The 132,520-nt window shown below is 37.1% G+C and overlaps 13 protein-coding genes and 2 pseudogenes across 20 annotated transcripts; 8 read left to right on the top strand and 7 right to left on the bottom strand.

Moving 5' to 3' along the window:
* Nucleotides 1–8,347: 8,347 nt before the first annotated feature.
* On the top strand, nucleotides 8,348–12,327 carry LOC137707989 (glycerol kinase). Its single transcript, XM_068446949.2, has 5 exons — nucleotides 8,348–8,888; nucleotides 8,980–9,201; nucleotides 9,869–10,835; nucleotides 11,610–11,856; nucleotides 11,942–12,327. Exons 1-4 carry the CDS (start codon nucleotides 8,749–8,751, stop codon nucleotides 11,853–11,855), a joined length of 1,575 nt encoding a protein of 524 aa, XP_068303050.2. The 5' UTR covers nucleotides 8,348–8,748; the 3' UTR covers nucleotide 11,856; nucleotides 11,942–12,327.
* Nucleotides 12,328–17,490: 5,163 nt separating this feature from the next.
* Nucleotides 17,491–18,292, top strand: LOC137709460 (VQ motif-containing protein 11). Its single transcript, XM_068448547.2, has one exon. The coding sequence runs from the start codon at nucleotides 17,586–17,588 to the stop codon at nucleotides 18,183–18,185; it is 600 nt and encodes a 199-aa protein (XP_068304648.1). The 5' UTR covers nucleotides 17,491–17,585; the 3' UTR covers nucleotides 18,186–18,292.
* A 10,836-nt stretch (nucleotides 18,293–29,128) lies between these two features.
* On the bottom strand, nucleotides 29,129–30,910 carry LOC148689632 (uncharacterized; annotated as a pseudogene).
* A 1,624-nt stretch (nucleotides 30,911–32,534) lies between these two features.
* On the bottom strand, nucleotides 32,535–36,321 carry LOC137708940 (U-box domain-containing protein 35-like). The gene is made up of 9 exons (XM_068448098.2): nucleotides 36,150–36,321; nucleotides 35,553–35,656; nucleotides 35,333–35,454; nucleotides 35,028–35,245; nucleotides 34,830–34,926; nucleotides 34,415–34,715; nucleotides 34,207–34,308; nucleotides 32,753–33,937; nucleotides 32,535–32,621 (listed from the first exon to the last, which is right to left on the bottom strand). The coding sequence occupies exons 1-9, from the start codon at nucleotides 36,319–36,321 to the stop codon at nucleotides 32,535–32,537; spliced, it is 2,388 nt and encodes a 795-aa protein (XP_068304199.2).
* A 1,633-nt stretch (nucleotides 36,322–37,954) lies between these two features.
* LOC137749324 (Tetratricopeptide repeat (TPR)-like superfamily protein) lies at nucleotides 37,955–49,570 on the bottom strand. 3 transcript variants are annotated; one of them, XM_088689502.1, is made up of 24 exons: nucleotides 49,439–49,570; nucleotides 49,111–49,328; nucleotides 48,826–48,884; nucleotides 48,596–48,688; nucleotides 48,361–48,433; nucleotides 47,300–47,626; nucleotides 46,992–47,056; nucleotides 44,337–44,468; nucleotides 44,150–44,191; nucleotides 43,541–44,044; nucleotides 43,211–43,365; nucleotides 42,570–43,044; nucleotides 42,338–42,400; nucleotides 42,153–42,254; nucleotides 41,732–42,025; nucleotides 41,562–41,654; nucleotides 41,370–41,471; nucleotides 41,193–41,297; nucleotides 40,964–41,097; nucleotides 40,692–40,875; nucleotides 40,427–40,558; nucleotides 40,140–40,252; nucleotides 39,973–40,054; nucleotides 37,955–39,824 (listed from the first exon to the last, which is right to left on the bottom strand). In XM_088689502.1, the coding sequence occupies exons 2-24, from the start codon at nucleotides 49,178–49,180 to the stop codon at nucleotides 38,238–38,240; spliced, it is 4,986 nt and encodes a 1,661-aa protein (XP_088545628.1). In that variant the 5' UTR covers nucleotides 49,181–49,328; nucleotides 49,439–49,570; the 3' UTR covers nucleotides 37,955–38,237. The 3 variants fall into 3 exon arrangements, with proteins under 3 accessions (XP_088545628.1, XP_068345523.2, XP_068345524.2); XM_068489422.2 differs by having other exon boundaries at nucleotides 49,111–49,275; nucleotides 49,439–49,562; XM_068489423.2 differs by having other exon boundaries at nucleotides 49,111–49,240; nucleotides 49,439–49,550.
* A 23,203-nt stretch (nucleotides 49,571–72,773) lies between these two features.
* Nucleotides 72,774–74,158, top strand: LOC148689631 (zinc finger BED domain-containing protein DAYSLEEPER-like). Of its 2 annotated transcripts, XM_088688858.1 has the most exons (4): nucleotides 72,774–73,190; nucleotides 73,286–73,491; nucleotides 73,589–73,898; nucleotides 73,978–74,158. In XM_088688858.1, exons 1-4 carry the CDS (start codon nucleotides 73,064–73,066, stop codon nucleotides 74,082–74,084), a joined length of 750 nt encoding a protein of 249 aa, XP_088544984.1. In that variant the 5' UTR covers nucleotides 72,774–73,063; the 3' UTR covers nucleotides 74,085–74,158. The 2 variants fall into 2 exon arrangements, with proteins under 2 accessions (XP_088544984.1, XP_088544983.1); XM_088688857.1 differs by having other exon boundaries at nucleotides 72,774–73,178; nucleotides 73,322–73,491; nucleotides 73,589–74,158.
* Nucleotides 74,159–75,139: 981 nt separating this feature from the next.
* On the top strand, nucleotides 75,140–79,367 carry MMH-1 (MUTM homolog-1). 2 transcript variants are annotated; one of them, XM_068446993.2, is made up of 10 exons: nucleotides 75,140–75,591; nucleotides 75,722–75,773; nucleotides 75,910–75,967; nucleotides 76,840–76,908; nucleotides 77,006–77,131; nucleotides 77,298–77,348; nucleotides 78,051–78,128; nucleotides 78,236–78,335; nucleotides 78,568–78,602; nucleotides 78,742–79,367. In XM_068446993.2, exons 1-10 carry the CDS (start codon nucleotides 75,363–75,365, stop codon nucleotides 79,141–79,143), a joined length of 1,200 nt encoding a protein of 399 aa, XP_068303094.2. In that variant the 5' UTR covers nucleotides 75,140–75,362; the 3' UTR covers nucleotides 79,144–79,367. The 2 variants fall into 2 exon arrangements, with proteins under 2 accessions (XP_068303094.2, XP_068303093.2); XM_068446992.2 differs by lacking the exon at nucleotides 78,236–78,335 and adding an exon at nucleotides 78,390–78,492 and having other exon boundaries at nucleotides 75,208–75,591.
* On the bottom strand, nucleotides 79,273–83,611 carry LOC137708031 (alpha/beta-Hydrolases superfamily protein). 2 transcript variants are annotated; one of them, XM_068446994.2, is made up of 12 exons: nucleotides 83,236–83,611; nucleotides 82,447–82,522; nucleotides 82,281–82,366; nucleotides 81,863–81,962; nucleotides 81,678–81,754; nucleotides 81,384–81,511; nucleotides 80,921–80,992; nucleotides 80,537–80,607; nucleotides 80,349–80,424; nucleotides 79,903–80,046; nucleotides 79,707–79,813; nucleotides 79,273–79,578 (listed from the first exon to the last, which is right to left on the bottom strand). In XM_068446994.2, exons 1-11 carry the CDS (start codon nucleotides 83,536–83,538, stop codon nucleotides 79,774–79,776), a joined length of 1,173 nt encoding a protein of 390 aa, XP_068303095.2. In that variant the 5' UTR covers nucleotides 83,539–83,611; the 3' UTR covers nucleotides 79,273–79,578; nucleotides 79,707–79,773. The 2 variants fall into 2 exon arrangements, with proteins under 2 accessions (XP_068303095.2, XP_088545468.1); XM_088689342.1 differs by having other exon boundaries at nucleotides 79,273–79,581; nucleotides 83,236–83,597.
* An 11,599-nt stretch (nucleotides 83,612–95,210) lies between these two features.
* LOC148689630 (uncharacterized) lies at nucleotides 95,211–96,527 on the top strand (annotated as a pseudogene).
* An 8,102-nt stretch (nucleotides 96,528–104,629) lies between these two features.
* Nucleotides 104,630–109,622, top strand: LOC137749250 (protein FAR1-RELATED SEQUENCE 8). 2 transcript variants are annotated; one of them, XR_015958268.1, is made up of 3 exons: nucleotides 104,630–104,839; nucleotides 106,259–108,585; nucleotides 109,321–109,622. XR_015958268.1 is itself a non-coding variant. In XM_088688729.1 (2 exons), the coding sequence occupies exons 1-2, from the start codon at nucleotides 104,771–104,773 to the stop codon at nucleotides 108,422–108,424; spliced, it is 2,235 nt and encodes a 744-aa protein (XP_088544855.1). In that variant the 5' UTR covers nucleotides 104,657–104,770; the 3' UTR covers nucleotides 108,425–108,834. The 2 variants fall into 2 exon arrangements, 1 of the variants encoding a protein (XP_088544855.1); XM_088688729.1 differs by lacking the exon at nucleotides 109,321–109,622 and having other exon boundaries at nucleotides 104,657–104,839; nucleotides 106,259–108,834.
* Nucleotides 109,623–110,243: 621 nt separating this feature from the next.
* Nucleotides 110,244–113,367, top strand: LOC137749252 (protein FAR1-RELATED SEQUENCE 6). The gene is made up of 2 exons (XM_068489356.2): nucleotides 110,244–110,433; nucleotides 111,212–113,367. The coding sequence occupies exon 2, from the start codon at nucleotides 111,212–111,214 to the stop codon at nucleotides 113,213–113,215; it is 2,004 nt and encodes a 667-aa protein (XP_068345457.2). The 5' UTR covers nucleotides 110,244–110,433; the 3' UTR covers nucleotides 113,216–113,367.
* Nucleotides 113,368–114,475: 1,108 nt separating this feature from the next.
* Nucleotides 114,476–117,228, top strand: LOC137749251 (protein FAR1-RELATED SEQUENCE 6). Its single transcript, XM_068489355.2, has 2 exons — nucleotides 114,476–114,659; nucleotides 115,043–117,228. Exon 2 carries the CDS (start codon nucleotides 115,086–115,088, stop codon nucleotides 117,090–117,092), a length of 2,007 nt encoding a protein of 668 aa, XP_068345456.2. The 5' UTR covers nucleotides 114,476–114,659; nucleotides 115,043–115,085; the 3' UTR covers nucleotides 117,093–117,228.
* A 400-nt stretch (nucleotides 117,229–117,628) lies between these two features.
* Nucleotides 117,629–119,982, bottom strand: LOC137749253 (Hus1-like protein). 2 transcript variants are annotated; one of them, XM_068489357.2, is made up of 2 exons: nucleotides 119,826–119,982; nucleotides 117,629–118,847 (listed from the first exon to the last, which is right to left on the bottom strand). In XM_068489357.2, exon 2 carries the CDS (start codon nucleotides 118,800–118,802, stop codon nucleotides 117,843–117,845), a length of 960 nt encoding a protein of 319 aa, XP_068345458.2. In that variant the 5' UTR covers nucleotides 118,803–118,847; nucleotides 119,826–119,982; the 3' UTR covers nucleotides 117,629–117,842. The 2 variants fall into 2 exon arrangements, with proteins under 2 accessions (XP_068345458.2, XP_088544854.1); XM_088688728.1 differs by having other exon boundaries at nucleotides 117,629–118,830; nucleotides 119,826–119,959.
* A 427-nt stretch (nucleotides 119,983–120,409) lies between these two features.
* On the bottom strand, nucleotides 120,410–122,898 carry LOC137709334 (Pentatricopeptide repeat (PPR) superfamily protein). The gene has a single exon (XM_068448419.2). The coding sequence runs from the start codon at nucleotides 122,896–122,898 to the stop codon at nucleotides 120,628–120,630; it is 2,271 nt and encodes a 756-aa protein (XP_068304520.2). The 3' UTR covers nucleotides 120,410–120,627.
* Nucleotides 122,899–123,060: 162 nt separating this feature from the next.
* LOC137709335 (zinc finger BED domain-containing protein DAYSLEEPER) lies at nucleotides 123,061–127,537 on the bottom strand. The gene is made up of 2 exons (XM_068448420.2): nucleotides 127,225–127,537; nucleotides 123,061–125,424 (listed from the first exon to the last, which is right to left on the bottom strand). Exon 2 carries the CDS (start codon nucleotides 125,400–125,402, stop codon nucleotides 123,363–123,365), a length of 2,040 nt encoding a protein of 679 aa, XP_068304521.2. The 5' UTR covers nucleotides 125,403–125,424; nucleotides 127,225–127,537; the 3' UTR covers nucleotides 123,061–123,362.
* Nucleotides 127,538–132,520: the final 4,983 nt, after the last annotated feature.

Here is a 132,520-nt window from a genome sequence, read left to right as displayed (position 1 = left end):
GACTTATTTACACATGTAAAAGGAATGTATCTATTCTTAAGAATTTTAGTTTCTTGAGGGTTCTTGTAGTATAATCTTTAACTTTAAGGATTAAAAAATTAAAATAATTGTTAATTTTCCAACGTTGATTTAAACAACAAAAAAACTTCAAAAAACTATCGATAACCTTTGATCTTCCATCAATAAGCAAAACAAAAAGTAGCGGGACCCGTCCCATTGAAAGCTGCACAATATTCTAAGGGCTCATTTCCTAATTCGTAATCAAAATAGGTGAAATTGGATTGAAGGGAAATTGAATTGAGGAGAATTGAAATTCAGATTTTCATTAAAGCTGTTTACTACAGTTTTTTGGAATCGGAGTATAAATGGTTATGTTTGAATATAAGTTGTTTACTAATTCACTTGAATCAGAATGAAAATTTGTATGATTACTAAAATGCCCTTTATTATAAATAAATATTTTATAAGAACTTATAGGAAATCAAGTCAATTGATATAAAATTAAAAATAAAAAAACTAACCAACCAAACCCCCAACCCAACCGTTCTCTCTATCTTTGCCTCAATCATCTTTCAACAATTTGAAATTCACGATGGGTTTGAGGCCTTTGGAAAGTGCTGGTTGTGGTGATGTAATTTCTTTAAAATTTAGTTTACGAGGTATTTCGTGTTGATTTGAATGTGAGGAGTTTGGTTTTTAATATTGTGTTAAAAATAAAATAACTAAAATGGGTTCTTCTTCAGCTTTCACTTGATCTTGTTTTCTGGTTGTCGAGGAAGATGATGGTGGGTATGTGGCCTTGGGAAGACAGGAAGGGAGCGGTAGCGAGGGAGAAGGAGACAGACTAGCGCTGGGCACGGGTGCTAGTTTTATCATAGGAGTTTTAACGAAAAACTCGCGGTACTGTTTACTTTAACGAAAAACCATATTTTTACACTAAAAAGTCAATCCTGGTACTATTCACTTTACCCTTTATTTTGTCCTTATCGTTAAAACTCAAAGTTTTCAACTCTCTTTTCATTAGTTTCCCTTTTTATCTTTGGAATTTTAGCAATTATGTGAGGGCATTATGGGTATGAAAAAATGGATTCCCCATTTCCTCATTCTTCCAGAACTCAAATACCACTTACTATCAAGAGATCCAATTCCTCCAAAGTGAGGAATTGAATTCCAAATTTTGTGTAATCGGAATACGATTCCATGTTTTGATTCCCATTACATGTACGTAAACGCGCTCTAAGAGTCTCATTCATGTGCTTGGAACTTTAGGGGTGGGCATAAAAAACACCAAATAGGAAAATCGAATCGAACCGTGACAAAAAAAAAAATCGTAAAAAATCGCATTGACCAAAAAAGTTAAAATCGAAACAAAAACCGAACTAGACCGTTTCAAATGGTTCCGGTTCCGGTTTGGAAATGTTAAGAACAGAAGGAACTGGACCAAACCGGTTTTAATATAAATTATTGTTTTATTATTATTTTTATATAAATAAGACATTTTTCCAAGAAGACCATGTGTATAAGCCCAATATTTTTCTTCACTTCTCTCCCCCCTCCTTTGATGTTTTATCACTTTTCTTCCCCTACATTAATTTTCTCCATTCTTTTCCAATATATTATGCATTATGTACATTTTAGTTTTAGTTTAAGATCTACACTTTGGTCTTAATATAAGCCTTTCTATCTTTTAATTTATATTTATATGCACACTTTCTATTATCTGGTCACAAATCTTGTAGATCTAGTAATGCAAACTCAAATTTACTTGAATTTGTGGTTGAAATTTGTGTTTGGTATTAGAAGTAGAAAATTAGAAAAAACATTTATATAATTTTGGTTAAAACCGTAAACAGGCATGAACCGAACCGGAACCGTCATGAATCAAACCATACAGTTTTAGTAATAAATTTAAACAAAACCGTACCGAATCGAACTGTTGAAATTTTCTGATTCCGGTTCCATTTTGAGAGTGAAACCGGACCGTGCCCACCCATATGGAACTTCACCCAAATCAAAATGGACATAGACCCATCCTATTTGAGAGTCCACGAGTAGTCCTCAGCCGTGAGGAAATACGTGAGGTCTCCGACCACTCCCTTTACTATAGGGACTAAAGTTCTGGCCATTAGAAGCCACAAAATCTTTAAATTTAAGGACACGAGGTAATGAGGACAGGTATAGAGATAAGCGTTGGAGGAGATGCTCTTAGGAGCAAAATTTTTTACTAGAAACGGGAACACAATTCATGAAGTGCATCATTTCAAATGAATTGAGAAGTGTAGATGACAAGGTCGAAAGAACGTTTCTTGTAGTTTTGCTAAGATAAATTCAGATCCCTTCTCTTTTAGAAGAATTATATGTCTCTATTCATCTCTTAAGTAGGAATTTATAAGATGTTACAATCCTATCAACAAGGAAACAACTAATTTACACGAAATCATACTAAATTAAGAATCTCAATATTACAAAATATACACAAAAGTCAACAAATTCATGTATCATGATTTGAGTAAGATAGTAATATTATATGTTCGTGTTCTGTAGCGTTTTGTGTCATATAAGAGAACGACTTATATGACATGTGTGCACCACTCTAGTAGTATCCGTATCAATAAAATAAAGATAGTGGGCAAATTTTCATTTAAATGTCCTTATTTTATCAGCACAAGATGTTACATAACTGTATTATCGTACTATGTAAATTATTTTGGTGTTTTGGGCATCAAAAAACTCTTGCTTAGTTAGGAGTTAAAAGGACTCACTACCCACTTCTGCTCATAGAGATGATTGAGCTCCCTTTTGGTCCCCCCCCAAAAAGTACTGGTTCCTTAGTTTCTGACGATTCGATTGAGTTATTGATTTACTAACTTCCATTTATATTCCAGTTGGCTTTGCTGGCTGTAGTTTAACGTCAAACCTAATCCTAACCCAAACGGCCACCATACATGGCATACGTACTTGCTAGTTGGATTTGAACCCTCAACACTAGAGGACGCAAAGTACCCTACTTGTAAACAAAATCCACCTAGCAAGGAGAGCGACTACTACTCGGATGAAAAAACATGGCAAGTTGCTGCGGGATAAAAGGATAACGGACTCATTTCAAAAATCTTGATAGTTTATCGACTCTAAACGTCAAGCTTTTTCTGATAGTTATACCTTGACAATCTACATGTGTTGTTCGATTTTGATTGTTTTTTTAATAAATAATATTCTTTATACTAAAGAGGAGGGGGTGAGTTTAGTCTCATAATAGGCTAGTAATAATGTGGTTCAAATTCGCTTTTAATGATAATCGAACCTAAGACTTCTCACTTATAAGTGAAGTGGAATATCACTAGACTGTAGTAAGTGACGAGATTGTGTTTTGATATCATATGATGTGAGAATATATATATATATATAAGTTATTTCATCAAGTAAAATATGGCCTCCCTCATGTAGTTTTTTATGCGGAGCATAACACTAAATTTATACACGAAATGATGTGACGTCGATCAAAATCGTTCTTTAATTCAAATTAAAATTTGATTAATAATTGTGATTAAATTTATATAATGTAGAATGGGCCACATCATTTTGTGCACAAATTTAATGCATAAGTCTGGTGTTTGCAGCTTCACCTATTAAAATTGTAAAGGCATGAATCTCCAGTTTAGTTTGGTTTGATGCTACATATGATGCTATTGAAGTGGGCCTAAAATGAAGGTCGGGCTCAAGTTGGGTCGAGCCTAAAGGCCTCAGATAAGATTTAAAAACCCAATTTTATATAAGACGACCCAAGTAGAGGACCAGAACCATTCTCTGTTATCACAGATTTTTTTTGTTTTCTCTTCGACGTTTTAAGTCCTTCTGTTAACAAAATAATATATCCCAAGGGAAAGGTGGACAAGCTCCGAAACGTTGGACGTTGGTCTCACGTATACGATATAAGAACGCAGAAATTCAACGTAAATGACGGCCGTCTTTTGTTGATAATATATCAATAAAATGTTAATACTTTTTTTTTTTTTTACTACAATTATAACGACACATAATTGACGGTACGTCGACAAGCCATTATCTCTACTAAGTACTAAAACATTCATTGTTAACTAAAATCTTATAAAATTACCAGTTTAATTCTCTAATTAAAACAGGACATGAATAAGAAATATGAGGTAGAAATGTAATTTCACACAACCAAATTTTGCTTTTTTTTTTTTCAAAACCTCACTTATATGTAATCCTAACATATCTCTAATTATAAAAAATAAAAATAAATAAATAAACTTCCCACTCCCTTCCTCTCTCCTTTTATTTCAAAAACAAAAATAAAAAATTTTCTCACACGCTTTGTGTATGGCCATATGGTAGTTTAATTTAAAAAAAGTTGTCCATTCGGTTATCAAATACATTCAAATTTTATGCAGGTATGGGTTTTGGATGATTTTGACGTGAAAAATGTCCTTTTTGCAAAAGTTAAAAATGAATCCGGCAATCGGCATCTTTGCTTAGTGAGATACAATTATCGTATTAGCGCTTTAGATCTGTGGTAGTGTGATTGTGCGGTGATATTAATTAGTATTTGCTTAGTGATGGTAATTATGTTAGAGACTTAATTAGCCCTAACTTTAACTCAATATTAGCATAGATGTGTGCGTGTATAATCGACAAATAATTTGGAGCCCTCTTTTCATGGAGAGAGTGTGTGCGGAACAAGAACACATATGTCATATGTCATTATACAAGAAGATGGACACTTAGGAAAAAAAAAAAAAAAAAACTTTCCTCCACTTGTATGACATATGGCGTACCACTCTATGTGCCGGACACATTGAAAAATCTCTCCCTTTCATGACAAAGTCTTCCTTCACATCTTTTACATTTAGTTATTTCACTCTTATTTTTTTAACCAATGTAACAATGTTGTCATGGAGTGTGGCTACAGTACCTTGGGGCTTTGTAGAGGTAGTATCCTCGCTCATTTACACTCAAAATTTAGATCTTTTTCTCGTAAACTAAAGTAACATAGAATATCAGTACAACTACTTAACACTATCATCTAACAATTAGATCTGTTGTAATGACACCCAAGAAGCATAAATGACCGCCAAATAGGATAGTACTAGTTAATTATATTCGTAAGTAATTAGTCATTGTTGTCAAAACTATACTCATAAATAAAGACATGGTTGGGACAAGTAAGACTAACAAATATTGGTGCAACTGAATCTTCTGCAGGTAAAGGTTGCTAAGCTGCTCTAAACCTACTTTAATAAGCATCACTTTGCGTTTCCTATGCAGTGCCAGCGGCCTTTACATCCATCTGTATTGTAGATCACTTACGTCATATGTGATTTGTATATAAAGTTAAGAATAATACTTAGACTACTCAAAGATGAATAAGATCTCCTACTCAAAAAATTTTGTATTCGAATCATAGAGCTTCGTACTTGTGATTAGAACCATTCATATTATGAATCACTCTATAAAGATCATATCTACCAAAAAAAAAAAAAAATCACATATGCAAAAAATGAATTAAAACTAAGGTCGTTTAGTCAGTTTATTGTAACAAATGAATAGATGGTTTGTAATATAGTCCGATGACTAAACAACCTTAATTTTTAATTGATTTTTAGAATAGGCGATCTTTATAGAGTTATTTATAATATAAACAGTTCTGATCATAGACACGAAGTTATATATATCTACAATGAACAATTTTGAGTAGAAACTTTTACTCATCTTTAAGTAGCTAAGTATTATTCTAAAGTTAAACTTCAACTTCCTTTCATCGTGTGTTCTTCTGAGGCTTGGTTTGTAGTCAACTGAGAATCTGAATGGATTGCAAGCTTCTTCACCACTAAGTCTTTCGCTAGCAGAGGCTGCTAGTAAGGCCTCATATTATGCTCCGTCGTTGGATGCTTTGAAGTTTGAAGTAACGTGGGCTTGGTCGGCGTAGATAGGAGCATAAAGGTGGCACGACTGGGAGCCTTGGTGCAAGATCTACACGGTTGTGAGCCATGGTAATAGATCAAGGGTGGCGGGGGCTCGTGAAGCAGGTAGGCACAATTTTGAGCGTGGAGTTGTGATGAAAAAAAGACATGCCCCTGGCTCTTGGTGGTTGGGCCGGTGTGTCCTTCTGGTACCTGTCTGCATTCGGCGCACGATTAGGCTGAGTTGGTGCGTTTGTTGGAATAGAAGTAATCATTGTATCCTCCAGTGTATGTGGGATGGTTCCATCTGCTCAATCTTGTCAATGAAAGGTGACATGTTTATGTTGGTCATGTCTCGTCGGAGCACTTTGTTAGTAGCTTTGTTGAGTTGGAAACCATGCAATCGTGCGGTCAGGAGCCTCTCAACTTTTTCTTGAAATTGCCTCTCTGGGGCAGCAGAGCTTTCAGCTGCCCTCAGTCGTGACCTGTTGGTCTAGGCTGTTTTTTCTTATGCTCAGCTCGTCTATGCCGCGGCTGTGGTGTATGTGGTATATTCCTGGCAGTCGAGCGAGTCATTCGCAAGTTGCCAGTTAAACTTGAGCCGGATTGAATGACTGCTTATTTCCATCTGCCGTGCTGCCTACTCTGATGTGAAGTAAATGATGCTCCTTGCGGGCCTAGCCGCGAATGAACACTTCAACTGGTAGGTTGCCATGTTAATTATCAAAATGTGGCCCCAAATGTGAATATATGCTCATCCGTGGGCCTAACCAGGAGTGCATGCTCATCCGCATGCTAAGACGAGAGTATATGCTATCTCGGGGGTCCAGACATGAGTGTACATTGCCAGAACGCTTGGTTGATGGATAGTTAAAGGGCTGCTTGCCGGGACGCTGCTGGAGAGGTTCGTCGTTAGCCCTTGTCCTACTTTGGGATACCTCGTTTGGGGCACGTTGCATCTCGATCCGCTGCAAAAGCTGATTCACCAAGGTCGTTTGCTGCACGAGGGCACTTGTTAACTTTATAACTTGTCGAGACAAGTGTTGTTCGCCATTTGGGATGAAATAGTTTGGACGGTATGCGTCTCCTTGAGTAATATAAGTGCAATGGACTCTAGGTGTGAGATTTGAGTTTAGATATGTCAAATTTGCAGAAAAATGGGGTGAAAATACCCCTAGTTCAATTGTCAGTCCGAAAATCTGAAGTCGGGACAGTTGAACCGATTTGGGCAGCTAGGTGAGCCACGGGAGTGGGCTGGACCACGGGTGCGGGTCGGATCGCAAGCTTGGGCTGGGCCACAGGGGTGCGTGGGCGCTGGGCATTTCTTCTTCTCAACGTGGCTTGGGCTCGTGTTGCGTCATGGGCTTACGAGTCTTGGGTTGGTTGCCACTATCCACTGCCATGGCTGCCATAGTGGTGGTGCTCCGTGGTGGCAAGGTTACTCCTCTTGTCGCGATGAGTCTCATGAATCATCATGGTGGGTCTACATCGCGTCCTTCATCATTTGATTCGGATCTTTGAATGTAAGAAGTTTCATTCGTTGTGGTTTCCGAATTTCCCACCATTGTATTTTTCTCCTACGTCTATTCAAAGAATTAAAAAATTTATGAATGAATGACAAATGAGAAACTTTGAATGTGAGAGTCTTCTTCGAGCGTGTGAATCAAACTCTCAATGAAAGCACCAATTTGTGGATGCAAATTTCCGCCGTCTCTTCTTTTGATGAAAATGCACATGCAAAATAATCACACCTTTGATTAAGGCCAAAAGCCTCATGCTCCCATGATGAATGGGGGGCTTTAGCTGAAGAATCTCCGATGCTAAAGTTAGAATTATGAAAAGAATGTGTTTAGGAGTTTGTGGGTAGCAGACGACTCTCCATTTTAATGGGATAAGAGGGGTGTTTATAGGAGGGTGCCGGCCCTATTTGGAGAATAGTGGCTGGCCATATATGGTGTAATTGGAAAATAATTGCAAGATATTATATGAAATAATATCTTACAATTAACATGGTAATTAATCCCAAATTAAATAGGAAGTTTTGAGAGTTACCTTTTGAACAAAGATTTGATGAGGAGTGATGAGAGAGATTTGAATAAATACCATTTTGATCATCTTTGACTCTTCTTTGATCGAGCCGTTATTGTCTACCGTATGAGCGTGAGAATTCCAGCGTGTCTCGAGGGTAATTTTGTCCTTTTAACCTAAAAGTCCACGTGTCACCTTCATAGTTTTCTTGATTATTTTTAGCTTCACAATACATGTTTATCATTAGCATGATATACTACCATAACAGTGTACTCGAGTTGCTATCGAAGTTCTCGACTCAAAAGTTTGAACGTGAGATGCATTACAACATTAATCAGAAAATCCCGTGTATGTGAAAAAGGGTGCACACTAGGTCAAGAGCGTGCCGAAAATCACAAGCAAAAGTGCGTCACAAAATCAAAAGAGGCGCCATAAATATAATGCCGATGGCGGTCAAAGTCGTTACGAAACCAACTACCTCCAAGTCCGGAAATGAAACTAAACAAACTTAAAACCTCTTACTCTCCGCCAATAAAGAAGCTCTCCGCTAAAATTCTAAAATCCCAAATAGAATTCCAAATTTTTCTCTCTGTATTTCCATAGTTCATTTCATCAATCTTATCCAACCAATACAATCTTTGTAATTTTTTAATTTAACCCCATTAATGGTGGTTGGATAAACTTTGTCCACAATCCCAAGAAACCATTTCTCCCAAAATCCTCACTCTTTCTGTTCGTTCTCTTCCTCTTCAGAAATCCAGAACAAAAGTTTGGATTTTTGGAGCTTGCAGAAACAAAAATGTCGAAAAAACCAGATGAAGTGTTGATTGGGTCGATTGACCAGGGCACCACCAGCACCAGATTCATAATCTACGACCGTTCAGCCCGCGCTATTGGGTCCCACCAGGTCGAGTTCACTCAGTTCTACCCGGAAGCCGGGTAAGCAAATCAATCAATCAAAACTCCAATTTTTTTTTCTCACTTTTTCTTTGAAATATGATGTTTTCCTGAATTGGGTTTTTTGGGGCAGGTGGGTCGAGCATGATGCGATGGAGATATTGGAGAGTGTGAGAGTGTGCATGGCGAAGGCGCTGGACAAGGCCACAGCTGATGGGCACAACGTGGACAGTGGGCTCAAGGCCATAGGGTTGACCAATCAGAGAGAGACAACTCTGGTTTGGAGCAAATCCACTGGATGTCCTCTCTACAATGCTATTGTTTGGATGGATGTCCGTACCAGTTCTATTTGCAGGTACTGCTTTCACTATTTCATTGTTTTTTCATGTCTGCAATTGTTTGCGTTTGAAGTTAGGATCTGCAATTGTGATTTCTCAATTGGGTTTCACCGGTCCTGAATTGGGTTTTGGTTATTTTTTGGATTTTGATGAATATTGATAGTGTTTTTGTTTGGTCATTGGATGAACATTAATAATTAAGATATAATTCCGTACTGATTTTCCTGCTAATGGTGTATTTTCTTTTATTAATACAATACCCTTTTCTTCGATGATTTCAATGATAGGTGGGTTTCCTAGATTTTCAAATTTTGATTCCTGCTCATTTGATTGGGTTATTTATAGAGAAGATTGGAGCATTGATCCCGGAGTTTGGTCCAGTTGGAGCTTTGTCCGTAAACTAAAAATCTGTTGGAATTTCCATCCACGATTAAGGATTTAAAGGCACAATAAGGACGGAAGTTTTACCCAAAAGAACTATATTGCTCCACATTGTGACAAGTTCAGGACCAATGTTCCAATTTTCCCTTATTTGTATTTTAAGTTCGGCGTGATGTTTTTTCATGATCGATCCTTTCCATGTTTGGTTTTTTAGAAAATTTCAATTCGCCTGCTGTTCATATCTTAATTTCAGATTTTGGAGTTGTCTTATGATTGTAAGTTTTCCGGTTATTTTGGTTACAGAAAATTGGAGAAAGAATTATCCGGGGGAAGAACTCATTTTGTGGAAACATGTGGTTTGCCCATAAGCACCTATTTCAGTGCATTGAAGCTGCTCTGGCTGTTGGAAAATGTGGATAAGGTGAAAGAGGCTGTGCAATCAGGGGATGCTCTCTTTGGAACTATAGACACTTGGTTAATCTGGAATTTAACCGGTGGTGTCAAGGGAGGAATACATGTCACTGATGTCTCAAATGCATCGCGGACTATGCTTATGAATCTCAAGACCCTTGAGTGGGATAGTACCATATTGAAAACGTTAGGAATTCCAGCTAAAATTCTGCCCAAAATTGTCAGTAACTCTGAGGTTATTGGAAAAATTAACACAGGATGGCCAATTACTGGTGTCCCAATCTCTGGATGTCTCGGTGATCAACATGCAGCAATGTTAGGGCAAGCTTGCAGGAGAGGAGAGGCCAAAAGCACTTATGGGACGGGGGCTTTCATCCTTCTCAACACTGGTGAAGAGATAATTCAGTCAACGCATGGGCTTCTAAGCACTTTGGCATTCAAACTTGGCCCTAAAGCTCCGACAAATTATGCTCTAGAGGGATCGATTGCTATTGCTGGAGCTGCAGTTCAGTGGCTTAGAGACAGTCTTGGGATCATTAAGAGCGCGAGTGAGATTGAGGATTTGGCTTTACAGGTTGAGTCCACAGGTGGAGTTTATTTTGTGCCTGCCTTCAATGGATTATTTGCTCCGTGGTGGCGTGATGATGCTCGTGGGGTTTGCATTGGTATTACAAGGTTTACAAACAAGGCTCACATTTGTCGAGCAGTGCTCGAGAGTATGTGTTTCCAGGTCAAAGATGTGTTGGATTCAATGCACAAAGATGCTGGGGAAAAGGGAGAGGCTAAGAACGAGAAGGGGGAATTTCTGCTCAGAGTGGATGGTGGTGCTACTGTTAATAACCTTTTAATGCAGATTCAGGTTCGGGCCTTTTTTCATATTTTATGCTATAACTTGCAGTATGTAGTTCAGTTTTAATCAAATCCACCGTTTTACCCACATATTCTTTCCTTTTCATTCTTCTTGTTTCTAGTTTACAAGCCTTCTCTTTGTTCCCTCTAGTTTTTGAACCATCCATGGAAATATTTGTTTTTGTATCTTTCTATTACTTTAGCAATTGTGGTTTCCTTGGTATCCTCTTAGCATGCTGTCCTCATGTCAAAATAGCCATTAGTTGTGTGATCCAACAATTGATGGTGAAAATACATATTTGAAATTCTCTCCGGTCCGTCAGATAATGGAGAAGTTCGGTTCTTTCCACTCATTCCTTTGCCAACAAACCATCCTCGGCTTTCCTTATGGAATTATATATATATATATATATATATATATATATATATATATATAACTATTGCTTGATATGAAAACATGCGAAGACTGCAATTTTGCTTCTACATTCTTAGTAAAGAGTGTTCAACTACATTTGTTTGTATAAAGAAGTTTGAAAATACATATTCGTTGCTCATAATTTTTATGACAAACATGTAAAAGGAGTAGGTATCTTTGCCTTACCCCTATCTCCTTGAACGAAATGCCAGTGGACATCGTGTTTATTAAATAATTTTTATGAAATACAGATCAGAAAAAAGAAAAAAAGGGTGTTCCTACATTGCTATATGATCTTCTCCGTGTATTGTGAAACCTTTTCGTATTCTGTTAATGATTGAATTTATTCTTTGTTTTGTTGTTCTGTAGGCGGACCTGTTGGGGAGCCCAGTGGTAAGACCAGCTGACATTGAGACAACAGCTCTCGGAGCAGCCTATGCTGCTGGATTAGCTGTTGGTGTTTGGAGCGAAAAGGAGATTTTCGCTTGTGAAGAGAGGACTAAGAATTCCACCATTTTCCGTCCAAAATTAGATGAAGAGTTGAGGAAGAAGAAGCTGGACTCATGGTTCAAGGCTATTTCAAGAACCTTTGACTTGGCCGATCTTTCACTTTGATGTACTCTTCTCACTTCTTTTACCTTAAAAGTTTTCTGTCTTCCTTTCTTGCTTAGCTTTGGGATGACGGGTTCTCCCTTGCGCAGATTTCCATAGGACATATGGGAGCAAAATAAATTGCAACTCGAGGATCAAATCTTTGTTTGCACCAAATGCAGGAATATCTTGCCCCTGACAATCTGCTCTTGACAATATATGGTTCGTGGATTGATATTTTCTTCCGTGTCCCTCCAGTCGTCCCTTTCAGCGATTTGATTTTATCAAATCCATCTGATGCTTTCTACTTGTGTAGCAAGAATGCCATAGTTTGGCTTCACAGAAATAATGTCAATAGTTTTCTTAAGTGGAGGTATTGAATGTTTGGTTTCAAAGTGGTGAACTGCTCTTAGAGTTTCTTAGTTAATACAGTAATGTGATACGTACACAAATTTCAGAATAAAAAGCAGTCATTAGTCCCGAGTGCTTTTGGCAACCGATTATGTGCTTTTTCAACCTAAATTATGTGCACATAGTAGCCGTTTTTTTTTTTTAAATACACTTCAAGTGCTTTTGGAACCTGAAAACATTTTCACCAAAAGTAGTTTCAACGATATTGTCCTCTACATACATCAACACATGGTTCAAATTATTAAATTGTTCCCCCGGCAATCATCTACCATGCTTTCTAGGAGTCCAAACAGATGACATATATATATGATAAGTGACCTTTTGATTTCGCAGAAAGAGAATGTAGGAATATTGTTCTTTGGTGATTGAGGAGTATCAAACTCTAAAGGAGCCGTCGTCGAATCTCCACCGCTGATAGTCACCAAAGGCCACGGACTCGACAAGTGTTCGGTCTGTGGTTAATAAGAAATAACAGGTAACCTGGCTAATGAAAATAGTAGCATATATGCTTAAAGGAAGAGAATAAGCACATTTTTTTAGGTTATCTGGAACTTAAGAAAGCTGAAATGCTATCAATTTGAAGCATAAATCTTTATGAAGGAAAAGGATCCGGTCCGGTTTTCTCCCATCAAAGGTTCAGGATCAAGTGATTCGGATCGTTAAAATTTGATCCAACGGCTATAAATAGGAAATTCCTCTAAAAGTTATAATAATAATTATAATAATTAACCGTTAGATCAAAATTCAATGACCTCGATCACTTGATCCTAGGCCTTTGATGAAAGAGATCCGGACCGAATCCTCTTCCATTTATAAAGACCAAAAGAGAAAAGGAATATAGCTTCAGTAGCCCTTCTACAAACTCACCAGTCAAATTTAACCCTGCTCTGAAAATGTAATCTTTTCTAGCCCTCTTTGATGAAAATTTCCGCTACTTAATGCTGATACTGTATCAATATATTGTTTTTTAGAGGAACAATAGGAATATAAATTTATATTAACCCAACATGTTGTTTTTGTGAGGGTTATTTTTGTTCCAAATCTCTTTCCCTAAACACTTGTGTTTGTGTCGCAACTCTATATCTTTCTCGCACTGTGCCAATTTACTACTAGATTGTGCTGAGTGACACAATGGGTAATTTTTGACAGAAAACCAACAATATCATTGGGAGTATTTTTTTGTTGGAGAATAGAGTCTAACCTTGGACGTATAACAAAATAATATATAATTTGTATGTGAGAGGTTCAATGATACTATTATACAAAGTAAAAAACCTCACACCTGGTAATAGATGGTTAAGTTAGAGATAATACCAGTGAGACATGATGTTAGTGGTACCCTATGCTGAATCTAATCATTTTTAGTGTAAACTAAATTATTAGGCTATGAGTTTTCTAAATTAAATAATAAACCAACACCTAATTTTCAACCCAAGGGAACTTTAACGAAAAATTCTCGGTACTGTTCATTTTGACGAAAAACCACATTTTTACACTAAAAAGTCAATCATGGTACTATTTATTTTATCCTTTATTTTATTATTTTCGTTAAAACTCAAAGTTTTTAAATCTTTTTTATTAGTTATCCTTTATATTAACTTTAAACAAAATATTAATAACATCAATGGGTTTGGCAACCAAGCAGATGAGCCCCCTTGGATTATATCTTTGTTGCTTTCCGATACTGGACAAAGTCTTTCATCTTTTTGTTCCCCTTTTATCATCACTTGTAATCTTTTGTCCAGTTTTTTCAATGAATGAAATCTCTTTTCAGTGGTTCACACTCCAAGTCAACGAGCTATCCAGTTTTACGGGGCTAGAATGAACGTTTATCGTATGCAGTCTTATTTTTACTTTGCAAAAAACTTGTTTTTACGATTCGAACCCGTGACCTTTTGGTCACAAAGAAGAAACTTTTCCATTACACGAAAGCTCGTCTCTAAATATATTATATTATATACTTGAACATAGTAAAATAAGAAATTGCTTGTTTGGAAATTTTCCGAAAAGCTAATCGTAGGTTCTTCTCTCCATCGGAACAATTGGCCCGTTATGCTCATTACTAAACTTGTTGAAGGGATGAAATATAACCAGGGTATATCTTTTTTATCAGAGGTTGAATCGATCATCAGAAGAAAAATTAGGCCGAAAATTAGGATACATTCTAGGAAAATAAAACTTCCATCGAAGAGAAGCAAATGAAAGATTTTTATAAAAATTTTCGTAGAATCGAGAATGAAGTTTTCATTCTATACATACCAGATTATATATTAGTAACTGCATTCAATCTCAAAAAAATTCAATTCTTTTGAACTTTCTCTTTTTGAAAAGAAGCAACTTTTGCATTATACGAAGGCTCGCCTCTAAAAATATTATATTATATATTATTTATATATAGTAATCTTTGGCTCAGGTGTAAAAACCATGCCCAAACAGTTGCAGCAATGGTACGTTCATCAAATTCATTTTTGGCTAGAAAACTATCTTTCCACTTTCCATGTATGTAACAATAACATACATATCAAACTGAACTATCGATCCCATGTCGTTGAAATTCTCAATCAATCAACTATTTTCTTGCTTGTTAATTTGGCATTCATATGAAGGGGAAATTAAAGCAGAAAATAGGAAAGAAAATTTAGAAGTGGGAGAGCGGAGAGGGAGTAGAAATAGAGCAAATTAGGAGGTTGGCCGGTGAAAGAAACAGGGAAGACTTCCACTAAAACACGAAAACTACACACGTCAAAAAGTACGCAAAACAAAACCAACCCAACAAAGCAATCCACAATCCACGTACAGAGGAGGAAGAAGAGTAAAGTAAACAAACTAGATTTCTGAAATCATAATTCTGATGACTCATACTAACATTTTAGATCAATAATGTCTTATTACGTGTAAATATTTTTAAGAAGTTTTAACGAAAAATCCACAATACTGTTTATTTTAACGAAAAACTACATTTTTATACTAAAAAGTCAATCATAGTACTATTCACTTTACCTTTTATTTTATCTTTATTATTAACATCCAAAATTTTCAAGTATTTTTCATTAATTTTCTTATATTTTAACCCAAAATTATATACTACTGAATTACGACAGGATAAGGTGAATCCGTTAGTTGCACCAAAGCAAAGTCAAAAGAGAGAACGGAAAATTATAGAGAAAGCTGTAACAAACATTATTGTTTCTGCCTAAATGTCAAAGGGGAAACTTCACGCAAACAAACCAAGAAACCTCAGAGACCGGGAAGAGAAACAAATTTAGCCACAAAATCCAATAATTTAATAAACAAGTAAAATTCAAAAGAAAAAGAAGAAGCTATTTCTGAGAGTCTGAGAGAAGGCTGAGGCATCAGACAGACTGCATAGACTCTCCTCGTTTCTTGTTTCAATGCCTAGCTGACCTCCATGACTCATCATTCAATGCCAGCTAGCCCCATTCGTTACATTTATCACCTTCAAAACAATTTCAAATTTAAAACACCACACTTGCTTGGTCGCGAGGGAAACTCCGTCGGTATTGGATGATTATATCAACTCTCATATCAGATTTGATCAAATAAGATTAGTTGTAACAACAATACAACTAGAAAAATCGAATGTTTGTATGACAAATGACTTACGAATGATCAGACCGCCTCACTCAAGTTAAAATTATTCTTCTTTATCTCAACATTATTAACTTTCAACCATTACGAGGTAGTTCAATGGTTGTGACGAATTCCAACCCGTATTCTACATGGCAGGTTCTAGGTTCAATTTATGGTGCTGGTAAATTGCACAAGGGTGGCCAAAGAAGGTTGAAATGTTCATGTTAGTCTTTTCGGTTTCCGAAAAGATAGACTACCATGATGCAGCCACTAACCGATATCCTTTTTAAGAAAAAAAAAAACATTATTGACTTTCTATTTACTTGGCCCTATCGCTTGCTAATTAACCACAATTATCGTTGTTAATTATGACAAAATGTATTTGTCTTTCCGCTAATTATGAACATCATAAAATAGTCCAATCGCTCGTTAATTAACCACAATTATCATTGTTGTTAATTATGACATAGTGTATTTGTCTTTCTGCTAATTATGAACATCATAAAGTCGCATCATGCCTGTGCTGCACTTTATGGGAAGCTTGGCAGAAGTTTCAAAAACGTACACAAAGCAAAGAAAGAGTGCGAGACCATCAAAAGTGGAGGCTTATCTCATTTATTATTCTTCTTGTTGCTTCGATATTTGCTTTCCACAATTGCCACCCCTTTCCCTCTACGACGTCCAAATTTTCAAGTCTTCGTCAAACTCTTTACATATACATAGGTTGACGATTGTCTATTTCCAATTGTCACATAAATTTCTACTCAAGAATTTGTCATGCGAAAAAATTAAACAATGTGACACTTGTGTTACTTTATCGCCGATTAACTAAAATGAGTCTCATCCGTGATACAGACCGCTTTTTAGGAATAAATAACTCTTTCTAGGGGGTATGTTCATATTTTTAGTTCTTCTTAGGTTGGGGTTTTTTTTTTTTTTTTTCCAATGAAAAAGTAACTCTACTCCGAAATCTTTACATAACAGGAGGTTAGCATTTTCATATTCACGTGAGTAAAATGATGAGCATTACCATCATTTAATGGTGAACAAAAATACTTTCCGAAATGTTGAAGAAAAATTGCTAATCTAAGAGCAAATATTCTGCTTTGGTTGGAACCAAAACTAGTATAATTGACTTTGAGCCCATAAAGTGAAAAGGCGGAGTCTTGGAAAATAGAAAATAAACTTACCCAACTGCATCACGTTCGTGGTGGGTTCCTCTCTCTCTCTTGCTTTCCGTCTGTAGCTGCCTAATTCACGAGAAATAAATTTATATTTTGGATTCTGCCTCTGACTTTCGCCGAATACCTGACATTTCCACCTATTACTATGAGAGATTTTTTAATGTGATCGTCACACGATATAATACATCATGTATTTTTATATAAATGATGATTAATATATGTTAAAAGATTAATAATTTAAAAATTAAAATTTTCCTCTATTTACATAAAAATACGTAATGTACTATTTATCTTTTCATCACAACTAAAAATTTCTCTCACACCACCCCATAAACAGTAAAAAGTAAAGCAACTCACCAACAACCCAGATAACTCATACAAAACAAATTCATACAAAAATATATAAAAACTAAATGAAAAGGCAATCTCTCTCTCTCTCTCTCTCTCCCCCCAAACCATGATAAAACCCCCACATTCGATACCCCCCTTCTTCCCGTTTTGTTTTTCATCCTTCTCTCTCTTCTCCCTTCCGTCGCTCTCTCTCTAGAAATCCACTGTGGCTCATACAATGGTCAACTCACCCACTTACGGGTCCGACCCCAACTCCCCCAACACAACTTACGTCCAAGCCGACCCCACAACTTTCCGGGCCGTCGTCCAAAGACTGACCGGAGCACCCGAAGACCCATCTGCCCCAAAGCTACCCCTCACCCTCCCCGCCCGCTACTCCACCCCCAAACCTCCCACCGCCACCGAAATGGGGCCCCGGCGACCGGCTTTCAAGCTCCACGAGCGCAGACACGCCACCAAGAAGCTCGAGCTCAGCCTCAACCTCAACACCGCCGCCGCAGCAACCCCATCATCCTCCTCGTGTGGGCCGTGCGGCAGGCTGCCCAGAGTGGGAGCAGGGTTTATGGGTTTTGGGAGCCATGAGATGGTGATGGCGTCGCCCGTTTCGACCCTGGATTTTCTGGGACGTGGGAGCCCGAGGACGCCGCCGGCGTCTCTGTGTGAAGAGGAAGATCGAGCCATTGCTGGGAAGGGTTTCTATTTGCACCCAAGTCCGCTAAGTACACCCAGAGGGACGACTGACCACACTCCTGAGCTTTTGCCTCTGTTTCCTCTGCAATCTCCTAGAGATAGTCAAAACTCTTGTTCTTCTACTTAATTAATTAGCAACCCAATAATTTCTTTAATTTATTTTTTTCTTGATTATGTTGTTAATGAAGTTGTTATAATCTTAATGATGGCTTATGGGTTTGGATGTTTTTGAAAGTTTGTCTCGTAGTTTTCGTTAAGTTCAAGTTGACTCCTAAAGTATGAGCAGAAATTCCTTCTCACACGCATCTTCGCGCAGCGTGCTTGCGATCGAATGTTCATGCTATGAATTACTATGTCAAAATATGAGATATTTTTGTCACTGAACTTACTTCTCATAGCTCTGCTAAATTTTAGACATGATTTTTTTTTTTTTTAATTTATTCGATTCAATGAACGAGGCTAGGTGACGTGTAGCAGTAAAAATAAACATGTGAATAGCAATATACAAAAATTTGATACGAACTGTCGTCTAATCATTGTTGATTGACTCAAAAGCGTTAGTTTTAATTATCTGAAACGATAATTTTTACACGGATCGTAAAGACATATTTGAGCCAAGCATTCAACATTTTTGTTTTGCTTTGGCCAACGGTTGGACAAGTTTTTAAAAGAAAATTCCTTTCTTTCTTCTCTGCGTGTATTCCATTTCTTCGATTGAGTGGAATACACATTAAAGTTGTGAAGAGAGAATACACGTGAAGGCCTCGAGGAGAGAATCTTGGCAAGGCGAGTTTTGCTAGCAATTCTTCTATGATAATTTAGGCTAGAATTTGTTGGGAGTGTCTGAATGTGGTGCCAAAAACAAAAAGCCGTAAATCGGTGAGGGTATATCAGAATGAAATAATGTGGCCAAAATAAAAGTGGGATGATGAGGCATGTCTCGTTTCGTGTATACATTGCTACACCTCCATCTTTCCAAATTTGCTCTTCATGATTTAAACTTGGAGCTGTTGTAAAGTTGACGATATGTGTGCAGTATGATAAAGTAAATAATATGCAATATTTACGAGATTTGATAAGTATGCTTACGTCATCGAGACAGCAGTAGTATTTTCTTTTATTATTTGAAATAATAGAAGTACAAAATAACTCTCATTATTTTCTTTTTTCTCTCTAACCTGGCTCATTGGTAATTTCTTCCGGCTCTTCTTTCCTCTTCTCTTCCTTTTCCTCCATAACTCCTCTTTCTTTCATCTGAATGTTTTTTCTCTCATCTCTTTCTTCTTCTTTTCACTTCTTCCTTCCTCCATATGCTCTCATCTTATAGGCAAAAGATTAATATAGCAACACTATTTACTTTACAAACTTTCCTCAAATGAATAGTGAAATAATGTGCATGAATAGTAACCCATCCGTTTTTCTTTATATGAATAATAATCTATCTAATTTTTCTTTGGATGAATAGTAACAAACTATTCTTTTAAGGTGTGCCTTGCCATGGAGGACTAAGGTCGACATATCTGGGATTTCCCAATAGCAGGTAGTGGTGCGGATGTGGCCTTGTCACCCACGCTTGTTGGCAACAATGGTGTAGTTAGAATAGTGAACTTTACGCGTTTCACTTTGCCAGAGATATTTTGATAGAGTTGTCATTGATATCCATAAAATTGAGATTGCGTCTAAGAAATGTTGACAAACTTTATTCAGGAAAATCCGGCTTTTGAAATTTGGAGAGTGGTGTCTCTTCGATTTTTGAACAGGTGGCTGTGTTGCCTCTCCTTTTATAGGGGTATCAATTGTATTCAAAATGCACGCTTTGAAGGTTGCCTGCCTGTGAAAATTATCTCTGTTGTATTTCTAAGATTTCACTCTATCCAACCTTTTTCTTTCATCATTTTTGAAAATGGCTTACCCATCCAACCTTTGTTTAGATTTGAGTCTTGGAGGAGATACACACGAGCCACGTCAGAATAATATATGGAGCCCGTCCTTTTTATCTTCTAATGGCCGGCCCTCTTACGGTTGAAGACTGTGTGATGAGGGATGATATAATGGCTACAGTAGTAGCTAGGAACCTTCTCACTCCCAGAGACAAAATAATACTTTCAAAAAGGTCTAATGAATTGACTGTTCAAGACTCTTTGACTTTCATTGTTCAATGTGCAGGTTCGATATTCAACATGAGCCAACGTCTACTTACTCGAACTCGCCAAGTTGAAACATTAATGGTTGAGGTGGCAAATCTTAGACAAAAAATTTGAGGGCTCAAGCACGAGAATAAAGAGTTGCACAAACTTGCAAATATTTTCTAGACAAGCATGAAAAGAAAGCTCGACCAGCTGCAGGAATCCGAAAGTTGGATTCAAAGTGATCACCAGAGATTTGTGGCTAGATTCTAAAGGCAACTGATGCCTTCCCCTTCTGGTGTTTTGCCAAGTACTGGGGCGTCACATAATCAATCTCCAGTATCTCCCCCTTCTAGGGTACTTCCAAGTACTGAGGCTTCACATAAGTAACCTTTGTGAAGGCCCCCCATTTGTTTGTTTTTGTAGTTGTAACTCATGTGTATGCACATGTATGTATGTATTTGTGTGTATATACATATACATATATATATATATATATATATATATATATATATATATATATACATAAGTAACCTTTGTGAAGGCCCCCCATTTGTTTGTTTTTGTAGTTGTAACTCATGTGTATGCACATGTATGTATGTATTTGTGTGTATATACATATACATATATATATATATATACATATACATATATATATATACACATATATAGGAAAATTCCTTATCTTCTGGTTTTATACATGCCTGAAACTTTTGGTTCAGTTTGTTAGATATAGGAAACTATGGAAACTTCTAGTTCCATTAATATGAATCAATGAGCCTTTAAGCAAAGATTTTTTCTAATATCATATGCTTCCACATGAATTCTCGAGCATTATGAATTCATGAAAGTATCTCTTCTGTAAGATGTCGATGGTCACAAAATCGAGCTTTGCTAAGTTCACCATTCCTTATTCTCAAAAAGAAGAAATTTAGGTATGACATAAATTGCGATAATTAACTCATACCACACATAACACATGTCTACACAAAATTTTAGAACTTCAAATTCTTAACATTATTCATATTTTGAACTTCAGGTCAAAATATTATTCATATGGACTTGAAATTTATTCTCAATATTGACATCATTTTAGGTTCATATTTTTGGAACTCATACCCATACTTAATCTGTACATGAATTAAGGAACTTATGATCCTCATTTACATGAATCAAAGGACTTCTGGCCCTCATTTAATAATCTGTGGACTAAGGCACTTATAGCCTTCACTTTAATTTGATTGAGGAACTATTGTTCTCTCAGTTGATTCAAAAATTTCAGGTTTTCATTTGATCAAGGAACTTTGGGTCCGATTTTTTTTTATACAATGATGATCAAGGAACTTCATGTTTGATCTTTTTTAATGGTGGAACTTCGGGTCCAATCATTTTATATGATGAGGATCAAGAACTTCAGGTTCTAATGTGATCAAGGAACTTCGGGTCCTTTTATATACTTATCATAAAATGTAGTACACTAAATAAATTAGGCGGTAATTCTAGCCATGATAAATAAATTGTTTTTTAAGTAAATAAAACTTGTGACAAGGGCTTTGATTCAGCACCATTCATATAAATATCAAAGCTTTAAACCAAAAGGTAATAATTCCACCCACTATAAATAAATAAAACTTGGGATAAGGCTTTAAACCAGTACCATTCACATAAATATGCCAAAACAGAAAAAGCAATGATTAAGTCTTCATCTTTTTTTTTTCTTTGTCTGCCACTTTCTTTTGTTTCATCTTTTTTATTTTACATTTCACAGTTCTAAGTCCTTTTGGTTACCCAGGAAGTAATAGTAACAATAAGTCCCAATTGGTATTCCTCCTCTAGTGAGTTTCAAAAAAATTGAAATGGTTCCTATAAGTTTTGGAGTCAAGAGTAGTTCCTGTGACTTATGAGAAGATCAAACCGTTAGATTTGGCTCAAATTTTAGTATGATATGGATAGGAGGATACCGAACAACTTTCATGAAGAAACAATTTAGATCTGAGCTACTAAAAAGGAGTTTAGGTACTCATAAGATGGCTGTCCAATTTTTTGCCGAATTGGAAACTGGGTTGGTCTTTCAGACATCTATGACGATCGCACCGTTGGAATTTTCTGAAAATTTGATATGTTATAGGTACTAGGAAGACGAACAACTTTTAATGAGGAAGTAGCTCAATTCGTGGTCCGCAAGTTGGAGTTTAGAGGCTGTTTATATGGCTGTCAGATTTTCTGCCAATAATAATGATAATAGTTATATAACCAAATGTATATTTACTTTAAGAAAATTAGTCATATAAAGATATGAAGATGAGATGAAAAGTTTTTCTTATCTGCGAGATTCCAGCTGACAGAGGTGAGAGGTAGGTAGTGCTTCACCGGATTTATAGCGTTGTGCTTTTCACCAACACGAGAGCTCCTTGTGTTGATAACGTGTTGTAAAGTTGATGATATGTGTGCAGTGGAATAAAGTAAATAAGACACAATATTTACGAGATTTTGCAAGTGTGCCTACGTCCTCGGGGCAGCAATAGTACTTTATTTCATTATTTGAAATAATAGGAGTACAAAATAACTCTCACTATTTTTTCTTTTCTCTATAGCCTGGCTCACTGGTAATTTCTTCCGCATCTCTCTTCTTTCCTCTTCTTTTCCTTTTCCTCCATAACTCCTCTTTCTTTTCTCTGTAAGTTTCTCTCATCTCTTTCTTCTTCTTCTCACATCTTCTTTGTTCCGTATGCTCTCATCTATAGAAACACTATTCACTTTACAAACTTTCCTCAAATGAATAGTGAAATATTGTGCATGAATAGTAACCTATCTATTTTTCTTCTTATGAATAATAATCCATATGATTTTTCTTTGGATAAATAATAATAAACTATTCATGTGGGCAATTCACATATTATATTACAACAGGAGCTACCTATTTTAACCCAAAAATTAACAAATTTGGTATTTAAAGACTATATGTAGAACTAGCTAAACTGACAAAATTTAGCTAAACATTCGGGATTAGCACAACTGTTCAACTAAGAAGCTATATTATATATAGTTTGGATATATAATAGTAAGTCTTAATTAAACAATTTTAGTATTGTTCACTTTTAATGTTAAGAACATTTTTATTATGAAATGTTACTCCTGGTATTATTTATTTACAACACTATTTTATCCTTTTGATTAAAGTTAAAGTTTTTGAGAATTTTTGGTTAGTTTTTTTTATATAATATAGCTTTGTAACATTGGATTAGCACAACTGTTAAAATGTCAAACAGCAGGCCTCCAAATGCTTTGGAAGCTTTTGCCCTCTCGAGTCTCAACCGAGGAACTATATTATATATAGTAATATAGTTTGCAGAGTAGACTGCATCTTAAACTACTCAGTTGCACAATTTTTTTGGTTGAAGTGACAACTAACTGAATTTATTAAGTACTTGAGCAGTGACCGTTGTAGACTGTGTTTTTATTTTTTAATAAACAGTATTGTTTACTCTAAGAGATGGAGGAGTTGACTAAGCCTCACAATGAGCGAGCCATAATAATATGGTTCAAATTTACCTTTGGCAAAATTGAACTTAACACTTCTCACTTACAAGTGAAGAGAAATACTACTAGACTGTAGTACTAAGTGACAAATGTGTCTTAATGTTGCGAGAAAATTGTAGCAATAATCCCTTAACTTTAACACAATTGGAGCGATGGTCCCTTAATTAAAAATCTCTAATCATTGGTTTCTTAACTCACCAAAACGTGTAGCTATGGTCCTTTGTGTCAACTTTATCAGAACTTCCATCAAAATGAGTCATATTAAAAGGACCATTGTTCTAATTAGATTAAATTAGCTGAGGGACAATTTCTCTAATTGAGTTAAAATTAAGGTTCATTGCTACAATTTTTCTTAGTTGGTTTCCATAATTGCCCCTTGATTTAGCCTCACATGTGTGACACGTGACTTATTTTGAGGCACGTGACTTATTTGGACGGAAGTTCTAACGGAGTTGATGAAAATGAATATAGCTGTACGTTTTGACGAGTTAACGAACCAATAGTCACATATTTTTAGTTAAGGGATCATTACTCTAATTGAATTAAAATTAAAGGATCATTACTCCAATTGAATTAAAATTAAGGAACCATTCCTACAATTTTCTCTTATATTCAATAAGAGAGATTGGAGATGGTAGTTATGAAGTGAGAGGTGAATATTACGACTCCTGTTATAAGGTAGCATTCAGTAATATGAGTTTTTTCTACGTAAACTCCGCGTCAACAAAGAAAACGTTCTCTAACACCTCCTGGGGAAGGTTCCTAGAATGATGGTCAATCATGTGTTGTGTACGACTCATAGCAACAACGAAGTACATTCTGTTGGAAAATTTTCTGGAAAATGTGGGAATGGTTATGACAGGATGAAAGATTGCTTCAAGCCATGCATAAATATGCTATCATTCAAACTTTATTCGCCTTCACATTTAGTGTGTAAAGGGATATGCAAATAAGCTCTACATATACAATGAAGCTTGACCTTACGCCTATTATTTGTCAAAGTTCACATAAGAGATAACAAAGAACAAAGTTTTGAACCAAGAACAAAATTTGCAGAAAATTGTTCTCATTGCTTTGGGTTTTCAGTAAAAAGGTAGATATATTAGAAGCCTGCTTGTAGGGGATATTGATAGGTTGTTCATTCTACGGTCTTCCAAAATTCATCCACTATTTATGGAGGTTTAAGTGTCCCATTCTGAAGTGGTTAGACAATCATGGAAAGCCTTGCATCTCTTGGTTTGCACCTTATGATTAAGAAGCACTACTTCAAAAAGACATGTCTAATCATTTGAATTTAATTTCAAACTTAGAGTGGTTTTCATAATATATACGGCGGAGTATTAAATCTTTAATTAGAATAAACACAACTGCATCTTCAAAGAGGTGCAATAACTTAAATTATGCATACTAAGACGACTAGTCGCTCCCATTGGACTGGTCGTCCGTATCAGCTTTCCTTAGACATGGGTTCTACCTTCATCCTACCGATCACTCGATATTCCCTGCCAGTCGGACCTTTCCAGAAACCTCATTTAGCTTGAGAAATATCTAACACGTTTAGATGTCACTTGGATTTAATTTCATAATGACAACAGTTATCAAGCTGAGGAGACCCATATGTGCATGTTTGTGTCGATCGAGTGATGTGTTGATCTGCAATGGATAGCATCGAAGGAAAACTAGTTTCTTAATAAATTTTTTAGCCAATTAGATGCATTTTCTAGTTGTTGCATGACCTGATTCGCTGTTTTACATTGCTACCCTCGTTCCCTCAAGACCAATTTAGGATCCATCAACATCTATCTTGTATGGATCTTGATACGGCAACATGCGACACGCAGACACGGCTACACGCCAAATCTCAAAAGATAAGAATACAAATGCGGGTAGAACATGGTGATTAAAATATAATGAATTTAGGGAATTGTTATTGGTACTCTAAAAATCTCATTCTACACTCCAAACCTTTTATATTTGGAAAGAAAAATACAGAGGAATATAAAATGTGATTTTTGAAGTGCTAATTGTTGGAAATTTTGAGTAGAAATTTTTTTGTCCCACATTGGCCATTCCCAAAAGGTTTCCTTACTTTATAAGGCTTTGTCCATTATAGAAAGAGATTAGAGTGATAGGCATTGGAGACTAAAATTGGGCTCACGGGCCTTAGGGCTCTGGGCTTGGGCTCGGGCTCGGGCTCTAATAATTAAATTAATTAATTGTTTTCAGATTTAATTAATTATTTTTTTACCAACAGACTTATTTTTTCAGATGAAGTCTGAAGTGTGAAAAAACGCAGAAAGAAAACATCCGTCTGAGAAGATGTCTCCCAACAGATGCATCCCTTCCTCATACCTGTTGTGAACATACATAATCATATTCTATATACATCCATTTGCATGACATTTAGAACACTGAAAATACAATTCTTCTTCTATAACCCAAAACATCCTTACGGAGAGAATCACATAGAAATTCGCCAGAAGCCAAGTTTTCCGGTGCTGGAATTCTGATTTGATCGTTGAATCTTGGTGAAGCAAGAAGAAAGAATGCTTTTCAATGAATGATTTTATTTCATATCAAAACAAGGTATATATACAACTCTATACAGATATGGGAAAGAATAAGGGAAAGAATAATTACATCCTAAACTAGGAAACCAATTGCAGTAGGAATCCCACAATTATAGGAATCCTAATACAAGTCAACACTCCCCCTCAAGTTGGTCCATAGATGTTGCACATGCCCAACTTGTCTAGAAATCTGGAGAACTTGTTACTAGAAACCGCCTTCGTGAGAATATCTGCTACTTGGTCGTCCGTTCCTATGGAAGGAACCTCAATTACTTTATTATCTAGCTTCTTTTTAATAAAGAACCGATCAACCTCTACATGCTTGGTCCGATCATGTTGCACAAGATTATGAGCAATATCCCGTGCAGCTTTATTGTCACAGAATAACTTCATAGGCAGACCTTGTTTGACACCCAAATCTTGCAACAGAAACTTAAGCCACAAGAGTTCACAAATACCGAGTGCCATGCCTCTAAATTCGGCTTCTGCACTTGACCTTGATACGACATTCTGCTTCTTGCTTCTCCACTTTACTAGATTTCCCCCAACAAAGGTGAAATACCCAGATGTCGAGCGTCTATCATCCGTCGATCCTGCCCAATCAGCATCCGTATAGCACTCAATTTCGAAATGCTCATTTTTCCGAAATAAAATTCCTTTACCAGGGCTTCCCTTTAAGTAACTCAATATTCTCATAACTGCACTCATATGTTGTTTTCCTGGATTGTGCATATATTGACTAATCACACTTAAGGCATGAGCAAGATCGGGTCTAGTGTGAGCCAAGTACATTAATCTTCATACTAACCTTTGATACCTCCCTTTATCAACCGGTACTTGGTTCTGATCTATACCCAACTTCATTCCTTCGGCCAACGGAGTAGACACCGGCTTAATGCTGTCAAACTGGTTTCTTCCAACAGGTCAAGAACATACTTCCTTTGTGATAGAAATATCCCGGACTTGCATCTTGATACTTCAATCCCAAGAAAATATTTCAAAGGACCAAGATTTTTCATTTCAAATTCTGTGGACAAATAACTTTTCAAGGCTGCTTGCTCAACATGATCATCACCAGTAACCACCATATCATCCACATACACGATTAGAGCCGTAACCTTTCAGTTCTGGTGTTTCAGAAACAACGTGTGATCCCAATTACTCTGTATATACCCAAATGCCCTCATGGACTTGGTAAATCTACCAAACCAGGCTCTAGGAGACTGCTTTAATCCATACAGTGATTTCTTGAGCCTACATACCTTTTGTTTCCGTCTGTCCGAATCACTGCACCCTGGTGGAAGGTCCATGTAAATCTCCTCAATCAGATCTCCATGGAGGAAAGCATTTTTTACGTCGAACTGTTGCAAAGGCCAATCCAGATTTGCTGCTAAGGACAGTAGAACACGAACTGTATTGATCTTTGCCACTGGTGCGAATGTATCAGTGTAATCAATGCCATATTTCTGTGTATACCCCTTTGCCACCAATCTTGCTTTAAAGCGATCTACCGTTCCGTCGGCTTTATATTTTACTGTATAAACCCATTTGCATCCCACTGTTTTCTTTCCGGCTGGCAAGTAAGTTATTTCCCAGGTAGCATTATTCTTCAACGATCTCAATTCCTCGTTCATTGCATCTTTCCAGCAGGAATTTGCTAACGCCTCCTGCACACTGTTAGGAATAGATACAGTAGCTAATTGATATACAAATGACTTATTTGATTCTGACAGGTGACAAGTAGGCACATAATGGTTTAATGGGTATCTCACTCTGGAATCAGAGTTTGGCTCACTCATGGAATACTTGTGTTTACACTCAGGATCTGCCTCATAAGTGGGTTTGGGAATACCTCTATTAATACGCTATGGAAGGCGACGAAGTGGAGGTGCATCCGGTATAGAAGACGATTGGTTATGAGAAGTAGTATCTCGCGACACATGCTGTAATTGCTGCTCTGTTTCACTGCAATTGGGCGGCTGCATCTCATCTTCCAACTCAATACTCGTGAGACCCGTGGGCTCCTCCTCTTCTTGACTTGTTGGCTGCTCCTCAGTAGGCTGCTCGGTAGGACTAAACCCAGAAAACACGGGCTGCTGCCCTTCTCCAGGTGTCACGGGCACGGGCTGCTGCCCTTCCCTAGGTGCCGTGGGCTGTTGCCCTATTCCAGAAGCCGTGTACTCCAAGCTCAGCACGTCCCTATTATCGTGAGTCAGAACTTCATCATTGTGGTACTCCCCCTGAAGTGAGGACGAGGAGGAACCAAAGAACATGTCATTCTCGTGAAAACTCACATCCTGAGTAATAAACATCTTTTGAGTTGAAGGATGATAACAACGATACCCTTTCTGGGTAGTAGCATACCCCAAAAAAACACAACGAAGAGCTCTAGGTTCAAGTTTAGTTTTCCGTTGAGGTGGATGGAGGTGAACAAACGCAACACATCCGATGACCCGTGGGGGAAGATTGGGAGTCGGGGGGCTGCTAGTCTGAGATGTGAGAGCCTGAAATGGCGTATGGAAGTTGAGAGTCCGAGATGGAAGGCGATTAATAAGATAAGTTGCAGACGTAAGTGCCTCTCCCCAATAATTGAGCGGCAGATGTGCCGCAAGTAGGGAAGCACAAACCATTTCCAACAAGTGTCGATTTTTCCTTTATGCAACCCCATTCTGTTGAGGAGTATACGGACACGTGGTCTGATAAACAATACCATGCAACTCTAAGAATGAACGAAGTTCCATATGAACATATTCTCCCCCATTGTCACTGCGAAGAACCTGGATATTCCTGTTGTATTGTACAACAATCATTTTATGAAACCGTTGGAAGGCCGAACTAACTTCACTCTTTGACTTTAACAAAATAACCCAAGTCATGCGGGTACAATCATCAATAAAAGTAACAAACCAATGAGCACCACCAAGAATGGCTACTTTTGACGGTCCCCATACATCAGAATGCACAATCATAAAAGGAACGGTACTTTTATTTAAACTGGGAGGAAAAGAGGTTCGATGGCTCTTAGCCATTTCACAAACATCACACTTAAACTGAGAAACATCATTCTTGACAAACAAACTAGGAAATAACTTATGCAGATAACCGAAGGAAGCATGCCCAAGGCGCCGGTGCCACATCCAGATGTCTGACACTTTATTAGTAATCCCTTGAGAATCATCGACGGAGAGAGCTTGAGTCAGCAAGCTAGAACTACTGGTGATCAACTCCAAGTAATAAAGTTTCCCTCTTCTAATACCATAACCAATCGTCTTCCGCGTCCAGATGTCCTTAAAAACACAAAAATAGGGCCAAAAAATAACCAAACAATGTAAGGCAAGGGTTATTTGAGCAACTGACAACAAATTATAATTTAGAGAGGGAACCACAAGAACAGTGTCAAGTTTCATGGTATCGGAAAGGGAAACAGCGCCTTCCCCAATAACAAGGACGACATTACCATTAGCAACATTGACCTCAGTTTGTGTGGATTTTTTTAGTGATGGAACCTGTCTAGAATCACAAGTCATTTGTTCAGTAGCTCTGGAATCAATTATCCATGTATTATTCATAACAGAAGTAGAAGTACTAAGTGCCTTACCATCACTTTCTGCCGCAGCTATTATGGCAGATGCCTTGTCCGCTATCTGATCCGAATCATTCTTGGTTTCAGCAATGGAGGCTCGAGATTTGTTGCACCGAGGATCACGAGTCTTATCCCAATTCTCGGGATATCCAATCAGCTCAAAACAACGACTCTTGGAGTGTCCCGTCAGGCCACAGTGTGGGCACTTACCTTATGGACTATCCCGGCTTGTCTGGCTCGGCCGAGTTGATCCAGGCCGGTGTTGTACCCCTTCTCGGTTTGACCCACTAGATGATCCACAGGCCCTTGCTGCCATGGCAGCAGACTCTCCCTTGTCAACCTCTGTCTTCATTGCTTCCTTTCGATCGGCTTCTCGACGAACATAGGCATAAGAAGCCTGCAGGCCAAGTGAGGGATCCTTCCGCAGCACTTCTCCACGCACCTGATCAAACCCATCATCGAGACCACCAAGAAACACATAGAAACACATAGACCCGTTGTCTCTCAGTGGATTTCTGAAACACTTTGATGTCATTCTCACACTCCATGGATACTTTATTAAAGTGATCCAATTCTTGGAAGATCTCAGTGAGCTCCCCAAAATAGGTAGCTAAGGGTCGGCCATTCTGACGCAGACGGGATGCCTTCTAATTCAATGAATAAATTCTAGCCTCGTCATTCTCATCAAAGTAGGCTGCCTTCAAGGAGTCCCAAATCTCCTTCGATGTAGACAACCGAATGTACCGTTTCATAATCTCGGGCTTCATTGAAGACAAAACCAACTCTTAAGTTTTTGATCTTCAGAAAACCAATCATCATATTTAGGATCGTCTTCGCTAGGTGCCTTGATAGACCCATGAAGATATCCCATCTTTTTCCTTCCAGCAATATGGATTTGAATGAGAGGAGCCCATAAATCATAGTTCTTTTCATCCAAAACCATACCAATATTAAAGCTTGAATTCTCTGACTGCATCATAATTGGAGCAGCCGCTGAAACAATCTATGAACCAGCCCCTTTTTCTTCAGCCATCTCTCTGTTGCTTCGGTGTTGACTGACACAACTAGGCAGAGAAGAAAAAACAGCAACGATGAGGGGACCTAGAACACGTTGGACAAATCAAAAGGGCAGCAACACCTTATCTGGTGCTCGCTGCAATCGGTCAGTGCACGGGCAGCAACAATCCTAAGGTTGCTCGCTGCAATGGATTAGGTACACGGCAGAAAAAAAAAAATTAGGGTTCAGTGTTTTCTAACCCGGCTCTGGTGCCAAGAAGAAAGAATGCTTTTCAATGAATGATTTTATTTCATATCAAAACAAGGTATATATACAACCCTATACATATATGGGAAATAATAATTACATCCTAAACTAGGAAACCAATTGCAGTAGGAATCCCACAATTATAGGAATCCTAATACAAGTCAACAAAGCAGACGTCCGTAAACTACAAACACTATGAACGAAATTTCTGTTTCTAGGACATTGCGGTACGCAAGCCTCAATCTTCAATGTCTCTGTTCAATATTATTTCATTGTTCATACTCTGTTGATTTCTTATTTGCATTTATTATTTATTAGCATATATAATTTTATCACACATTGTTGACATATATCCAACAATAACACTTCCCTTAATTTATAATAATTTTACAGATATGAAAAATAATACACACCCAATCAAATTAATCAGCCTCTGTTATCTTTGCAATAGACAACAGTGAATCAAAAATTCAAAACACACAAAATTCAATCAAAATATGAAATGCTTACTTCTAATTTTGGACTTCAGGAGTTTTTAAGTTTACAAAACTGCCCCCAAACTTATAAACTTCAGGTTTTATAAGTTTTTACATTTATAAAAATGCACTCAAAATGTTTTTATATTTACAAAACTGCCCCCAAAAAGTTTTTAATTTATAAAAAAGCCCCTACCATGTCTTGATTGTATCAAAACCGTGTCCGAGGCATGTTGGAGTGTCCGACAGGACCGACACTTCGACACTTCGGGGTTTTAGAATGTCCGTGCAACCCACGTCAACATGACCATATAGGGCCCATATATATAAGGAATGTTGTAGAAATATGACTCCTTACTGATACAATGATTAAAATATAGGAAACTTTAACGAAAAGCTATAGTTGCTGTTTATTTTAACGAAAAATCATATTTTTACACTAAAAAATCAATCCTAGTACTATTCACTTTACCCTTTATTTTATTCTTTTGTTAAAACTCAAAGTTTTCAAGTCATTTTCATTAGTTTTCTTTAAAATATATATATATATATATATATATATATTAATAGGTTTTTAGACAAACCCATTTGTTCAAGGGAATCCTAAAATAATTACAATAAAAAAAAAATAATATTTGTATAATTATCGAGAAAATTTCGGATCAACTAAATCTATTATAACACATGCGCTTCCGAAAAAGAAACCATTTAACTCTTATTGCACAACTGATTTCTCTTCCGTAACCAAGTTTTGCACAGGTTCAACAACTTAACTACTATTACTGTACTAACAAATTCTTGAACAATAATCCGATTATTCAGCTGACTTTGCCAATTAATTGGAGATATGAAAACAAGGTTATATAACTTCAAGAAAGTGGGAACTGATTTGAGTCTTATATTAAACCCGAGAATAATCATCTTCCGGGATAAGATGATGTGCTCGATTGACTCATTGAGCTCTCATATCCGGATCGCGTTAGATTGGCCTCACTTATCACATCCTGCAAATAAATAAATGTTGAGAAACAAAAAACAACGGTATATTATGATGCTTGCTTTGCAAGAATATATATGACTGGTGTGTGCAGTTAATGCAAGTGCAGTAGTGCTAGTTCTACGTTATGAAACTCACTTGTCTTGTGGAAGTGAGGCCTTGTTTTGCTGCTAATACTTCACCGCCGCCAAACATGGCGCGGTTCAAGCTATCTTGAGCAAGTTCTCTCAATCTGTTAAGCTCGGGTAGAACAACCTTCCCGAGGTCCGGTCTGTCTCTGCGCCTCATTTCAGCACACTGCAAAGCTACCTTAGCAAACTTCATTGTTTCCTCAACAGGCCAATCAGGAACAGCAGGATCAAGAATGTCGAGGAAAGTCCCACTCTCAATAGCATGCTCAACATGATGAGTCAAACCCATTGGTGGCCTGGCAGTTATTAGTTGTAGAAGCATGACCCCAAGTGAGTAGACATCAGATTTTACTCCAAGCATTCCGGTTTGCTGGTACTCTGGGTCGATATAACAGAATGTTCCGGCCGTTGATGTCATGTGATACTGAGTGACAGAGTCGGCTACTGATGGAGGGACAAGCCTGGCTAAACCTACATCGCTAATCTTGCTCACAAAGTTATAGTCTAGCAAAATGTTGTCCGGTTTTAGGTCTCGGTGTACAATGGGTTCTGGCTTGGTCTGATGAAGGAACAAAAGCCCAGTCCCAATTTCGGCAGCAATTCTGAACCGTATCTGCCAAGGAATAACTGGGGTGTTGCCTCGCCGGAAGAGACGGTCTTCTAAGCTCCCATTGGCCATGTACTCGTAGACCAGGCAGCCATACTCTGGACATGCTCCAAGAAGCAGAACCATGTTTGGATGCCTTATGCAGCTCAGTATTTCAACCTCTTGCTTGAACTGCGACTGTCCTTGTGCTGCGTCTGGACGTAAAACTTTTATTGCCACCGGTGTGTGGTCCAGTTCACCTCTATATACCGGCCCATAGCCTCCTTCTCCAATCTTGAAACCCTCCGAAAAAGCATATGTTGCCGCTTCAATCTCCTCGATTGTGTATTTCCTGTACCTGAGCTCATATGCTCTTGGATCTATTGACTTCTTCCTCTGTTCAACTTCTTTGAGGGCTTTCAATTCTGCATTCCTCCTTTTCCGTGATTCCAGTTCAGCAACCCGTTGAGCCGCTTCTGCTGCCTCAATGGCAGCCCTACATTTTGCTCTCTCCTTTTCTACAAGTTCCCTTGCAGCTTCCTCAACTAGTCGGGCCTCTTCTAATCGCATTTCTTCTTCCCGTTTCCATCGGTTAACTTCTGTTGCCTGTACGATGATATGTCAACAGAACTTGTACTCAAACAGGTGTTCTAAACCAAGATATCTATTTCATATTGGACTCGTTTCTTTATGCAGGATCCAAGTATATGTATTTTATATTGTAATTTCAAGTGTTTCAAGGCACAAATAACTAGCACTTTTCGAAGGGCATAACCTTATATGTTAAGTGTCCATCGTGCGTGCATGTGTGTGTGTGTTAGAGAGAGAAAGAGAGAGAGAGATCAAAAAGACCGAATCACATTTCGTGTCCATACCTTATGTTTTGCTGTGACTGCCTCCTTGCAGGCTGTGGCGTACATTTCCCTTGTTTGTTTGAGCTCCTGCCTGAGCCGCCTCATTTCAGCTTCCACATCATCCTGTTATTTTCAGGGAAATTAAATTATTAATACCCTCGCCTATTTCTTCATGTATACAGATTATTGTGATAAATGTGCATGAAAATCACTCATAATTAATGATGACCTGCTGTGACGATGGCCACGAGTTTCCACTTTCGAAAGAGGATGATGAGAAATCGCGCCGTGGAGAGCTCATGTCAATAAATTTTGTTCCAGAATAAGACGCCGTAGAAGTAGAGCTTCTGCTGTCAAATTCGGAGTTCATTGACAATCCAGAGGCCATTCCTGGTGACATGCTATCATAGAATGAATTAGCAGACACGTGTTCCATGCTTGGCGATCCTCTGCTGACAAATGATATATCACTGCCTGGTGGGAGCTCGTATGTTTTGTTCATTGCATTTCTTCCTCTACTGAATGGTGACCTGAATCATATTTATTTAGTTATACTCGTATAACTTCAATGATTGAGTTTTGAGCATCACTGACTAAACATGTACGAAACTTCTCCCCCAAGTCATCAATGTATCAGAGCTTACATGATTTCTTCTTCTTTTGGCTCGCTACTATGTGGATAATGTGGCCTTTCCGGTAGATACTGTGTCCTTTTGGTTGGATACCGTGGTGATTCTGGGGCTGCATAAATCAAAGAAACTTGAGTGACTAGTAGTGACAAAATTAAGCCTTCTTATCAGGTGTGAAATAAGAATGCATGCTGTAGAATAGCAGAAACAAACCTCTAGGTTTAGGGTTGTAGATCACGATTTGTGCGTTATTTTCTTCCAAAGCTGTGCTGGCTTGGTGCTCTATTCGCTTAGCTGGTGGCGGAGCTCTTTGGGGTACGGAAAAGGTAGCAGGTTTGACAAATGAAATCTTTGATTTACCAATGACGTACACTGTGCAAAAGTCGGGTGCCCTTTTTGACACGGTGCTTGGAACGTCTGTGATCATGAACCTTTTGTGAAAACAAGATTTTTGAGGTAATGTTAGAACAGAAGATGCAAAAAAGATAAGAAATAATTAAGAGTAAATAATCTCATACCTCAAAAGGTGACTTTTTGATGGTGTGCCAAGAACCAAAACCTCAAATAAATTAATGGCAACATAGTTTACGAGTGCTCTAGAAATATCAGTGTCTTCAATTATAATTTCGTTGCATTTTATCTGCAGATGAAAAATCAAAACATAATAATTAAGGAGAAGAAATTCTGACGTGAAGGAAAAATTCGAATGAGGTGCAGTAATTAAAAAGCATGACTTACAGCCTTTTTAGTGCAATAGCAACGAAATGGAAGAAATAGTTCCTTGGCTTCAGTATCAGATGGATTGTGGTACACCTTTCCAGCCTCCTCCTTCGATTGCCCAGCTACATAAACCATAATACAAGAACATCAGAAGAAAAGTAAACTATATTAATTTAGACTTTTCGAATGTTAGATTTTGATAAACATTTTTCCTTCATTAAACTAGGTGCTATATATACAAATACATATATATAAGCAATATAGACGAGGGGAATCGAACTCTGAACCTAACAGGAGAGCTATAAACCCCGTGAATGTTAGACAGAATTTTGATTGTGGTCTATACATATACAAAATGATCAATACAACTACTCTCAGGTTTAATGAACCATAAAATTCTAGCAAAGAATGATGATAACATGATTGCGCATGCCGCAGATTAGCTATTAGTTTAGCGATAATTTATATTCCCAGTGTTTGGATTAGCTAACGTCAGCCCTCTCAATTGATCGAAAAATAGAAATATAAAAAAAAAAAAAAAAAAAAAAAAAAAAAATCATGCATGCATATGTGAGAGAGAGAGAGAGAGAGAGAGAGAGAGAGAGAGAGATTTACTTTGGTTGGAACCTGCAGTTTGCTTGACATGGAGCAATGTGAGAGATTGACCTCTGGAAAGAAGATTATCAACAGTCCATTTGATTGCATATTGGCTTCCTTTGTCCTTGTCTATTGCCACTGCCACTGACTCTTCTTTCTTATTTCCTCCTGCTTTCCCTCTAACTCCCATTTCTCTCTGAAACTTTCTTTCTATCAATTAAATTATAGTAATTCAAAACAAAACCCTAATTCCTTCTAGAAATTAAGCACTGTAAACAGCTGCTAGTGCTGCTAATCACAATGAAGAGCCTCTTATAATATTTTCGTTGGAGCAGCTTCGGTTTAAGCCAAACAAAAGTCAATTGTGATAGAGGAGATTTTCTCACAGGGGTTTAGTTACTTGTGTTAATTAAGACAAGAGAAAAGATTGCTTTCTGTTACGCAAGAGTTTGAAAATTGTTTTAATTAACCATCTTTTTTAATTAACCATCTTCTCTTGGTCTCTAAATTAAGCTAATCAATTATTAGCTGACTGATCTATTCAACGCAAATCAACTCTCTAATTATTGTTTATGTCCTTTTTCCAATTTTAGCTAATTTTGTTTTAGAGTTCTTTAGCCTAACCGACCACCACGCCGTCCAAATGCTCTTTATTTATTTATTTACTTACGTCCGTCTCCATTTGTAACAATCATCAGAAAATAAAATCTAAAAATTAAGTAAATATTCTTTCGTTTGGTTCTTCACCGTATTCAGTTGTGATGATCATTATACAAACAATATTACTGCCCTTACAAATACTGTTTATCTGCTGCATAAACAGTGAACAGAATGGGACGTTGGCATGGGGTGGATTACAGTTTGGAGGGTTTAGGGTTGGGTCCTTAGAATGCAGTATCTTATGTTAGTTACATGTTTTCGGAACAAAAATTATATAACATGGTGCATCTGAACAATGTAAATGCGTTGGAATTGAGTTGGAAAGGCTGAGATGTGGTGTCGAAGAAGAGTGTTGTTCATCATGCTTTGTGTAAATGTTCCTTTGCCCAGGTCCCGTTAAGACTATAGTGGTGGCATGGTTTGGAAATATCATTTCATGAACGGTTGCTGTAGCCGTTTGAAATGGTAGGGAAGGATGTTGGTATATATGGTGATGACGTCTCTGTGGGCAATATGGAAAGAGAGGAACTCGCTGCTATGGGAGGGTCGAAGAGATAGCCCTGTGGAGGCTGTGGCGAAGGTGAGCAGATGGTACCATGAATTCCGGCAAGCTTGGTGTCCTGCTGCTCTCCTTCTCGACGTCCGATCCAGTAGCGGTGTTTAGCTCCAGGTAAAGGATGGTTCAAATTTAATGTGGACAGTGCAATTAGGTTGCTGCGGCTTGGCGGAAGGCTGAGATTTCTTCTGCAGCGCAGGTGGAGTTATTTGCGTTAACAGCTGGGTTGTAGCTTGTTATAGTTCTGGGGCTGTCAAAAGTAGTAATTGATGAAGAAAGTTGAGGTTCCACCGTAAAACCAATTGGCAATATAGAGACTTGTCCAACCTCTTATAAGCCCTTGCAAGGTTTCTCTTTTCACCAGTCCTCACAATTGAAAGCTATTCTTCAACCTCAATTGCAGCCATAAGAGTAACGTTATGGATTGATCAGACCTTGTTGTAATGGGGTTGCCGATCGTTTAGCTCAGTTTGCAGTAACGATTGGTGACGCATTAATTAGTTTGGACTGAGAGTCCTCCTAACGTTATTCAGGATGTTCTCCGTCAAGCGTACATTCGTACTTGAGTTTAAAGTTACAATGAACATGTCTCTGAAAAATAAATAAATAAATAAAATCAGCTCATCATCTCCATTACTCATCATTAGGAAAATTATGATACAACGATACCACCGGCATTGAACTTGAGAACGAACAGACTTTTATTCATCAAACTCAAAAAATAGGAAACAGAACATAAACTTAAGAACTGATTGCGACAACAAAAGAACCGTGTTTTCTCTTCAAAAAAATTGAGAAACTTTTTACATTATGATGCGTTATATGAGTGACTTGAGGAGGACAGAACGATGCTTATTGGTACGTTTTTTTCAGGTTTATGATCTGTATATTCAATGAACAGAAGCCGAGATAGATTGCTGATTGTACAACCCTGCTACCCCGCTTCTCAGCTGCCGGTTTCTTCTCCTGTTCGTCACAACTGTAAATCCTTCAGCGTCCCCACCTTCCTTATTCTTTACATCCGTTACCGTTGGTTGCTCCGAGCCACTGGATTCAGAAACCAAGTCCCTCTCTCCTTCATCTCCATAGTGAATTTTTATTATCGCACTGTCATCTTCGATGGCATCTGATTGATTCCCTTGCTTACTTTCATTTGCAGGATCCTTGTTCTGCTGCACGGATTTTACTATGAAGCTGAGCAATATCTGCCTTGCAAGCTCGGATTTCTCAGAATTGGAGATGCTCTTTCTCAAGATACCATCCTCAGCTTTGCTACTGGAAATTTCTTGTCGTTCCTCCTCTGCAGCCCCACTAACTTCAAACGAAGGATTTGATTCAGATGCAACATATGCACATTCGTCTAGAGTATCCACGTGCCAAGTTTTCCCGGGAACAAACTCAGGAGCATGCGGGTTCATGATTCTTGGAGGACCAGAACCCCCTCTTTCTGTAACAGGTCTTTGAAATTTCTGAACACCTTGTCTCATGCGGAAGGAATAATTGGTTTTGTAATACAGTGATGACCGAGGACCACAAGGAACTCTAGCAGCTACTGGGGGAAGCACCGGCGCTGAAAGCATTACTTGACTGTCTCTCACATCGTATAGACTTGTAACAGCAACCGGATTTAGAGGAAGAGTAGTTGTTAGTGGTCTTGGATTGTAAGGTTTAGCAGCTGCTGAAAGCTTACTTCCATTTTTTTCTCCCGACTTTTCCTCTACAATTTCAGGGCCTGTATCTTCTGATTGGGATGCACTTGCAAGACCTGTTCCTTCCACCCCGTCATTTGGAATCACTTCAACCGCAGAGTTACCTATGCTTTCCTCAATTTTCAAAGTCTCAGAGGGAGTATTGCATGTCTTGGCTTCAGCATTTTCCACACTTAAGCCTTCAACTTTATCGTGCAGTGACTTTAGAACCGTACCTGGAGGTGCCAAAGCTACTTCTTTGTAAGATACAGATTTCGAAGCCAAATTTGTAGTTGCTGGAATAGAGGGGACTTTAGAAACAGAAGTTTTGGACTGAAGTTTAACTGAATCTTCTCCTGCACTCAGAATACGAACCTTTGACTGCTTTGGTGAATGCAAATCACTCGGAAAACTCTTAGGAGCTGAAGTCCGTGGTGGAGAAATGACATCCCTCCGGTATTTGCTTTCTCTAAAATTTGAATATTCACTCTCTGGCCTTCTTCGGCCAAACTTCCGGCCAGTAGCAGTACTTCCAGACCGGCCCTTCGAATTAGCTTCTTGCCAGCCTTCATCTGAAGTTGTTTCTTCAACAGTTACGCTCATAACTGACAAACCTTTTGTAGAAATATCACCCTTTTCCTCCAGGTCCTGATGAACGGATCTATCCTCAACTGCATCAGTTTTATCATCTATCAAAATTGTAGTGTTCTCCACGTCATGATTTGGCAAGTCATCATAAGCTATTGCATTTTGGTGTGCCGGAGGCATATTATCACTCGACTGATGTACCTGAAAATATGGAGAAACAATGTAAGCATATCAAATGTGGAAGATAAACTTATATCATTTTACAGTAACATCAATATTTATGCCTAAATTTTGGGTTAGCATTAGGATCAGGGATAAATGCAGACAGTAAAAGAAAAAACGTATCCACCTTTGTGCGGCGCTGCTTCCTATGTGCATCATTTGCTTTCGAATATTGATCAGGAGTAATGAAATCTAGGAGATCTGATACACTGCATTGGAGGAAAAAGTAGTTAGCACCCAACCGTGTTATCATATAATTTGGAACAAAGTAATTTGGGAATACCATATTAATACCTAAGGTGACCTTTGCTTGCAATTAATGCATCTGGCTTCGGAAATCCATTTCGTGCTGCTTCTTGCTGCTCCAGAGATTTAGATTCGAAATATTCAAGCCATGCAGCTGCGTCCTGCTCAGGAATATTTAACACGTTAACATGTTGACTTTGCAACTTCAAAAAATGTCTAAGATAAGCCATGGTCACTTCATTTCTTGTAGTGAGTATCAGAGAAGGCCAATAGCACACGATGAATCAAATAAATCAAGTAGGTCTAGATGGAAAAGTAATGATTCTGTAGTCAACCTGAGTACGAAGATCCTCCGGTCCAAGTTTGGCCTGAAGTATCTTAAGTGTTGTTTGCTCATGCTGCACACTGAGGGAATATGCTTCCATCAATGAGAGAGCTATGGCTATGGCATGGTAGCTTGCAGCAGTCTAAAAGGGCACAAAACAAACCATGTAAGAAGTTCAGCTTAAGATAAATTAATATAATCAAGGTCTTTGCAGTAAAACAGAGATGCAGGCAAGCACACAAGCGCACCCAGACAGATAGAGAAAGAGGAGAGACCTGTATATGATCTGCTCCTAACAGTCTCTGATTGCACTTGAGAGCTTCGTGCAGGTATCTGAGAGCAACATGGACATTTCCCATGCCCTCTTCCATCATAGCCACATTGATGTATGTTGCAGCTGTGTTAGGGTGAGATAGACCACACGTAAAATGAAGAAGAAACAAAGCACGATTTACGTACCTAAACAAATACACAATGTTAAATCAGTAGTCAGAACCACAAAAGGCAGAGAGAGGAACAGACTTCAAAAAAATATGTTAGTACTTACTTCAAAGCCAATTCGATGTATTGAAGACGGTAATAGAAAACAGACAGATCCCCATAGCTTTTCATGGTATCTGGATGGTCAAGCCCAAGTTCCCTTTCATTTATAGCCAGAGCCTTCTGCTGATAAATGGTCGCCTAAACAACAGATTGAAATGCAAAAGTTGTAAGAACAATATATAGAAGAGCCGGAGAAAAATATGTGTGATCTGAAATAGTTAAGAGAGTAATACCTGATTGAAATCACCAGTGTGGTAAAGAACTACTGCTACAAGGCTGTAAGCACTTGCTGTAACTCGATGATAAGGACCGCAAACAGCTATCATCTTTGCTAGTGCCTTCAAATGCAAGACGGAAAATCAGTACCACGAAGGGGATGGCATAATTTCTCATTAATATAGAGGTGGTACCTTTGTTCCAAAATTAACAGCGTCCTCAAGCTTTCCTTTATCAAGAGCAATTTTAGATGACTCCAACAAATTTCGCCCATCGGCTGAAGAGCACGTAACATGCTGTCAAAGAAGAAATAAAAATAATGAACTGATATTAGAAATCCGCCAAAGCTAGGGTGAAAACAAAGGGACTAATGAACAGAATAACACCTTACACACTGGAACCATGCTAATAATGTCGTATTTGCTGAAAGGGTTTTGGAAATCCATGTCATAATCTTTTGGGGCCAACTCTAGACCAACCTGGAAAATGGGAACGTAAAGATCATGGTTGTTCTTTGATTAATATCAGTGACGTTCTCCAGTCAAAATTAAAATACCTTATGACAAAGTCCACGGAGAGTTGATAACTTCCTCAAGTGCGGAAATTCATCTTTCAGTGTCCAACCAAATCTTTTGGATAGAAATAAACGTAACCATTGCAATCTAAGGGCATCATCTTCCACTGCAGAACCTCCAAGTAGAAAATTTAAGGTTGATGCTATTGCCGCAGATAAGTCAGTTATTTTGTCAACACGGGAAATGACTGCTTCAAGCAAGTGCTTGAAAGCTCGAGTAACCATTTCATGGATACAAAGTGACTGTATATGAGGAAGATTCTCTGACAGTTCAACCTGAGCAGGAAAAGAATTATAAGCATAGACAAACTCAAATTTACACGGGCACAGTGGCCAGTGCAAAAACAAATAATAGTGAGAAAGCTTAAAAATAATGGGGTGGTGAGAGAGAGAGCTTCCATACCACACGACCCAAAGAGCGCATCTTCAGTCCCCTTAAATGCATGAAGTCTGTCAATGTGCGCCCATCAACTGGAGAAAGTTCAAGTGATCCGAAGTCTGTTACCTAATAAAGTAACAGAATTAGATCGTAAGCTATACAGAAGACAGTTCTTCTGTGCTAAGGGCAAAGTGGAAAAAGAATATTACCAGCTTTGGCAAGGCAATTTCATCATAATATTTGTGTGCCATCTTGATAAGCTCATCTGCTGACTGCCAGTGTCACAACAAGCAAAGCTTGAACTGTTACTCTCAATGACTCAAAAAACACAACTACACATCATAAAAAAAGTGGCAGTAACCTTTTTTTCTCTTTTGCAATGAATGGCACACAGTTTGTAAACAATTATAAATTTGAACGGTTAAAATAAGTCTAGCAAACCTTTAGGTGAAGATTGGTTCCCGTTTCTCGGAGGCGCAAAAAGGCTTCTTCTGAGATTAACTGTTTCAGTTCTGCCTCATCATCGATATCTCCATTCTCTAGCTCTACTGTTCGGCTTTCACTAGAATCAATTTCTTCCTCGTCATATGTTCTGCTTTCTCCAACTGTTTTCTTTTCCCTCTTCTTCAAAAGTTTAAATTGCTTTCCCAGACCTTTCACAATCGGTTCAGCCTCTTTATCAACCTTAGGACTATCAGAGTTGTTAACCGTAGCGGTTTCCTGCTTTTGTAAATGCTGCACCCAGCAAGAACCAAGCTCCCATCTGATAGGTCTTTCCGAACTGGCAGGCTCATTTTCTAGATTTTTCAAGTTCTCTTTTATTACTTTCCGAACCAGACACGTAGAAGTTTCTAAACTATCCAAATCACTGGGAACCAATGATTCAGTTTTGGACTTCTGAAGCAGAACCCTCAAGCTGTAGAAAATTTTACATTTGGTCAGTCAGTGCACATAAATAATATGCACGGTACTATATAGCATGTATCCATAAGAAGGGTGAAAAGCTTCCTTAGAAAATTCAACCGTTCTATAGGATAGAACTGCAGTCCAAATTTTAAAAATTAACAGCAAAAAGTTCAAACCTGTTAACATTGAGAGAATTAGCTCCTCCATCTGGTTGATCTTCAATATCAATATCTTTAGCCTCGCGGTTGCCCTTCTTTATGTTACCGACAACTTTAACTGTTGCAGTATATCCACAGTGCCTTACATTAACTACACCCAACGACGGAGTATCCTGCAAAAGCATTTTGTTTCATCTCTTCATGCTAACGGCAGATATTGAAGAAAAATATGGTCCGTAACAATACAAAAAACTAACTTTCAAGGATGGTCAGAGGACTCGGGTTCATCATTTACTGAACAGGCATCGATACGAATGCACAGAAACTTACAATTACAAGCATACTTACATGAACAACTACGCTCTCATCAGAAGTTAACCCCTTAAGTAAAAGCCTCTGCGCAACCTCCTTGGTTGAAAAATCAGATTTTGGCCATGCATCTGTCGTATCACGTTTTACAACAATGGACAAGTCTCCAATGCGATCCTCAAAAAGAACGGAGCCTTGAGAACAATTCAGTGTCTCCTTTGCATTCACATTGGAGTCTATTACACCGCGTATTGCTGAAGCAGCTTTAAAGACTGCAACGTCAATAAATCTACTATGAAGCAAAAATGCCTTCCGGTCTCGAACAACCCTCTCTTCTTCAGTTTTGCAAGGAAGGGAAGCCAGCATTGCAAAATCTGTAGCCCATGGTCGAAGATCATATTCGCCATTTCTTCCCTGGCCTCCACCATTTCCACCCCAATTTTCATCTTCGGCTGGCAGGGGTGGAAATTCTGATGGAGACTCAGCAACTGACGGAGGGACAAGCCATGTATTTGCTCGGAAACCATATGGAAGATCGCCAAACTAAACAAATACCGAAAGAAAAAAAAAAACACACGAAGATTAAAGAATGAACTCAAACGTTACGCATTTCAACTCAAGTACATCGACACCAAAACCATTCCAAACCTTGTTATGATCTACAAAAGCTTTCGTCAAGGATTCATATGCCTGCAAGTTAACAGATCATATCTAGTTAAACAGAAATCAAACCATGCAAAAAAGCTGATGGGGATGATTCCAAAGATCTTCTAAGAATCTAAAAAACGTATGTTGCTAACATGTTTCAAGTAAAAGAAAAGGTACAAGCTCGCACATTTGCAAAGGCTCTGCTGAACTGCTGCAGAAGATCCACGAGCGAGTGGCTTTGTAAAAACTGCTTTCCCACAGTGTAAAACCCTTTGACAGATGCAACAACTTGTACTTGCTTCCCATTGCAAATCTTAATCTGCATTCATTCATCCCAGTTCAGAAAGGCAAAGTACTACCATAACAACTTCTAGACAGATGATCGTAAAAGGAAACAATTAGGATAACAAAAGCAACCAATCAAACACAAGTGCAGATGTGAACAACACAACTTGATGCCCGCAAAAGGATGACCTCAAGCCAACAAGACTCTCCGCTTTTCGAGAGTCAGGTGGAACGTCTATGCTTTACCCTTCCTTTGCAAAGAGGTTGTTTTCACGACTCGAATCCGTGACCTTTCAGCAACTTTTTCGTTGCACCAAAAAGCTCTATCCCTATTATTTTTATAGTTATTGTATTCAAGCGATATTCTAATATAATTTATAATTCTAAATTAGGAAAATGGGTATTTGAACTTGGGTGGAGCGGGAGGATACAGCTCTAGTCAATTTAGCTATGCTTAGGTCTATAATATATCCTTAATATTTAAAATAATTTTAATAATAGTTTTTAAGAGCTACAAAAAGTATTGCAATATTTCAAACTGCTTCTTTTCCTTATTCCAACTAATCTTTAATTATTCTCTTTTCCTACTCTTGACCTCATTACCTTTTACACATGTTGTTGAAACTTGAAACCCAATGAAGCTATTGTCCTTTTCTTTTTAATCAAAATGAGAAATTCAAACTTGGACGTCTTTTGAGATGTGAGAAAGAAAATACCAATAGCTAAATATCAAGAATAGGGTAACCGTTCTTAATTTCAAATATTTTATAGTTTTTACTTTATTTTTTCGAAATAAAATATTTTGCTTATTCCAACTAATCTTAATTCTCTTTTCCTACTTTTGACCTCATAACCTATAACACATGTTGTTGAAACTTGAGACCCACTTCTTACGAGAAATTCAAACTTGGACGTCTTTCAAGATTTGAGAAAGAAAATATCAATAGCTACACATCAAGACTAGGGTAAGTGCTTTTAATCACTCGAGATTCAAATCTTTTCTAGTTTTTATTTTATTTTCTTAAAAATAAAAAGTTCTTTGCAAGACATGGAGCAAATAGGATCCGGCTTCTCTGCCCTCTCACTTCCCATACACTTTCATACCCTCTTATTTTGTACGGTCATGTTTAAGCCATGTTAACATTTTATATTGATTTTTTTTATAGAGATAAGAAGACAAAAAATAATAGTAATATAAAATGTTAACGTGGCTTAATCGTGATGGTATAAATAAAAGAAAATGAGAATGTATGAAAAGTGGAAGGGCAGAGAAGACAAGTCTAGAGCAAATATTGTAATACTAGTTCAACCCCCATCTGACAGAGATTTAATATTTGTTGTAAAAGATTTCAAAATCTTTAGCCACCAAACGACAAAAAAAAAAAGTACTATTTAATATTTATTGCCCAATGGTCCAAGTGGTTGGACCACTGCAGTAGCACATCAACAAACAAAATATTAAAAACACTGTTACACTATTAAATACGGAATCACGATCATTTTCTGTTTTTAAAAAACTGAGTAAGTAATCGAGATTATTTAAATTTGATCTAATGGTTACAATTATTATAATTTTAAAGGGCTCTTTATTTATAACCATTTAATCAAATTTCAACGATCACCATTGCCTGCTCAACATATTTAATTTTTTAAGATTACGAGAGGATCGTGATCCGAATATGTAGAATATTTTTCTCGTGCCTATGCCTAAACTATGTACCTACCACAAAGGTGTACGTATTTACATTATAGGCACGTGGGGATCGTGCAACTATTTTAAATATAAAATAAATATATATAATTGAAGGTGATAAAATGAGGGTAATAAAATAGAAATTAACTTACTTTTACCCAAATTGACTATATATTTGTTATAGGTGATTTTTTTTTTTTTTTTTTTTATACAAACGATTAAATTGTTGGTTGTTAAGAGGAAAATGCATCGGTAGGTATCAAACCCGCATCAAGGTGTATAAGCATAATTGTTTTTTAGTAATGTTATAAAGTTATACATGTATTTATTAGAAGTGATTGACTAAACGGATTTTGTGAAGAAACATATTTACAAAGTGTTCCAGAAATTCCTGTAAATACACCATACTTTCACAATTTTTATGGAGCCAAGTCTCTCTGAAATATATTATTGACCAAGAAAAAAAACAGAAAGAAAAATATAAAAATACTAACAAAAAAATCTAAACTACTGACTAACAAAATTTTATTTGTCAACCAAAAGAGAGTGTAGAGACCAAATTAACCATGTCAACAAAACTAAAGAAAAATAACCAAAATAAAAGTTGTGGGAAATTACACACAAAGTAACTTTATTGTCTCTCTTCCAAGGTTTTCTCCCAAACAAAATAAGATTTTAGTGACAAGATAATTATTCAAAAACAGTCGGAACAATCTCTTCAACGACGAAAAATCCTTTGAAGGTCATCATAGAAAACTTTAACAATCATTTTATATTTTCTCTCTTCATAAATTATATATTTCAAAATTTTAATAAGCACATGCATAATACGTATAAAATTGCTAGCAGTAACAATGAAAATACCTGAATTTGAAAATAGTCACCATCGCGCCTCTCATGTGCATCCTCCAAGTTGCATCTCTTCAAATCTACAGAACCATTAGATTAGAGGAGGAAAAATCAATACGAAAAATTGAATATTTTTCCATGTTTTCTCGTGAACCAAGCATGAGAGCAATTGTCGGTGTAACGTATGCACCAATACTGTAATGTCTCGATTCAAGCAGGCATTGAACTTACGTAAACAATGCATTATTGGACCTAAACATTACGTGAGGATAAATTTGTTAAAACTGATGATTGGGAAATTGAATAAAAAATAAGAGACTCACGGAGAATTGGAGGGGAGAGGTGAGAGAAAGAGAAGAACTCATAGAAGTCGGAGAGCTTCGGCGTCGGATGAATGGCGACCATCCCGAGGCTCTCCGAGATCGCCGAAAAGGACGGTTCGGAACGCGGTGAAGTCGGACGGCCATCTCCCGAATCGGACGGAGATGGAGGGCCCGAGGTCCTGGTCTGAGGCCTGCTGCCATTCTTCTTAGACTTGGAGTCCGGGTTGGTGGCGGATCGTTTGGGCTTGGCGAATCGGGTCGTGCAGGCCACCAGGTCCAGCAATCGCCGCACGTGAGCCTCAGCTTGGGCTTCATCGCTATAGTCCTCTGAAAAAATGTAAATACTAAAAAAATGTAATCTGAAAAATAATAAAACATAAATTCCTCAAAATCGTTTGTTTGATTTATTTATTTTCTTCCAAAAAAATAATTTTATTTTGCATTTTTACACGAGAAATATTTGGATGGAAGTGAAACTAAACAATTCTTTTAAGAGAGAAATTATTTTCACTCTTATTTTCTCTCTCAGCACACTCTTATTCATTTTTTACATTTAAATTGAATAAATATATAAAAATCAAGAGATATTAAAGGAGTGTGTTAATAAAAGGAAAATGTGAGAACCATTTTCCAACAACTTATATAGTCAGATGTCTAACGTATTATGTTGTATATTTATCAATTGATTAAAACTACTAAATTCACAACATAATATATCAGACTGTATAATAACCGAACAATATCACAAAAAAGGGTAGGGAATAATAAAATATTGTATGACTCGAATTACTAGCTCCTCAACCCCCACGCAAAGATTGAAAATCTTGAGACCAATAAATTCAAATAAAGAAATGTTGTATTTTACCGAAACTACCGCATACGTTGCCTTCATGTGACGATTAAGTTTTGGCTTTTTAGTAATATAAAAAACCTAAAACCCAAAATGGTAATCTCAATTAAAATAACAACAAAAGTGAGAGTAGCAACAAAAAGATTGGCAGTTGCCAGTCTGGTTTTGATACTGAAATTACTGGAATGGACACATTGGAGGATCCACCCACCTTCAACCATTTTCAAAACACAGGGTTTCAGGCTAACAACTTCCACCTTTTCATTCAATTTTTTCCCCTTGACCTGCGAAAAAACACAAACAGAAATTCATGTTGATTGAAGAAGAGGATTGAAAAATCAGTCCCGCTCGTCTGAATTTCAGTTCAACTCGGACGAACGGGATTGATATCATGGAAAGAGTTCTTGAAAAGGTAAAATAAATAATTAAATTTGAATAAGGCTTACTTCATGAGAGAGGGAATAGTTTGTAAGATGGCATGTCTCCACATTTACAGCCAGTAATTTTCTCACATCAAGTATCTTGTCAGTGGAGATGCCCTTCATGTAAAATTAAAACCATCATTACCCAATAATTTACTTTTATTTTACAATAATTATGTAAAATAATGCTAATTTTGGTTTCAAATATGATTTTTTTTAAGAGAAAATGAATTAATTACACAAGAATTGGGCACCTTAAGAATGACTTGTGTGTCGTATGGGGTAATGACAGTGATGTCAAGAACACTGGGAACTGCAAATTACAAAACATGAAAACACAATTAGTACATAATCAGAGGGGATTAATTTTTTTTTTACTATAAACGATATTACTGCTTTAAAATATACTAAAAGTGGGGGAATGAAGAGAGTTTGAACCCGGAATGCATTGGATTGAAGAGAAACGCTCTATCTACGAAGGTATTTCACTACTTACGGGGAGATTAAAATTGCACAAAAATGGAGAAATGAAATTTTACCCTTCTCTTCTTTCTTCTTCTTGTCTGACTTGGACTTGTTGTTCTTGCCTCTCCCTGACTTTGGTGCCATTGGACTCGATTCGATTCGATTCGATTCGACGACAAATTGTAGGAATTATTTGGAAACAACCTGAGGAACCCAATTGAGAAACAACTTGAATTCCACTGAAAGTTAACCAGAATCAGTATCACACTGAATAAACATGCAGAAACAGAGGCTGAAAAGGCAGAGGAGGAAGAACAAAGATAAAGGAAGATAAGCGAGAGTGAAGAGAGAGAGAGAGATATATATATATGTGTGTGTGTGTATCTAGGAGATAGGGCTTACAATCTCTTTAGGATTTGCGAGCAATTGTGGCCTCACCTTCTGGCTAAAACAATTAACTCTCTCTCTCTCTCTCTCTCTCTCTACTCTGAGAGAGAGAAGGATGAATTGGCTTTATAAGAACAGGGGCAGGGCAGGGATGGGGAGACCCCATGCACCAGAGAAGTAATGGTGGGAGGTGAGAATGTGACCGTTGAGTGGGCGACACGTGTCATAGGATTGTGTGGCCGATATTTTTGTTTTATCACGTGTTTGGCACCTTAGATTTTCCCAAGGTAAATATGGGAAAATAATATGAGGAGCGGAATTCACAGCATCTCTTGGTCCGGTCATGATAGAACCCTAATTTTTGTCAAAATTTTCATGGTTTTTAGTGTTTGTATTTTGCTACAATTACTACCTACGTGCTTCTCGTATTTTTAAATCTCACATTCGTTTTCGGTAGGATTCTTATTTGTCCCGCTTGTTTTGGTAGGATCAACGGTATATTCTACAAAGTGTGAATGCTAAAGAGTTCATCTATTTTTTAATTATATTTTGCAAGGTTGGACACTAGCCGGGTGGCTGGCTGGGGCCTAGTGCTTAGGCGGGCATCTAGGCGGATTTAACTAAATTTACTATATTTCGTATAAATAAGTATCTATTTATACTTAAAATATATATAATTTTATTATAAACTACAAAATAGAATGATATGTGTGTATATATATATTATGAGCTATTGGAACATAATGAAAACATGGGAAACAAGCATATAATGTGTGTTCATTCAAATATTCAACAAGTCTCTTACAATTTATTGAAAACAAATAAAATGTAAATTAAAGTTATCTATTTTCTGTCTAAGTGAGTCGCAATCTAGACTGATTTGGGCGGGTTAGACGAGTGCCTAGGCGGGTGCCTCAGTAGGTATAGACATTATTTCTTAATTTTCAAACGTCTATGCATTAATCAGAGCGGTGACTAGCCGCCTAGTGCCTAGGCAGAGCCTAGGTGGCGCTAGGCGAGGATTTTTAGAACAATTATATTTTGTAAATTATATGATGTCAGTTGATCATTGAATTTCAAGTTTAAATTTTTTTAAAAGAGTATTTAATTATTAACCCCATATTATGTAGTTTACAAATTATATGGGCTTTTAGCGTTTTCCTTCTTTGTAAATATTAACTATAGAGTTTTGAAAAGAAACACACAGATTTCTGCACTCATCTTCTCCACACTTTATTATCTTTTTTTAGTCTTTGAATTGACAAAATCAAAACATATACTTAAATGAGGTCAAAAGGAAAGAATAATGTAGAAGTAACAATTGAAGTCTAAAAATCAATTGGCGATATAATGAGAGATGTTAAATGCATTCGAAATGACATTTTACATTTGTTGTTTGTTGAAAAGTACTTCAATCGACCAGATGTAAGATATTAATCTTATCTAGACAGAATAATAAATGATATAGATTACATTTTTCTCGTTGAGTAGAATTGTAGAACAGAGAAATGAAAGAGGTATTTTGTTTATCCTCCCCCCACCCCCCAACCCCCCAAAAATTTTAGCCGATTACAACCCCCCTCTAACGTTAGATTTTGGAACCTTCCATACAGTTTAAAATATGTGACCTTTACGTCTCAAATTTGACAGTTTTCTTTCTATAGTACGTACCACCATGTGGTCTAGAAAATCAACTGTTAGATCATGCATATAGAAATATAATGAATTTTTACAATGGTTAAATCATACATAAAATTTCTAACACTGAGTAGGAATTATCCTCGTAGTCAAATCCCAAAATTACATCTCTACATTGAAATAACTCTCGGTGCATTATATCATTTGAGACGCAACATACTAGATGCAATCAGAATCATGCAAAATCTTCAAAAAAAATCCAAACATTTTGTCTGAATTATCTTTGCAGTGATGTGAAATTTCTGAAAGTGTATGAGGCCGATGTAGAACTCAGTATTGTAAAGCCAATGAGAACAATGTTGGAAGAAAATCTGTTTCAAAACATCATCTATTTAAATATGCCTGACCTCATGAAAAACCCTTCTATCCTAGGATGGGATGGATGCATCATCACTTTATATACAATTTGCTTCCATCAAATAGTTGGTTTCATTTTTGCAATGATTATCTGGTTCAATAATGCATTTCTATAAAATCAACCCCAACTTGATGTGTATATCGACAAGAAAATTAGCAACGGTGATTAGGCCTACCAATCAGACCCAACTTGTTGAGTATATCTTTATATATCAAGAGAAGGGGCTGATGAACAATGTTTTTTGGTGTCACAAGCTTCACTAAAAGGAATGCCCCTCAAACAAAAAACTTCAAAAGCAACTCAAAATAATGCATCAAATGTGATAGAAGTATTTTCATCATTTTAACAGTATTTTTTTAATAATTAAATTTTTTTTGTACAGTTTTTTTTTTAAATTTTTAATTTTAATAATTAATACCTCACACTAGACTAGCAATAATGTGATTCAATCAATTGTTCATTAAATTTTATTTTCTCTATTTTTAAATACGTTCAAAACATCTTAAAAGGTGTAAGATCCCACATCGGGCAGGGGAGTGGGTCATGTAAGCCTTATATGTATATTCTCATCTCTACCTAGCACAAGGCCTTTTGGGAGCTCACTGGTTTCGGGTTCCATTGAAACTCTGAAGTTAAGCAAGTTCATGCGAGAGCAATCTCATGATGGGTGACCCACTAGGAAATTCTCATGTGAGTTCCCAGAAACAAAACCGTGAAGGTGTGGTCGGGGCCTAAAGTTGACAATATCGTGCTACAGTGGAGTCGAGCCCAGGATGTGGTGGAGGCCCGGGCTGGGATGTGACAATTTGGTATCAGAGTTAATCCCTGGTCTGAAGTGTGTCGACGAGGATATCGGGCCCCTAAGGGGGGTGGATTGTAAGATCTCACATCAGCCAGGGGAGTGGATCCTGTAAGCCTTATATGTATATTCCCATCTCTACCTAGCACAAGGCTTTTTGGGAGTTCATTGGCTTCGGGTTCCATTGGAACTTTGAAGTTAAGCAAGTTTGCGCGAGAGCAATCCCGGGATGGGTGACTTACTGGAAAGTTCTCGTGTGAGTTCCCAAAAACAAAACCGTGAATGTGTGGTCGGGGCCCAAAACGGGACAATATCGTGTTATGATGGAGTCGAGCCCGGGATGTGGTGGGGGCCCGGGCCGGGATGTGATAAAAAGCGTGTAATGCCGATTATAAAAAATATATTTCCACATGCGGATAATAATGTGATTAAATTAGTTGTCAAATTATTGTTTTTTTATTTTTTTTGAATAAACGATATTATCTGCACTAAGGGGGAGGGGGTGGGTTTAGCCTCACAATGAGCTAGCAATAATGTGATTCAATTAGTTGTTTATTAAATATTATTTTCTCGATTCTTAATATAAATTCAATAGAGATCGATTTTATTATGTGTATTCAGTTGCTTTGATTGGTTTATGAGATGTTTCTTCTAGCATAATCTAAGATTATTCATTAACTTCAAATATTTGACTTTTCTTTTGTCAATTTACGCATATAAATAAATTTAAAATGTAGTACGCTGTGATTCAAAAAATGCCTTCTGTCACGTGCGTGCACAAAGGCTAGTCAACAAGAAAATTAAGTGAAACGGCCTGCCTGCTCTTATTAAGATTGTTAAGTAATTGACATGACAGAATTATACACCTCAATGGCAAATTGCAATGTTCTTGTCTATTCTAACTTGTTCAAAATTTTTCTTTGTAATTGTTTGGTTTGGGTCAAATTTTTTTCCTAAAAAGGGGACCAGTTAGTAACTTCGTCACGACAATCCATATTTTAGGAAGTTGGGAAGACTCATAGAGGCATTTCAGCCTCCCTTTAGCCACCATCGTGTGATTCACCAGCGTTAGAAATCGAAATCAGGACGTGAGTATGGAATACGAGCATGAAATTCGTCCCCAACCACTAAACCACGCTGTTATTTATTATGCTAGTGTAGTTTAATTTGTTTTGTTTGGTAGGTGAGTTGTTTCTCTCAGTTATACTATAAACTTCTGAGGTACGATTGATGGGTTGCTAATGTTTTTTTTTTTTTAATAAACGATATTATCTACACTAATGGAGATAGTTAGGCTAAGCATCACCTACAAACGAAAAGGAATACCACTAAATTGTAGTACTAATTGACTGCTAATGTCATAGTTGTAGAGAGGTTTTAAGTTCCCGTTTTTGTTTTTCTGGTTGGGTAGAGGTTTTAAGTTCAAAAGTATGTAAAAACAATTTGTTCTTGGTTTGTTGGAAACAGATTTATGTATGCTATACTTGTAGCACTATTTCCTCTGTCATAAAACCACCATTAAAAATAAGGAAGTTTTAACGAAACACTCCCGGTACTGTTTACTTTAACGAAAAACCATATTTTTACTCTAAAATGTCACTTCTGATACTATTCACTTACAACATATTTTTGTCATTTTGATTAAAACTCAAAGTTTTCAAACATTTTTCGTTAGTTTTCCTTAAAAATAAATGTTTAGGATAGCTTGTAGCACTCATCAGGGTTTACTATTGTGTTGGGGAGAAACAAAAATATTGTCATCCTTGGTAGGGGAATATGATAACGTCATTCCCTTTGGAGTTTGCAGTTTGCGCCGATTGAGGAGTGATGAATGAAACAATGGACGCTCCAGTTGCTAGTCCCATCTCTCCAAATATGCCAAAAACATTTTATTCTAGTCAAATTTGTTTTTTCTTATTTTTGCGTGGTCAATACAAACTATTACATAGCAAAAATTGGAGCTTCCGTCGCATTTTCTCCATTTTTTGTCTCTCTTTCGTTCTAATAAAAAAAATTCTCACATACTTTGTGTATGTCCATATGCTAGTATTAATTAATAGATTAAATGCATATACAGTTAGTCGGAGAAAATATTTAAATCCAAAATCATACACATCCATAAAATGAGTAATCGTGTACCCTAGGGAACTTCACTAATAATTTTTCGTTAACATTTCCATAACTGTTTTTTTATTGATTTATTTATACTATCTTAGTATCTTTCATAACATGTTCGGTTGATGAATCTGCCAACGTACGGGTCTCTATATGTGTATGTTTTTGTTGTATATAAAGAGGGTTTAATATTAGTTCCTACAGGATAGGAGGAGAGAGATTATGACACTCCAAACTCTTATGATTTGGTTCTGTTCAATGTTGGTTTGAGTAGATCTATAGTGTTGATACACTCCGACTCGGAATGTTTACTAGAATTCCGAATTGAGCTGTGATGGTCGACACCTAGAAGGTGACGAAACCATAAAATATAGTGACGTAGAAAATGTGAATAAATTTAAACTAAAAGTGCCTAAAGACGAGTGCACTATGAACAGGAATGAACCCATTTCACACGCGACGTCAAAACATAAGTAAAGTACAGTAGTGTGGGTAAGGATCATACCCTCAAAGGTAGCCACCTATACTGAGATTTGTCAAGAATCCTTGTCGATATGAACTTTCAGCAGCTAAAACCTGGAAGGGAGAAAAAAACAAGAGTGAGTGGGCCTGAAAAATAACGTTTTAATAAAAACCTTTTGAAAACGTTATAACCCATCGCTGTAAAACCCGTATGGTTTCCAGAAAATAATACTACGTATATACGTAACACAATGCACAAAGACAGTAAAAAATCAAGTTTGCCATGTCATAACTTTTCAACACTGAAATATGTAAGCCAGGTGTGAAAATCAAGGTAAAATAATATACCAGCCAGAGTCACCTAATGTGACATGTACGACTAAACCTATAGCTCATCAACCTATGCCTGCACACGAGTCAGAACCACCTAATGTGGTATATACGACAGGCTGGGTGTAAATAAGTACGCTCAAGTGCTACAATCACATGAAGGCTGTGCGATGAATCGCGGGTCACCTATGAGTCAAAACCACCTATTGTGGTCTGTACGACAAGCTGACACTAAACTTGGATCCAAGGTGAGCGTGCGGTGTGAGAGGTGAACGATTACGTAAAGGCTGTGCCCTGGCCTCGGGCAGGAGCACTAACACCAGGGTGTAAGATAATGAGCTCTAAATGCATCTACACATAACCATACACAATACAACCACTATCATCATAATGCACTCACCTGAAGCTTACCTGGGCCTCCGCATCATTATTCGATATTATGCAAAACTATACTAATGCAAATACTAAAATATAATGCATCTTTGACATGGCATTTAAATCGTAAATTCATTTAAAAACAATTTTTGGAAATCGTAAAGCATATATACATATATAGAAAACAAAAGCCCACTCACCTAGGGTTCGCGCTACAACTCCCTAACCTAAACATCGAGGTGCCATGAACGATCGGCGCCTAGAACAATTATCAAACCACATCTCAAAATCCTTATCAATAGAACACGTAACTTACATAAAACATATCCCCAAGGACGTTCAAGAATGATTTGAGACCCATTGACCAAAAGTCAACCGTCAGTCAAAGATTGATGGTAGGGTCTACAACCCTACGTAACTCAATATGAAAGATCCGCACATCGGATTTCTGATCTGTAACTTCCAAATATCCACATTATGCTTCTAAAACATCATACTAAAGTTTCATTACGATCCAACGGTTGGATCGTCACTTCAAATAATAATCAAGTGATGTGCCGTCATGGAACTAGGTTCACAATAATCCAATCACATCATATGGATATCAAATCTGAGATCAATATATCGACTTAGCGTAAAATAGCATTAGCGGCCCACTGGCCACGTGATGTTGTCAATGGCGGTTGGTCGCCTCGACTCGCCAGAAAATTTAACTATTTCTAAAAATTCTCAAACTTCACAGAAATGAAGATCTCAGTGAGTGGAGAAACTTTCATACATGTGACTAAGGCCAATTTGGCCGGGAAAAGCCTCAATTTCACGAAAATCCGCCAGAACCCTAGATTTGGGTGTGCATTGATTCGACCTCAATTCGAACTCCGACGCCCCCAAAATTGTTTGGGCTTTGTTCCTGGGTCCAAGGTGAGTGGTTTGATGGTGGTAATGGTCGACAATGCTTTCAGGATGGGCAAATCTCCGCCGTGACACCTTCGGAACCCACAAGTTCCGTTCTTCCTTAAAACGGGATCAATCTAGGTGGGTTTTGGGTGGAATTGAACGAGGAGAGGTTGGGTAAGTGTTTGGTAATGTGGGTAGGCTGAGAATCGTTAGAAAAATGGACGGAAAACCCGTTGAAAATTGTTGCAGGTGTGGTTGGGTCGTGGGGAAGAACCGGATCTTGGGAGATCCGGTACTTCTCTTTGCTATCATTTCCCCTTCTTTGTCACCTCTCCAATTGGTCACTCCCTTCTCTCACTCCTTCCGATTGGATTCAACTCTTCCTCATTTCTCTCATTTATCCTCTATCTCTACCGCCCATCATTTCTTTCCTTCAATCTGGGCCACACACATGGCTTTCCAGATTTTGCTCCATAAATCTGGAGTTTTCTAAAAATAACCAATTTACTAAAATGCCCCCGATTTTAAATGCTAATATCTCCTTCGTTATAACTCCAAATTACGTTCCGTTTGTGCCCACGCGTTCGTAGCAACGAGTACTATGAGGATACGCCAAGAAAATGAGTCTTATGTGACACGACACTGCAGTCAACAAAAGTCAACACTTTGCCTTGAAGGGCATTTTCGTAAATTCACATTTAAAAATTATAAAGACTATAATTTTTGGGGACGGGTCGCTACAATCTACCCCCTTAAGAAAATTTCGTCCCTGAAATTTAAAATAACTTGCTAAATGTAAAATACTCGAAAGTAGGGATACACAAGGAAAAAATCGAGTTAGAACAACTGCATAAAAGAGAATGTCATTCCATCGCGATCGGATTGCAATTATTCCTCTTTCATGCCTCCAAGCTCATACCTTCTTCCTTCCTCGATAATATAGTAGTATAATAGCCATATGAAATATTGAGTCAAAATATGTAATACTACGTAACAACATCAGGTCAAAAATATATGCATAAAATAAGATAACAAGAAGAAATAAATATATAGAAATACGATTAAAATACTTGTATGGAGTTGAAACTCGAAAATGGAAGTATCTTAATCAAAATTTGTAATGGTAAAAATACCCATATAAATAAAATAATGTAATAGAAAGATATTGCACGAAAAATCAAAACCCAAAATGAGAATGGACCTAGCCAAGCATTCGTCGTGTCACAAATTTTGAGAATGAGCGTGTATGTCATGAGTCGAGTCCAAACTATCACTAATTAGCAAATGTTACCGTAGATGAGCTAACTTGCTCACTTACTTAGCGAACCCAACAATTAAGCTGTCGATATTACAGTCTGCAGCCTGTAATGCTGATAACTCATCGTTGTGTCTCAATAAGCTAGTGAGAAGTTCCTAAGGATGCTAATGCTCCTCATGTACGAATATGCCTAGATCGTCCGATTTATGCCTCGATCACGATACCATATTATCCTAGAGCGCACCAATCTAGCTACTAGAAGTGTTTCAACATCCATGATACCACAACAATAGGACCCTGGAGTGAAGCAGTGGAAATATACGTAGAGACGAACACATATTGCAAAAAAAAATAAAAAATAAAAAAAACTTCCTTCGCAATTAATCAATAGAGTTGCTCTCCAAATCGAAGAGTATAAGATCTGAAAGCTTGAATTAGAGAAACCATATCTCTAACGACATCCTTCGAATAACAATTGCAGTCTCGAGCCATACTTGAAAATTAACGCCATAATCACCAAGCTCAAAACCTATATTCATACCTTCACCAAATCCATGTTGAACTACTGCTCAATCCTCAAAGCAGTTTGGAATTCTTCTTGGTAAGTCTGCTAAACTTGCGAGAAGATTATACTCCAATGATTTCTGCTAGCATTGATATGAAACTGACGCACGCATCCACTAAGTCAATCTATCGTGAATTTCTCACTAAATGAGTGAGAAACCATGTCGAGAATGCTAAAAGAACACTCGAGAATTTGAAGGTCAAAACAAGTCCATGAAATCTAGAGTACAAGATATCTGGATTGAATATACAATTTCTATATTTGAACCTGTGTAAATGTCTAACTTAATTCACGCTAGCAATGAAAGAATTGGAAGATAACTCAACTTGAACAATAGTTTAAGGAAGGTAGACGATTTGCTCGATAAAGTGCTGATTGGGTGATTCAATGACTGATGGTCTAAACTGAAAGTTTCAACGTCTAAGTGGTCTTCTTGGACAGTCTGCCAAAATTAGAAATGATATGGGGAACAGACGAGTCACTCAAATCAACTAAAATACCTTTAGTGCTAGGAGGTGAAACTCAGGGTACGAATATAACTGATGTGGACTAAAATATTAAAGAGTCGGAAAATTTCAAAAATGAAGAACAATTCCGTTGTTGTCTCGGGCCAAAAGTAGAAAGGTCGAATCTGAAAATTTGCTAACAAGGTTTCTTGATGATCGAAAAGTAACATCACAAAAATATTTGAGAGTTCCGCATAAGGTGGAAATAGAACTGACTGAAAAGCATTTGGTATCTATAAGCTTTTCTACTGCGGTCATCAGTAGCTACAGTTACACAATCGGGATGGTACACGATGGGCAATTGTAGACATTGATTCAATTCTTCCACTGCTGCTGTCATAAATTTAAGCTATTTCAAATAAGGACGTATTCGAAAAGTCTAAGATTGGTAAAGATTCTGAATATACTTCTCCTCTAAGAATTGTCATCCGGTTTTTAAACGAAAGTGATAATTGCTGACTCTAAGTCATGAATAAGATGATTTATTTCGAACGGTTTTATCCATTGGAAAATATAAGCCATCATGCTGCCTCAGCACAATCGAAATATCCAAAGAAAACTTCATCGAGGATTTTAGAATGATTAATGTCATCAAAAGATGTAAAGCAAAGGTAAGGTGAGACAACAGTTTAGTTGTCAGAAACTTTATTCATGATCAACATCACAACTAAACTAATTTTCCTCAATTGTAAGTGAGGAAAAACACTATAGTCGAAAAATCTCTTAACAATTGTCGATAAATCGACAAGACTAAGGATATCTCAAATCTCTCAACACTTTGTGAGAACTTCAACCTTCTTCCTCTGAACTCCTTCTTAGGAAAAAAAAAAAAAAAAAATTTTGTCTGTGAAGATCACATCTCCCGAGACAAGTACCAATCTAAACAAAACTAAGGTTTGAGAAATTTGGTCTCACTGCCGAAGCAGATAAGAAAGTCGTTGAAAATACCACTACGAAGTTGTCAAGTTATGGAAGAAAACTCGTGTTATAAAGGGTGGGTTGGCTAGATCATTAGCTTGAAGTAGGAGATAACGGTTTTTAATCGTCACCCTAGGAATTTGTTAAAATCTGGGTATGATCCTAAGGTTCGAAGTTCCCTAGATAAGGGGCTTAGTTGAATAAATTCCTAATCGGTAAGCTTTAGTAACTAAGTTCTTCCAAACAATAGGAGTTGCTCGAAAAGACGCAAGGAGATTAATGCAGTATAAGAAAGTGAATAGATGATAATATCTCAGGTAAGACTTTGGAATATGACGCATGCATGTACGTCCTCAAAAAGTATCATAATGCTTCATTTCATTACGCCATACACTAATATGTCTTCACCACTTTCTTGATACTTAATTCACTCTAACTGTTAGATCCCATATCACCCAGGGGAGTGAATCCTCTATGCCTTAAATGTACATGCTCACCTCCATATAGCACGAGGCCTTTTAGGAACTCACTAGCTTCGGATTCCATCGAAACTCCGAAGTTAAGCGAGTTCGGGCGAGAGCATTCCTAGGATGGGTGACCCACTGGGAAGTTCTCGTGTGAGTTTCCATAAATAAAACCGTGAAGACTTGATCGGGGCCCAAAACGGATAATATCGTGTTACGGCGGAGTCGAGCCCTGAATGTGGTGGAGCCCGGGTTGGGATATGACACTAACAATGAGAAATTAACTTGTACTTTGATTTTACGGTCTGCTAGTGGAATTGATCGAAAAGGTGGCTAGTCGGAGAGGTTATGTTTAGGTGATATGGTAAAAACAACTATGAGTTTATTGTCTTAATACAAAGCTTGCTCCTAACGTTTCGAGATTTAATTTCTTCGGCTTTAGTAGTCTGTCACACCCTAATCGGAGTATTAACTTAAACTCTAATTAAGGCATGATTCACAATTTAATATGGAATAAATATTTAAGAACAGATTAATCCATAGTTAAATAGTGAAGAAAGAAAAGAAAAAAGAAAAATTATTTAGAAGATATAAATCTGTTCAAACATAATTCACATTTATTCACCAAGAGATAATTCTCAAGTTTTACAAAGCACACTTTACATAAATTTACATAAAGCTTCTTGTTCCTTATTCAAACAAAAGAGCAAACACCACCAAGCTCTTTATTTTATTTCTATTTACACATATCATACATCAAGTAACATCTCTAGCACATGACTTAATTCTCTGGTTTCGAACTTGCACAAATTTAATTAGGGTGAGCATAAAGCTCAATAGGGACATTATACCTCAATACACACACACACACACACACACACACACACACACACACATATATATATAATCATGAGTATATTATTTTTATGTAGTTAAAACACATTAGAAAAATGATATGTATGAATGCACAAAGTTTCTCTCTTCCAACTCTATTAACCTGAACCCAAACACCATATTCTCCTTTTGTTAGTGCTCTTACCTAATTCATTTTCACCAGTCCCGTATTACCCTTAAATTATTGTGCACTTTGGGGCTAGCCTGAGACCTGGTACCTGCCAAGAATTAGGCTCAACTACACAAAAGCCTTCCTTATTGCCCAATTCCCTATCTCCTTCTCAAGAATCTCAACTCAACGTAATCAGTTCATTGTTTAACAAATGAATGAAAAACATGTATATCAATCCATCCAAGTAATCATATAGGCAATGAGCTTATGAGTCCAACTACATAGATAAATATCAATCAATATGTATTAATCAGATAATAAAAGAATAAATATTTATGAGGTTTCCCAAGCACCCCTTACCTGGTTCCAAAGCTACAACGTAAGTCCACGTAACTGCCAAACTGATCAAGTATCTTGATCCAACTCGTGAGTTCCAAAAGAAAACTACTTCAGCTCTTAGCACACTTTCTCTTTCACTAGCCTTCTGAAACTATAAAGCTTTTTGCCTGGCATTTCTATTATTGTTGATTCTCAAAAGAACTATTGACTCATTATTTATACAGGTTTTTGTTTCATTTTAACTGGCTAAAAACTCGTACTTATCCCTAACAATCATGATACCAAACTCTAGACTCTTCACCACCTGCTTCTTAGACCTCCACCTCCTGCTTCTATAGACTCCACAAGTTCTCCTGGAACTAACACTTAGGTGACACAAGCCACCAAGCCACAGAAATTGAACACCTCCTGCTTGCTAGTAGTAAGAGGAGTATTTACTTGACTACCCACATGGTAACTAGATTGAGATGAAAATCCTAGCAAATGAAAATAACACACCTCATAATTTCAAATTCCTACATGGTGGTAAGAGAGACAGAATCATGTAAAATACAAGCTCAACGTACAGTCATAAGGAAACAAAAACAAACTTACCTCATGAATTACTTGTTGGCTACTCCAATTTGACTCTAGATAAGTATGGAATTAAGGACTCAACTGTTAGAGGTATTAAGATCCAATGGCTACAAAAGAAACATGTGTCAAGAGATTAAGAGTGTAGTTAGTTTGTTAAAGATTGTAGCTTAGTGAGCAAGCTATACTTGCTGATATATACAGTTGGTGTAAACAGTTGTAACTAACAAGAATATTCAGATATGAAAATGTAACCTTTCTTTCTCTAATCTCTCTCTCATCTTCTTCGTCTTCCTCACTGTATTTCTGTTTTCTCTGTTCTTGAAAATCTTCTACTGGTTTACATGGTATTAGAGCCGGAACAAGCATAACAGCTTGACGGTTCTTCGATCTTGATTGGCTTCCGCTCCACCTTAATATTCTTATGAGAAATTGTGATTCTTTCTGATACATTTGGGGTTCTTATTCTTTACCCGTTCTTCTGGTTCTGTGTTCTACACAGTGTGCACACCAAGTGTTTGTGGTAATTCCTCAGTGAAAATTACTTCAAGATCTCTTTGCTTTTGGCAACAATGGTCACAGCTGCTCAGTTACAGATTCTCCAGTCCCCGATTACTTCATTGATTTCGTCCGTTTCAAATTCAGTTCATATGAAATTGGATGATACGAATTACTTGGCTTGGCATTTTCAAATGCAATTACTTCTTGAAGGTCATAGTATTATTGGGTTTGTAGATGGATCAACCCCATGTCCTGTGCAATTTGCTCAAGAATCATCTGCGGATTTTGCAGTCCTATGCGCTGATTCTTCTCTTCGCGTAATAACAGATGAGTACAAGATTTGGAAAATGCATGACAAAGCATTGATGCAGTTAAGTACTGCAACTTTATCTCCTGCTGCCATTTCCTGTGCTATTGGCAATACCAGCTCCAAAGATTTATGGTTCAGACTTAAAGAACAGTTTTCTACAGTTACAAAAACAAGTATTTTTCAACTCAAGTCTGAGCTTCAGACTATAAAGAAAGGTAATGATTCTATCACATTATATCTGCAGAAGATCAAAGAAGCAATGAATTTATTAACTGCTGCCGGTGTGATGTTTGAGGATGATGATGTTGTGATTCTTACACTTAATAGGTTGCCTGCTGAATATAATACCATTAGGTCTGTGATTAGGGGTCGTGAAACTGTTATATCTTTGAAAGATATTCGTTCTCAATTACTTGCGGAAGAAGCTTTACTTGAAAGTGTATCTGCATTACCTGGGTTAACTGCACTTGTGGCACAGAACAATAGTTTTTCTTCCAAACATCAATCCATTTTCAGTCCTGGTCCTCCTCATAACAGTCCTAATTCCAATGCTTATAAGTCATTCACCAGCAATAATAAGGGTCGAAATCGGTATAATTTGAACTTTAATCCAAAGTTTGGCACTAACAAGACTTTTCATTCAAGTCATGCTCCTGGCATTCTTGGTTCCTCTCCACCAAGGGTTCAAAACTATGGTTTTCCGGCTCAACCTTGTCAGATTTGTGGAAAGACTAATCATTTGGCTTCTACTTGCCGGTTCAGGAATACAAATACATCTCAAGGGTGTCAGATTTGTGGGAAGAATAATCACCTTGCTGATACCTGCAGATATAGGAATGCAGTGGATTATTCAGCCTGTCAGATTTGTGGGAACCCTTATCATAGTGCCAAAACTTGTTTTCAGAAGAATTCTTCTACACAAATGAATGCAATGCATGCTGCTACTCGTAATGGGTCATTCTCTTCTTCTTCAGTGCCTTCTGCACCAATGCAGCAACAAGTTTGGCTTACTTATTTCTTGTTTATGAAATTCAAAGAGAGAAAATGCTAGGGTTTATTTTTCCCCTTTCCAGACTAAAGAAGATAAGGAGATTGTGTACTCCTTATTGGGGTTATCGTCTAGAAGAAGGAAAAAAATAAATAAATAAAAAAGTAATAACAAAATATTGTATTTGTCCCTTTTTTTTTTAGATGTATAAAGTATATAATATATATATATATATATATATATATATATATATATATATATATATATAATGAATCTAAAAAAAATGAACCAATTTACATATTAGTCTAATTATATAGATTAGAGAGTTAAATCGAACACTTGCATTACTAATTAATTAAAAAAATTTCGGGTTCTCACATAGTCACTATTAATCAGTCTATTAGTCGAGCACCAATTAAATGATTTATGACATTTTGATATTATTCGTTACCCTGAAACTGTGAACTGACATTCTGGTATAAAGGTATCATTCCCAGATACCAGCACCTGTGTTCGGTATCAAAAATCATACCTCTTAAATACTGGTTGACAGTTCCAAGGTATCGAACAATATCATCAATTAGTAGCGCCACTGTAGATGGATTACAGGTTAGAACCCACTCAGGTGGATAATTTAAGACGATTGGTAAGGAACTGATCCTGTAAGTTGGTTCCAGTTGTTTATAGGGAGAAATGACTTACTACTTCAGGGATTCCTACTAACCGTAAGTATAACAACTCGTACGTTTTCTTATGCTTGTCGAAAGGATGAGTATCTCACCAAAGAAATTCTGGAAACTAGTATTAATTGAAATATCCTAAGACCAGGGAAACAGAATTTGCTAACAATCCACCTTAGAACGGACTTAAATGAAAGTCGATATTCCTCCAGAAGAATGGGAATGATCACAAGTACATTTGAAAAGATTAGAGCTATCAAGGACCAAAAGTGATTTTCACAAAATGTTCTTCCGTCGAGTGCTACCACTTTAGCACCACATCGTCCTATGAGACATTTCTAGAGTCTTGACAAAAGTAGACTTCGCAAGAATTCTAATAGGTGGTATTTTAATAGATACTGCAAAGGAATCAAAACTATTTCGAATTTCCAATCTCAAAGGGTTTAATACTGATAGCTGGAGAATAGTGATGGACTTGGTTGGTAAAGTCTCTGATGATACACAGTTACCGATACATTAGCCCTGCTTTAGGCCATTGACTTGCCTCAAATCTACATCTTTCCTTGGCAGGAAATCTCTTCACTTTAAGTCCAAGGGCATTCACCAAAGTGATCTTCTAAAGTGTCAACAAGTCGACAAAATTGCCCAAAACTTAGAAAAAACTAACACATTTATCGTATTCGACGAGGTGGCAAGATTCGGAAATTAGGCTCAAGAACCAAGAATGCTTACATCATGAGTGTGACGGATGCAATACTGTCCAACTTATGCTCTGATACCAAACTGACACACCCCGATTCGGAGTTCTAGTGAACATTCCGAGTCGGGGTGTGTCAGTGTAATGGGTTAAGTAGTTAGTAGTTAGGAGGAGGATCAGTGGAGATCGAATCTTCACTAGTGTACATAAGTTTGATTGCTTTTTACCTCTGTAATAAAGCGTCATCTGCAATTCGATTCAATGTTAATTTAAAAAAAAAATGGAAAACTGGATTTTAATCCCTAAATAAGATGAAGTTAAAAAAAATGTCTTATACAATATTAAAAATTAATTTTAGTCCATAGACTCTATTTAATGCCAGCATATGTATTCAATGTCTCTTTTTTATTTATAATTTTATGAATTTAAATTTTATGAAAATATTATAAATTTTAACTCTCATTACGGTAAACATTTTATATAAGAAAATATTTTCGTAGAGATTTTTCGATACACTTATATTTTTGCATATTTTCTTATCTGCCATAAATTCATTGCAATATACGAACATTTCGGTACACTGGGTTAGTATAATATGTTTAGGTACAGACATTTTGATACACTAGTTTAGTATAATATATTTAGGTACCGATATTTCGGTACACTAGTTTAATATCATATAGTGGAATTTTCGGTACACTTATGTTTTTACATATTTTCTTATGTGTCACTAATTCACTACAATATATTTAGATACGAGCATTTCAGTACACTAATTTAGTAAAATACATTATGATACAGACGTTTAGGTACACTAATTAGAGAAAGTTAAATAAAATTAATGAATTAAAATGTGTATAATAATAAATTTAAAATTTAATGTAATAATATTAAATAAGTTGTCTATTAAATATAAAAACAAAAATATAATATGAATTTGAATTAAGTACATATTAAAGGACTAAAATTAATATTTAATCTAACACCAGATTTATTAAATTTAAATCTTATTAAAGGATCAAAATTCAAAAACCCCTAAAAAATTTTATAAGAGAATCGAAGTAAACTAAACTAATATTAAATGATTTGATTCGGTTTTCTTCGGGCCTAACCCAATTGTATATTTTTTTTTTCTTTTGCATGTTTTCAACTTTGTTAGTCTAATTATAACCAAAAAAAAAAAAAAAATCTATAATTTGCTTCATATTTTCATTGAGCACACCAAACCATTATAAAATACAACATATTATCCAACTTCAAATTTAGTGATTAATTTTAGTTATGAACCGCAGATTAGTAACTTTAAAGCTCTATCAACTTTCAAATTCAACATTTTTATTTATTTGCCACTTAGTATTATGGTCTAGTAATATTCTTCTTTATTTGTAAATGAGAGATCTTATGTTCAAATATTCTCGCAAAATGCGAATTTGAATTACATTATTGCTAGTCCATTATGAGACTTAGTTCACCCTTTTTCCTTAGTGTAGATACTATAGTTTGTTAAAAAAAAAATTTTTTTTTGTTTTTTTGCCTAAATCTCTATCTAGTTATTAGCCAATAGAGAGACTGCACTTGTAAAATAAATAAATATAATATGTAACTGGTCGTTCCAATGCATTTTAGGTCGATTTACTAAAGATCAAAACCATAGGTAAACCAGTTCATTAGGGTTTGGTCGATTGTGGACCATTTTACTTTCTTTTTTTTTTTTTTCTTTTTTATCAACACCAAACTAAAGTGGCAACTACAGTTTGGGTTGTCGATTTAGTCGATTCAACTTCCACAGATGATGAGTTCGAAATCGATAATCAATTATAGTGGATCCATTTGAAAAAAAAAAAAAAAAAAAAAAAACTATAAATAAAGGGAGTTCATTCACTCACATCAAAATTTGCATATTTTTTAGGGTTCTTTAGATATAAGCCCATGCAACACTTATTTTCTTGACAAAAACCTATCTTGTTTTAAACATCCAAATAAAACCCAAATTTGAAATAAACTACCATGTAAACAAATAAATACCTATTATTTTCAAAATATTTATAATGTGCCACAACACCCTAATTATGTTGATGAATTTAATTAGCCACCATAATTATGGCAAATAAGTGCTTTATTATTACAAAAGTATCTACTTTATACTTGTCTTGCCATCATCTATTCCATTTCTTATATTTGTTTGACAATCATTGTAGGTAAATTATTTTGCATGTATACATTAGGCACATTTCGTTATTATTATATTTGTGTGAAATAAATTACCTATATTTTTTAAGTAGAATATAGGTAATTAATTAACTTTGAATCAATTAGCTAAAAACATCATTTTATTTTGTAGGTAAATAATTTTGCATGTATTATTACATATACTAGGCACATTTGTTATTATTATTTTTTTCCAAAAGCGTAGAATATTATTAGATACGAATTGAAATGTTTACATCATAAGCCAGAGTATTAAATAACCACTCCGGTTCAAAACAATCCCACATACGATATCCCCCCACACGCATGACATGATTAGCCACCAAATGCGCAACTCCATTACATGATTGAGGGGTGAAAAGAAATTCAACTGAACTCAATTGTTGCTTAATATATTGAATGTCCCATAAAACACCTTCCATAGCAGCCTCTGGTTGAAGTACACCTGTGAGCATGTCCATCGAAACCTTAGAATCGGTTTCAAGTTGAATAGTCCCAAAACCTATCTCCATACAAGCCACCAAAGTTGAACAGTCCCAAGTTGAACAAGCACATTTGTTATTATTATGTGTTATTTGCAATCAATCAACATTCATTTATTTTGTAGGTAATTTACAAAAGTATCTACTTTATACTTGTCTTACCATCATCTGTTCCATTTCTTATATTTGTTTGACAATCATTGTAGGTAAATTATTTTGCATGTATACATTAGGCACACTTTGTTATTATTATATTTGTGTAAAATAAATTACCTATATGTTTAAGTAGAATATAGGTAATTAATTAACTTTGAATCAATTGGCTGAAAACATCCTTTTATTTTGTAGGTAAATTATTTTGCATGTATTATTACATATACTAGGCACATTTGTTATTATTATGTGTTGTTTGCAATCAATCAACATTCATTTATTCTGTAGGTAAATTATTTTGCATGTATTATTACATATGTTAGGCACATTTTGATATTATTATATATATGTCACATCTCGGCCCGGGGGGACCACTTCCCGGGCATGCTCCACCACCGTAGCACGATATTGTCCGCTTTGGACCCCGACCACGCCCTCAAGGTTTTGTTTCTGGGAACTCACACAAGAACTTCCCAGTGGGTCACCCATCATGGGATTGCTCTCGCGTGCTACTCGCTTAACTTCGGAGTTCTGATGGAAACCGAAGCCAGTGAGCTCCCAAAAGGCCTCGTGCTAAGTAGAGATGAGAATATACATATAAGGATCACTCCGCTGGGTGATGTGGGATCTTACAATCCACCCCCCTTAGGGGCTCGACATCCTCGTCGGCACACCACGACCAGGGTTAGGCTCTGATACCAAATTGTCACATCCCGGCCCGGGGGGGACCACTTCCCGGGCCCGCTCCACCACCGTAGCACGATATTGTCCGCTTTGGGCCCCGACCACGCCCTCACGGTTTTGTTTCTGTGAACTCACATGAGAACTTCCCATTGGATCACCCATCATAGGATTGCGCGCTACTCGCTTTACTTCGGAGTTCCAATGGAACCCGAAACCAGTGAGTTCCCAAAAGGTCTCGTGCTAGGTAAAGATGAGAATATACATATACGGATCACTCTCGGAAAGTCCACATGGACATTCCTGGTCAGGGTGTGTCAATATATGTGTATGCAAATAACTTAATTAACTTTTGAATAAAACAATATTTATTTATTTATTTTGTAGGTAAATTATTTTGCATGTATTGTTTTACTTGGAAGTTATATTGTTATTTTATATATATAAAATATTGGTAATTTTGAATAAAATAACATTTGTATATTTGTGAAAAATACTAATTTACCTGTTACAATTATTTGAAAAGGAAAAAAAAAAGCTTATGTTTACATAAATGTGAAAACAACTATATACGGAATAAAAACTCTAATATCATGTAATTTTTGTTATTAATATGCCTCGAAATCATGACACTAAAATTTTTCTTTTCCAAATCTGCATAAGCATTTCAAAACATTTAATTGAATGAAATAATATAAAATAAATGTAGATAACAAGTAATAGACCCAAAGTCAATGATATTAGGGGTAATTTAGACATGCAAAAATACCAATTTTGCCAAGTCATACTTAATTATGGATATTGCTTAGTTGGAGCCTAATAATTGGATTTTTATTAGAAAATTTTACAATTGTGGGTTTTAGTTAATGAAAATTGAATTCCAAGGGGTATACACATAGTTTCAGTATTTTTTATTTTATTTTCAGTCAGATACCTTTGCAAATTGAATGAGACCATGTCTATGGTATTGAAAAAAGAAAAATGAACTTCTATCATAAAATTAATTGATAATATATATAAGACTTAATTTCTTATAAGCTATTGCAAAGTTTGGTGCTTGTCGAATATGAAACATTACCTTTCACATCTCCAATTACCATTAAAGTATTTATTGACATTTGATTTTTGAACAAGAAACGTGTGATGCATTATCATTAAAAAAACCAAGAAACATGTGATACATGTTAACGTTAGGAGTGGTGCCTGTTTACATAAATGTCCCGTTCGATGCATGTGATACATGTTTTTATTTAAATGTTAGTCCTCGAATGTTATGAATGCTCGACACAAAAAGAAAAATGAAAACTAATGAAAAAGACTTTAAAAGTTTTAGTTTTAATAAAAAAAATCATGTTATAATTTTTGTTTAATGATTAGTACAAGACCCATATTAAAGTAGTCAAACAAAAAATGACCCAACTATAATAAATTATGATTTGTCGATTTTACCTCTAAGTTTTTTAGGTTGAGTTCCAGATTTTCGTTGTTAATGGAGTTCATCATTGTTTTGCAGACCTTCTTCTTTTTCTTTGATTCAAAAATATAGATCCTCATACTATTTAATTTATATTTTGTATTATTTCGTTGAAATGTGATCGTCGTTATTATTCATAGTGTATTCGAAATATTGTTTTTTAATTTTTCTTCGTCAGTGGAGTTCATTGTTTATTTCTCCAAAAAATAAATTTGAGATCTGCATGCTATTCAATAATAACGACAAGTCACTGTTTCTGGACTGTAAAAATAAACTCTCTCTGGATTTTAAGTAACACTGTTTCTAGAATCTAAGTCACTGTTTCTGGAACCTAAGTTACTGTTTCTAGAATCTAAGTTACTGTTTCTATATCCAAATGAAATATACACATTGTTTCTTAAATGTAAGCTAGAAAAGAAATAGTGAAATTTACTGTATTTGGATTCAAAGCAAATTAAGCATCATGTTTCTTAAATATAATCAACTTATGCATGAAAGAAAAGAAATAATCAAAGGTTAAAACATAGATTGTTTCTGAAATTTAAGTCACTATTTTTGGATTTTGGTTAGTTTCTTTCCAGATACAGTGTTTGTTTGTGCACAGACAAAACAAACACTGTATCTGATTTTGGTTAAAACATAGACTGTTTCTGAAATAGTTTTATGTTTTGGTTCTTTTTTCTGCCTAGTTCAACAGTTAAGGGATGAGTGACTCAACAAACTGCACCAAGTGGGAAACCAAGAAAACAGAAATTTCAACCTTGTAGTTCCGAGAGTCCAAACAATTTCATGCTAAAAAAGTCAACAAACAAACCCCAGTCAATAGGTAGAAGAAAAAGTCCTCTATAATAAAAGAGTTATTGTCCTCTGTAACTGTGTCCATCCTATGATTCTACAATCCAAGCCCTCAACGAAGTATCCCACATTTCTTCTTCCAAATTCCAAATTCCAAATCATGCGTGTTTGGTTTGGGCGATGAGCCTCTAGAATCTCCGCCATGGCCAAACCTAAAGCTCTGAGGTGAACGATCAACTCCCACACCGTCAAACCCATTAACAAAACCGTCAGAAAAAAGTCAACAAACAAACCATGTGGTGCTCGAGGCATAAGACGTAAGGGAGTTGATGTCCAAATCAACATGGTTGTCATCAGGATCCTGGAACTCTTGGTTTTCGAAGACATCAAACTCAACACCAAAGATGTTGTTGTTGGGGTCGCCCTTGTTGGAGAAGTTGAAAAAACCCAAGTGCTACGAGGAGTTTGCACCGCTTAAGCTAGAGACGGGTAAGAAGAGGATGGTTTTTTATTAAGCTTTGAGCCTTTTTGGTTAAATAACATTTTGTGATGGTTTTTGGTTAAATATTTGTTGGCCAAGCCCTTTTCATTAAAGCTCCCAAAAGAAAATCGTATGTGGCGCTTGGCACACAGTCCCACATTTTTGCACAGTTAAGTGCTATGTCACATTTTAACGGAGTCACTCATGCTAATGAAAGTATGAATCTGGAAGTAAAACATAACTTTAGGTATAAAAGTGAGATAAAATAAATAAATAAATAAATAAAAAACTAAGGGTATCAAAGTAAATTTCATAATAATAGACAGTAGTAAAGTGAGAATTAGTGAGCTAAGATACTATCGCATCATCAATTAACAGAAAAGTTAACAAAGTGGCAGAAAAATATGAAAATCAGACGAAAAAGTAAGTGCAATGAAATGCAATTTTGGCAAAATTTGAGGATAGTAAAGTAGAAATTACCTTTTTTGTTTTTTTTTTTTAGCAAATGGTATTATCTATACTAAGAGAAAATAGATGAGCTCAGCTAGGGCTGGAATTTGGAACCCGACCTGTTAACCCGACCCGACCCGACCCATTAAAATTAGTATTTGGGTGAGAGCTTAACGGGTTAGGTTGTTAACGGGTCAACCCGTTAGTTAGCCGTTAAGTAAAGGGTCATTTTGGGTCAACCCACGAAACCTGTTAACACCCGTTAAGAAGGACTTTTGTGTAATTTCATAGTTGGAATAGAAAACCTAGCTCTCTCTGCTCTCTCACGTTCGAACCCGAACTGAGTGGCTGCCGTTCTCTCCCTCATCTTCTTCCTCAGAATTGGCTGTCGTTCACTAAGTTCTGCCACCCTCTCTCCGGTAAGTTCCGATTCCCTTTCACCTTTTCTTCCATGGTGATTACTTTTCGTTTTTGCAGATTATATTTTTCGTCTAATTTTCTCAGTTTTTGCTTGAGCTTGGTTTGAGGTGGTACTCTTTAGATGAGCTTCGAATTAATTTGGAATTAGTTGATTTGTGTTTGATGATTTCGATTGCGATTGTGCTTTTGTTGTGCAAATGGTGCTTTCTGTGTGTGATTGTGCTTTTGTTCTCTTCCTACGCAAGTTAGATAGAGAGAGATCTTCCCACTTCTCCATCCCATCACACACTCGATTCATACACACACACACATACATTATTCTTCTATCATGGGTTTGATGGCGATTGAGGAAGAGAAGCAAGCGGCGGCCAAGCCCTTCGACGAATTGGGTTTTGATTAAAATATGTGTTCTGTTTTCGCATTGAGAGGGGAAAAAAGGTCATTGCTTTTCTCTTTTGCTTTCCCTTTTTAGTTCCTTCATTTATTGATTATTGTTTAGAAATGTATGAAATTTTTGGAAGTGTTAGTGCTATATTTCTGTGAAGTCAATCATTAATTCACTCTAGCTTGAGAGGTGTTCGTGCACGGGTGTTCCTTACTTTTTAACTTATTTTCTCATACTTATTGTTATTTATCGTTGGTTTTCGTTTATGGTTAATGCAAATGGATAATGATGAAGAGAATACTGAGGTTATGGAAATGTCAACATTCAATCTAACAAATACACAAGGTACAACAAGTGCACCAAGTCCTTCAAAGAGAAAGGCTAAAAGTATACGAGTAGGTAAGATACGTCAAAAGAGATCTCGTGTTTAGACTTTGTTTGAAGTGATTCTTGATAATATTGGTCAGAGTATAGTTTGATCCTTGTTGTTGCAGTGATTCTTGATCCTCGCTATAAATTGGAATTTGTAGAGTGGGGTTATAACAAGCTTTATGGTAAGGATTCCAGAGAGTTGAAGGATGTTAGTGGCACATTGTTTTCACTCTATGGTCATTACATAGACAAGTTCTCTCATCTTCTTGTATCCAACCCATTCAATCAAACTCCTACTCAAATAAAAGTTGGAGACAAACTTTTTGAGGTAGTATTTATATTTGTTATTCATGTTTTTATACTTTTTAGATGCATCTTTATATTGTTTGTTGACGTCATTGTTTCTATTTTGTTTTTATATGTAGGAATTTGATAATATTTACCAAGATGGGTCAACTTCAAATGAAAAAACTGAATTACATCTATGTCTTGAAGATAAGAGACTTGATAGAAAACAAGAGTTGGATATTCTTTCATGGTGGAAACTGGAGCAATTTCGTTATCCTGTACTTTCTCGTATGGCTTCTGATGTGTTAACAATTCTCATCTCAATTGTTGCCTCGGAATTAGCATTTAGCATTAGTGGTAGGGTGCTTGATCAATATCGAAGTTCTTTGTTGCCTGAAACCGTTCAAGCCTTGCTATATACTAGAGACTGGCTTTTTGTTAAAGGAGGTAAATTTTATATTACTTTGTATTTGTTTTCTTACATACTATATTATAATTGTTTTCCTTTTTAAACTTTTATGTTTAGCTTTAGAGAAAGAGGGTGCTGACTTGGAAGAACTCACTGAAGAAATTTTTGACATGAGCCTTAATGAAAACTCGGGACAATGCTCCAATAGTATAAGTCTTGATTAAGCATGGTATGTATTTTCACTTGTTCTTTTAAAGATATTTTCTGTGATGTTTAATAATTAGGATGGATTGTGCAAGAGTAATGTCTGATTTTGTGGGTGTGTTGCAAATTTTTGGGTGTTTGATATGCAAATTCTTCCTTGAAATAGCGATGTAATTGGGTGGTACATCTTGGTGATGTTGAATACGGCATTGCCCCGTGACGTATAGCTATGTTTCACATTTTGCAAAACCCTTATGGAGTTCTATTAATTAGTTGATTTGGAAGATTGTAGTTTGATATATATATATATATATATATATATATATATATATATATATATATAAAATACATCTTGCTGATATATATACCTCAGTTATGAGACTCAACTGCTGAACATTGTCTTTACCGAGATGTATTCTGAACAGTTGAGTGGTAACTTTGGGGCTCGATACCAACGAGGTACAACATATTCTGTCATGAAATCTGTCTCTGATGTAGTTCTTGCTAGCCCAAAGTCACAAATCTTAAGGTCACAATTTGCATTGAGAAGCAAGTTACTCGATTTCAGGTCGTGGTGCAAAACATTTGCAAGGTGTATGTACTTCAATCCCCATAGATATATATAATGTTTGTAATTTTGGGTAAAATATATGTAATTTGTATTGGAATGCAAAACGTAAAAAAAAACAAAAAAAAAAAAAAAAATGTTAACAGGTGAAACGGGTAATCCGTTAGTCTTAACGGGTTGGGTTCGGATGACCCGTTAAATTAACGGGTCGGATTTCCAATAAACCTGATCCGTTTACAAATCTAAGCTCAGCCTCACAATGAACTCATTTTAAGGCCCTAGGCCGTCGCACTCGCCATCCCGGTGAGGGCCGACTGTGTTCATGTCACCAGAGGGATTCTTTCACGGTACATTGGTATATGAGATGCAAGAAGATACGAAGAGTACGCAAAAAAGGACATGTTAGAGTATGGGATGCACCTGTACTTTAACGACTAGATTGAAATTATACAAATTCAACCGTCCAATATCACATACAACCATGCACAGGAGAATTTTTGTTACAAGAGTAGCAGGTTGATCTACTAAATCTCAACCGTTGATTCACAAATCATCAGCGCACAACCTAAAACTTGCACGTCACCCGTTCATCTTACAGACAGTCCCTGTACCATCTACAGTAGATCCGACCTTCTCCATTTGACTCCTCCCCAAAACCCCAATACACCATTTTCCTGACTCACTCCACTCTTAACCCTCAACCAAAAAGCGCGCGAACAGCAGCGGCGAAATGCCGGAGCTACCGGAGGTGGAGGCGGCTCGGAGGGCCGTAGAGGAACACTGCGTAGGGAAGAAGATAAGGAAAGCACTCATCGCCGACGACTCCAAAGTCATCGATGGAGTCTCACGCGCCGACTTCGAGGCCTCTCTCTTGGGAAAGACCATCGTCTCCGCCCACCGCAAGGGCAAGAATATGTGGCTCTGCCTCGACTCTCCTCCCTTTCCTTCCTTCCAATTCGGTGCCGTTTCAATACCCGCTGTCGCCATTTTTGTCACAATTGCTAATTTGCTATTATTATTATTAGTATGACAATGTGCATAGAAATTGATGGATTTGTGGTATTTTGTGGTTGCATGTTTGTGTTTCAGGAATGGCGGGTGCTGTATATATTAAAGGGGTCGCCGTCACGAAATATAAGAGGTAATGGGTTTTGGCCATGGAGTTAAATCAAATTAAAAGACTGATTTTTTGGTAGCATTTGGGGTTAGGATTGACCACAAATGTAAGGTTCATCTTAAGAATTGAGATGTTTGAATTCCGATTCAATTGGTTGCAGGTCTGCTGTAAAGGACACTGATGAGTGGCCTTCCAAGTATTCCAAGTTCTTTGTTGAAGTAAGAATTGATATTCTAGAGACCCCAATAGCCAACAGTGGTGGTTTATTTTTTTTTCCGTATGTGTGCTTAATTGGTAATTGGTAATGATTTAATTAAAAGGAGATTTTTAAATGACTGATGCTGTGGGGGTTCTGTGAGTGTGAGTCGATAAGTGTTTAGTTGTTTTTGGTTTTAGCTGGAAAGGTAATCAAATGAGAGACAACCAAATGTCTGCATTGTAATATAGCTTTGACACCAGGTTTTTGGTTTCTGAGATACTGTTGAATACTTTGACTAAGATAACAGTCACTGCCAGTATCTTCTTTTAGGACCTTTTCAATGCATAATTATCTCGTATGTGAATGTGGAAGAAGCGAAAAAGTAGTGAGGAATTAGCTCATTCATCATGTAAGAGTTGAATGAATGAGAATATCTGTGTATTATATATTCTGGAAAATAATGCGAAAAAGTGGTGAGGAATTAGCTCATTCATCATGTAAAAGTTGAATGAATGAGAATATCTGTGTATTATATATTCTGGAAAATAACAACGGTACTTGTGTGATTTCGAGCATTTGGTAAAGGAAATAGTTTATGTGAAACTTTGTGTATTTTCATGACCAAGTTTCACTTGAGTTGCAGTTACTTCATTTGTACAGTAATTTGAGCCAATAAACTCACAAATATATATTTTTCCTTTATAGTTTGATTCTTATCCCACTGACAAACAAAGTGGGGTTAGTAATGGCTGACACATTTCATTGTACTGATTATAAACATTTATATGAAGAAACTAGCTTCATGGATTTGCTTGATGTATTTTTCTTTACATCATAAAAGATGGGTCATCGAGTGTGTATTTCTTTATGACATCCATATACTATGCGCAGTTGGATGATGGTCTGGAGTTCTCTTTCACTGACAAGAGGCGATTTGCTAGAGTCCGCTTGCTGAAAGATGTATATAACATCCTCCTCTATTATGTAAAGTTTTCATGTTTTCTCTGCTTTAAGCTTTAAGCTAACACTTTGATGAACTTACAATATGTTGGTACAGCCAACTTCTGTGCCCCCCATATCTGAGCTTGGGCCCGATGCTCTCTTGGAGCCTATGACAGTGGATGAACTTTTTGAATGCTTCAGCAAGAAGAAAATTGCGATTAAGACCCTGTTGCTTGATCAGGTAGTTACAGCTTTTATCATTTTTATTGAGCATGTTAAGTTACGATCTTATTTTTCTGGAGTACGAATCAAAGAGTTAAATGGGTAACTCTTTATACAATGCTTTATTACATGTTTATGGTATATGCAATAACTTTTTTCCCCCTTTTGTTTTTACGTGTTTGCAGAGTGTTATTTCTGGAATTGGCAATTGGGTTGCTGATGAAGTACTCTACCAAGTCAGTCTAGTCTTTACACTTGAACAGTATCATTAATATTAATCACATTTAATGGAGTGTGGACCTCATAACATGATGAGATAGGAATATTGGATGTACGACTTGCAATACTAAAGAAAAATGCAGTTTCACTGATCTCTCTCCTGTATCTGTAGATAAGAGCACATAATTTATATGGGTTTTTTTTTATTTCTGGAGAGTAGATATACTGGTGTCCTAGAATTAATAGGGATCTAGGATAATGGATTCTTTTTATGTTCATTTAACATTTGATGCGTAGAATTTATGATAAGTTGGCAAATCCAAGCATTTTGTGTTGTCTCTAACAACGACATGTCCAAATGCAACCTAAGATGATTTGATCATATTTAATGATTATGGAAAATTGCAATTTCCAAGAGGGATATTATGTGGTAGGTTAGCCAACCTTCAGAATCTAAACTTAATTCAAAATTAATTCTGGTTGTGACAGAGAGAGGGCATGCAATTCGTTGAGCTCCACTAGCTAGGGTGTATTTGTGCAATCCAATTCTTTGTCATGGGAATTGGAACTATACTCAATCAAATTCATTTTATAGAAGGATCTTCTAACTTATGTCTGGTCCTGATCCTTAAATCTAGAAGCTCTTAGTTATTACTGGTTTTATTTTGTAGGTCTAGATTGTCTGATGGTGGAGTAAATGCTTATTTGATTTCTTGCAGGCAAGAATTCATCCGGAGCAAGGTGCTGCGAGCCTGTCGAAAGAAAATTGTGCAGCTTTACACAAGAGCATTAAAGAGGTGAGAGGTTTAAGTTTTTAATTGAGTCTCTGCTAGTATCATTTACTCTTTTTTCTTTTCCTTTTCTGGGAGTTAAATATGCAAATATAGAGGATGAATACCTGTAGGTTATTGAATATGCGGTTCGAGTTGATGCTGAGTCTATCCACTTTCCCTGTGAATGGTTGTTTCATTTTCGGTGGGGCAAAAAGCCTGGAAAAGTTGATGGTAAGAAACTGGTGATATATACTGGTCATTTTGACAAAAGAATTTATTGTACAGGTACTTGAAAAATCCCTTGAAGTTGGAGCAGATAGTAGTCAATTTCCTAGTGATTGGATTTTTCATTCCCGTGAAAAGAAGCCTGGAAAGGCTTTTGTTGATGGTTTGGTTCCTGACCCTTGTGTGATTATTTGTTACAGACTAACATTGGATTAATTGATATTTTCCTGTAATGCAGGGAAGAAAATTGAGTTTATCACAGTTGGTAGCAGGGTATGTCATTCTAAAGAGTCCTCTTCTATTGTTTTTTTTTTTTAAGGAATGTCCTATTCTATTGTTCTTCTGGCTATTTCGGAGTATTTTCTTTTCAATGGGTTCCAAAAAAATTTTCCTTTCGGTTTTGTATTTCTAGACTTCAGCATTTGTACCAGAGCTTCAGAAGTTAAGTGGACCGCAAGCTTCCAAAGCAGCAAGTAAACAAGCTAACAAGAAAAAAGGGCGTGGTGATGTTGTTAATGATGATGTTGATGAAGCAGCAAGTGATGAAGAAGCCAATGAAAATGAAAAATCGAAGAAGGGGAGGAAGCCTAAAGGTCAAGGTAAGAGGGCGTCAGCGAAAAGAAAATCGAAAGAGAGTGATGATGAAGACAAGGACAGTGATGATGATGCTGACGACGATGATGACCATCAGGATGAAGATCAAAAGAAGAAATCAAGAAAAGGTGTCAATAATAAGCAATCCAAGGCAGAGAAGACATCAAAGGCAAAGGTGCAGACCAGTAAAAGTGGTAAGAAGCTGAAGAAAGGAAAATAGGTAGCTACTGAGCGGGGATGAGCAGACCAGTCGTTTTTGGAAAAACAAAATGATGGGCGTTCGTGTGCATTCAGTTTCTATTTTCGCAACTCTAGTTAGTAGTAGTCATTTTGTCACGAAACTGGTCGATGCTAATTATGTGGTTATATTACTGACTTCCGTTATGTATTCTATGCTCAACTGTAGTTTTAAATATACATTCCCGGCTTTCCTTGCACGGAAAAGAGTGGTTTTCCTCTAACGAGGTTCAGTTGCGTCACGGTATAGGCAGACAATCGGAGTCAAAAGTTTACAATATGGACATATCATATACACAACCAGAAAAAGTAGTATTTACACATGAATTTCCAAGGCAACTCGGCAGGATATTCTTTTGCACTTTCATCAAATCCTCTTAGAACACATAGCCATTGTTATCGTTCACAACTTCTTCCCCTGCTTTTGGAAATTGAAAATGAATCAAGCATTCCAACGGCGAAATCATGACTTCAATCCGCAGGGCTAGTGAGCTCATTGATAGAATTATATGTCAGTGATATTTCTAGGGGGAGAGATTTTCTTACCTTGAAACGATTGACTTGGAAGATGATGCCGATTTCCAGATTAAACATGGATTCAAGCATTGAACTTTTAAAAGAATACTCGTAGAGCAGTAACAACTCTCTCGGGCCTGTTATATGTTTTTCAATACTCGGTTAAGAAAAATGAAGGTAGAAAAGCGTTGCAAAGCACGAGAGTTCTATACGGAAAGTCATTTACCAATCCTCCTGTGGCATATGCCCGGCACCTTCTATCAACTTAAGCTGGACCGCAGTAGGGTTTGCTTTCTGAAACTCTTCTGCTATAGACTGAGGGAGATACTTGTCTGAAATCCCCCATACAACCAGAGTCGGCGTATCCCATCTGAAGTCCAGAAGCCATTATTTAGTCAATCATCAGCCAAAAGTAAAACAAATGATTAGAAACATGAACAGTCTGAATGAATTTAGCTCATGCATTCGATGTCTTGTACAATTTCTTAGCCCGCACACCCTGTGTCGCAGAACTCTTTACACTTCTTGACAAGCAGATGGATGCATAAGAAGTGCAAATTTTTAAGTATAGTGTCAGCCTTGTTCACTATTTTTTTTGTTCCTTCCTCAAAGGCAAAAGACTATAAACCAGAACCAACAAAAAATCGAGAAGATAACGCTGTAATGATATACCTTCCAGATGCAAACCCAGATGATATTTGGCTTAATATACCATTGAAATCGGCTTTCCTTGTAGTTTCAAGTAATGCTGGAACATCGATAAAACTTAGTTTAAGTGGTTAAGATAATATTACTACTGCTGATTTCTACAAAATGTTAGCATTGAACAATAGGTCCTTTAGAAGAATTAGATTACAAACCAAATCCAGGTCCACTGCTTGAAAGATATGGTAACCGATACACATCAGCCTTTTCGAGCTTCAACACGTAACTGTTGAAAGAAGAGACACTTCTGTCAGAGCTACGCCTATGTTAACGGTGATTTCTTCTTATTTGTTGTAGAAAAAGTTTCAATACAGCTATTGCAATGTTGATATGTTGAAGGCGAATGCGCAGTACACATTTTTTAGTACGTTACATGCCTTTTGCATTAGCTATGCTTCAGATAATGTTTTTCTAGACCATGTAAAATATGCAAAGGTTAAAGCTTATGTCTGACATCTCAATCCATTTAACACTCCCTAACACCAAGTACTAGCAAGATAACGAGAAAGATTAGTGATTGCGGAGAACTAGATACGTACGCGCTACCTGCTTCAATGAAGCGCTCAGCCATAACTGCATTCTGGCATGTAAATTCACCTAAAAAAGGGAATCTGAAGAGAATCAAAAGAAAATAGGAGTGAAAATACAGAAACATAGATCATTCAATGAAACTTCGAAATTAACTGTCATATGTCAGATAAGCTCGAAAATAGAAAATGTGCAAATGTTCAATCTGAGCCTTCATTGTAATGCAATAAATAATAGAGCTTTTTAACCATTCAGGTTTTCTATTTGAATGTGGCCCTAGTGTTTGGTTAAGCATGCCTTTCTCTTGAAAGATTTATATACAGAAAATCATATGATTAACTTGAATTTGAGGATAATGTAGGAACCATAACCAGTTTTTTGAGCTTGATGGAAGAAACAGTTGTTCAGTACAAAAATCTTTTTGAGTGGAAAACCCGACATCTTATACTATATTTTCAAGGAAGAATATCAAACCTTAATTGCTTAAACAGTCCAGGAACGGGAGATGAAACTGTCAGTGGAGTGTTTAGAATTGCAAGCTTTGATATTCGGCTCGGGTTCTTTAATGCCCATGTCAGTCCATATGAACCTACAAGAAATCCCTTCAAGGAAGGACGAAAGCATGTGAGAAACATAATTTAATTGCAAAATAAACTATAGGATTGATTCAACTATAGCTTGACTAGACTTGACTAAAATCTTTTGAACCAAGAACATCTTTCATCACGAACACCGTCCAAATAGCTTGTCTTCTACAAGTGTTCAAACCTGAACGACTAGATAGAAAGGAGATTTGACGCGGAGCTTATCCAGTAATTTGTCAAATTCCTTGTGGAACTCCTCTTCTGCAGTGGAAAGATCGATCTTAAACCAAAAGAAAAGCAATGTCTTTTCCCCCGAAAAACAAAAGAACAAACGTATGAGAGGATAAATCTTCTATTATAAGAATGCACCTTTGTAATCAAAGTCATCATATCCAGCCTGTGGTTTGTCACTGAAACCAAATCCTAGCCAATCTGGTGCTAAGCAGTGGAAGCCGAAGTCTTCTGACAGCTACTCAAGATTAAGGTAACGATTATCAAATTTAGCAGCAGTCAGTTGACATCGAAGGCACAATAAGGATTCAAATTACATGACCATGAGATTCAAGTTAAACGTATTTCAAGATCGATATGTCAGAGCGTGTAGGTGGTCTGAAGATTACCAAGGATTAACAACTCTGTAGTTTCATGTACTAAGCATGTAACTGTATTTGAAAAGTGATATCCCTGAGCATCGTAATTGCTTAGCTTTTTGTCCTAAGCTTTTACGATAAGCAAAAAACAGCAGTGAATAACATCCAATCCAAACCAAAACAAAATTCAGCTAGACCTGTGACATGACACTTCTGTAGCTGTAAGACTGCGTGGGAGCACCGTGAAGAAAGACAACTGTTCCACGTTCGCTCTCAGCTGATCCTGCAAAGTAAAAAAATCTTGTAAAGTTACAAAGAGCAGAAAGAGAATTTTAACTAATGTCGCAATTGAAATATTTTTACCAGTTTCTCTCACAAACCATACATACTCCCCTGCTCTGAAGTATTTACCATATTCCTTCCCCTTGTCTTCTATCCTCTAGATTTAAAAACAAGAAATTAAATGTCTCAACGATGATATAATAACAACATTAAGAAAAAAGTTAGAGTACACTTCAAGATGAGTAGAAATTTAAGGACTCCAGTCACGATGAAATTGCAATTGCATACTCTTTCATGGTGCATTAATGGTCAACCAAAATCCAATTTTGAGCTTTCAACTTTCGATCAAGCTACGAGTGATTCCAAAATAAACATTTCCTCAGCTACAGTCTACATTTAAGACCTTGTGTAGTTCCTTGATAAAGTGCAGAAGATTAATAGCATCTATTGTAATCACACGAGTCTGACTGAAAGTTCAATAAATATAAATTTTAACCAATTCTTCATGTGATTAAACGATGAAATCGATATCCATGTTTTATAGACCATCATGCAAACACTTGCATCAGTAGCTTGTGAAGGAAGTTGTTCCACTCCAAAAACCAATTGGCAATAGGCGGAGTAGCACATCTCCTCGTAAGCACATGCAAGGTCACTAAACTTTCTGATGTCGGACAACATTCCAACATCCTCACAGTACAATTGTCCCAAAATGACACTATTTTAATTGAAAAACACTTGATGAATTGACAATATAACAAAATATACTCATCAAAATCCACCAAGAAAAAACCAGAATAAAGTAAATAATAACAAGGAATTCCAGACTTGGAAACTGAAAACAGTGAATTAAGTAAGAGCAGAGCTTACATAAAGCATTTGGCCAACATTGCCAGACTCTGCAGGGCTCTCACTGATCTGAATGGCACTACGGCTTGATGGGTTATCGGTGACAAAGCCAAAGGGGTTGAAAGCCGGTGAGTCTGAGTCTGAGTCTTTCTCTGTGTCCTTGGTTTTTTCTTGGTCTGCAGCACTGGCTGTGACTCTTGCTCTTCTCCTACTGCTTGTAAAAAGGCGGATGTGGGATTTGGGTTTAGGAGAGTTGGGTACGGCGGAGAGAGGAGAAGAAGAGGCTGGGAGGTTGAAGGGCAAAGAAAGCAGAGCCGAAGCCATTCTCACTAGTTGTTGTGGCTGTTGGAGCTTGGAAGTTGAGAACCAACGGTTTTGAATCAATAGATTAATACATTAGACACCACTTTGGTCTTTTGCCACGTTTGACTATACTCATCTTCATTTTTGGTGAGTGGTGACCAATATTTTGCTATTTTTGTGATTCTTTCTTGAAGAAATGTTAATGGACACTCTCAAAAGCGAGATTTTTTATGGACTCTCTGTCACCTCACAACTTGATGTCAATTCTTGTGCCAAAACATGAGGTGACAAAGAATATATGGGGAATCTCACTTTTGAGAAAATATCCTTAACAATTCTTCATTTCTTGAGTGGATTGGAGCATAGGTCATGAATCATTATCAATTTGTATATGAATTTCATAAGATGTGAAATACTCGTTTTTGATGTTAATTTCCTGAGAATTTTTGTGCGTTAGATTTGATGGAAGTAATCATGAACTTGACGTGAAAGACAATGCCCCGGATTTTGTCAAATTCATATATTTAAAATAAAGATTTAATTCATGAACCAAAACTACAATATAGTTCAAACCAATGCTTCAATGTTCTCTTTTTTCTCAATTATGTCTGTAATATGCAATAGGGTGACGTTGTGGCAGTTTCTCAAGCTAATCACATACACATATGGAAAAGTTAAAATGCGTTATTATAGTGACCAAAATTTATCAGCCAAAGAGGGGACGTGTTAATTTTAATCCCCCTTAGTTGATCTTGAGACTAGTGTTATGCAAACTTATAAAATGATACTATGCTAATATATGAATAATAAGTAAACGCACCACACTTGCATACTCCTTGTAGGATCTTTGTTGAGAAATCACCAGCACTATGGAAAATAACAACTCGGTTACAAGAACTTATTGAAAACCCATGGTAAACCCTGGAGCCTTGCTTTAGATCTCTCTATCACTCATGACTCTCTACTCTTGTATTCTCTCTTGTGTGAATAAATAGCCCCAACAAACCTATTTATAGCACATACCGATGGATACATACCTTTTAAATCCTTTTAGTATAGAAAAAATTAACTTATTTTCTAATCCTAAACTGATTGGGCTTACAAAGAAAAATTTATTTTCCTACTCCTCACTCATCAGAGTTGGTGGGCTCTAATGACTTAACCCATCAAGGGATGGGGAGGTAGGGATTTAGCTCAATAGGGCAAGATTAGGACGATTCAACATGATCATTAATGGTAGGCCTGTTAAAAGGGTCGGGACTCGATTGGCTGGTCCGAGCCCAACCAGTTTTAGGGTCGAGCTATATCCAACCCGATTTTGAATGGGTAGGGCCTAGACCTTGCATTTTAGGCTCTAGGCCGGGCGTTAACACTGTTCTTAGGCCTGGCTCAATATGTCTAGGTGTAATTTAAATACTTTTGAACTTTCTTTACAAATAATTAAATTTTTGTTAATACGTATATATATTTTTTAATACATCGATATTTTTATACTAAAAGGGAGAAGAAATTTAGCAAACAAATACTCATATAATTTAGTTGACTATATTAACCAAACAAATACCTTAGTTCAGATGATAATTGAAAACTAATTAAAATAAAAATTTTAGGCTCAATTCTCAACAACATTACTTTTTTTATAGTTAAATGTAATTGATTAACGGGCAAAAAATTGGGTTGGGCTGGGCAGCCCACTCATAGGCCTGAATTTCCAAGCCCATGGGTTGTCTAGGGCCTTACGTATTTGACATAGAGTTGGCCCAAAAATTTAAGGTCGGGTAGCGCTTAAGCCTTGACCTCTTAGGATCGGGTCAACCCTACTTGAACTAATTTACAAGTGTGACTTAACGTGGAGTTGAAACAACTACTCATGGAACGACATGCGTGACTTAATGAACCATCCTCAAGTTCATTCTTGCTACTCTATAAAGGCATATTCACCACCCATTGATAGGTAACTATTTCTTGTTTGAAATGTTAGCGATTCGGATACTACTTCTCCTACAACAAATCATATATAATTAGTATTAGTATATCATAATTTTATCACCATAATTTATTAAATAAAATAAACCAAATAAGATAAAATACTTATCTTTTGTAGGCAAAGAACGCTCTTTGTCGATCCTTGATTAGAACAAGATTTTAGGTTGAGGCGTGTAGTCACTGTCCTTAAGAGTAGATTTCACCCGTCTAAGACAATGTCTCCGTATAACAAGTTATGGCGCCCTACCTTCCAGGATACAACAACCTATGATCCTTGTAAGCGTACACTCGCAATACATGGATCGAGTGAACAACTCGATTCTTTCCCTTGGCATATAAGAGGTGGAAATTATAATAGCATTTGAGAGAATACATGAGATTAAGAGAAGAAAGGACGATGAGATTCTTTTCAACTAGTGGAATTTGTAGGAAAGAAAGAATTTGAAGTTCAATGGCCAAAATCTATTCAAAGGAAAAAAACAAATAGAATCTATATATGTGTGTGTATGTGCGCGCGCGCGTGTGTGTGTGACAAATTACAAAAGGACATTGGAGGATAAAAGAGATGATTGATTAGGCAACACCACAATTGTAATTCAAAGTCATCAATTGTGATTCAAAACCATTCATTATACCTCAACGTTATAATGCATCATTTTTCAGTTTTACAAATCAAAATTGAAATTAGGAATTTGAAAACAAATTGAATAGTATTAAAGTGACCAATGAAGAATTGTATTTTGAAATACCTAATTAAAATTCTAACAATCCCCCACATATTTCAAAATATAAATCAACTCACAAGAATTAGAGAAACACAAGTATAATGAGAGGACAAGTACCAAAGGAAAAGGAGAATCCAACACATTAGAACTAGTGTCTTTTGGACTATGAACCAGCCTTAGGACGAAAGCCGTAACTCATAGAAATTTGGTGAAAATTAAATTTTCTATGAACCAAGATTTCTTTGCATGAATCATAGGACTAACCATCCACATTGAATCCTTGGAATCGAGCTTGTTCTAGCGGGTTGGCGCAAATAGGCCATGCGCCCACCTGGTTATTCATGAGTGCTCTAGAGGACCTGACTAAGCTCTCATAGGAAGTGGTCAAATAGGTGAATCCATTAAGTGTGCACTGTAGTCAAGCACATCACCTATATATCGGTTATGGTATTCATTAAGAACACAAGTTCAACCTTACACGCTACAGTAGTTGCACTATCTACACCATAGGGATATACGCTCAATAAAGTTATTGACATAAATTGATAATGCACGCCCAATCAAGAAGTGACTTGTTCTTACCCATATGAACCTACTTCATGGGATCTCCATTCACATAGGTTGGGTTACCATCACTCTTGATCGATGTTATAGGCACAAGTCTCATCCCCCTTGATGTAAAAATCGTCACTATCATTTAGCTTAGTGGATTTGTCAGAGAATATCCTAGATCCAATTTTGACCTCAAAATAATTATGTAAAATATATATGCATAAGTCATTTAGCTTACACTCTTATAGCTATGATATCACAGATGATGAACTGGTTTATCTCTTCCATAAATAGTGGGATATCTCAAACCAAATAAATTGGTCTATCCACAAAGGGATATCACAATATTAGATTCAAAGAAAGTTGGTCTCTTCCATATAAAATGGGATATAACAAAGAGGTTGTTAAGCCTCAAATAAATATCTTTTCCAACGAGTGTCAACTCATGTTCCAATCCAATGTGAACCTGCATATCTATTTAAGATATCTCTCCCTAGCATGACATCTCAACATATATGGCATTTGCACGTATAACATTACCATAAAAATTTACCATTCATTTCTAATTAATATAAACTATATAGTACCTCAAATATGTAGCATTCAGAATATGCCTCTGCAATGGTCGATGGAACTTTTCAATACATTGCCTAAATCCTTTACATCTCACCGAGTGTTGGTATCATAGATTGGTGAGAACAAAATTAGTTCCTAATGTATTCAAGATAAATCTAATGCCATGCATATGAACAAAATTTCTAAGGCAGATATGTTTGCCAGGGTCACTAACAAATCTAAATCATACGTTTTATAGAAACTTACAGAAACTTAGCATACTCCCACATTTTCAAGCATGTCAAAATTTATCTTGCATACCGGGCTCTCCTAAAAGATGTATAGTAAAGCTCATTTATAATATTCACAATTACACAGCACAAAGCATCTAATTAATTCCTCCAAGCAAAATTGAGATGGAGAGACCCCCACAATTTAAAGATGTTATAAAATTTATATGTCAATATTGTTTCTTTATTAAATTGTATTGAAATTGTGGAAAACAATATAGCAGCCATGAAGACCAATGAGGAAATGCGAATTAATCAATTTAAAATGTAACCTGTCTTATTCTCTTAGCCTCATTACCAGAAAATAAGAGAGAAGGAAGATTCATATTAATTATATCAAGTGCATATGCATATGGTAAATAAATTTATATTTAGCTTAATCTATCATAGATAGGCTATCAATACACAAAGACTTGGATAAACTTGACCTCTCCTTTTATGTATTTTGTACCCAGAATATAACTTTTCTGATTCCTTAAGCTGAGATGTACCCCCACATTTTTCTAGTATGTCACTATCTGCAAAAGGACTTTTTTCGTGAAGGGGCTCTCCACCCCCACAAGTTGAAGATATAGAAATAATAATTTGCAAGTATTGAACATATATCTCAGAAATATTATAGCTTGTTAACCATGAACACCCCCACAAATTCATAGTAACAAAATTACAATATAATATCATGTCATATCATGTTGTAATTCTTATTCAATATATACTCAATATATGAATATAAAATTTCACTTGAAAAATAATATTAATCAACATACTTAATTGGCATAAACTAATTAAAAAATTTGTAACTCCCACATTAAAGCTTTTTAACCAAAATTTGTTACCCCCACAACTGTAACAAGCATCCAATTTTTCAAAATGTTGAACATAACCTATCATTTTTCAATAGCTCATAAATTACCTTTACGAAGTAGAATGAGTTTGTCTACTTAAAAAAAATAAAAAAAAATAAAAACTTTTGATCCCAAGTTCGTTTAACCATGAGTAAAGTTAAAGACTGAAAAAAGTTTGTATAAATAGACTATTAACAATAATAGCACTTAATAATTGAATGGCTCAACAACAAGAAATTGAAAACTCCATTAATGGACTAAAACTTTTCCCCGAACCGTAAATCCAATCGAAAGCAGTTTCCCTTTTGTTACCAATCATGATTAGAAATTAAAATCATCCAAGAAATAAGAACATTGATAAAACAAAACGGATAGGGACCCTCGTGAATTCTCATTTGAATTTAAAACTAGATTATATTTCACATGAGTGTTAGGTATGCAAGATATGATGTCAAAGTAATGAAAATATGGTACACCTGTTCAAGATATATGCGTAATTTGTTAGCCAAAGAAGCTATAAGTACCAAGTATTCGAGGATGGACTTACTCCCTTATTTCTCACTTCAAACGAGTGTTGTTGGCATCAGATCATGACTGCAAGCTAAGATCCTCTAGGTATCATTTTGGTTCTCGGTAGAAAGATTATGAGAATAATAATATCTCCACCAAAAATTTCAATACGAAGAATTTAATTAATCACAACCAATTTTCATATATCACAAAATAGATAACAATGCCAAAAATGATTTTCCGCATTTGATTCCTCTATCCCATTTATAACCATGAAGTCAATAAAATTACTATCGATATCCTTCATAAATCAAGCAGTTAAATTTTCGATAACCGCCACAATCTAGGCATACACAAGTTTGACTACTAACCAACAAGTTTTATAAAACAAAATTGAAATATAGTGCAATTAAACCTAGGAGTGGGCACAGGCTAGGCCGGGCCTAATTTTGAAGGGATCGGATTGGACCTAGGTTTAAAGAAAACTAGCTGGGGCGGGCCAGGGATTACAATTTCTAATATAGGAATTGAACCTTACCCGGCCCGGTTGAAGCGGGCCGGGTCCACAGGTCCTTTTTTTTTTTTTTTGGAAAAAAAATAAAATAAAATTTGCATTGCAAACTGCACAGATTTGCACAATTTGCAAAACTGCAAAACCGCAAAATTAAAACTGCACATATTGCAAACTGCACAGATTGCAAAACTGCAAAACTGTACAGATTTGCACAGATTGCAACTGCACAGAGTAACAGACTGCATTTATGCAGATTTTGCACAAATTCACCATTATTCACATCTAATCTAAAATTCTAAATACAGAGTCCAATATTCAAGTTCATAGATTAACAATACATCCAAAATAACAATATTACATTGTCCAACATCTAAAAATCAAATCAACATATAAAATGTCAAGACATCCGCAATAAATTCCAAATTAACATCCAAAACCACATCCAACGTCCAAGTTCCAACAACAATCCTCATTGAATCTGTAAGCAAAAATATAATATAAACATGACATTTTTAACGTCCAACATCATATTATCCTTATTGAATCATTGAAATTTAAAGTTTATTCATTTGAGTTTAAAATATTACCGCAATTCCTTTTCCTTTATTTGTTTGAGTTGTTTGAGGAGCTTCAATTTCAGGAACACTTGGTGAGATGGTTGAACTTGTAGATATAGTATTTGCTCTTCTTCTTTTATATTCTACAACAAAAAACAAACGTTAATTGTAAACCAATTAATATAAAGTTACAAACCAAACTATACAAAACAAAATAATTACCTTCTTCACACTCTTGATAAAATTCAAGCTCCACGGGACTTGATTCATACTCAATGTTGCTAATTGGTTCACATCTTAACCAGTTTTGGAGGCATATCAACGACTCCACTATTTGATGATCTAAAGGGTCAATTACTCTCTTTCCTCCACTAAATGCACTCTTACTGCCAACTGTTGACACTTGAATTGGCAAGACATCTTTCGCTATCAAAGCAAGCGTGGGATATGTGCTCTTCCTTTTCAACTTCCACAATTTCAAAACATCAAATTGTGAACCATGCGGTACTTTCTCTACAGTGTCAAGGAGATACCTATCCACCTCATGTGCAAGCGCAATATCCTCGGTGTCTTCTAGTTCCTTCTCCCAATCATTCATGATTTGACTAAATATCATTGGATTTTCTATTGGCACACTAGAAGATGATTGTTTTACCCTTGAACAAGTAGTGTCAACAACTAAATCTTCTCTACCTTTTTGTTGTGTTTCTGAACCGAAAGCTTGGTAAGCATATTCATCACACATTGCCTTCAACAATGTCTTCACTTCATTACTTTTCTGTTGAATCTCTTCTTCAGGAAGCTGTAATTGCTTTCTACACAAGTGCATGTAGTGCCTCAATTTGAACCTTGGGTTTAAGACAAGGGCAACTACAAATATTTGATTAAGGGACTCGATTGAACCAAAATACTTTTGATATTTGGCTCTTATGCTAAATGCCATATCACGTAGCACCAACTCTACATTTCCTCCAGTTTGCATATATTCAGGCAAAAAAAGCTTTTCAATCTCGTTTTCCACAGCAATGACATCATGAATGGCTGCATTAGATGTGTGATACTTACTTGCACTAACTTTCAAAGTTATAAGATAGAAGACCTTCAAAAATTCTACGAACACTTGTGCACCATCCCAATCTTCCTCCTTAGGTGGTAAAACCCTCCCTTTACTCGCCACTTCTTCTCCTTCATCATTAAGCACCTTTTCCTTGAAATAGGTGGAGTATATATTGGCTTCATCATCTTCGGAAATCCTTTCAAATGCTTTTTTAAACTTCAAGCAAGATTCTAGCATTATGTATGTACTATTCCACCTAGTAGGCACATCCATAACAACTAGACCCTTGCTATCCAACTTCTCATTCTCCACACATTTCTTGAAATAACTAAACTTTCAGGGACTTGATCTCACAAACCGCACGACATTTCTAAGAACATCCACACTTGTATCTAATCTTTTCAACCCATCTTTTACTACCAAGTTGATAATATGAGCTAAGCACCTCACATGCATAAACTTGCCATTCATAATAATTTTACTATTAGGCCATTTCTGCATTTTACGAATAACATACTCAATTGCCACCTTATTAGCTGATGTATTGTCAACGAAGATACACATTACCTTTTCAATCTCCCACTCAACCAAACATTGCTCAATCATCTTCCCTATTTCTTTGCCTTCATGACTTGAAATCAAACAAAAGTTTAGAATCCTTTTATGCATATTCCATTCATCATCCACAAAATGAGCAGTTAACACCATGTAGTTCAAATTTTGCACACTTGTCAATGTATCAGTAGTCAAGCTCATTCTATGATTGTGTATCTCCATTTTTAACTGATCCTTCATGGTATCATACATATTGAATAACTCCCTCACAATAGTTCTCCGAGATGGAACATGCAATGTAGGCTGGACTTTGCACATCATCCACCTAAACCCTTCACTCTCCACAACACTAAAAGGTACCTCATCGATCACAATATACTCAATAATACGTTCCACATTGTCTTCTTGGCTCCACCTTTTAGCAACAAGCATGTTTTTTACATCCCCAAAAGGTCCAGAACTGCCTAGAACCTTTTGCAACTCATCAGTTGGTTTGCAACTCATCAGTTGGTTTATATGACTTGCAATGTTTATTGATATGTTTGATGTAAGTACTAGTTCCACCCCCACTAATATCACATGCAAAAAGGGCGTTACAGAAAGGGCGTAACAAATTATACATAATTTGTTAGCCAAAGAAGCTATAAGTACCAAGTATTCCAGGATGGACTTACTCCCTTATTTCTCACTTCAAATGAGTGTTGTTGGCATCAGATCATGACTGCAAGCTAAGATCCTCTAGGTATCATTTTGGTTATCGGTAGAAAGATTATAAGAATAATAAAATCTCCACCAAAAATTTCAATACCAAGAATGTAATTAATCACAACCAATTTTCATATATCACAAAATAGATAACAATGCCAAAAATGATTTTCCATATTTGATTCCTCTATCCCATTTATAACCATGAAATCAATAAAATTACTATTGATATCCTTCATAAAGCAAGCAGTTAAATTTTCGATAACCCCCACAATCTAGGCATACACAAGTTTGACTACTAACCAACAAGTTTTATAAAACAAAATTGAAATATAGTGCAATTAAACCCCCACAATTTAAATGTTGGTCTCTTATAAAATTGTATGGCCACTGCCTCCAGAATAACTCATAATGTGACGACCCGTCCCTAATTCTCCATGTAATTTCCTTCCCAAGTGTGTAAAATGATGATTATGCTCTTATTGGCAAAGTGGAACCTGACGTGGATGTAGTAATTTGGCTTTTAATTTATTTTTCCTATTATTGTAATTAAATAGTACTCGTTGTTACGAATGCGTGAGCGCGAGTTAGGACCGAATCGGATTTGTAACAAAAAAGTTACGTTTAGTTAAAGTGCATTAACAACGGGTAGAATTGTACATGTGTGTGTTAATTATTTAGTGTTAGAATGACTGTTTTTGATAAAGTGCACCAAATCTTATCACTTCTCTATTTAAATTTGTCCCGTGACCTGCTCTTCCTCACCAACCAATCAATCACTCTCCTTATTTCTCTCACCTAATCAGACAGCTTTCCTCTCTCTTTTGCCCAATCAGATACACATCTATCTTTTTCTTCTCTTCTTCACTTTGAGCCTCTCTCTTCCTTTTGCAACACAAACACCATCATCAAACCTCACAAATTGGACCTCAAACTACCATCATCGTACTCTCCTCATCACCACGAGTTCATCTGTATGAACCGATTCTAAAATGATTGAGCTTTGAGCTTCCAACTCAGAGTAACTTGGAGCTCCGACTCGAGTGTAGGTTCACCGACGACTCTTCATTCGAGTTACAAGGTTGTGGATGGTGCAAGTACACAACTCCCTGGAGTCCCTAGCTTAAGTTTGAAGTTAAGCCAACATGTAAACACTTGGTTTTGAGACGACAAAAATAGGTGCAAGACTTTCAAGGCTTTTTTAGTCCATTTCCGTCCATTTTTTGGACTCTCAAGAGGTACAACCTTGTTCTTCTCTTCCCCAGCTTCATTTCCATATAAAGTACGTTGAAAATGGTTGAGAAATGAGAAAGTTATGAAGTTTTGATGTTTTTGCAAAAATTTGACCAAATTTTCCAAAATTCGACGAACCAGACGGTGGCGGAGCTCTACCGGAGAAGAAGGAGGAATATTTCGTTAGGCTAACGGAATATTCTGATGTCGTTAAGGTATTTAACTGACGCTGTTAGATTTAACGAAATATTCCCTGGGGATCTGCCAACGCATGCAGGCATTTGGGCACGCTTGTGGCCACCACCTTGCAACAAGTGAAGGCGCGTTCGACATCGTGGCGGCGCGTGGTCGACGTGTATGGGTCCGTGACGTCGCGTAGAATGTTTTCGTATATTTAAACCCTTCGTTTGAGCAAACTATAGGAGATTTTCCTAGCCTTTTAGTGTATGTCCTAATTAATTAATTAGTTAGTATAGTTGTTTCACATATATGAGATAATTACCCCAGGGAGGTACAAGGACAAGCAAGGCTAGAAGGCTACGATCCGACTAAGTATCAGTGAGTGGGCATTTGTTTTTATATATTATATATAAAGTTTTATAGTTTCCACAAGTGCTTTTGGATTGATTTTATGCCTATTATGCCATGTTTTATTTAATTTTAAAAATGCCATTATATTGTTGAGTTTTATGTATTGTCATGGCATGTTCATATACATTATACTTGCTCATCATGCACGTTTTCACCAGTGTAGTACTCGCCTTGGGTTAGGGCCAGGCTTCACATGTATGTTCACATCGCACTATAAGCTCACCTTGGATCCATTGTAGGTGCCAGTCCTGTCCTAGTTTGCAATAGACAACTAGGACTTGTATTTGATACGCCTGGTGCCAGTCTTCACGTGATTGTAGTACTATAGTGTATATTATGATTACATCCAGTCATGTTCATGTCAGAATCCTTCTGCATGAACTTGTGTGTTAGCATAGATTGATGAGCACCTGATTTTCTTATGCCACGGTTGAGATATTAGTATTTGTGTATTTCTATAATTATTGTTGATTTACATTTGATTCATACTTATACGTAGTATGATTTTCTGGAAACTATACATGTTTTACAGCGAGGGGTTAGTATGTTCAGAAAATAAATGTGTTTTATAAAACTTTGTTTTTGCCCACTCACACCTTCTGTTTTGTGCCTCTTCAGGACTTAGTTAGCTGAATTCTTTGTGGCGTACGAGGAATCTCTAGCAGTTCTGACATATCCCTAAATAAATGTAGGAGCTTATTTTCGGTTGTGTAATAAGTACCTTAACTAGATTCAACTGTTTTATTTATGTCGTACTGTCATCTATGCTCTGAACACTTATGTTTATTGGGTTCTTCCCACCACTGTGCACTCTCTGTATTAGTTTAAATAAATGCTAGCTTTGGTTTAAATTTATCCATATTTTATACATCACATTTCTTTTGGCTACGTCACCTTCGAGTGTTGGCCGACTTTGGTCGAGGTGTGTTAGTTTGGTATCAGAACATAGGTTTTGGCAGTCCTGTGTTCCTCATATGTGTTATAGGTCTTAAAATTTTTGATCTCTTATGTTAGAATCATGCCACCTCGTAGAGTGCCACCTGTCATTTCTGAGACAAACTTTCCTGGTTTTGGGCAACTTGGTGAGGCTATCACCAGTGCCATTCAGACAACACTTCGTCCTCCTCAACGGACTACCTTAAAGACCGTATCTTATCTTCAGATAAATAATTTCTTTGGCAACGAGCGACCCGAGAAATTTGAGGCTTGGATCAACCATGTTGAAAAGACTTTTCGCGTTATGCAACGACAAGGGAATCTTCTAGCGGAACGATGGGTTGAAACAGCGACGTGGTTCTTTCGTCTGGGAGCGAAATCATGGTGGGCTCAGGAGTCACGCCTATTGTCTGCTTAGGATGCCATGAGCTGGAATGTTTTCAGACACCTATTTGAGGCCAAATTCACACCTCATGAATACAAGGATTGAAAGAGAGGTGAGTTCACAGAGTTGAAGCAGGGTAAAATGTCAGTCATAGAGTATCACTGAAAGTTCACCGATTTATCTTGTTATTGTTCTGTTATTGCTAAGGATCTCAAAGAGATGCTTCGTCAGTTTAAGAAGGGGACTCATAAGCGACTGCGTTCTTTGGTGACTTCTACTCCATGCTCCACCTATCAAGAATTCTTTGAGATTCTGCTTCGTGTTGAAGATTCCAAAAATGGCCCTGATAATGATGATGATGAAGAGGATAATAGTATTACTCAGTAGAATAACAACATGGGGCAGTCATCCTTTGGCCCTCAAAAGACTTAAAATTTCAAGAAAAATGGTAACAGTTCTAGATCGTCTAGCAGGGGTTTAAATTCTAATACACCTCGAAGGGGCGGCAAATCCACTGGTAGTTCACATTTTCAGAATCAAAGGAACTCCAACAATTCCTGTGCTCAGTTCTGTCACAGGTGCAATAATTGTCATTACAGTAAGTGTAAGAGAGGAAATAGTGGATGTTACACTTACGGTCAGATAGGGCACATGTCTAATCAATATCCTCAGAATCAGAAAAATCAGTCTTCTACACTACGACTTGCAGTTCCTCTACAACAGAGTCCTAGACCTGGTACCTACCAGCAGACATGTTATGGTGGTGTTTTCCACTATCAGGGCGACGTATCTCGATATTCCAGAAAAGCATGCCAGTACCCACCTAACGTCCCATATTACCAGGATGGCTATCAGCAGTACCATGGATGTTATACACCATATCAGGGTGGCAGAGAACAGTGGTATACTGGAGGACAATATCAGAATCTCGATGTAGCTTCTAGCAATGATGGCTCAAGCAGGCAGACTAACCAAACCAACCAAGGTCGAGGCAATCAAGGACGTGGCAATTAGAATCAGGCGAACAGAGGTCATAGAGTCAGACATCAAGTACAGGGTCGCATCAACAACATCACTATACAGGATGCTCATAGTATTCCCAACTTAATCATGGGTATGTTGAATGTTCTAGGCTACTTTGCTAGAACTTTAATTAACTCGGGTGCTACTCACTCGGTTATTTCCCATATGTTTGCTCAAAAGACTCAACCTCACCCCACTCCCTTCGGTTATGATTTGGAATTCTCGATGCCTAGAGGTGAAATTTGCTATGTTAGTTGGGAGTATAAGGGATGTCCAGTTCTTATCGAGGATGTAGTAATGTCAGCTAATCTTGTTCTCTTGGACATCTTTAACTTTGATGTTATCTTAGGCATGGATTGGTTAGATTACAATTATGCCATGTTGAATTGTCACTAGAAAATTGTTACTTTCCATCGACCAGGTATGCCTATTGTAACTTTTGTCGGTAAACGTAGTGGTCTGAAACACAAAGTTATCTCTAACATGAGGGCAAAGTGAATGTTGAGAAATGGTTGTCAAGGCTACTTAGCTCATGTAGTGATGACTGAGGACACTCATGCGCATGTGGAAGATGTTGGAGTAGTCAGACATTTTCCTGATGTTTTTCTCGCTGATTTACCTGGCCTACCACCGGATCATGAAGTAGAGTTCACCATCGACCTAATTCCAGGTACTGACCCTATCTCTCTAGTACCTTATCGTATGGCTCCTGCGAAGTTGAGGGAATTAAAAACCCAGTTGCAAGAACTTGTTGATAAGGGGTTTATTCAGCTGAGCATTTCCCTTTAGGGAGCTTCAGTCTTGTTTGTGAGGAAGAAAGAAGGAACATTGAGGCTATGTATTGATTACAGACAGCTGCATTGGTTGACGATTAAAAACTGTTATTTGTTGCCTCGTATCGATGATCTTTTTTATCAGCTTCGTGGTGCTTGTGTTTTCTCGAAAATTGATCTAAGGTCCGATTATTATCATTTGAAGATTTAAAAGTGATGATGTTTCGAAAATAGCCTTCCTAACTCGATATGGTCATTATGAATTTCTTGTGATGCTATTCGAGTTAACTAACGCTCTAGCAACTTTTATGGACATGATGAATCGGTTATTCCTTCCGTACCTTGACAGGTTCGTAATTATCTTCATCGATGACATTCTGGTGTATTCGAAGGGCGAAGCTGACCATGTTAGACATTTGCGTTTAGTCTTAAAGAAGTTAAGAAAGAATTAACTGTACGCTAAATTTAGTAACTCCCAGTTCTGGCTGGATCATGTGTCATTCTTGGGACACGTGATATCAACCTAGGGTATTTTCGTGGATCCTTAAAAAGTAGCAGTAGTGGAAAACTGGGAACAACCACAGACTGTCACTGAAGTAAGGAGTTTTCTTGGTCCTGCTGGCTACTATCGACGCTTTGTGAAAGACTTCTTGACCATAGCACTGCCTCTAACAAGGTTGACCAGGAAATAAGTTAAATTTGAATGGAGTGATGATTGTGAATAGAGTTTTCAACAGTTCAAGTACTATCTCATCATGCGCTTGTTTTGGCACTTCTCGATGACAGTGGGAATTTCAAGATCTATAATGACGCCTTTCTGAATGGTCTAGGATGTGTGCTGATGTAGCATGGAAAAGTGATTCCGTATGCTTCGTGACAATTAAAACCCCATGAAATGAACTACCCTACTCATGATCTTGAATTAGCAGTTATTGTTTTCGCTCTAAAAATTTGGCAACACTATCTTTATAGGGAAACGTGTTGAATCTTCACTGACCATAAAAGCTTTAAGTATATCTTTACTCAGAAAGAACTTAATCTCTGGCAGCATAGATTAATGGAATTGATTAGCAATTATGACTGCACTATTGAATATCACCATGGTCGTGCGAATACTGTAGCAGATGCTCTCAGCAGGAAATCTCACGGTCGACTCAATGTTTTTTATGCATGTCGTGTTCCTCTTCTGACCGACCTAAGATCTACTAGAACGGTTTTGGGAGTGAATCACTAGGGAGCCCTACTTGCCAACTTTCAAGTTAGACCAGTTTTATTGGATCGTGTTGAACAGCAATAGGGGAGATTTCAGGATTCGAAAACCTGATGGTATGCTCATGCAAGGCGATCGAATATATGTACCGAATGTGGAAGAACTAAAGAAGGAAATACTCGATGAGGCGCATATCTCAGCTTATGCGATACATCCCTGGAGTACTAAAATGTATCACTATCCGACCTTTCTACTATTGGCCAGGAATGAAAAGAGAAATGGATAAGTACGTGAGTCATTGTCCTGTTTGTCAGCAAGTCAAAGCGGAAAGAAAGAAACCATTAGGGTTGCTACAGCTACTTCCTATACCTCAGTGAAAATGGGAAGATATCACAATTGATTTCGTGTACAAGCTGCCTCATATGTGTAATGGCTATAACGGTATCTGGGTGATTGTGGATCGACTTACCAAGTTAGCACATTTTCTACGTGTTCGTGAAAATTACCCGCTAAGTCGGTTAGCTGAACTTCTCGTCTCTGAAATTGTCAAGTATTATAGTGTTCCAGTGAGTATTATTTCTGATCAGGACCCCATATTTTGTCACGTCCCGATCCCGACATACGTCCAGGATTGACCCATGATGTCACCAATTACATGTATATCTAACATATCCTGCCTTCGAAATATGTACTAAGCACAGTTTAAGATTCGAATTGCATAGAAATTTCCATATACTTTATGGCTGCATCTAACCTCTTCATTAGACTGCCTACATACCCTAAACAGGGATCAAGCCATTCATAGTTCGTCTTCACTACACTCGAACATTTATCACATAAACCACTATGTCCCAACATAATACCACAATTCAGGCATGCAACATCTCAAGGAACATTCGACGAAACACAATAATATTCTCTAGTCATCTTGGTCAACGAGTCTAATTATACTAATAACAACCATAACCAACGTCATCTAATAATCACACCAATCAATAACGCATACAATACACAGAAATGCAGGCCTAGAGCGACACAATTCGACCAAAGCCTACATCTCTGAAGCTGAAGTCAAATCCAAGGAACCAATAAGTCAAATAATGCGATTTCGGACCACTCAACAAAATTCATCAACATCAAGTTCCGGACCATTCAACGGAACCAAAACACCAAGTGGGATTCTGAACCACTCAGCGGAATCTAAACCAAGATACAATTCCGGACCACTTAACGGAATCGTGGAGTACACTAGATATCAGACCACTCTACGAAATCCAAGCTAGATACAATTCTGGACCACTCAATGAAATCGCGGATCACAAGGGATTCCAGACCACTTAACCGAATCCAGACAAAGCAGGGAACCGAACTACTCAATGAAACCCCAGCAGAAACCCAGTTCCGGATCACTTAACGGAACTAAGCGGAAGTCTAAGGAATATAGCAATGCTCGAAGAACAAGACATGAAACAAGTACTCAAAATACAAAAACTCAACGAAACAAGAATTGGAACAAAACACAATGTACAAAATTAGAACGGCTCAACAAAACGAGATACGATATGTGAAACAAGTCTCGAAGCAACAAACCCCATGACAATGGGTTCATGGTCCATTCCTAGCCCTCACATTTCATCACATCAGGCCAATCATGCAAATCAAATATCATTTCAAATATGCATGTCAAATTACTTTTCATCGAACAATTTAACAAGCACTTCAAATCACATTTCACAGATATCATCAATACATAAGTCAAATCACGTTTAATAAACATAGATCAATGACTAATCACATTTCAATATATTCACATTATAAAATCACAAGTGATATCCAACCAAATTATGATCGTCTATCGAAATGTACCAAGTACAACTAATCCTCATCACCCTTAGAATGCATATGGTCCCCCATCGCGGATATACCAAGCAGAACCATAAGCATAATCTCATCATGCAGGCAATGATCACCCATCGTGGATATACCAAGCATGATCACCCCTGAATATGTATCGTCCCCCATTGCGAATATACTAAGCATGACCATAAGCATAGTCTAATCGTGCAGGCGGTGATCACTGATTATGGATATATCAAGCATGATCACCCCTAAAATACATATGGTTCTCCATCGCAGATATACCAAGTGACCACATCTTAACTCTAGGTAGTGATCACCCATTGCGGATATACCAAGCATGATCACTCCTATAATGCATATGGTCCCCCATCGTGGATATACCAAGCAAAACCATAAGCATAGTCTAATCATGCAGATGATGATCACCCATCACGGATATACCAAGCATGATCACCCCTAAAATACGTATATTCCCCCATCGCGGATATACCAAGCAGAACCATCCATGTACCATTGCTACATGGTGTAGTAAATTCAACACACAACCTACCTATACCTCAACCCCTATGAATTACAACATAGTCACCTATACCATCTTCTCATGGCCACCAACTAATATGTCACACAAGCATATAAGTTCTACATAATACTTCTAATAGGATTCTAGGATCATATTGTCATAACATTTATCATACTTATCATTCACATTATTAAGAAGTTAAATAAACATATATATATATATGACGTCTTTTACATGTAAACCGATGTATATATTATCGAGGATAACTCACTAACCAATATAGGCCCACTAAGCCCTACATAGTCCCTAGTAATACTGATTTTAATATTTAAATCAATTCGTAATATATTAACCAAAAGCCAAGTCTCTGTCAAAGGTGGTGTCCACAACCCTATACAAGTCAATCTGGAACATCCGCCAATGGATTTCCGATCTGTAACTTCCCAAGGTTCTCATTTATCTTCTAGAACAATATTCTAAAATTTTGAAACGATCCAACGGTTGGATCTCTGCCAATTGCTAGAATTATGTTGTTATCAACGTTTAGTTTTACAACTTGGAAATCTAATTCGGGAGGATCCGTATGTTGGATTTCTAATCCGTCAATTTCGAATGTCCTCTAATATTACGTATTAAAGTTCTATGTCGATCCAACGGTTGGATCGTCAATTCATATTATTATCAAGTGACGGTTAACTAAGCGGTCAACTACGAAACTATATTAAAACATTGGGATTTCACTAAATGGATGTCAAAAATGGAATCGGGGCATCAAATTTAGCCTAGGATGGACAGGTCGGGTCTCAGCTCCCCAGTGCCGCCGCTAGAAGCCGCTGGAAAAATTTCACCTACTTTAAAAATTACCAAATTTTACAAGCAAGTAGATCTCAGTAAGGGGAGAAATTTTCATACCTGGGCTGAAGTCCAATTCGACCGGGAAACGCCTGGAAACCTCCTCGATCCGCTGGAGCCCTAGAATTTGGGTGTTCTCGATTCAACCTCTATACGAGCTCCGACGCCTCCACCACTGCTTGGGCTTTGTTCCTAAGGTTGAAGGGAGCCTATTGGTGGTGATAATCAACGGAGTGGACTTCGAAAATGGTGGATCACCTCCGAGACACCATCGCACCCACCGGTGCATTTCCCGCGAATCCAAGGCCAAATTGTATGAATTTTGGGGTGGAATTGGTAGACGGAAGGGCGAGATGATGATTGGGAATGGTAAATCGATCCAAGTCGTCGGAAATTCGATGGAAAACAGTCAGAAAATATGGAGGAAACGGGTTGGTCACATAGGTCAGAAAAGGGATCCGGATTGGGTGTTTTCTTCCTCCCATCCTTTCCCTCATTTTTCCTATCTCCTATTCGTCAGTTCCTCTCCCTTTTCTCTCCTAATTAAGCAATCCATTCCACCTATTTCTCTTTCTTTCCTCTCACATCTGTCAATCTTTCTCCTTTCTCTCCTCCACTCATCATCACAACCATCCACGTGGCTCAATTAGATTGCTCCAGAAAATCTGGAGCCTTTTAGAGTGAAGGTTCAATTTACTAAAATGACCCCGACTTTAAATGTTAATATCTCTTTTGTTATACCTCCAAATTATGTTCCATATCCTAAGAAATTTCTCTCGATCGGAAATAACAATCAATTTACTTTTTAAATTCATTGACCGGTGCGTCCATTCCAACTGTGTTTATGTGGTAGACGGATCAAGGGAATGAGCTAATGCTCCGTGAGGGAGCCGAGCACGAAAGGGCAAAGGAAAGAGGTCGGGTCGGACACTCGCTTCTTTTGTGCTCACGCGCTCGTATCGACGAGTACTATCCAAAAACATAAAGAAAAGTAGGAAAATATATGCAAATCAAATACATCCTTGAAAATTCTGTTTAGTCCATTAAGGGTGTTTTCGTCCTTTTACTTATCGAAAAATTTATATGCCGTAAATATATAAACGTTGAAACTACGAATACAAATATGAAATAAGGAATACATAATTTTAAATAGTGAAATCCAGGATGAGATTTCACAAATTTACTTCAAAATTTTGGGTAGCTTTTCAAGAAGCTCTAGGTTTGAAATTACTCTACAGCACCGCCTATCATCCTCAAACCGATGGACAATCAGAAAAAACTATTTAGATGTTGGAAGACATGCTAAGATCTTCAGTTCTGCAGTTCAGAGACGAATGGCACAAACGCTTACCTTTGATAGAATTTGCCTACAACAACAGCTTTCACTCCAGCATTGGTGTGTCACTATTTGAGGCATTGTATGGGAAACCTTGTCGTACACCGTTATGCTGGTCCGAGGTCGTTGAAAGAGTTTTGGTGGGTCCTAAATTGCAGATGAGACGATGCAGAATATCCAAGTAATAAAGGGCAATCTGAAAGCAACACAAGATTGACAAAAGAGTATAGCAGATAGAAATTCGACTAACAGGGTATATGTAATTGGAGATTTGATGTTCTTAAAACTGTCACCATGGAAGGGTGTTGTGCGTTTTGAGAATAAAGGAAAACTAAGTCCTCATTACATCGGGCCATACCAGATCATTGAGCGTTAGTGAAGTTGTTTACCGATTTGATCTACCTCCGGAATTTTCAAGAGTGCATAATTTGTTCCACATGTCTATGCTACAGAAATACGTCTCTGATCTATCATGTGTGATTCTTCCTTAGTCGTTAGAGCTTAACCCAGATTTGACTTATGATGAGGTTCTAATGACAATTCTTGACTGGAAAGACAAAGTTCTCAGAAACAAAACCGTTCATATGGTGAAAGTCTTATGGAGAAACCACTCTGTGGAGGAAGTTACCTTGGAGACAGAGGAACGTATGTGGGACCTTTATCCACGTTTGTTCTACAATTATGATCTTCAGTAATGTTGACATTTAAAGGATGAAATTTTCTTAAGGGGGTAGGTTTTGACGACCCGTCCTTAATTCTCCATGTAATTTCCTTTCCGAGCGCGTAAAATGACGATTGTGTAATATTAGCAAAGTGGAACCTGACATGAATGTAGTTATTTGGGTTTTAATTTATTTATCCTATAATCATACTTAAATAATACTCGTTGTTACAAATGTGTGAGCGCGAGTTAGGCTCGAATCAGATTTGTAACAAAAAAGTTATGTTTAGTTAAAGTGCGTTAACAATGGGTAGAATTGTACATGTGTGAGTGTTAGAATTACTGTTTTTGATAAGGTGAGCTGGATTGTGTAATTTTAAAGTGCACCAAATCTTATCACTTCTCTCTTTAAATCTGTCCCATGACCTGCTCTCCCTCACCAACCAATCAATCACTCTCCTCATTTCTCTCACCCAATCAGACAGCTTCCCCTCTCTCTTTTGTCCAATCAGAAAACCCTTCTCTCTTCTTATTCTTTCCTTCACTCCGAGCCTCTCTCATCCCTCTGCAACACAAACACCATCATCAAACCTCACAGATCAGACCTCAAACCACCACCATCGTACTCTCCTCATCACCACGAGTCCATCCGTACAAACCGATTCTAAAATGATTGAGTTTTGGTGAGGATCCATAAATCATGTTCGTTCATCGTACATCCTGTAGTTAGTTTTGTTAAGTATTGTTTGTGTTTAATTTTAAATAAAAATATATAAAATTATTTCTGAACGCACGATTTACGATGAACTGACATAATTCATGGATCTTCGAAATCTTTACAAAAAGAATCCAACGGAATCCGGATTCCAACTTCACCCACGCAATCTGAAAGGACTCTCTAACGGAGAAACAAAAAATAGATTAAAAAAAAACAAATAAAAAACAGCGGTCCCAGCAGTTGAGGGCAAACTAAGGTCACACAACTTTGACATAAGGCGAGCTGAAAGCTCTCCGCCAAAACCATGAACGGCGATGGCTCTTTCTCTCCGATCGTCCAGGGTTTGTCAGCAGACCATGACATCCACATCACCGTAAGTTTCCTCTGTCAGATCATCTTCTTCGCCGACTCTTCTAACAATCTCTCTTATATTGTTCACTCTCTGTTTGATTTGTAGCAAGATTAGGGTTCAGAAGTTGAAATTGGAAGTAAAGTTGGGTCATTTTTTTCAAATTTGTTTGAACAACATTTGGGATTTAGAATTTGAAATTTGTTTTGTGGTATAGGATTGGGCACTAAAAAATTTTAGAATTTCAGGTCATAAGCAATTGAGCAGTATAATTGGAACTATAATTTGTGAGTTATTTGGGTATTATGACAATTTTGTTAGTTTGGGGAGTCGAATCGGAAGGCCTAAGATTTTATTGAACTTGTTCATGAATACTGTATGTGCCAAGTAGTGGTAGAGCAAGTAAAATCATACACTTTGGAAGAGGGGGAGAGAAGGGTAACAAGGAATATGGGTGACATGTAAAGTTCTTAATGATGGTTGAGCAAACGCTATTTGAGCTACTGAAAGAAGCACTGCTGAGTAAAAGCGCTTTATAGAGAAGCACGAGGTGTGTGGTTTAGTGAATTGAGCTGATTGTATCTGCAGATTGAGCTCTGCCTGAACAAACCTTGTAGGTAGTTGGGGAGGTAGTAATAAAAGCTTGTTAGGAAACAACCTGCGATAAGTTAATCAATTAAGTTTTGGAATTAGGTCCAGATAAGTGTTAGTATATTACACACAAGAAACTTCGGCTCAAACTGACGTAATGAAGCTTCAAAACTAAAGGATGTTAATGTTAAAATTGGATATTTGGAGCAGTTAATTGAGCTTGGATGGTGAAGCATTAACATATATACTTAGACAGTACGTTAGAAATGTCTGTACTATCAGTGAAGGATGAAGTAAGAGGATGACCATTAGCACACTCAGGTTTGGCTATTAATGGAAGTGGCAAACATGAATGGCCAACATATCAAAATGATGGTTGATAGAATAACAGCAGCAAAAGTAGAAAATGAATATTTAAGGGAGCTCGATACGACAGACAAGAATCCAAATTTTGCATCTGGTCTGTGTACATGTAGAGAATATAGACGGAGAGTACTGATCAACCACACTGAATATTCTGAATTTTTTGAGAAACTATATAAACAATCATAAAGTGAATAAGATTGTGACCTTGCTGTCACTTTGCAACAACAACATGCGTAATTTTTTTCAAAACAAAAGAACAGCCAAAAAACTATATTTAAGGGTCTATGAAGCATCATAGTTTTGCATATGGTTGGCACGCTATTTATTTTTTATAAGAAACAAGGTGAACAACAGGAACAATGCATAAAAAAGGAAAATAAAGAAACTTGGTTGGCAATCCGTTGCTTCATATTTCTTTGTTATCTTTCATAAATGCTGCTTGTATTTGGAATATCTTAAGATTTATTGGGTTGTTTGCTATTGCAGATAAAAGAGGGTTCTCCAAACAGTGAGCAACTGCTGGAGGACGAAAACAATGACCTTGAAAATGATTGCGAGCAATTGTTTGAGATTGAAGGCAATGAGGCTGAAAGTGAAAGAGATGATACAAGTGATCAATTTTTTGACATTGAAAGCAATGACCATGAGAATGACCAAGGTGATATTAATGAACAATTATTTGAAATTGAAAGCAATAACCATGAAATCAGCAGGGATGATAGAACGTTAATTGATGATCAAAATGGTGGATCTCAAGAAAAGGACTATCCCCCACCCTTTGTGGGTTTGGAGTTTGATTCATACGATGATGCTTACAATTATTATAATTACTATGCCAAGGCACTTGGGTTTGCCATCAGGGTGAAATCTTCATGGACAAAACGTAACAGCAAAGAAAAGCGTGGTGCAGTGCTCTGTTGCAACTGTGAGGGTTTTAAAACAATTAAAGAAGCAAACAGTCGCAAGAAAGAAACAAGAACGGGCTGTCTGGCAATGATAAGGTTGAGGTTAGTGGAATCTAACAGATGGAGGGTGGATGAAGTCAAACTTGAACACAACCATTTATTCGATCCTGAAAGAGCTCAGAACTCCAAGTCGCACAAGAGGATGGATTTTGGGGCTAAAAGAAAGATGGAGTCAACCCCTGATGTTGAAGTGCGTACGATCAAGTTATATCGGACACCTGTTGTGGATGCTGTAGGTTATGGAAGCTCAAACTCCAACGAAGGAGAAACAAACAACCAGGTTGATCGGTTCAAGCGATTGAAACTCAAAAAAGGAGATGCTAGAGCTATGTACAATTATTTTTGTCGGGCTCAGCTAACCGATCCGAATTTTTTCTATGTGATTGATCTGAATGATGAAGGACATATGAGGAATGTGTTTTGGATTGACTCCAGGTCTAGGGCTGCATACAGTTATTTCAATGACGTGGTTTCATTTGATACTACATGTCTGTCAAACAATTATGAGATTCCACTTGCTGCATTTGTTGGAGTAAATCACCATGGGCAAACTATTTTGCTTGGTTGTTGTTTGCTAGCTGATGAGACACCAGAAACATATACATGGTTATTTAGGGCATGGCTTACATGTATGTCTGGCCGCCCTCCACAAACGATCATCACAAGCCAGTGTAAGGCCCTGCAAAGTGCTATAGCCGAGGTTTTTCCTAGGGCTCATCATCGTCTTTGTTCTTCGCATGTTGTGCAAAGTATTCTTGAGAATATGGGAGCTATACAAGAACTTGAGGCATTTCAGCTGATTTTGAGTACGACTGTATATGACTCTGTAAAAGTTGATGAGTTTGAATTGGCTTGGGAAGATATGGTTAAGAGATTCAGGATTAAGGATCGTGAGTTTATTCGAAGTCTGTTTGAAGATCGAGAGCGATGGGTTCCAGCTTACTCAAAAGACACATTTTTTGCTGTGATGCCCAACATTCAAAACGGTGAGTCGATGAACCCATTTTTCCATAGTTATATCCATCCGCAAACTTCTTTGGAAGAGTTCCTTAGTGTCTATGATGTAATTTTAGAAAAGAAGCGTCAGGAAGAAGCTCATAATGATAATGAGTCCAGAGAATTGAGTTCAATGTTACGAACAAGATACTATTATGAGGTGCAGCTCTCTAAGTTTTACACAAAAGATGTATTCAGAAAGTTTCAAGATGAGGTTGTGATGATGTCTTCTTGTTTTAGTATAACTCAAGTTCACACAAATGGACCAATTGTAACCTACATGATCAAAGAACGTGAAGGGGAGGAAATTCTGAGGGGTGTTAGGAACTTTGAAGTCATGTATGACAAAGCGGGAGCAGAAATTCGTTGTATGTGCAGCTGCTTTAATTTAAATGGCTACCTGTGCCGGCATGCCTTGTGTATCCTCAACTATAATGGTGTGGAAGAAATACCTTTTCAGTATATCTTGTCGCGATGGAGGAAAGACTTTAAGCGGTTGTATGTTCCAAATCTTGGGAGTAATAATGTTGATATCACAAACCCAGTTCAGTGGTTTGATCATTTGTATAGAAGAGCAATGCAAGTTGTTCAGGAAGGGATGATTTCTCAGGATCATTATATGGTGTCTTGGCAGGCATTCAAAGAGACTCTGAACAAGGTCCGTCTTGTAGCAGACAAGCATGTACAGTAAAAACTTGTGAATATAGCCTTCCGTCATTCTCTCTAGTCCTGGAGAGATGCTATGTAGGAAAGACCAGAGACAAAAAGGCTGGCGATCTGCTGCATGAATTGAAGGGTATAACCAAGGAAGACAACAGAATGTACGGAATTCAAAAGGAAGGATCTCCATAGGTAATTGTGTGCTTTCTCTCCTAGCATTATTATTTGTATGCTTTGAAAAAATTCAAGCTAGTTGTTGACGATCTAGTGGTAACCAGTAAGTGGATGCCATCACTCTGCTTGGAGCCTTTACAGAGTTACTTGTACTGATTATACTAGTGAGTAGTGACTAGTGACCCGCCTAAGTTTGTTGTAGAAGTTTTTGTGATCAATAATTTGGCCATCCAAACATGCAAATTAAATATACCTTTTCTTGGATAATCACTTGTCCCCCTTTTCCTTTTCATTCCCTTTTTGTTTTTAAGCCGTGTTTGTATTACTATTGACTGTATGGCACGTGGGTTCGTTTAATGCTCTGCAAATAAATTCTCTACCAGGGCTTGTTTTTGTTGGTCTATAAATGTACATAAATTTGAGTGGGACTGCGACCAAGTGTAGAAGTTGTATATAAATGGTTTCCAACTCCATTTGAGTTTGTGTTTGCGATTTGTGATTTTACGGGGCTTTTGAAGACAAAAAGTTCCAGAAGAGTATCCATATTTTTGTTCGTTTAATAGTTCAAAACTATTATCAAATATCTTGATGATGGTAATTATCATCACCGATGTCTTGTATCTGACCGTCTTACTTTCTACTCCAGAAAAGAATCAGCATCAAATCGTTGAACTCAGAACTTAAAATATGTATTTGGATTGATGAGTGATTAATTTTTCGGCTACATTGCTAACCCCGTGTTATATACTGCAGGTGATTTTGGCAAACGTGCTAGAAGATATGGAAGAAGTCGTTTAACAGTATAGAAGGTGATATACCATAAACACAAAGTGCAGAATCTTAGAATGGATCAAACCATAATCCTACCCTTCTTGCCGATCCTCCGTCGCGCTTAGGGTAACCTGAAGAACTTCGACGTTTCTGTAAGGTAGTTTGAGCTGACGTTTCTTCGTCTCTGCACTCTTCTTAGCTTCTTCCGTTGTAATTTGAAGATTGTGCAACTACTCTTTTGAACCCTTGTATATTGAAGATTGAGGATTGTTGTTGGCTCGTTACCTTTGCTGCTTCTCGTGTTCTCCATCTATTTTTTTTTTTTTTTGAAAAAAATAATGATCCAAAAAAGTACAAATGAAAATAGTTCTTACAAAAAAAGGGTTCGCATTTGCTAAAAAAGTCTATTGGTTGGGAAAGTGAATTATTTGCTTATAAGCACCAAATTACTCCTGCATTTACTCTTTTTCTTTTTCTTCGGATTACAAGCGATATTCTAAACTAATTTATTATGCTAAAAAGTGGAGGAGGGTTGAACAGAAAAAGCCCAACCAAAACTTTTAATGTATTTCTTACGTACCATGCATGTCCCGTAGGTTTTGCTTGCTTAAAATATAAAGATAAAAATTATTTTTTTTTACCTAATTGCTTTGAAGCATTGATTTTTTTTATTTTTTATTTTTTTTTGGCAGAAATTGATGTCATGAAAGGAACAAAAAAAACTTATTGGTGGTTAAGACTTTCCTCTTCAAATTTATTGCATCCCAAGTTTAAACAATATCTTTCATTTTAATGTAAAATATCGCTCGTAACTTAAAAAAAAAAAAAAAAAAAAGGAATTTTTATTAACCAGGCCCTGCTATGACGTGTCGAAGACTAAAATATACATCTCCACTTGTATTTCAGACTTGAGATGAAAGGGAGACCCAAGTGTAAGAAAACGAAATGCAGGGGAATCCGAACCCCAGAAACAAAATTCTCCTTCGCTTCGACCAGTGAAAAAAGAAGCAGAGTAATTCAGCGCTCTTGTTACAGGTGGACCGGCGAAACCGTTGGCTCGCGGGTTTGTGGATCTTCTCTTTCCGGTCGGAACCCGTAAGTACCCTCGACCAATTGCTCAGGATTTTGTTGTCAATTGCTCGTATTAATTAATTTGAATTTATTGTCGCAGTTTTCTTAGGGTTTGGATTTGAGTCAAAATCTTCAAGGTTTTGTGAGGAATTTTAGGAGTTGTATGCTTGCAATTTTCTGTTTGGTTCAGTAGAAATTGAGATAAAAAGTTTGAAAATTTTGAAGTTTAAGAGGACAAAATGGTTGTTTTGAGCTGTTCTGAGTGTAGGATTGAGTATTGAACTCAGACTTAATTATGTATTTGGATTGAGTATTTGATTAAATTAAAAAAATTGTTCATATCTTCCATTGTTTTTCTTTCCTGGGTTTTGTGTGATGCGAATGGGGCTTTCGCGTAATATGAAGACAAAGTTCAAATTTTTCAGGTAGAAGTTGATGGTTTTAAGTCCCCTTTGGGTATAGAGAATGATATAGTTCGTTTCCTGACAATTGAATGGAAAAATTATGGTAAAGTTTCAAACTTTGTTTGACAGTTTCTTTTCGGAAGCAATTTTGTGATAACATGACTTGTGATGGTTAAAGTGAGTACGTATTTGTTTGCTCTAGTGATAGTTTTATCATTAGTTGTGTTTGGATTGTTGGCTGGATGGTGTTTTATGTTCGCCGGATATCAATTTTACAGAATTATTTTTTTTATAAAATTAAAGATTATTTTACTCTTTTTGTGAAAGTTGGTCTATTTATTCTAAATTTCTTGGTAGATGGTATATGGGATTTTTGTAAGGGTTCACTTGTCTTTCAGATGGAAGTAGCCTCTCTTGACGGTGAGCAAGTACCGGATGGTGAGTGCAATGAGATCGTAACTGATGGAGATGGTGTTTTGACCGAATCAGATGTTCAAAATGGTGTCACTGAAGGAAGAAAGGAATTTGTTGCACCTGCAGTGGGAATGGAGTTTGAGTCTTATGATGATGCTTATAATTATTACAACTGCTATGCTAAGGAAGTGGGATTTCGCGTTAGAGTGAAGAATTCATGGTTTAAGAGGAACAGCAGAGAGAAGTATGGTGCCGTGCTTTGTTGCAGCAGCCAGGGTTTCAAAAGAATTAAAGATGTGAACCGTTTGAGAAAGGAAACGAGAACTGGATGCCCTGCAATGATAAGGATGAGATTAGTGGACTCCAAAAGGTGGAGGATACTAGAAGTTACACTTGAGCATAACCACTTGTTAGGTGCTAAAATGTACAAATCAATTAACAAGATGGGAAGCGGAACTAAAAGGAAGTCGCAGTCAAGTTCAGATGCAGAAAAACGAACAATTAAGTTGTACCGAGCACTTGTAATAGATTCAGGGGGCAATGGGACCTCAAATTCGAATATAGCAGATGTCAGGACATTTTCTGATCATCCGGATCAGTTGAACCTTAGAAAAGGTGATACACAAGCAATCTATAATTACCTTTGCCGAATGCAGTTGACCAATCCTAACTTCTTTTACTTGATGGATTTTAATGATGATGGGCTGCTAAGGAATGTGTTCTGGATTGACGCTAGGTGCAGGGCAGCATGTGGTTATTTTGGTGATGTGATATACTTTGACAACACATATTTGTCAAACAAGTATGACATCCCACTTGTGGCGTTTGTAGGGATCAATCACCATGGCCAGGCAGTATTGCTTGGTTGTGCTCTACTTGCTGGGGAGACAACGGAATCTTATACTTGGTTGTTCAAAGCTTGGCTTACATGTGCATCAGGACATTCTCCACAAACAATTATTACTGACAGGTGCAAGGCTTTGCAGAGTGCAATTGCAGAGGTATTTCCAAGATGTCATCATCGTTTTGGTTTATCACACATCATGAAGAAGGTTCCAGAAAAACTGGGAGGGTTGCACAACTATGATGCCATCAGGAAGGCATTGACTAAAGCCGTTTATGAAACTCTGAAGGTGATCGAATTCGAAGCAGCCTGGGGGTTCATGATTCAGCGTTTTGGAGTCGGTGATCATGAGTGGCTTCGATCTTTATATGAAGAACGGCTTTGGTGGGCTCCGGTTTATTTGAAAGAGACATTTTTTGCTGGAATGGCGGCTGCGCGTCCGGGTGAAGCCTTAAGTCCATTTTTTGACAGATATGTACACAAACAAACTCCACTGAAAGAATTTCTTGATAAGTATGAACTGGCTCTCCAAAAGAAGCATAAGGACGAAGCTCTTGCAGATATCGAGTCAAGAAGCTCGAGTCCCACATTGAAAACAAGATGTTCCTTTGAGTTACAGCTTTCAAAAGTTTACACCAGAGAAATATTCGAGAAGTTCCAATTTGAAGTGGAGGAGATGTATTCTTGTTTTAGCACTACACAGTTACATGTTGATGGGCCAATCATAATATTCTTGGTCAAGGAGCGTGTGGTCGTCGAGGGAAGTAGGCGAGAGATAAGAGATTATGAAGTCCTGTACAACAGAACAGCCGGTGAGGTTCGTTGCATTTGCAGCTGCTTTAACTTTTACGGGTATTTATGTCGGCATGCATTGTGTGTGCTTAATTATAACGGGGTAGAGGAGATCCCTTCGAAGTACATTTTGCCGCGATGGAAGAAGGATTACAAGCGTTTATATATTCCAGATCAAGGGTCCAGCAATGTTGACGCCACTGACCGCGTGCAATGGTTCAATCAGTTGTATAGAAGTGCCTTGCACATTGTAGAGGAAGGTGTGATTTCTCTTGACCATTACAAGGTAGCATTGCAAGCATTCGAAGAGTCGTTGGATCGGGTTCATGTCGTAGAAGACAAGCATGAATAAATTACCTGTAATGTTAAGGGTTCGAATTTTATGGAAGTAGAAGGGGTAAATGTAGGGTTATTTTCCTCCTCTGTACCTTAACCTGTTTATGCAGTTGTAGATTCACCCTTGTTTAGGATTGTACAGTGATTGTCAAAGCGATTTTGCACATATTCTCAGCTTGCATTTTCAGGTCCTACTGAAAACATTTCACAAAGGTGAAAAAGGGAAAAGAGAGAGAACCCCTTATGTGAAATTGCTTTTAATTCTTCTATGCCTATTTGGAAGTTCTTTTAGATAAAAATACAAACGTCTTCGGATTACCAAGAGCATTTTTTACAACGTTTAACATGAAAAATTAGAGCTCGTTTGGGAATGCTTGTAAAATTATTGGAAGTGCTTTTAGAGAAAATGTTTATGGGTTTTAAAATCACTTAAATGCTTTCTATAAGAAGCATTAGTTATGTGTTTTTTTGTTAATGTGTTTTTTTGTTGAAAACACTTTAAGTGTTTTTTCAGAATTCATTTGCATTTTTACTAAATATTAGTTTTAAAAATATTTTCACAAAAAATCCTTTCAGTAATTTTAAAAGCAATTCCAATGAGCCTTTAGTCGGATTAAAAGAAGCTGCCAATAGAGTCGTCACAAAGACATGAGCCACAAACTTTGACAAAACTAACTGCGGACTGAAGATTAAAGATAGTTTAGTGTCACAAATGATGGATACTTGACCAAACTAGCAAAGTCTTGGCATGGTGCCTAATATTTCAAAGCCCTCTTGCTTCTCATAATCTCCCAGAGTTTTCACCCTTCTTGCTCTCACATATAGATGTATGATAATTGATGGTATGTTTACGAATGAGCTCTCCACACTATTTTACAGCAAATGATGTGAAGTACAAACAAAATGGTTCCGTTAGTAATTTGTTGTAGGTGAGTTATCTATCGTTGCGTTTGTAGTTTGTTGTAAGCTAATCATCCACCACTTTGGTAGTAATTTATTGTAAGTGAATTGTTGATGACTTTGTCATCCACCGCTTAATTTCTTCTCTTTTCAATGTGTGGGCATCAGATTGTTACAACAAATTACTACTTTTATCCACTAATATTTTGGGAACATTGGTGGTGCAATGAAAGTGCTTTCGGCTGCGTTGTTGGAAAATTAACAAATCATTTTTGAGGGCTCAGAGAAGCGAAAAGAAATATGGATGTTTAAGCCCGATGGCAGCCCAACGAAAGAGGCCCAAACCTTGCACAAAAGGCAAAACCAACGAAATCCCCACAAAGGAAAAAACTCGGCTCACTGAGACAAAGAGATCGCCTTCTCTCTCGACCAGGGGAGTTTCCACCCTTACATTTTCCTTTCTTTTCCATTTTTGCAGGTACAAAAACCATCGCAGCTGAGGAAGATGAAGATTTTAAGAAGCTGAGCAAGTTCTCGTGGGAGGTGGGCACTGAATCCAGGTCCGTGTTATGTAGGCTCAGCTGGGTTTGTAGAGATTTTTTTTTTTTTTTTTTTTTTTCACCTTTTAGTTAAGTTAAATTTATGTTTGCCAAATATACTAAAGATTTGAACTTTGTTTGGTTTCTGAGAAAATTAAGGAAAATCGAGAAATGGGTTGTTGCCCTATTCGTTTTTTAAACTTTGAAAGTGAAAAGAAAATATGGGTTGCTGAAAAATACGCAGCTGAAGCTGAATTGGTGATTCTATATAATCAAATAGTCAATGGAGGTAGCTGATTGTATTAGGAAGTCTTTTGAGAGATTATTCTGCAAGAGTTGGGAAGTGGAGGGCCATGAATTTTGTAGGTTAGGATTAATAGAAATTATTTATGCTTTTTTGTTAGGGTTCCTTATCAGTTGGTGTCTTGGTTTCGTATCGGTTTGAAGATGGATGAAGTTTCACTCAACACTGAGCCTGCGGGCCAGGATGATGCTGATGAATTTGAGATTGAAGGAGACTGTGCAATGACCGATTTTATCAGTCAAACCGGCATTATTCAAGGAGAGAACCCTCTCCCGCCGGTTGTTGGAATGGAATTTGATTCTTATGAGGATGTATATTACTTCTATAATTGCTATGCCAAGCAACAGGGATTCGGGGTTAGAGTCAGCAATACGTGGTACAGAAAAAGCAAGGAAAGATACAGAGGAAAGCTTAGCTGCAGTAGTGCAGGTTTCAAAAAGAAGAGTGAAGCTAATCGCCCGAGGCCAGAAACTAGGACCGGTTGTCCAGCAATGATAAAGTTTAGGTTAATGGACTCCAACAGGTGGAGAGTTATTGAAATTGAGCTTGAGCACAACCACTTGATCAGTCCAGCCAGTGGAAAGTTTTATAAATCCCACAAGGCCATAGGTGTTGGAACTAAAAGAGCGCTGCAGATGGATACTTCTGAAGACGTACAAAAGATCAGGTTGTTTCGAACAGTGATCGTTGATTCTGAGGGTAATGGAAGCATGGATGGTGATGAAGGAGAATCTGGGAATAGAGTTGACTACTCCAGTCAGTTAAAGCTAAAAGAAGGAGATGCCCAAGCCGTTCAGAATCACTTTTCTCGGTTGCAATTAATGGATCCAAACTTCTTTTATGTGGTGGATCTGAATGAGAAGGGATGCTTGAGAAATTTGTTTTGGGCTGACGCGAGGACTAGGGTTGCTTACAGTTATTTTAATGATGTGGTTTCCATTGACACTAAATGCGTGGAAAATAAATTTGAAGTCCCGCTGGTATCATTTATTGGAGTAAATCATCATGGGCAATCGGTGCTGTTAGGTTGCGGTTTAATTGCAAGTGAGACGGTTGAATCCTTTACGTGGTTGTTTAGAGCTTGGCTTACATGCATAATGGGACGCCCTCCGCAAGCCATCATTACTAGTCAGTGCAAAACATTGCAAACTGCCATTTCTGATGTTTTCCCTAGAGCTTCTCATTGCCTTTGCTTATCACATATAATGCAAAAGGTTCCAGAAATTCTCGGAGGATTGTTCGAGTATGAAGCAATTAAAGAATCTTTGAGTAGAGCTGTTTACTACTCTCTGAGGGTGGAAGAATTTGAAGCAGCTTGGGAGGATATGGTCCAGCACCACGGAATTAGAGATCATAACTGGCTTCAAGCATTATATGAAGATCGGAAGCGGTGGGTTCCAGTATATTTGAAGGATATATTTCTGGCGGGGATGTTCCCGGTCCAACCAAGTGAGGTTGTCTCTTCATTCTTTGAAGAATTTCTGGATAGAGATACTCCTTTGAAGGAGTTTTTGGATAAGTATGATCAAGCTCTGCAAACGCATCATCACCTGGAAGCCTTGGCAGATTTGGATTCAAGAAACTCAAGCTATACGTTGGAATCGAGATGCTATTTTGAGCTGCAACTCTCAAAATTGTACACTAACGACATTCTAAGTAAGTTTGAAAAGGAGGTAGAAGGAATGTACTCTTGTTTTAGCACTAGTCAACTAAATGCTGACGGGCCAGTCAAAACATACGTAGTGAAGGAACAAACTGAAAGTGATGGAAATCGGAGGGAGACGAGGGACTATGAAGTTTTGTATAATCCATCTGAGATGGAGATCCTTTGTATCTGTGGCATGTTCAACTTGCGAGGATACCTGTGCAGGCACGCACTGTCAGTCCTAAACCAAAACGGAGTGGAGGAAATCCCGGCTCAATATGTTCTTTCACGATGGAGAAAGGACATCGAGCGGAATTACATTTTTTACCATAGCTGCAGCGGCATTGATATTAATAACCCAGTTCACAGGTATGATCATTTGTACAAATGCATAGTGCAAGTCGTGGAAGAAGGGAGGAAATCAGAAGGCCGTTACAAGGTCGCATTAGGGGCGTTGGATGAGATGTTGAAAAAGCTTTGTCTTACAGAGGATCCTGCCCTCTGAGACTCTGAGGTGATGAAATTATGTAGAAATTGAATGGTGCAACACAAAATTAGGGCAGTCTCTGTGTAGCTGGAATTTTGTGTACAATATATACATATATATAAAAGCATTCTCTCTGTCATTTTTCTTCATGAAATTCATCGTGTACTTACCCGGTGTTTGGATGCGGAAAGAAAAACTCGTAAAAATCGGAATTTAAGCGTGGAAGACCATTTCCCTTGTTTGGCAACAACCCTGGAAATCAGCAAATGACAGAATTTCGGAACTGAATTTCTGCGAAAATAATCACCATTCTCAAAACCCTAAGCCAGATTACTTTCAAATTTTCCTTGTTAGGTAATTTAAGACATTTATCCCATTCCGAAGCACAGAAATATGGACACGAGCAATAATCTTGCAATACTCTTGGCAAGAAACTGAGCCACCACCACTCTTATCCTACGCTCACAGACACAATGTACCTGCAATTCTGCAAAATTGGATCTTTATTTTGCTAAACATGTTGAAAGCACAAGACGTTAGATAAATCTTCGAACTTCAACGAAATTTCTTTCCATTTCATCATTTCACGATTCATAAGCAGCACGTAGAGGGATGTGCATGCATACAGAGAAACTGATTCATACAAGGATAGCAAGTAGAGCCACTGAAACGAAAATCACAAATCGCTTTCTCAAAGATAATACCAAACTGTCTATTTAAACCCGAGCAGTAAAACTCAACCATGAATGGCAAACCTGCATAACTCCTTTAACCCGATCCTTGGTCAAGTACAGGAAGTCTGCAGTGTAGACTGATGGACTTATCGATTTGATGAGAACCAGGAATGAAAAATTGGAAGATCACTGTCAAGCAAGCACCTTGTGCGGCAATCCCATAGAAAGCGCAGTCTGGTTTAGCCAAGTGGCACTGAAGGCTCTTACCAAAATGCTTCACACTCACTTGCACAGATTGAGCATCACCCCTTAAAATAGCCCTTGCCGACCGAGTCTGAGCGGTCAGATTTCGATCTTCAGATGGAGCATCAGCTTGCTCACCTATGACCAACAGCTTCTGAAACTCTGCACCAAGTGTGATGAGTGTTGTTGAAATCTGAATGTGTAAATCCCCATACTTGCTTATGGTAACATTGAGCAAATCACCAATATGCCTCATCCGATCCACAAAATTTTGCAACTGATTCAGATCGGGAACCTGAACCAGAGTCTGAGGCAAGTCTTGAGCTGCATCAAGAGCAGTTTGAAGTTCCAGAACCTGAGCTCTGGACAAAGGTTTTGAGATTGGTACGTCCTGAATTACCGCAGATTTATAACCCTTGGTCTCGAAAGTAAGGAAAGGCAATGGTTGGGTAGAATTTGGAGGTAGTTTTTTAACCAATCTAATCTGGAGGCGGTTGGCTGTCGGACCATTTCCAAACTCAGTACATATGCTGACACTGCTACGAAGAGCACGGTGGAGAAGAGAGATGTCTACTGTAAAGGCAATGCGGTCCTCATTCTGGCTGGAGATGCGATAGTCATCAAAAAGAGCTTCTTTGCGAAACTGGGCAATGGATTGAATTCCATCACCATTAAGAAGGTTGTGGAGGAAGATAGCATGGTCTCTGTTGAGGTAGAGATGGCATATCTTTCCCATCTTGTCTAGGGCTGGTAGGAACCTCTTTTCCAAAAGATTTACACCATTCTCTGTAAGAAATGCCTTGAACTTCATCTCTTGGTGCGTGTCTGTTCTCGTCTCACTTCTCAGGAAAGATGGCTGAAGGCAAGCCAAGAAGGGGTTAGTACATGCATTCAATACAACAAAATGTGTTTAAATTGCAATCTTAAGATAGTTCTTAAAAATATCTATTCAGACATCATAGCAATACTTCCTGTAGACCTGTCTTATCAATGAAACTGTTAATATGTTTCACAATTTTGGATATTGCCTGGATTTATTATCTCAGAAACTACACAGAGGAGCCCTGCAAGTAGCAACAAACTGCACAATTTCGGAAGTCTTACTGTGATATCATAGTTTGGTCAATTTAACCTCACAGATTATGAACTTCTCCCAACTTTTAACACGGTACACCATTCACGGTCAGTATCAGTATCAATATACATTAAGGGCCTAGTTACAAAAATTGTCCTAGCACAAAGAAACCCATTTGCTTTCGACTAATCAGGCAGTTACGGTAGAATAAATTTCTACAGAGTCCGATAAGCGCTCTTCTGCATTCTATCTCCGCCTTTTACTCCCCTTTCAATCTATCTATCGTGCATCACACTCCAACAATATTATCTCCTTTTTCTGAATTTTACCACTATTTCTCTTCTCTTCCATGTTTAAGGGTGTCTCCATAAATTAGCAGTAAGCACAAAATGCCCTAAAAATACATATAGCTATAATCTTATACGAAAAACAATAATAAAATCAAATAATCGTCACAAAACCAACCGGAAGCAAAATTTCATTTTCTAAGTGACTCTTAATTTGAAATTCGATTATATATCATTACAAACAAAATTATATTGAATTACTGACTGACATGGATTTCTCTGAGCTAAGAAGCTAATACACAGATAAAGCTTCATTTATTTAGCTTCTATTTGGGTGCTAAGAAAATTAAGCAGTTTTCGATTCTACTATTTAGTTTCAAGGGCTAGAAATTTAAAGAGAAATCTATTGTTACATTTCCATACATTTTCTAGGGAAACAAACACATCCGGATTTAGGGTTTTCGAATCTAACCTTTTGGAACTTGGGATCCGTCAAAAGATGGGAGGTTTCGCAGTCACCGCTGCCGCTGGACTCCGAGAGACTGGAGGGACTGGACTGGCCTGGCGCCAAAGCCTCTGGTAATTTATATAGGGCTTTGAATTTTACAAAAAATTACGCGTTCTAAAGGCTCCCTTCGTCTAGCGACAAGTCGTTTTGGATATTGACGAGTAAAATGTCGTTAATTTTAAATATGATTACAAATTAGATGGAAACGACAGAGAGGAACAATCTTCTCAAAGCAGCTCTAAGAAACGTCGGAATAGTTTAAAGGTACTTACCAAGTGCTTGGTGAGATTAGAGAAGTTAACTTTAAGAGGAGAAAATTAAAAACTTTCAAAATTTTTAATACGTGTAGCACATTGTGTCAGACTCTAATAACAATATAACAAAATTACAATATAACATGAGATCATCCGTCATTTTTGTATTAGAAAACTGCACAGAATGACGTCTGTATTCATAGTTTTTCTATGATGAATGTATTCATGTTTTTCTTCCATTCTATGGTTGTAGTATCGGCTTTTCAAATATTAATAATAATACGAGTATTGCTATTTACAGAATCTTTACTTGCCGTGCTGAATATTATATCTTTAATATATGTGAGTCTTATAGGTTCCGCATATGCAGATTCTCTCTCTGAGACTTATAGGATTTATCAATTAAGAAAGCAAGTTAATCATCAAACATTTAACCTATTCTAATCCTAACTGATTCTCCAGCCCCCTTGGCCGCGTCGGCTAAACTGGCCAAAGGTCCTTTTATCAAACCGTCACCAATAATCTTTACACGAACACGAACCGTGTCTAAAATGGTGGAACCGAGTTCCATCCCTAACAATCACTTCTCTATCATAAACTCTGGAGACCAACTTTGCCATGCTGTGACAATCCACACAGATTCTAAGGTTCTTCATGATTCTAATTGTCGCCCCATCTCCCAAACTAATCAGCCCAAATGCCATTGCTAACTTCTCACTATGCCTGCAAACTGCACTCTCTTTATCCTCTTCCCCCACATCAAGGAAAACCTCCGATGTATCCGGCGAATACCCGACAACCTTCAAGTCTTCAATCGTCTTATCCAACTTGGAATAGATTTTTTCGGATTGAGGGTGTGACCGGTCCCCGGCAACAAACTCGTGAACATTACCATTCACCTCTATCGAGCTGCAACCAGGCGTCTTCTTGATTCCCCTGTCCATCATCAGTTGTCTTACGTTGCGCAAATTGTCCCATTTACTGCAAGCTGCGTATATATTGCACAAGAGAACATAAACAGAACTGTTGTCGGGTTCCAACTCGAGCATATGTTTAGCTGCAATTTCAGCCAGTTCTGCATCTCTGTGCATTCTACAAGCGCCAAGCAGAGCTCCCCATACAGCTGCATTTGGTTTCATTGGCATGTTCTGTATAACCTCAAAAGCTTCGTTTAGATTCCCTGATCGGCCAAGAAGATCCACCATGCACCCGTAATGTGAAACTTCAGGCTGGATTCCATGTTGTGTGGTCATACTATCGAAAAAGTTCCTTCCTTCAGCTACCATTCCAGAGTGATTACACGCAGAAAGAACACCGATGAAAGTTATCCTGTCGGGAGTTATCGAAGATTCTAGCATTCGAGAGAACACGTCAAGAGCTTCCTTACCATGTCCGTTAACAGCAAGGCCAACAATCACAGCCGTCCATGTAAATTTGTCCCTTTGAAGCATTGCATTGAAGACCCTCAAAGCTTTCTCAACATTTCCACACTTGAAATACATGTCTATTAAAGCATTTCGAACGAATACATCATTCTTGATCTTGTTCTTGTCAATGTAAGTTTTTATCCATTCTCCGAGTTCAAGTGCTCCTAGATGTGCACAGGCTGTTAGAATGCTTACCATAGTGTACTCATCCGGCTTTACATTCGAAGTCTGCATCTGGCGGAAAAGTTCCAGTGCCTCTTTGAACCGGTTCACCCGGAGGTACCCATCCATTATTGCAGTCCATGAAATGTAGTCTCTTTCAGGCATCTCATCGAAGTAGCTCCGAGCTAGATCAACTTGTCCAGAATTGGCAAACCCCTTAACAATGGTAGTCCAAGAAATTACATCCTTTGTTTTCATCTTTTCGAAAATCTCAAGTGCAACGTGCATTTCCCCACAAGCTACATACATATCAACCAAAGCATTTCCCAACACCAAATCAGGTTTGATCAGGCAATCCTTGACGTATTTATGAACCTGCTTCCCGGCATCTAAATTCTTCAATTTGGAGCATGCTGATATCACCGAGACAAGTGTAACTGAAGTGGGCAACACTCCTGTTTTCTCCATGTCACTAAAAAGCTTCAAGGATTCATCAAACTTCTTGATTCGATTGTACCCAGAAATCATTACATTCCAAGTTGCAACATCCTTCTCATGAATCATATCAAAAACCCCACATGCCATATCAATTAGGCCACAAACAGAATACATATGCACCAATGCATTTTGAACAAAAACATTAGTATCAAGTCCATACTTCAACACATGAGCGTGCAACTCTTTGCCACATTCCAGCGCAATTTCACGCGTGAATCCCTTCAACAAGAACGGAAACGTGTAACAGTCGGGCTTGACACTCATCCTCTGCATTGCTAAATACAAAGCGACCCCGTCTTGAGGGCATCGTATCCGACTATAGCCTCTGATCATGGTGTTCCAAAGAAACGCACCTGGTTCAGAAATTGTGTCGAACACTTGACGGGCATAGTTCACATCACCAAATTCATCAGTACAACAAAACACGATGATTCTGTTACGCACGATCGGGTGCGATGTGAGGCCCGTTTTCACTGCTTGGGCATGTATTTGTTTGATGTAGTCCATGGAATTGCAGTTTTCAAAGAGAGCATTTGGTGCTGGGTTTTCGAAAGACTGGAGCTGGGTATACGTTGGCAAGTGGGTTGGAGTTGCAGATGCCATAGCGATCCTTTTCATGAAGTTCAAAGAGTCATAGACTGACAAGCTTGGAGATGAGAAGATCCAGTGAGTTCTGGAAGCAAGAAAGAACATCATACAAAGAGAAAAAGCATTCCTCTCCACTGCCGGCAGCGTGTTCGCACTGGCACTGACAGGTTATGGAAAATTGGATGGCTTCAACAAATTTATATGCTTGTACTCGAATTATCAGTCAGACCCAGAAATTCTACACTACAACTAAGTGATGAGAGAGATACAAACAGCGGAACATACCGATGATTACAACAATTCATCATAAAAAGTAGACAGAACCAACTTTCCAAGAAGATAGGAAAAATGGAGAAAAAATTATACACTGGAGCAATTTATCTTGCAGCTAAATTACTAACCAATAATGTAAACAGTTGCTATACTACAAGCATAAAAGTTGGAACTGTAAGCATTCTATGACTGTCGGAAAAGCAAAATTTTACTAGCACCGCTGTTTACCATCTAAAAACCACCGAAAAGCGCCCATCAATGATCTACCTAAAGGAAGAAAACAAATGAAATCTATGGCACTAGAATTCCATTTTGACAGCAGCATTAGACTCTTGAAGTGCTGGTGGTTGTGGTAACGGTCCATACTGAATCCAATCCTTGGCGCAGATAAGGGCTTCAAGAGTCGCTGTACCCAATGAAGTCCGGTAACTGTCCATTCTTTTTATTTCGGTGTCAAACACAGCGTCGGGGGCAACAGTAGACACGGGTATTGACAAGATATCGGAAGCCATCCTGGAGAGAGTTGGGTACTTGTGTCTGTTAAGTCTCCACCAACCCAGAACATCAAAGTCTTCCACCCCATCAACCAATAGAAATTCTTCCTCTTCCAGATACTGATCTAGTTCTGACTTCATTTGCTGGCCGCCTGTGATATCAGGCATAAAGAAATCAAAATCTTGCAGCCCATCTGCAGAAGAGAGTAGAATCTCCTGAGATGGTATTTCCGGTAGCTCTGTTTTCATGATGCCGTCGTTCCCTTCTTCTATTGGTATTTCTGGTAGAGTAAGCATTTGCATCATGTATTCAAGGAAGAGATCATGAATACCACCGTCAACAATCCTAATCCATGTTTCAGCATTCTCACCATATATTTCAGAGAAGGTTGACTCTACATGTTTCATTTTGAACCTCGGATCCATAATAACAGCAATAGCTAAAACAAGGCAGCAGTTTTCCCAATACTTGTCAAACTTTTCATACAGAGGTCTGATCAAGTAGCTGACAAAGGGATCATCACTCATGGCCGAATGCATCAATGCCTTCTGAATTTCTGATACTTTTGGAAAGAATGCATTTGCAGAAGGGTATGTTGGGGCAGTTACAATGTTGGCTGCATCGAAAAAATACATTAAGTATGTACATAGAGTTTCTACCTGCTTCCATTCTTCCAACGATATGTTTATGTTATAATCAGGATCATATGTATCCAAGCAAGCAAATACTTCCCTCAATTCACAAGCCGCAACCAGCATATGATATGTTGTGTCCCACTTGGTTAGGTTGTCAACTGAAATGTTCTTCGAGCTAGGAACTTGAAGTTGTTGCTTCAGCTGAACAAACTTTTCTTCACGGGATTCTGAAGTTTTCACATACTTAACGCTTTCACGAACTTTTATGATTGTCCCGCTCAATGCCCTCAGTGCATCTTGTGCAAGACGACTCAGAACACGAGCATAGCAATTTCGTATCAGTAATTGACTGCTGAGCATGTGTGGGTTCTTGACTGAAAGAAGCCCCTTAAGATTTCCAATTATGGTTTCATTCGATAGGGATTGGTCAAGTGTGATGGTAAACAACCGACCTTCCAGATGCCAATCGGACAAGCAGGTCAAAATAGCTTGACTAAACGTGTCACCTGAATCAGTAGACGGTACCATTACAACATTAAGGATTTGACGATATGAATTCCAGTCACCATCAATGAAGTGTCCTCTCAAGAAAACAGAGCCCAGGTTCTGATTTGAAGTCCACAAGTCCACTGTAAGGCTGACTCGTCCAGGAATTCCACTGATATGATTCAGAAGATTCTGCTTTTCTCTATGGTAAATAGCCATACAATCATCTTGAACAGCCTTCAAGCTTACCATATTGAACTGAGGTTGCAGTGTTTGAACAAAACTAATGAATCCTTGTTGTTCCACAATGTGAAGTGGATACTCATGCATAATTATCATCTTAGCAATCTCATGGTTGCAGCGTTCCTGATCAAAAGAAATTTTCGCATATCCAGAATTTGCTCTGGGGCGTCGTTTTGGTGCATCAGTAGCACCAGTCTTGGAGCTTGGCGTAAAGGGAGTCATCTGATTTTTTTGACGACTTACTGGGCAGATACCCAGGGCAATATGTCGTTTTAGATGGCTTGTGCCTGCCAGCTTTGAACCAGTGATGTAAGCAAAATATTTCTTGCACTGCTTACAGCAAGCCCTAGTATTTCCAACCCCAATAGTTTCAATTGTGAAGTGCTCCCAGACAATAGACTTCTTTCTCCTGCGCTTGTTTGGCTGGGTTTCTGAACTAGGTATGCCATTATTATCAGTTGGGGTCAGAGGAGTATTCATCTTCCAGTAAGCAGGTCCAGTCCTAAAACAGGTCGACATGACCAATAAGTGAATTACAAGATTTCACAAAAAAAATATGAAAAAACAAAAAAAAAACAGTTGATCTTGCAGTAAAGGAAAAACAGACAAATTCAGCATCGGAAAACTTAAATTAAGAAAAGAAAAATAAATTTCACAGCAGACACATGTAAGAGGGGTTGGGGACAAACAGCTAAAGCCATATTTCACCTCTTATGACCGGGTAAGCAACTTGGTTATTCCTTCTCACTCACAATCCCAGTCTCATAATCCTAAACATTACACATTATTAAAACTTAAACATTTTCATCTAAAAGCCCAAATTTCCTACTTTTAGACCATGCTAAGTTCCTAATACTAGTCTGACTATGTCAACTATTTTGCCACCATTTGGTTTTAAGCAGCAGACATGGCGAGTTTCAGTAACCAATCTGTGCAACACTGAGAGTATTCACAGTGAAGGATTGGTCAGTAGAACTATGCATGAAAATGAATCCACAAGAGCACTTCCCAACAATACAATAGGATTATCCTTTCATCCCACAGCAATGAATTTTCATGAGCATAACTCAACAAAGAAAGAAGAATTTTTATTTGGTTATTACATTAAGCTACATAAACAATCAACCCTGAAGTACAGCAGAACAAATCCAACATAAATCGTATGCTTCATCTGCAAGCTTACAATAAAACCAAAAAGTAAATACGTGCCAACTAAATACAGACCAAGGATTTTACCTACATGAACCAAACTACATACAGATGATTTAATTGGAAGTCAGAAAATAGCATATCTAATAGTATCAGATAAATCCTATTAAGACTCAACTGAAAAATGCAAAATGCATCACAAAAAGCAGAATAACAAACGACGTAGAAACGGTTCTTGAAACAATAAACATCACCGAAAATATGAACACAACAGTTTAGAGTACATCGTCGTAAATATTTTATCGAGTTACAACATGGTTCATTCTTATGATGCAGCTTCTGCCAACCAAACCACACAACAAAGTGGAATGAAAAGCAAATATAATCGACTATATGTATACACGATGTGTTAAAGTGAATGCAAAACGCAGTGTTTATAACTTTTGAGGCTTTGGATTCAACCGTGAAATGTGTTTCATTATTGGCCTTTAAAAAAATGCCCATTACAGACAGACGCAGCAGTATTACAATTGTCATATTTTTTTTTACAAGTCACAAAACTTCTCCATCCTATAAAATGTTAAAAACCCAGCCCTGCTGCACATGAATTGTACCTAATGCAGCAAGTACAATCTGCTTTATGCTGAAAGCAATTGTACCTTGAAATGTTCAAATAATATTATCACTAAAAACAGATTAAAAAGAGCAATCCGAGGTTACTTTTGAAGTTCACGACTGACAGTAATAGAAAAAAAAAACCCTAATTAAAGAAATTAACAGATAATTGGGGATAATTGGGTCAGCAGCAACCAAAACTATAAGCTTAAACCCTAAAATCACAATTACCCGTAAACACATACAATAAAAACACAATTACCCGTAAACGCATAGATTACACACAGATATACACACATACACACATACATACGCACATACACACAAACGCGCACATACAGATACAGCCAAAGAAACTGAACAATGACAAAACCCTAAAAAAATTTAAATTCAAAATTTCAAAGAATGCTAAAGAAATTGAACAAACCCAGAAAGATCAACAGTCCAGAGGCATCTAATAAATCCAGAAAATCAACAAATTCAAGATCCAAAATTTCAAAAAAAACCGAAGGAAAAAAAAAAAAAAAAAAAACCTTACCCTAAATCGCAGCCCCGAAGACGAAGAACCGGCCTCTGCGACACGAAATTTGGAAATTGTTTACTTTCGGGCAAAGAAAAAAAAATAAAAATTTTGAAAATTCGAAGGTTGAAGACGGAGTTGATGGGCTTGAGGTTGAAGGTACAGAGCTTTTTGGGGATAAACCCTAATGGACCTAAACCTCGAGAATTAGGGTTCGGCCTGTGAGGATTTTAGGCTTTTTTGGGGGTGTTTTTGTGAAAGCGAAGCGAGAAGGAATTATTTATTTAAGTTGCGGCCTTGGGGTCCAATTTATAAAGGGTGCTGCCTCCCCTTGGCTTCTTGCCCACCCTTTTCTATACTTCAATATTTTACCAATAAAATAAATACTTTAATATTTTTACTTTTTTTTTTAAAGCAATTAATATTTTTACTTTTTAGCATGTAAACTTCCTTATACTTTCTAAATCACTGATCCTAAATGTTGAATTAAGCATTTAAGAGCAACTCCGCCCCACTACAGGAATAATTACCTGTTAATTAGGGAAAAAATTATGTAGAACTCGGCATGCTACTGAATTTTGCTAAGTGACACTCCGAACCACTCAAAAATTACTATGTGGTAATTTTTAAATATAATTTTTCATTATTTTTTATATTTAAATTACTTTAATTATTTTTCCTATTAATTAATATACACAATGAGATTGATTGAATAATTTATTCGTTTTTTTCTATTTCTCCTCCCTCTCGTTTTTTCTTCCCGGACTCTCTGCGGTATGTAGCCTTCTCCCCAAACCATCTTTCCCTTCTTCATATCCAACTATTATGAAATGAAAAATAAAATTCCGGCAAATTTCTTGTTGTTTTTTTGAAAAAAAGTTGTACGTTCTTTTTTTTTTTTTTTTTTAATTATGAGCAATATTTCGTTGAAATTTGTTATATATTAGAGAAGTTGTAATTGTTTGTTTCTTAAATTTTGTATCTGGGTTCTTTGTGATATTTCATTGCAATTCCATTCCATTATTTCATCAAAAGAAAACTAACATCCATGACAATTCTAATCCATTATTTCGTCAAAATATATTCCTATAAAAATTTCTAATGAGTCGTTCTTAGAGAGTGGTCAATATGTTCTCACCTTGTACACATGGAACTCTTCATATATTATTACCAAGTCTGAAATTTAAAACCAGTGTATTAAAAGGCCGAGGCGTTCAAAGGATAGATCCACTTACGGGTGAAGTGAAGCCTCACGAGATTAAATTTTTTTAATACATATGTTTTATATATTATACATATGACTGTATAAAAAAAATAATACTTTGTAAAATAAACATCCGTTCTCAATTTATCATTCAAATACATAATCATTCAAAAGATAATATCATCTAAATTTATGTCACTCCCCATATTCGAAAATAACGATGATAATTGAATTAGGGCATGAATAGTATCTTAGTAAAAAAAATTTGAAATATTACAACAAAAGTAGGATGGAACCAGAGCCATCTAAAAGTTCATTTAGATTTGTTTATTTAATACATCTTGAGTTTAAAGAGTTCCACTCTTACCAAACACTCTTAAGATACTAAGACACTTTATTTTAATTACAACTAGGAACCAACACACATATGATATGGCTATTCATTTAGTGATAGGTCATCCTCATGGTCCTCCATATCGGTACCTGCAATAGCTAATAGGGTGTAAGCATTTCATGCCCAGTAGGAACCATATACCCTTCAAGTTCATTTATCACAATTAATCAAAGTGTCATGCATCAAACAATACGGTAAAAAAAAAAAATGATATGACAAAGAAGTACCCATGAACTCACTCCCTTCTAATCCCGCTAACTTATATTTATGGCATACAAACTCACACGTCCCATACCATGCTTATACCACCTGGTTTTGAACACCATAGAATATAAGTTAACTCCCATTCCTCCCTTAACCCCGAATTTTATTAGTAGTTTCAGTTTCATTAATATGGGCCCTTCCCCCGACGTCCAACAATATGTTCAAGCCCTTCCCCCCAGTGCTTGAACATATATATAATTTTCCAACACTTTGTTTAACCAAAACTTTACACAACCCAACACTTGACTCTATATCATGTAATGCAACCTGAGCATTTCAATTTCACATATACAATTGTAAACCACAACATATTCAATCCAGCAATTTTACATAGCTCAACCATTCATCAAAACATAACAACATTTAACATAGTTGATATATAAATTTCATCGGAAAATAAACTATCAACCTATAACACAACCATGACAGTCAAATGATTCAATTTCATCCAAGCATTTCATTACTACTGTATTAGATATAATTACTAATATCACAAAGATTAAACATGATAAAGACCTATCATCGGGAAATAGAGCTCATACCTCGTGTCCAACTAACTAGAATACCTCTCTAAGCCTCCGAAGTGTTCAGAGTCACTCCCAGGCGTAAAATCACATAAATAATAACAAAAGTTAGCATAAAAGTGGAATGAAGATTCATTTTCAGCCTATCAAAAGTTTACCCAAATATACCCCTATCACAATCTCGTGATGACCCAAGCTTAAGTCCCCATTTTCATCCCTCAAAACTCCATGAAAAAGGATGAAATTACTTGGATTTTAAAGTTTAACAAACCTAGTTTCTAATCGAATAAGAGTTTCTCAAAACGGATTTAAGAGAAGAAAATAATCAAGCTCCAAAGTTGAGTTCACAAACAGTTTTTCTGTAGAAAATCTGCATATTTCTAGATTTTTTTTTTCACATTTTCAAATCATATTTTTCCATAGAAGATCTCAACCAAAATCGGTGAAATAAATTGGGCTTCGTTCCTTGTCATGTCTAATTTCAAATATATAAGAAGACCTTTTAAAAAGGTGTAATGGATTGAGAGAAAACAAGAGCCAAAGTTGCAGTGGTAAGAAAATAGAAAATTAACTAATTTGAGCTAACCTTTTGTACCAATTGAAAAACATACCAGGCACCCTCTCAACTCCCCTCTTTTTGTTTTCCTACTTTTCCCTTTCTAAAACCTCTTTCTCTCCTCTAGTTCTTCGGTGAGAGTTAGAAATACTCTCACTAACCCTATCATTGCATTCTCTGTTTTAGAATGCTTACTCACCCCTCTAGACTACCCACATCACCCCCAAAATTTATGAACAATATCATATTCTCTGGGCTCCCCATCGTGTGATGGTTGGGAAGGAGAAGAAGAGTTTAGGATGTCTACACGTTAGCTCATCATTTGTCTGTTTTGTTTTGTTTTTTTTTTATTTATTCTTATTTAATATTTAAAGGCTAAAATAATTTTACTACTATTATTTATACACACACACACACACACACACACACACTTTCCAAGTGTTACAATTCATCATTCAAAGGTAATATCATCCAACTTCATCATTCAAAAGGCAATACAAACTAAGAAATCATTCATCCATCCAAATCCTCTTCATCTAAATCAAAATACAAACAAAGAAATCAATTATTCATCCAAATCCTCTTCATCTAAATCAAAGGCAGCATCATCTTCTTCATTGCCAGATCCAGATGAACATGTACGGTATGTCATCAATTCATCAAAAGATTCTTCTAAATCATACTCCAAATTTCTTCAACTTGAGGATCCTTCATTACCTTGTTTTCTTTTGTACGTAATAGGACCCCGAGGTTGAGTAGGCTGGCGTGGAGTAGTAGGCTCACGAGGAGGAGAAGACTCTCTAGGCTTTCGAATGTATGGGCCACCTTCATAAACCGGGGGTGGCACATTCCTTACAGCCTCAACATTGTACAATGACTCATCCTCGAGCCATGTAGGATCTTTGGGAAGAATGAGATCTTCTATCTCGATTATCCATTCATCATCGAAGGCAATTTCTTCCACAACAATGTGATTATGCTTCTTCCTCCTTTTATGACTTCTCTCTTGTAAAGCTAAATTGTACTTCACATAGGCTAAAGCATTAAGCCTTTTGTGTTCAAGCCTATTCCTTTTTTTGTATGAATATACAAATAAATCAATTCTATTATTCAAGTCTAATCATCTTAAGCAAAAATGACACTTAAGATCCTAATAATATATTTACTTACAATTTGAAATGTGCTCCAATTCCTCTCACATCCCTACGCACTACAAGTAAGGCTAAGAACTCGAAGAGCAAACTTCATTGACTTGGGTGTATTAGTCCCAAAGCGCTCCCACCAAGCCGCTAAAAAAACAATATTAGTAAGGTAAGTAATTTAAGGGTTAATGATAAAAATATATTAACAATTGACTAATTAAATCTTAATTGGTGTTCGCCTCCTAGTTTGCATAGCCATAGACTCTGTAAATTCACCAAGCCTACCATTATATAAATCCAATTGAATATTGGTCTCTTCACGTTCTTTCCTTTTCCCAAGCATCCTATCTATACAAGCAAACAACTCATTTCGCACTTCATCACTATCTGAGAAATTTTCCTTATATCGAAATTGTCGGTTTAAGTAATAGCCTGCCGTATGTACTGGTTGATGAAGTTGATCGTTCAATCTACGATTTATCTTTCTTCAAATAGGCATATATTTTTTCTCCACTTTGTTAAGATTGCATTTTTTTTTTTTGCAGCATTCATCAACTCATATATAAAACTCATGGGGGGTCTCTTCTCTGAATCAACCTCTCTCAACACACAAACAAGAGGAAGAACACCATTAATGCAAAAAGAAACTCTACCCCAAACTCACGATCATGTAGCACATCCTGCTTTAGCCAACTTTGCTTCACGAGATTTTGCATAAGTACTTTCCGACCATTCTTGAGAGGCAAACTAAGCAACAAAAATTTCCTTTTGCTTTTGTAAGCTTTGAAGTGTAAGGAAAGAAGTGGCAAACCGAGTGACCGCCGGATGAAGAATTTCTGAATTGTTGGTGTGCTTTACTATCAAAGCTAATACCCATTGATGCCCATATAAATACTTTGAAATACACCTAGCACGTTTGAGTCATCAAATCAATGCAATGAGCCGCACATGGAGTCCACTACACCTTATATTTCTTCTCCATAAAATTTTGCCCCGGCATTTTTGTAGTTTGAAGCATTGTTGGATATACCTTGAACCACATTCTCCTCCCCAATTTCTTGAATAACATCATCCAAATAGCCATATAACAAATCTCCATTCTTAATAGAGGCTGACACATCAACTGATTTCAAGAACCAAGTACCTTGCGGGTTATTGATAAGAAATTTGATTAAACACCTACTTTTGTCATCCGACCATCAATCCGACATAATAGTGCATCCATCTCTT

This window comes from Pyrus communis, chromosome 17, assembly GCF_041283825.1.
Source record: "Pyrus communis isolate YQ-2024b chromosome 17, ASM4128382v1, whole genome shotgun sequence".
Taxonomy (NCBI): domain Eukaryota; kingdom Viridiplantae; phylum Streptophyta; class Magnoliopsida; order Rosales; family Rosaceae; genus Pyrus; species Pyrus communis.
This window is presented reverse-complemented; position numbering and strand designations above follow the sequence as displayed.

Coding starts and splice junctions, on each gene's coding strand:
- LOC137707989 (XM_068446949.2), top strand. CDS start 8,749: ATGTCGAAAAAACCAGATGAAGTGTTGATTGGGTCGATTGACCAGGGC. Junction 8,889..8,979: donor CAGTTCTACCCGGAAGCCGG/GTAAGCAAATCA, acceptor TTTTTGGGGCAG/GTGGGTCGAGCATGATGCGA. Junction 10,836..11,609: donor ACCTTTTAATGCAGATTCAG/GTTCGGGCCTTT, acceptor GTTGTTCTGTAG/GCGGACCTGTTGGGGAGCCC.
- LOC137709460 (XM_068448547.2), top strand. CDS start 17,586: ATGGTCAACTCACCCACTTACGGGTCCGACCCCAACTCCCCCAACACA.
- LOC137708940 (XM_068448098.2), bottom strand. CDS start 36,321: ATGGGAGTTAGAGGGAAAGCAGGAGGAAATAAGAAAGAAGAGTCAGTG. Junction 34,309..34,414: donor CGTGGCCATCGTCACAGCAG/GTCATCATTAAT, acceptor TGAAAATAACAG/GATGATGTGGAAGCTGAAAT. Junction 33,938..34,206: donor CAGTCACAGCAAAACATAAG/GTATGGACACGA, acceptor ATCATCGTACAG/GCAACAGAAGTTAACCGATG.
- LOC137749324 (XM_088689502.1), bottom strand. CDS start 49,180: ATGGCACCAAAGTCAGGGAGAGGCAAGAACAACAAGTCCAAGTCAGAC. Junction 48,885..49,110: donor GAAGAAGAAAGAAGAGAAGG/GTAAAATTTCAT, acceptor TGTAATTTGCAG/TTCCCAGTGTTCTTGACATC. Junction 44,192..44,336: donor TCAGCAGAGCCTTTGCAAAT/GTGCGAGCTTGT, acceptor GTTAACTTGCAG/GCATATGAATCCTTGACGAA.
- LOC148689631 (XM_088688858.1), top strand. CDS start 73,064: ATGCAAATGGATAATGATGAAGAGAATACTGAGGTTATGGAAATGTCA. Junction 73,191..73,285: donor GGCTAAAAGTATACGAGTAG/GTAAGATACGTC, acceptor TTGTTGTTGCAG/TGATTCTTGATCCTCGCTAT. Junction 73,492..73,588: donor TTGGAGACAAACTTTTTGAG/GTAGTATTTATA, acceptor TTTTATATGTAG/GAATTTGATAATATTTACCA.
- MMH-1 (XM_068446992.2), top strand. CDS start 75,363: ATGCCGGAGCTACCGGAGGTGGAGGCGGCTCGGAGGGCCGTAGAGGAA. Junction 76,909..77,005: donor GAGTCCGCTTGCTGAAAGAT/GTATATAACATC, acceptor ATGTTGGTACAG/CCAACTTCTGTGCCCCCCAT. Junction 77,349..78,050: donor CTGATGAAGTACTCTACCAA/GTCAGTCTAGTC, acceptor GATTTCTTGCAG/GCAAGAATTCATCCGGAGCA.
- LOC137708031 (XM_068446994.2), bottom strand. CDS start 83,538: ATGGCTTCGGCTCTGCTTTCTTTGCCCTTCAACCTCCCAGCCTCTTCT. Junction 81,755..81,862: donor TGATGACTTTGATTACAAAG/GTGCATTCTTAT, acceptor TTTCCACTGCAG/AAGAGGAGTTCCACAAGGAA. Junction 81,512..81,677: donor CTTTCTATCTAGTCGTTCAG/GTTTGAACACTT, acceptor CCTTCCTTGAAG/GGATTTCTTGTAGGTTCATA.
- LOC137749250 (XM_088688729.1), top strand. CDS start 104,771: ATGAACGGCGATGGCTCTTTCTCTCCGATCGTCCAGGGTTTGTCAGCA. Junction 104,840..106,258: donor ACCATGACATCCACATCACC/GTAAGTTTCCTC, acceptor TTGCTATTGCAG/ATAAAAGAGGGTTCTCCAAA.
- LOC137749252 (XM_068489356.2), top strand. CDS start 111,212: ATGGAAGTAGCCTCTCTTGACGGTGAGCAAGTACCGGATGGTGAGTGC.
- LOC137749251 (XM_068489355.2), top strand. CDS start 115,086: ATGGATGAAGTTTCACTCAACACTGAGCCTGCGGGCCAGGATGATGCT.
- LOC137749253 (XM_068489357.2), bottom strand. CDS start 118,802: ATGAAGTTCAAGGCATTTCTTACAGAGAATGGTGTAAATCTTTTGGAA.
- LOC137709334 (XM_068448419.2), bottom strand. CDS start 122,898: ATGATGTTCTTTCTTGCTTCCAGAACTCACTGGATCTTCTCATCTCCA.
- LOC137709335 (XM_068448420.2), bottom strand. CDS start 125,402: ATGAATACTCCTCTGACCCCAACTGATAATAATGGCATACCTAGTTCA.